The sequence below is a fragment of the Chionomys nivalis genome, chromosome 23 (genome assembly GCF_950005125.1).
Source record: "Chionomys nivalis chromosome 23, mChiNiv1.1, whole genome shotgun sequence".
Lineage (NCBI taxonomy): Eukaryota > Metazoa > Chordata > Mammalia > Rodentia > Cricetidae > Chionomys > Chionomys nivalis.
Window position 1 is genome coordinate 14426099 of NC_080108.1, and position 142247 is coordinate 14568345.

At 46.7% G+C, this 142247-nt stretch overlaps 3 protein-coding genes and 1 long non-coding RNA gene across 5 annotated transcripts in view; 3 read left to right on the top strand and 1 right to left on the bottom strand.

Moving 5' to 3' along the window:
• Window positions 1–40771: 40771 nt before the first annotated feature.
• On the bottom strand, window positions 40772–44176 carry LOC130865558 (uncharacterized). The gene is made up of 3 exons (XR_009056142.1): window positions 43307–44176; window positions 42334–42499; window positions 40772–41753 (listed from the first exon to the last, which is right to left on the bottom strand). It is a non-coding gene; the product is annotated as an uncharacterized LOC130865558 (long non-coding RNA).
• Arpin (actin related protein 2/3 complex inhibitor) lies at window positions 44096–57223 on the top strand. 2 transcript variants are annotated; one of them, XM_057756660.1, is made up of 7 exons: window positions 44266–44362; window positions 46023–46100; window positions 46534–46609; window positions 48915–49047; window positions 50576–50782; window positions 52022–52185; window positions 53014–57223. In XM_057756660.1, exons 4-7 carry the CDS (start codon window positions 49035–49037, stop codon window positions 53020–53022), a joined length of 393 nt encoding a protein of 130 aa, XP_057612643.1. In that variant the 5' UTR covers window positions 44266–44362; window positions 46023–46100; window positions 46534–46609; window positions 48915–49034; the 3' UTR covers window positions 53023–57223. The 2 variants fall into 2 exon arrangements, with proteins under 2 accessions (XP_057612642.1, XP_057612643.1); XM_057756659.1 differs by lacking the exon at window positions 46023–46100 and having other exon boundaries at window positions 44096–44362.
• A 294-nt stretch (window positions 57224–57517) lies between these two features.
• Window positions 57518–104202, top strand: Ap3s2 (adaptor related protein complex 3 subunit sigma 2). The gene is made up of 6 exons (XM_057756661.1): window positions 57518–58914; window positions 64072–64163; window positions 64897–65008; window positions 71033–71104; window positions 101499–101606; window positions 103148–104202. The coding sequence occupies exons 1-6, from the start codon at window positions 58735–58737 to the stop codon at window positions 103274–103276; spliced, it is 693 nt and encodes a 230-aa protein (XP_057612644.1). The 5' UTR covers window positions 57518–58734; the 3' UTR covers window positions 103277–104202.
• Window positions 104203–138296: 34094 nt separating this feature from the next.
• Window positions 138297–142247, top strand: part of Anpep (alanyl aminopeptidase, membrane) — a 20578-nt gene continuing 16627 nt past the window's right edge. The window contains exons 1-4 of the mRNA XM_057756138.1: window positions 138297–139322; window positions 139756–139898; window positions 139978–140138; window positions 142107–142233. Of these exons, the coding sequence (XP_057612121.1) occupies window positions 138676–139322; window positions 139756–139898; window positions 139978–140138; window positions 142107–142233 (1078 nt within the window). The 5' untranslated portion in view covers window positions 138297–138675. The remainder of the gene's footprint in view (window positions 139323–139755; window positions 139899–139977; window positions 140139–142106; window positions 142234–142247) is intronic.

Below are 142247 nucleotides of genomic sequence, written 5' to 3' on the forward strand. Positions count from 1 at the left end.
ATAGTAAAATTGAAAGTACCGATTCTTTCTCTTTACTTAGCTCCCTTCCTCCCTCTACCACTGAGCTATGTCCCCAGCCTTAATATATCTCCGGCTTAGGATGGCAATGCATTGGTTTTCATGGGTAGATGGAAGGGAGATAGCCAGGGTTTGCAGCTAGGACCCCAGGAATCCCCCATTCAGCAGCGTTGCCTCAGTGCCAAAGTTCTATGGATTTGCTATTAAAAAGAGTTTGGGGCTGGAGAGATGGCTCAGAGGTTAAGAGCAGTGGCTGTTCTTCCAGAGGTCCTGAGTTCAATTCCCAGCAATCACATGGTAGCTCACAACCATCTACGATGAAATATGGCGCCCTCTTCTGTCGGGCAGGCACACATGCAGGCAGAACACTGTGTACATAATAAATAAATAAGCATTACTCCTCTAGGAAAAAAAAAAAAGAGTTTGAAAAACTGTCCTGCCCCCATCTAGAGGTGTTGTTTCTGTGGCTAGCTCTGTCCTGACAAATTGATGTGCAACTTCTAGATCTGATTTCTAGAATTCTCCGATCTGTGTTCTGTAGAAGGCTCCCAGCATGGAGTTCCCGCAGCTCTAGGGCCCTGCTGCTGATGCCTGCTCAGCAGAAGGCTTTCTCAGACCACCAGAATCCTTGAGAAATTAATCCGCGGGAGCGGAGGGTCTCAGGTCTCAGAGGCCTTTAGGAACACGAGCCCTGTCTTTTGTGAAGCCATAGGTCGGTACACAACAGGCTGTAATTAATATCATGGGCACTCTTGAAAGACATCCCACTGTTCTAATAAAAAATGAAAGCCATTGGGCCCAGCGCCCAGAGCCTGAGGACTCAGTCAATCCAGAAGCCTCCAGCAGAGGGTGCTCACGGGAACCGGAGGTCTTGCTCCCCACATCGCCCAGCAAGGCCGCCATTGCCAATTACCCATGGGGAGAATGAAGCCCTAGCCCAGCTGGTCTCACTCAGCCTGAGCTGAGCAGCACAGATGGCAGAGACATGCCAGGGTATGAGTCAGTCAGAGGAGAGGCCTGGGGCTCTGGGGATGCCGGGAGGAGAAGGGGCATGGCCTAATTTCCATTGACCACTGGCCAGCTCTTGTATTTGCTACCCATCTCGGGCTGTGGGCGTGGGTCCAGCTGGTCTATCCTCACACACTGCGGGAAACGCCCCTGGGGACACCGACTCTGCTCGAGGAGCTGCCTTGACTCCCCTATGGCCGGCTCTGCCTGGTGTCAAGGCCTGCACTCTGTGCCAGTGCTTGCTACAGAGTGTGCAGGGTGTCTCCATTCTGACTGCTGCAAAGAGCCTGCCCGTCCTCTTCCCTGGAAAATGTAGAGAGCTGCTGCTGCAAAGGCCGAAGGGGAGAACGCAGGCGACCACACACTGGTCACACATCAGGCACGCGACAACGTTTTCTTTCTGCAGGTCCTGAATTTGATAATTAGCAGAACTTTAACTCCCGATCCTTCTCTCTCTGCCTCTAAGTCGCAAGTACTTGTGGGTTTATAGTCATGGGTCACCACATCCATTTCTTGTTTTGTTTTATAAAGTTAAATTACATTGAAATGTCCGGGTATGGAGGTTTCGCCTGTTTGTCTGTGTACCACGTGAGTGCTTGGTACCGGTGGAGGCCTGAAGAGGACGTCAGAGACCCTGGAACTGGAGATTGAATCCGATTGAATCAGGGGCCTCACTTCTTTTATTTTTTATGTTTTGTTATATTTTGTTTCTATCTGCCACAAAATAGAAAATAGTTTTAAAATTTCCTTATGATTTCTCTTTTCTTTCTTGTGTGTGTGTGTGTTTTGTTTTTTGCTTTTTGTTTTTTTGAGACAGGGTTTCTCTGTAGCTTTGAAGCCTGTCCTGGAACTAGCTCTTGTAGACCAGGCTGGCCTCAAACTGACAGAGATCCGCCTGCCTCTGCCTCCCGAGTGTGCACCGCCACTTGCCCATCTTCCCTTGTGATTTCTCCTTTGGCCCCTTGGTTGGGAGTCTGTCAGCTAGGGGCTGGAGAGATGTCTCAGAGGGTGAGGGCACATAGTGTCTTGCAGAGGGCCTCAGTTTAGTCCCTAGCGCCTGCATCAGATGGGTTCCCGTGCCGGGCACACAGCATCTGAGTGCACGAACCCGAAAGTCTTTCAACATTTTTCTTTAAAATTGGGTGTTTACTTCCCCCAGTTGGTGGGTTTTTGTCTTCCTTCTGATGTTGGTCTCTGGTATTCCATGCTGTTACTGAAACAGGCGCTTTCTATGTGGGGGTCTAGCCTGGAGAATGTTCTAGATGTTCTTGGGAAGAATGCATATTCTACTGTTCTGGATATATATATATATATATCCAGTTGGTCCACAGTGTTGATAAAATCCCATATTTCCTCATTGATCTTCTGTCTGGTTGTTCTATTTCTTTCCTCTAAAAAATTTATACTATATATTAAAAGGTAATGCATTCACATGGTTCAGAATTTTAAAAGTCCATTTCTGTCTCCCAGCCCCCATTTTTCTTCTGTAGAGACTCCTAGTGTTAATAGCTTCATGAGTGTTCTTGAAACACTTTATACAGAATATAAATAAAATATACAATTTTTATGCACTTTAAATTTTTTATGTATGTAGTTTTATGTGTACAGGTGTTTGGTCTGCATCTATGTCTGTGCACTACATGCATGCAATGACCAGAGAGGCCAGAAAAGGATGCTAGATCCCCTGCGACTGGAATTACAGACTGAGGTTAGCTGCCTTGTGGGGGCTGGGAATTGAACCCAGATCCTCTAAATAAGCCACCAGTGCTCTTAACATCTGAGTCATCTCTTCAGTCCTTCATTAATTAAAATGTGTGTGTGTGTGTGTGTGTGTGTGTGTAAAATAGGCTTTTCTAGTTTAGCCCAGGGTGACTTGAATTTGAGATAAATCTGTCTGAGCCTACTGAGTAGCTGGGATTAAAAGTATGCCCAAGCACGCACATCTGAAAATCAATCTCTCTCTCTCTCTCTCTCTCTCTCTCTCTCTCTCTCTCGTCTCTCTGTCTCTCTGTCTCTCTCCCTCCCCCCTCCCTTCTTCCTTCTTCCCCTCCCTGGCTCTCTTGCCCCCTCCTTGCTGTATATTGTGGTCTCAGACTCGGTAGGTAGATCAGGCTGCTTTAGGCCCCAGCATGCTGGGGTTTATAGGTATGTTTCATGGTTCCTGGCCTCACAATATACATCTGTAAACCCCTTTTTGGAGGGTTATGTGTGTTTGTGTGTTGTACATGTTTGAATGTGTGTGTGTGGTATGTGCACCTGCTCATGTGGGTGAGTGTGAAGGTGAGGGCCTGTGTGCCCTTCCTCAATCATCCTTCCCGTTATTTTTGGAGACAGGGTCTCTCATTGCACTTGGAGACCACTAATTGACTAGGCTGGTTAGACAGCCAGTCCTAGGCATCCTGTCTGCCTTCCCAGAGCTGAGATTGCAGGGGAAGGCTGCTGGGGCCCAGATTTTTCCATGGTGTTGGGGATCCCGCCCAAGAAGTCTGTCTCCATGCTCCTACAGCCAACACTCCCTACCTGAGCCTTTTCCTCAGCTCTCCCAGAGCGTTTACATTGGGATCTGGAGAAGTCTCCCCGATGACCCAGATATACTCCAGCATTTGAGAATGTGTGTGTGCTGTATAGTCCCAGCTACACAGGAGGCTGAGGCAGGAGGATCACAAGTTCAAAATCTATGGCGTGAGTTCAAGGCCAACCTGGGTGATGTAGAGATACTGTCTCAAAAATTATTGCTGTGTGGTGGCTCACACATATAATCCCAGAATTCGGGAGGCAGAGGCGGGAGACCCACTACAAATTCAGGGGCAGCTAGGGAGTCACATCTAGACCCCGTCTCGATAAGAAACAAGCAAACAAACAAATATCATAAAAAGGGAGTTGAGGAGCTGGAGAGATGGTTCAGTGGTTAAGAGCTCTTCTGCAGAATACCCAAATTTAACTCCTAGTACCCACCAGGTAGCTCACAGCCGAGTGTATCTCCAGCTTCAGGGGACCGAGCGCCCTCCTTTAGTTTTCTCAGGCACCAGCATGTGGTGTCGCACACCTATCTACACACACACTGACACATCCATGCAAATAACAAAATAAGGGCTGGAGACTTGGCTTCGTATTTAAAATATTGATACCCTGCTCTCACAAAGAACCCGAGTTCAGGTCCAAGCACCTACGTCAGGCAGCTCAAAACAGCCTATTTCTCCAACTCCAAGGTGGTGGTTTCAAAGAAAATGGTCCCCAAAGGGAGTGTCACTATTAGGAGTGTGGCCTTGTTGGGGGAAGTGTGTCACTGTTGGGGGGTCTTTGAGGTCTCTTTTCTCAAACTTCACTCAGTGTGACAGTCAGGTGACTTCCTGTTGCCTCTGAGTCAAGATGTAGGACTCTCAGCGCCTGCACCACGACTGCCTGCAGGCCACTGTGCTCCCCGCTGTAGGAGCCAGCCATGATAAGCTAAATAGGAACATATCACCCAAAGGAAGGTCTTTATTCCAACCATTATCACCTGCCAGAGTAGGACTCAGTCATTTAATAGAGGCCTGAGTCTCAGTAGTTTACCCTGAAGCAATACCTGGTTGCAGGAAGAACCACAAACTGAGATTACCTGAGCACCACCCCAGAACAGACCGTACAAAGGAAATGCCTAACGTTCCAACCGCTGGTGATAGGATCACCTGCCAGCACACACACACACACACACACACACACACACACGCATCAGGATACCCCTAGACAAATGTCAGCCAATCAGGGGTCCTGAACCTCAAAAACCCCTCACCTCTCACCTTTACTACTGAAAAACCCTACTCCAACTGAGCTCGGGGGCTCTCCGTTTATTCCAATACATTGGACATGCGGAGAGACCAAGTTTGCAAACTTGCATAAAATAAAGACTCTTTGCTTTTACATATGGGACTCGGTTTCCTTGTTGGCTTTTGGGGGGCTTTGCGGATTTGGGCATAACACCCACCACAATGATAATGGACTGAACCTCTGAAATTGTAAGTGAGCTCCCTCTCCCAATTGAGTTGCTGTGATCATGGTGTCTCTTCTCACAGCAATAAAAATACCCTAACTTAGACACAGCTCTATCCCACTAGGCCCCTGCACATATTTTGGAGGGCCACAGGTATGAGCTCTGTTCCAGGTCTCATGAAACATTAAAAATGGCTCTGGATCCACGTTGAAGCAGCTCCTAACACCCAACCACGAAAGGGTCCTGGTGCCACTGGCTGCTGGGCACAAAGCTTTCATTTGTTTTTTAGATGGGGTCTCTTGTAGCCTAGGCTGATCTCAAACTCAGTTTACAGCAGAGGATGACTTTGAATCTCTAATCTTGCCTCCACCTCCCTAGTGCTGCGATTACTGACGTGGGCCACATGCCCCGTTTAGGAGAGTCTCAGAACAGAACCCAGGACTTTCTGCATGCTGGGCAGGCACTCTGCCAATTTAAACACACCCCAGTTCCATTTGCTGTTGCTGTTTGGAGACAAGATCTCATTTTGCCTTAGGCTGACCTGGAACAACACACATTACACGACACAAACAGTTGACCACATAGTAGCTGTGATTAAATCATTTTAATTAAAATTATTTTTGGGGTCAATTTTCTGTTTTTTGGCTTTATTTTTATTTTTAAAGATGGTTTCAGTATCTAGCCCAGGCTGCCTTCAGACTTGTGACCTTCCTGCCTCCTGCACCTCCCAAGTTCTTGGTCTGGAGGAACGCAGACTTTGTACTACTGTGCCCATCTTGGAGTCAATCCTTTTGTTGCTGGGGCTTGAACTCAGGGCCTGTGTATGCTAGGTGAATGATCTACTGCTAAACTACACCCTCAACCTTCCTTTTACAAGTTATTTTGAGACAGAGTCTCACTAAGTTGCCCAGGCTAGTCTTGAGCTCACCCAGTAACCCAGACAGACCTTGAATTTGCAATCCTTCTGCCTCCACTTCCATGGAGTCAATCTATTTCTGTTCCTGTTGTCTGTTTCTTAGGTTGCCAACGTTTTGCTTGGCTTGGCACTATGGCACAGGGCCAGGTGGGTGAAGCAGCTTGAGGCCTGCCAGGGCATTGGGTGACAGTTCTCGGGAGCCTCTGACTCAGCAGGCAGTTGGCTGAGGTCATGGTTGTCTCCACCTAAGAGCTTCCTGCGTCTGGGAGCATCGTATTTCAGGGCAGCTACCATCTATGGAGCACCTCATCCCTGCCGGGCATCATACATCATCAGAAACACTGAAAGAGCAGCTGGACAGATGGCTCAGTGCTTGAGAGCATTGCTATTCTCCCAGATGATCAAGTTTGATTCCCGGCGCCCATACCAGGTTGCTCACAAGCAACTGAAGGGCATAGAGGTATGTGGCCTTGTACTCCTCCAGTCCTGGTACCTGGGTGGTGGAAGAAGCAGGAGGATCACAAGTTTGGGAACACACACACACACACACAGAAAATGTGCTAGAAGAGGATGTACTATTCTTAACGGAAAGTAGGAGGACACGCATGCATGCAATTTGATGATTTTACTGACAGTGAAATTGTCTAGCATCGTCTAGCAGCTGCCACTCAAAGTGTGATTCCTGGACCAGCGGCAGCTGGGAGGGGAAGCTAGTTAGACAGTCCAGTCTTGAGTTTCACTAGAGCGACTGGATCGGAATCTGCATTTCAAATTGTCAACAGTCATGTGCACATGACTTTTTGAGAAACACAGCCCTTGTCCCCAAATACCACAATGATCTAACTGGTACAGCTAGCTAGACCTGGGCTGAAAGAGGCATACACTTAAGGGCTTTTTCTTTTTTCTTTCTTTCTTTCTTTCTTTCTTTCTTTCTTTCTTTCTTTCTTTCTTTCTTTCTTTCTTTTTGTTTCTTTCTTATTTTTGTGACAGGGTTTCTCTGTGTAACAGTCCTGGCTGTCCTGGAACTCACTCTGTAGACCAGGCTGGCCTTGAATTCACAGAGATTCACCTGACTCTGCCTCCTGAGTGCTGGGATGACCTTGAACTCCTGATCCTCCAATCCACCTCCCAGGTGCTAAAATTACAGGAGTACCACCACACTCACCTCTGCTCTGTGCATTTGGACGGGTGGGACCTTGCCTGGTCTAGGACTCACTATTAGACCAGGCTGGCCTGGAACTTGCACCAGCCCTCCTGGTATTAAGGATTTGCCGCACCATGCCCAAGTTTAAATCTAAACAAAGCCATGACGAGCGCATCCCATCGCCATAGCGAGCACATTCCATCGCCATCGCGAGAACATCCCATCTCCATAGTGAGAGCATCCCATCACCATAGCGAGCACATCCCATAGCCACAGTGAACGCATCCCATCGCCATAGTGAGCACATCCCATCATAGCGAGCGAGCGCATCCCATCGCCACAGTGAGCATCTCATCGCCATAGTGAGCACATCCCATCGCCATAGCGAGCGCGTCCCCCACTTAACTCATCATCGCCTACCCCCTTCTGTTCCCCAGAGATGCTTTAGGTTTTCCTTTAGCAGTTCCTAGTTAACTTGTCCCTACATGGTATTGTGAACCTTGCTCCTTACATGTGGACACACGTCCAGGTGCACAGCACGTTCATACTGTTCTATTGCCGAGGCTGCCAACCTGTCCCTTTGTCCGTGCCTTTTTGGAATAGGCTTAGCAAGGACTCTTGTCCAAGATTATGGGACTATTTACTCCCATTTTCTCCCCAAACCTTCATGTCTGTCTTTTAATAAGTAAGCTGTAAATTTTTGTGTTTATTTAGCATCTGGTATGAAGTAGGCCTCAGCTCCATCTTCTAGTTTGTTGGGGCGGCAGAGCCAAGGAAATGCATCGAACTGCCCGTCCTTTCCCCATTGATTCCAAATCCCACCTTTATCACGCATCAAATTCTTATACCTATTGAATCTCTTTCTCAGTTTTCTATTCTGTTTTATCGATCTGTTGGTTTATTCCCCGGTCAATACCACAAAATGACTTTATTTCTTATTAGAAAAGCAATAAAGACTTATTACAAAAAGATCAGAAAATACACAGACACACACAAAACCAAGCACAAACCACTTGTGATTGCATCCCAGAGATAACTGCCATTTCATTGTGGCGCGCCTCACTCCGGACCCTCTCATTTATATCAAGGTACATAGATAAATATGTATTCATAAAGCAAAGTCCAAACTGCATCACATGGACGCTTTGGCAAACTTTTTCCATTTTATGATACTTCAGGTGCATGTCTCCTTGTCAATCAATAGTTTTCTTTTTTTTTTTTTAAATATATTGTCTTTATTGTTACTGTTATTTTTTTCATGTCTGGAAGTGAAGCTTGGGGCATTATGTTTGGTAGACAAATGCTCTTCCACTGAGCTATAGGTCCTTCTTGAGGCTTCTAAGTGATAAAATACAAGATGCATTCTTATACCTATATTTATCTATATAGAGAAAGACACAAATGCATGTTTGCCTCTAAGGTTTATGAAAAGATGATATGAATAATTTACTTACTTTTTTTCCTTTTTTTCTTTCTTTTCTTTTTTTTTTTTTTTGAGACAGGGTTTGTCTGTATAGCTTTGGCTGTCCTGGAACTAGCTCTTGTAGAGCAGGCTGGCCTTGAACTCATAGAGATCTGCCTGCCTCTGCCTCCAAGTGCAGGGATTAAAGGTGTGTACCAGCATCTCCTGGCCAAGCTTTTATTTCTTTATTTTTTTAAATTTAATTAACTTATTTTATAACCCAAAGGCAGTTTCCCCTCCCTCCTCTCTCCCTATCCCCACCGCCACCAACCCCAAGCTTGTATTTTTTTTTTATTTTTATTTTTATTTTTTTTTTGGTTTTTCGAGACAGGGTTTCTCTGTGGCTTTGGAGCCTGTCCTGGAACTAGCTCTTGTAGACCAGGCTGGTCTCGAACTCACAGAGATCCGCCTACCTCTGCCTCCCAAGTGCTGGGATTAAAGGCGTGCGCCACCACCGCCCGGCCCAAGCTTGTATTTTTAAGCAATAGTGTGTTATTGTCTCTTTTTGTTTGTTAGTTTGCTTTTAATTCTTTCCAAACATGTTTATGTGTATGGGTGTTTTTCCTGTATGTATCTTTGTGTACCACTACCACTTGCATGCTTGGTACCCTCAGAGACCAGAGAAGGCGATCAGATGCCTGGAACTGGAGTTATACATGGCTGTGTGCTGTGGGACCCTGTAAAGATTTGTTACTTGTATTTTATTTTATTTTTGGTTTTTTGAGACAGGGTTTCTCTGTGGCTTTTTTTTTTGGAGCCTGTCCTGGAACTAGCTCTGTAGACCAGGCTGGCCTCGAACTCACAGAGATCCACCTGCCTCTGCCTCCCGAGTGCTGGGATTAAAGGTGTGCACCACCATGGCCCAGCTTGTTACTTGTATTTTAATAAAACACTGATTGGCCAGTAGCCAGGCAGGAAGTGTAGGTGGGGCAACAAGAACAGGAGAATTCTTAGAAGAGGTCAGTCTGCAGTTGTCACCCAGATGCAGAAGAAGCAAGATGAGAATGCTTCATTGATAAAAGGTACCAAGTCATGAGGCTAACACAGACAAGAGGTATGGGTTAATTTAAGATGTAAGAAAGAGTTAATAAGAAGCCTGACCTAATAGGCCAACCAGTTTATGATTAATGTAGACCTCTGTGTGTTTCTTTGTGACTGGATGGCTGTGAGACCGGGGAAGGACAGAAAACCTCTGTCAACAGTTGTGAGCAGCCATTTGGTATGGGTAGTAAGAGAGGCAGGTGATGAGCCATCTCTCCAGGTTGTTTTTTCCAGACCAAGTTTCACAGGTGAGGAGGAGGAGGTTCCATCTTGCAAGTGCTGTGATTGTAGACACAATGTTCTCTTTCCATTTCCTTTCTTGTCTCTCTTCTCCCTCCCTCTCTTTCTTTTAAAGCATTCTTTTAAAACTTTGTTGCCATACGCCAGATGTGGTGGCACAGGCCTCTAAACCCAGCACTGGGGGGTGGGGGGGGCAGAGGCTAGCAGCTCTCTGAGTTGTGGGCTAGCCTGTTCTATGAGTGAGTTGTAGGACAGCCAGACTACACAGAGAAACCCTATCTTAAACAATAACAACAACAAAACCAAAACTATAACAACCAAACCAAACCAAACCAACCAACCAACCAACCAAACAAAAAAAACCATTCTTGCCAGTGACCCAGGTTGGCCTCAAACTTCCCACCCTCCCCTTGCCTCAGTCTTTCTGAGTGCTAAGATCACAAGCATCTGTCACTGAACTGATGTCTCCTAACTTTTTAATACTGTACAGGTGGAATATTTGATCTGTGAATTCTTTTGTGGCAGGCTTCTTTCTCGCAGACTTTTATTTATGAGAGTCCTCCTTGCTGTGAGTAGCAGGGCCCATATCAAGGATGATACTGCAACTAGTAAATTGTTCTTTATTTTTGGCTCTTTTGAGACAGTGTCTCACATAGCCTAAGCTGGCCTCAAAATTCACTGTGATGTTGGGGATGCCTATGAACTCCTGTCCTTGTCCCCCTCCTTCCAAGTGGACTTCAGTTTGAATCGGAAACATCTCCCACAGGTTCATGTCTGAAGGACTTGTTCCCCCTGGGGTGCTGTTTTGTGGGGCAGTAGAGCCTCTAAGTGGTGCCTTCAAGGAGTGAGGTCTGACTGTTGGAAGTGGTTCATCAGGGGTTGGCCCTTCAAGATTGTAGGCCAACCTAGGGTGCGGTCCCGCTCTCCAGCTGCCTGATCCCCCATGACATGAATTCTCCCAATGCCGCCGACGGAGCTGTTTGTATGACCTTGTGTGTCCTACCATGATGGACAGAAATCTCTCAAAATCTCTGTGTCAAGAAAAACTAGGGCTGGAGACATGACTCAGCAGTTAAGAGCATTTGCTACTCTTCCAGAGGATCCAGATTCAATTCCTAGCACCCACATGGCAGCTCGCAACTGTCTGTAACTTCATTTCCAGGGGATCTGACACCCTCACACAGACACACATGTGGGTGAAATAAAAAGAAATATTCTTCTAAAAGAATGTAAAATGAGATAGAATTTTAATAAAACACAATCTCTCTTAAGTTGTTTCCAAACAGCAAACATATACACTTACAGGAGAAGAGACCACGCCACATTGCCCGTGACAGGTCTAAGCTGCATGCAATCCAGTGTCAACACAGGTTAGGGCTGAAATGGAGTCAAAATGGTGGACTGTTTGCTAATCACACATGAAACCCTGGGTTCCCTCCCGAGCACCGCATAAAACCAGGCAGGGGGGATATGTGAGAGAAAGGGCGGTTTACACAGTTCACTGTGATGGCTCATGCCCACAAAAGGAGGTGCAGGCAAGAGCACCAGAGTTCAAGACCATTTTCAGCTACATGGGAAGTCCGGTGCTGGCCCACCAGTGATGTACGAGTTTTAGGTGTGTCAGAACTTTATAAAAATTCTGGATATGGGGACTGGAGAAATGATTCAGTGGTCAAGAGCATCGACTGCTCCTACAGGGAAGCTACACCATGGCTCACAATAGTCTATAACTGTTTCTCTCTCTCTTTCCCTCTCTCTCTCTTTCTTTCTCATTTATTTATTTATTTATTTATTTATTTATTTATTTATTATATAATTTTTCAAGACAGGATTTCTCTGTGTAGGTTTGGAGCCTGTCCTCGAACTAGCTCTTGTAAACCAGGCTGGCCTCGAACTCACAGAGATCCACTTGCCTCTGCCTGGTCTATAACTCTGGTTCTTCTGGCCTCTATGGACACCAGGCACACAGGTGGCACACAAACACACATGGGTTTTTTCACTATTTCTGTTTGTGTGTGGTTCTCTCACCTGCATGTACATTTGTCCAACACCTGCACATTTGGTGTCTTTGGAGGCCAGAATAACATAGCAGAGCCCCTGGAACTCACTGTATAGACCCTGGAACTCACTGTAAGACCCTGGAACTCACCGTACAGACCAGGCTGGCCTTGACTCGTAGTGACCTGCCCGTTTCTGCCTCTCAGTTGCTGGGTTTAAAGGCATGTGTCTCGGACTCTTATTTTTACAGATTCCCTGATCTGTAGCGTTCAGTTAGAGAAAGAGCCTAAGACAACAGTTCCTCCGTGGCAGCTGAGTGCAGTTCTAGGGCACAGTTCCTCCGTGGCCTACAGATGTTCAGTGTTTTCCATATTTATGGGCCACTTAGGTGTTTTTCTGTTTTCAAATTCTTTGCTTTTTCTCTCCTAGTCTTTGTTTCTTATTGGCTTCTGAAACTCTTTGTGTTTTCTGAATATGAGTTCTATTTTGATTATAGGTGTCATAAATATCTTCTATTGCATGGTTTGCCTTTGTGCATTTAAGAACAAATGGTTTATACAGTTCCATGCCAAATATCTCACCCACTTAAAAGTGTGCAATCCAGCGACGTTAGTATATCCACAGTCCTGTACTCACCGCTGCCTCAATCTTAGAACATTTTTATCTCTCCCAAAAAATGACCTCCACATCCATTAACTGTCTTTCCCCAATTCACCCATTACTCCTAGTCCTAGGCAACCACTGACTGACTTCCCGTCTCTATAGATTTGCCTGTTCTAGACATTGTATGTAGAGAATGTCTTAGTTTGGGTTTTTGTTGCTGTGAAAAGACACCATGACCACAGCAACTTCTATAAATGAAAACATTTAATTTTTTTATTAAATTGACTCCCATACAGATTCAGAGGTTCAGTCCACTATCATCGTGGGGCCAAGCAGGCAGACATGGTGCTGGAGCTGAGAGTGCTAAGTCTTGACTCAGAAGCAACAGGAAGTCAACATGAAGTGACTGTCACACTGAGGGAAGCTTGAGCAAAAGAGACCACAAAGCCCAGACCCACAGTGACACACTCCCTCTAATGAGGTCACACCTCCGAATAGTGCCACTCCCTTAGCTGGGCATTTTATTTCTTTCTTTTTTCTTTTTTTTTGGTTTTTGAGACAGGGTTTCTCTGTGGTTTTGGAGCCTGTCCTGGAACTAGCTCTTGTAGACCAGGCTGGTCTCGAACTCACAGAGATCCACCTGCCTTTGCCTCCCGAGTGCTGGGATTAAAGGCGTACGCCACCCACTGCCCGGCTTGGGCATTTTATTTCAAGCCACCACAAAAAAGGGATCAGATAACATAGTCCTGTATGATTGACTTCTTTCATTTAGCAAGATCTCAAAGTTAATCCATGTCCTACTGCAAATTTTATTTCTTTATATTGCCAAATACCCTTGAATCTTGTGTATATACCACATTTGTTTATCCGCTTGTCATAAGATGGACAGGGAATTGGTCTAATTTTGTCTATTAAGAATAATGCTGGGGCTGGAGAGATGGCTCAGAGGTTAAGAGCACTGGCTGCTCTTCCAGAGGTCCTGAGTTCAATTCCCAGCAACCATATGGTGGCTCACAACCATCTGTAATTTGATCTGGTTCCCTCTTCTGGCATGCAGACAGAACACTGTATAAATAATAATAAAAAAAAAAGAATAATGCTGCTAGGGGCTGGAGAGATAGCTCCATAGTTTAGTGCACTGACTGCTCTTCTAGAGGTCCAGGGTTCAATCCCCAGCACCCACTTGATGGTTCACAATTGTTTGTAACTCCAGTCTCAGGGAATTCAATGCCCTTTTCTGATCTTTGAAGGCACAGAGCACACACGGTGCACAGATATACATGCAGACAAAACACTCGCACACATAAAGTAAAACAATAATGCTGCTATGAACACATGCATACAACTCTGCAGGTAGGGATACATTTCCACGTCTCTCAGGTATATACCTAGGAGTGGGATTTCTAAGTAATATTGTAACCAAATGTTTAAGCCTTAGAGAAGCTGACAGCTTCCCAATGTGGCTGCACTATCTTATATTCTGGGTAGCAGGGTATGAGCGTCCCACTTTCTCCAGATTATGAAAAAAAATTTTAATACTTTACTTATTTATTTGGTAAAGGAAAGTGCATGTGAGTCATTGTGCATGTGGTATGTTTGTGTGTGTGTGGTATGTGTGCAAGCCAAGTGGTATTTGTGGCGTGTGCATATATGGTGTGTGTGTGTATGTGATGTATGTGAGTGTATGTGTGTGGTATGTGTGCAAGTGGTATGTGGCTTGTGTGTGTGTGTAGGTCAACGAACAATTTGCAGGAGTCAGTGCTTTCTTATAATCATGTGGTTTCTGGGGTTTGAATCAGATCCTCAGGCTTGGTGCCTTTATGTGCTGAGCGTGCTCTCTCTCTCTCTTTCCTTTCAAGAAAGGGTTTCACTATGTAGCTCTGGCCATCCTGGAACTCACCATGCAGACCAGGCTCTCCTTAAACTGCCTGCCTCTGCTTCGCAAGTGCTGGGACCAAAGGTGTGTACCACTATGCACAGCTAAATGCAATTTAAATTTTATTTTTAGCTTTTTCTTGTTTCATTTTTTTGAGACAGGATTTCTCTATGTAGCCCTAGTTCTCCTAGAACTCACTCTATAGGCCAGATTGGCCTGGAACATAGAGCTCAGCCTTCCTCTGTCCCAGTGTCCTGGGATTAAAGGTTACGTGCCACTACTGGCCTCCATCTCCAGATTCTTGCCAGTATTTTTATTGTTTGTCTTTTGTCTTTTGACTTAGCCATCCACATTGGTTTTGATCTGCATCTTTGTGCCAGCTAATGGCATTGAGCATCTCTTCATGTGCTTGCTGGCTGTGCGGTTTGAATGAGAATGGCTCCTAGAGGCTCACATATTTGAATGCTTGGTCCCCAGATGGTGGACCATTTAGGAAGAATTAGGAGGTATGGCCTTGTTGGAGGAAGTGTGTGGGATTTGAGGTTTCAAAAGCCCACATCATTTCCAGTTAGTTCTTTCTGTTTTGTGCCTGTGGGATCAAGATGTGCCTCTTAGCAAGCACTCTAGTGCCCTGCCTGCCTGCCGCTGCCGTGCTCCCCAGTCCTGATGTTCATGGACTCTAACCCTCCGAAACTGTGAGCCTCATAAACGCTTTCTTCTGTAAAAGTAACAAGAGCTCTCAACTGCTGAGCCAACTCTCCAGCCCCAGCACTCAGCTTTGTTGACTTGTTTGAGACAAGGCGTGGCTCTAAAGCCCTGGGTGGCAGGGTTGTTGATTTTTTTGTTTTGTTTTGTTGTTTATTTTTACTTTATTATTATTATTGTTGCTGTTATTATTGTTATCATTATTATTATTTGAGTCAGGGCTTCATATAGTCCAGGATGACTAGAGTCTGGTGTGGGTGTGGTGGCGCACACCCAAGACAGCCCCACACTGGAGAAGAGGAAGCAAGGGAAGCTGACGTTCAAGGTCAGCCTCTACTAGAGCAAGTTGAAGGACAGGGTGGGTTATTGGCGCTCAGGGCGAGGGGGTCTGGTTTTCCTTGGCTGAGGCAGATGTTCTAGCTGTGTCTATTTTTGGCTTTGCACACATGTTCCCAGCTGTCACTTCTCTGCTTACTTTGTCAAAGGGGCAAGCTACTGAACGGAATCCATCCCCACCCCCTTTCTTATTCAAGACAGGGTTTCTCTGTGTAACAGCTCTGGCTGGTACTCACTTTGTAGACCAAGCTGGACTTGAACTCACAGACATCTGCCTGTCTCTGCTTCCCAAGTAGTGGGATTAAAGGTGTGCACCATCACTGCTCGGCTGAACTAAAATCTTTAAATGGTCAACTCTATTGGGATTTTGGTTTTGGTTTTATACAGTTGAAAAATTGTCTCAGAGATCTTCCCATAAAGGCATATCTCCTAAAGGTCCCTTTCCCAACAGTTCTGTGTGACAGACAAATCAGTCCTTAAAACAGCAGTGCAAGCACACTCTCCGCTGTGTGATATTTTGTTTGTGTCAAATAAAGCTTGCCTGAGGATCGGAGCATGGAGGAGCCACCAGTTAGCCATAGAAGCCAGGCAGTGGTGACACACATCTTTGATCCGGATCTCTGTGAGTTCAAGGCTACTCAGGGCTACAAGAGATTGATTCAGTCTAAAAGAGAAACAGAGCCAGGCAGTGATGTCTCACACACACCTTTAATCCCAGTTTTTTTTTTTTTTTTTTTTTTTTTTAAATATTTATTTATTAAGTATACAATATTCTGTCTGTGTGTATGCCTGCAGGCCAGAAGAGGGCACCAGACCCCTCTACAGATGGTTGTGAGCCACCATGTGGTTGCTGGGAATTGAACTCAGGACCTTTGGAAGAGCAGGCAATGCTCTTAACCTCTGAGCCATCTCTCCAGCCCCTTTTTTTGGTTTTTTCGAGACAGGGTTTCTCTGGTTTTGGAGCCTGTCCTGGAACTAGCTCTTGTAGACCAGATGGCCTCGAACTCACAGAGATCCGCCTGCCTCTGCCTCCCGAGTGCTGGGATTCAAGGCGTGCGCCACCACCACCTGGCAATCCCAGTATTTTTGAGTCTCACGTCTTTAATCCCCAAACTAGGGAGGTGGATATAGGAAGGGATATGGCTGCGCAGAGAGAGGGATATAAAGTGGGAGGAGATAGGAGCTCAGGACAGAGCTACAGTCTGAGGACTTGTAGAGACAGGACACACCATGTGGTCTGAGTGAGGAAGAGCTGGTGGCTGACTGCTCTGCTTCTCTGATCTTTCAGCTTTCAACCCCTAATATCTGACTCCAGGTTTTTATTATTAATATCAATTAGAATTCATGCTATACTCACTCATTTCTGTTTTAAAATACACTTATTATTAAATGCACACACACGCAAGCAAAAGTGTGCAATTCGGGGTCAGAGGACAAGTTTGTAGTGTCAACTCTCTCCTTCCACCTTTATGTGGGCTTCCAGGATCAAACTCAGGTCACCAAAATGTGTGGCAAGAACTTTTACCCCCAAGCCATCTCATCAGCCGTATTGATGCACATTCCAGTGCTAATATCGGAAGGGGAATACACAAATAACCAAATAACAGCTAGGAACACAGGAGACTGGGTGGAAGGGCTGGGGTAGACACTAGGCTTTTGTGAGAAACCTGGTCTTTGTAGCTCTAACTCTGACATTCTGTGAGCGTTTAGCCTATGAGGAAAGCTAACTCCAATCAACATGTATTGATAATTTGCATCTTCCTTTCGTTTTTCTTGATCAGTCTCTCTAGAGGTTTATCAATGCCATCGATCTTGCCGGAGAAGCAGCTTTCAGAGGCATTGATTTTCCTCTAATGCGTGTCTGTTTCCTATCCCATCGATTTCTTCTCTTACTTCCTTTACTTACTTTGAGTTTAATTTGCTCTTTTTCCTCTAATGACTTAGAAAGTTGATTTTCAAACTTTCTTCCTTTTTAACATGCTATTCTTCATATGTGTATGTGAAGGCTTTATTCTTTGATTTTGCTGGTCTTTTTCTCTTTTTTCTTTTTCTTCCTCTCTTGTATAACAGTTCTGGCTGTCCTGGAAATCTCTTTGTAGACTAGGCTGGTCTCGAACTCACAGAGATCCGTCTGCCTCTGCCTCCTGAGTGCTGGGATTAAAGTCACATGATCCCCTAAATCCCAACCCAACCCCCTGACCTTTCCCTGTTTCATATTTGAGACTCCGTCCTCAGATCACTAGCATTCCTTATTGTAGCTGATGCATGCCCTCGGATGTGCCAAAGCTCTGCCACCTCTGCCATCTCCCCCTAGGTGTCTCTCATCCTTTTTGGACTTCCTGGAAAAAACCCTCGTGTGGTTCTCCTGTGCTAAGCTGTGCAGTGCCTCCCTCAGCATCCTTTAACCCTGGTCGTATTGGGACACTCCATACAGGCTGCCCCACCGCTGGGGACATCTCCCTCACTCTGCCTGCGCTCTGATTTCTCGTGCTAGACTGGGTCCCTCCTGTGTACTTGCTTCTCACGCCAGGAGCTGCCCAAGCCCAGCGGCCCCTCCGCTCTCATCGTGTTTCCCCATCCATGTTTTCACATTGAATATGTCTGGAAAATATTATTAAAAATTCAGTTTATTATTTTTGATCAACAATTTCTGTCTCTTGATTTTCTGTCCAGGGACATCGCCAAGCGCACATCACTACTCCTAGTTCTTTCTGCTTTGTTCCTTTCCTCAGTTTTTTGAGATAGAAGCTCATATATATTATGATATTAGCCCAGGCTGGCGCAAAATTGTTATTCTTCTACCTTAGCCTCACAGAGATCCGCCTGGCTCTGCCTCCCAAGCATTGTGATTACAGGAATGAGCCGTGGCAGGCACCCAGTCCCATAAGGATGTTTTTTTGTTGTTGTTGGAGACAAGGTCTCACTCTGTAGTACTAGTTGGCCTGGAGTTTACGATGGAGACAAGGCTAGCGTCAAACTCACATAGTTCCTCCTGTCCCTGTCTTTCAAATGCTGGTATTAAAGGCATGCACCACTATGTTCAGCTCCACTGAGGGCTTCTTGTTTTTTTTTTTTTTTTTTTTTTTTTTTTTTTGGTTTTTCGAGACAGGGTTTCTCTGTGGCTTTGGAGCCTGTCCTGGAACTAGCTCTTTTAGACCAGGCTGGTCTCGAACTCACAGAGATTCACCTGCCTCTGCCTCCCAAGTGCTGGGGTTTTTTGGTTTTTTGAGACAGGGTTTCTCTGTGGCTTTGGAGCCTGTCCTGGAACTAGCTCTGTAGACCAGGCTGGTCTTGAACTCCCAGAGATCCGCCTGCCTCTGCCTCCCGAGTGCTGGGATTAAAGGCGTGTGCCACCATCGCCCGGCTCACTGAGGACTTCTTTAATCAATGTGTTGAGTTTTTTTGCCAACCTGACACAAGCTAAGTCGTCTGAGAAGACAAAACCTCAGTTGAGAAAATGTCCCTCTCAGACTGGTTTGAAGACGAGCCTGTGGGGTATTTTCTTGATTGGTGGTGAAGGGCCCAGCCCAGTGTAGGCGGTACCAACCCTGAACCAGTGGTTCTGGATATATAAGACAGTAAACAGAGGAAGCTGGAAGCGAGTCGGTAAGCCCCACTCCTCATGGTCTCTGCTTCAGTTCCTGCCTTGGCTGCTCTTCCTGACGGACTGGAAGCTGTAGGAGAGGTAGACCCTTTGCTCCCCACATTGCTTTTGGTTGTGGCGCTCATCCCAGCACGAGAAAGCAAACTAAGATCACCCATGAACTGTTTTGCAGTCTGTTTTAGTTTCCTCAGAGGTAGGTGTTTAAACCCCTGGGTTTGCTTACCATATATTAATCGCACCTATTACTGAGGTTTGTTGTGATATTTCAGTACATGTTAGCATGAACTAGCCAAGCCCAGTTTTCCTTATACCCTCTTCTCCACCCCTTCCCCACCTCTAGAAATCACTATTTGGGATGCATTTTATTTTTTAAATTTTTTTATATTTATTTATTTATTTATTTATTTATTTATTTATTTATTTATTTATTATGTATATAACATTCTGTCTGTGTGTATGCCTGCAGGCCAGAAGAGGGCACCAGACCCCATTACAGATGGTTGTGAGCCACCATGTGGTTGCTGGGAATTGAACTCAAAACCTTTGGAAGAGCAGGCAATGCTCTTAACCTCTGAGCCATCTCTCCAGCCCCCTTTGTGATGCATTTTAAAATTTTACTTTTTGTAATTAACTTCTGGCTTTATTACATTTTGTTCAGACAAAATGGCCTATTTACTCCATAGGCATTGAAAATGGGTTGTGCTTTCCTTAATTTTTGTTCATGTTTCATGTGTGAGAAAAAAATAATCGTTCCTCCCACTGTAGGCTGCAGAACTCTCTTTATTCATTAGGCCAAGCTTGCTAATGCTGTCGTCCAGATCTGTTCTGCAGCTTTTCTGCCGTTCGACTCAGTTAAGAGCAATTCGACGAAATCTCCTACTCTGCTGATACATTAGGCATTGCTCCTTGTGGCTCTATCAATTTTTTGCTTCATATACTTTATTAGGTGCACACAAGTTTAAAATTGCTACCACTTCTTGGAGAATGATGTCATTCATCATCACAGAGTGAGTTTGCTCATTTGCAACAATGTTCTGTGGCTAAAAGACCATTGTACCTAATATGAGTGCGATTGCAAACCTTCACAGTTCTCTTTTGGTATGATGACTTCATGCAGTGCAGATTTCCTTCTAACTTGCTGTGAGACCAAAGATATCCTTGAACTTCAGCTCCTCCTGTCTCTACCTCCCTGGGACTAGGATTGCAGGTATGTGCTACCATCTTTATATTTGCTTGATAAAACTTTTTCCATATTTGTCTGCCTCTGTCAATCAAGTGTTGGGGATAAAGGCATGTGACATACGCCTGGCTCCATTCTTTTCTTTGCTCTTTTTATCTGTAAAGGTGCTTTGCCTGTTTGTATGTCTGTGCACCCATGCAAGCAGTGTCCACAGAGGCCAGAGGAGTGCGACAGATTCCCCTTGACTCAAAGCAATGGATGTTAGTGAACTGTAGCTCTATGGTGCTGGGAATTCACCCTGGATCCTCTGAAAGAGCAGCCGGTGCTCTTAACCACCACACCATCTCTCCAGCCCTGACTCTATCCTTTTTATTCCAACATCAAAGCATCCTTATAGTTTAGGTAGGTTGTATATAAAAAACATATAGCTGGGATTTTTAGAAGCCCAATATGCACTTTGTTGTCTTGTGTGTGTGTGTGTGTGTGTGTGCGCGCGCGCGCACGCTAGGGACCGAATGGGAGCCTTGTCCACACTATGCAGTGTTCCACTGTTGAGCGCCCTCCAAGCCCAACTCACTGTCTTTCTGGTTCCACAGTTAGTGTTCCCTCACCTGGCCTAACGGTGTGTGTGGTGGGGGAGAGGGCTACCCACATGCAGAGGTCACAGGACAACACTAGGTGTATGTGGGAGGGTGGGGGTGCACACATATAGAGGTCACAGGAGATCACTAGGTGTGTATGGGGAAGGGGGTGCACATATACCAAGGACACAAGTGGACACTAGGTGTGTGTGGGAAGATGGGGGTGCACACACACAGAGGCTGCAGGAAGACACTAGGTGTGTGTGGGGAGATGGGAGAGCACACACAGGGGCCACAGGAGGACACTAAGCGCCCTCTGTTATTCTTCCTCTCACTCCTTTGAGACAGGGATTCTCATGGGGACCCAAAGCTTTATGTTTTGGCTAGGATGGCTGGCCAGTGGACTCCCAGAATTCCCGTCTGTGTCCAGAACCCCTGGATTACAACTGTTTGCAGCCATGCTCAGCCTTCTGTGTGGGTGCTGGGGATTTGAATTCGGATCCTCATGCTCTTCCCCACTGACCCACTGAGCCGTCTCTCCAGCCCCATGCTCTTTCTTCTGAAGGAGGACTTTAGATCTTTTAAATTCATTTATGTTATTAATGTTATTGGAAGTATTTTTTTTTTGAGACAGGCTTTTACTTGTTGCCAAGGCTAGCCTCAAACTCCTGAACTTAGATAATCCTCCTGCCTCAGTACTTGGCAGTTAACTTCTTTACGTAAATCTTTTCTTTTTTTTTTTTTTGGTTTTTCAGGATAGGTTTCTCTGTGTAACCCTGGCTGTCCTGAACTCACTGTAGACCAGGACCTCACAGAGCTCCACCTGCCTCTGCCTCCTGAGTGCTGGGATTAAAGGCACCAGCCACTACCATGCTTTTTGTTTGTTTTGTTTTGCTTTGTTTTGTTTTTTTTAAAGAATTTGAAATCTTGAGGCCAGTGAGGTGATTTAGCTGGTAAAGGTGATTCCAGTCATATCTGATAATCTGAGTTCCATCTACAAGTTCCACCCAGGAGGAGAGAAACGATCTCTGAAAGTTGTCCTCTGTTGGAAGCTGTAAACCCCCAGATCCTGAATTTCTTGTAAACAACTTGTTTTCCCCTGATCTGAGTGTCTACAGCTGCTCTGAGCACGAGACCCTCAGGAGTTCCTGATGGTAGGGGAATGGTTTCTGGTGCGTTTGGCTGGGGCGTGGCTATCCCTATATAAGCTGCCCCTGGACTCAACAAAGGGGGCATTCTTGGGGCATTCTGACATCAAGGATGATCCATGTCTCTCTCTGTCTGTGTGTCTTTGAGTGTTTCAATCTCCAGCCCCTTGCCCGGTTCAAGAACTGTATGGTGCGCCCCTGTCCTCAGATCTCCGTCTGCCTCTCTGGCATGCATGCACCACTCCCATGCAACAAATCAAACAAACAAATAAAAACATTTCCAGGTGTACAGGTGTGCAGTCCTAGCACTTGGGAGGAGGCAGGAGGATTGCTTCAAGTACCCGGTCAACCCAGTGTGTGTAGCAAGTTTGAGGCCAACCAAGGCTAAGCTGCAAGACTGTTTCAAAACATTATCACGAACAAAGCCCTGTGTGTATTTTTCCGTCTAGCAGAAAGTAACCTACCTGTCGGTGGTGGCGGGGGACCTTTAATCCTGGTACTCCAGAGGCAGAGGTAGGTGTATCTCTGTAGTCAGACTTTATCATTGGGGCCATCTGCTCCCTAATAATGACATGGAGACTTTTTTTTTCTTTTTTCTTTTTTTTTTTTTGGTTTTTCGAGACAGGGTTTCTCTGTAGCTTTGGTGCCTGTCCCGGAACTAGCTCTTGTAGACCAGGCTGGCCTCGAACTCCCAGAGATCCGCCTGCCTCTGCCTCCTGAGTGCTGGGATTAAAGGCGTGCGCCACCACCGCCCGGCCGACATGGAGACTTATTAATTATGAAAGCTCAACTGATAGCTTAGACTTGTTTCTAACTAGCTCTTATAACTTAGATCAACCCATTTCTATTAATTTACTTTCTGCCTTATGGCTTTATTACCTCATCTCCATAATGCCCACACTGCTTGCTCAGTGTCTCCTGGCCTCTCCACCTTCTTCCCAGGGTCCTCTCTGTTCAGAAATCCTGCCTTGCTACTGGCTGTTCAGCTTTTTATTAAATGAATCAGAGTGATACATCTTCACAGTGTACTGAAAGATTATTTCATAATCGATCTCTAAGTTTGAGGTCAGCCTGGTCTACAGAGTGAGTTCTAGGACAGCCAGGGCTACACAGAGCAACCCTGCCTGGCAAACAAAACAAAAGGAAAAGAAGTAACAGCGCTGGAGAGTGTGAAGAGATGGCTCGGGTAGCGTGCTTGGTGTTCATTCATGAGGACTGTTCGCATTCCAAGCCCAAGTCCCCCAAATGCCTGTAACTCCAGCTCTGAGGGACTGTTGTCCTTTTCTGGCCTCTGCAAGCTCACAGATGTGGGCACTGTCACAGACAGACAGACAGACACACATAGAATAAACTTAAACAAGGAATGACCACATCATATTGATATGAGAATGTTTATCCTTAAGACGGGTCCTTTTAGGTGTGTGTGTGTGTGTGTGTGTGTGTGATGCTGGGGTCCAAACTCGGGACTCTTGCTAGGGAATTGCTCTGTCATTGACCTACGGCCTCAGCTGTGTCTCCCCTTAGACCTTTAGAAAGACAAAAGGGATCGTTTTCACTTATTTCACTTCTGGAATCAACCAGATTTCTCTCTCTGACTATTTAAGTGCCTTATTAAAAAAACAGCTCTAGTGTGAATCTTTGTGTGGCAAACCTTCTCAGGCTTTTTGGGCATGATGGGATTTTTTTTTTTTTTGAAAGTCATGGTCTCACAGTTGAATGAAAGTTCAAGTGGATGTAAAATTCTAGGTTTGGAAATTCTTTCCTGTCAGTCATTGGAAAATGAGGCTCCATTGTCTTTTCCATCTCCATTTCTGCAATTGAAGAATCTGAGACAGAGCTACAATCTTTGTTCGTTCAGTTCACTCTGCTCTTTATTTGTATGGCTGACGGTGGGCAATCTGTTCTGTTTTATTTTGGCTGTGTGTGTGTGTGTGTGTGTGCGCGCGCGTGTGCACACGTGTGCACATGTGCATGCTCCCAAGCATCCGTATGTGGAGGCCAGGGGTTGATGCAAGCCATTGTCTCTTGCTTTCTTGTTTTTTGAGACAGAGTCTCTCAGTGAGCATAGATATCGCATTTTTGGCTACCCTGTCTGGTCAGTGAGCTCCAGGAATCCATCTGTCTCCAACCCCCCCCCCCCGCTTTGGGGCTATAGACGGGTGCTGCCATGGCTATGGGTATTTGGGATCCCAACTTAGCTCCTTATGCTTACACAGAAAATACTTTACCCTCTGAGCCATCTCATTGGCCCAAATTGTTTGTTTGTTTGTTTGTTTTGAGATAGGGTGTTTTTTTTTTTTATGTAGCCCTGGCTGTCCTGAAACTCACACTATAGACCAGCTAAGCTCAAATTCAGAAATCTGCCTGCCTCTGCCTCCTGAGTGCTGGGATTAAAGGCATGCATCACCGCTTGATATTGATGTTCTTTTTTTAAGCTTTAATTAAAAAAAAGTGTGGGTGGGGCAGGAGAGATGGCTCAGGGTTTAAGAGCATTGGCTGCTCTTAAAGAGGATCTGGGTTCAACTCTCAGCACCCACGTAGCAGCTCACAACTGTCTGTAACTCCAGTTTCAGGGGACCCGAAACTTCCCATGGCAAAACACTAATGCACATTATTTTAAAAATGTATCTCTGTGTTACCAGGTGTGACATCTTTAATCCCAGCACTTGAGAGGCAGAGGCAGGTGGATCTCTGTGAGTGTGAGGTCAGCCGGGTCTACATAGTGAGTTCCAGGATAGCCAGGGCTATTTAGAGATACCCTGTCTCAAAAAAAATATGTTTATGTGTATATGTTTGTCTGCATGTGCACTATGTGTGTGCAGGTACCCAAGGAGGCCAGAAGATGGCACTGGATCCCCTGAAACTGGAGTTACGGGCAGCTGTGACCTACCAGATATGAGTGATTAGAAACAAACCCAGGTCCTCTGTAACAGTGACAAGTGTTCTTAGCCGCTGAGCCATTTTTCTAGCCCCTGCTACGGATATTCTTAAATTACACTGTTATTGGACAGCAAGGCATCATGTGCTTACAATTCTAGCAACTTGGGAAGCTGAGGCAGGGGGATCACTCTAGACCACAGGTTCAAAACGACCCTCGCCAACACAGCGACTCACTCTCAACCATCTCCGTCTCTCTGTATCTCTTTCTGTCTTTCTCTGTTTGGCGTTCTCCATCTCTGATGCTGTCTCTCTGTTGACTTTTTTCAGACAAGGTCTTATATATCCCAGACTGGCCTTAAACCTCAGACTCAAATGTAGTAGAAGATGAGCTTGAACTGACCTTCCTGTCTCCATGTCCCAAGTGCTGGGATTATAGGCATGTGTCTTCATGCTTGACTAGACCTTGTCACTTAAAAAAAAATCCCCATTATTATTTCTCTCAATGACAATTTTTCTTGGCTTCTGTGGCCCATGTCCACCTGAAATCCGCCATCTCCGTTTAATTCTGGTGATTTATCTCCGATTGTTTTTCACTCACCCTCAACCCCAATTTCGGGAGCTTCATGAATTTCTTTCTCTCTTTGACTATGTTTTCTAACAGCAATTCTTTTAAAAATGGACGCTATAATGATATCCACCTGATGACCCACCTTCTTGTGCTGGGTCCAGTGAACCCTGTGGTTTACATGCAAAGAGGAATTCAGGTGCTAGTCAGCTGACTAAGAGTCTCCTGAGCCAGCTGACCCTAAGTAAGAGCATCCTGAATTCTCCTGGTGGAAACGAATGCAGTCACAAGGCCTTTGAATATTTAAAAGGGACGTTTAAGTAGGTACCTGACAGGGTGGTGCTTGCCTGTAATCCCAGTACTTGGGTGGTGTGGACAGAGAATCTAGAGTTCAAGGTCATCCTTGACTACAAAGAGAGTTTGAAGCCACTCTGAGTTACAGGAGGCCTTGACTCAAACACACAGGGGGCTCAAGAGATGACCCAGAGGTCAGGAGCACTTGTCAACAATTCCCAACCCCGACATGTAATCCAGACCCAGGGCATCCGATGGCCTCCCTGACCTCTGAGGACACCAAACATGAATGTGGGCACATGCATACAGGCAGGCAAAACACTCATACATAAAGTAAAACCAAAAAATTGAATTTTAAAAATGCAACAAAGGGTCGGCAAGGCACCTGACACCAAAGCTGACCACCTGAGTTTGACTCCCGGACTCACGTGGTGGAAGGAGAGAATCGACTCACAAGTTGACCTCTGACCTCTACATTCCCACTGTGGCATGACAGAGGCCCAAATACACAGCCACATGCAATAAACGAGTAAATAAGTAGATGTAATCTTGAAACAGAAAAGAAAGAAAAAGAAAGAAGGAAAGAAAGCGGGGGAATCACAGGTGCTGGAATGGTGGGTGTGACAGTTTGTGCTAACCTGAACTAACAAAATAAATTAAGAAATAAAGATTTTTTTTCTAATTTTCTTGTTATGTTTTTCTTTTGTTTTCTGTTGTGTTCTGACTTGAACGTGTTTTCTTTGTTCCATCTATTTTCCTTTGTTAATGGTTTGCAAGCCGCGCATCCCTCCCTGTATCTGCTCCTTTCCCCTTTCATCAATGAGCACCATGTCCCTGGCACAGGAGTGGACCACTCCGTAGGAGTCTCCTAAGAGAAACAGCAGCCCCTGTCCAACTCCCACGACATCCTGGAAACCACATCCGCCCCTTTGATTCACACACCTACCTCTAGATCTGTATGGATGCTACTTCTTAAACTGTTCATCTGTAACGGATCATCTGTTAGCTTTCCACTGTAGAAGATAAAAATTGAGCTCTTCCACTATCAGTCAAGACACACACACACACACACGCACACACACACACACACACACATGGCTTCCCAGTTCCCCCAAGCTGTTGGAGAATAAATGGGGAAGTTTGGCATGTTTGCACACTGGGATATTATACAGCTTTGACGATGCACTGAGTGCGGAACCAAACAGCAACAGTTAGGAACCCAGCCAGGACTATAACGAGAATAGAAACATATTTTGAATGGACCCTGGTTGATCTTGTCAGTTGAGCAAAATTAGGATGAAAGCGGGGAAGAGCGGGTGCTAGGGACGCAGCTCAGTTGGTAGAATGCTTGCCTAATGTGCTTAGTCTGCAGTTGCCCAGCCATGGTAGAGGTAAGATTTCTCCAGTGACTTGACTGCTTTGTTTTTCTGGGTTTTAGGTTGAACCTCATTATTTGACTCTGGGCTTTTATTAGTCGTGCTACACTGGCCACATTGTATCCACAGCAGAAGGCAGAGAATCATGACTGTCACCATCTCACTTTCTCCTCATGCAGTCCAGGATCCCCAGGCCAGGGAATGATGCCACCCACAGTGGACAGACCCCCCCATCTCAGTTAACATAATCAGATAATCCCCTGTAAGCCTGCCCAGAGGCCCATATCCCATGTGATCACAGATCTCATTAGGTTGAAATTGAGAGTAACCATCACAGGTGGTAAGACAGTTTAGCATCCCAAGGTCTAAAATTGACTTGTTCTTGTCCTCCAACTTGACAATGCAGATGGGGATAAAATTCTGGGCTCATGAAGTTCTTTCTTCTTCCTTGGCATTACCATCTATTAGCACATGTTGAAAAAAAAAAAAGCTGGAGGTGTAGTTCAGTGGTGATGTGTTGCCCAGCACACGTTAGATACCCAGAATGATACCCAATACCAGAGCCGATGGTCAAAGCTGATGTTAGCAGCTGGGTGTGATGCAAGCCTGTAATCCCAGCACTCTGGAAGTAAGGCAGAAAGAAAAGGAGTCCAAGGTCCATCCTGTGGTACAAAGCAAGCCTAGCCTGGGATATTTGAGACCTTGTTTCAACAACCAAACCAAACCAAACTAAGCCAAACCAATCAACAAAAGGCTAAAGTCAATGAGGTCAGTCTAATACTTGTCCCTTTTTGGGTATCTGTGTAGCCCTGGCTGTCCTGGAACTCTTGTAGACCAGGCTGGCCTTAAACTCAGAGATCTGCCTGCCTCTGCCTCCCAAGTGCTGGGGATTAAAGGCATGCACCACCACCACTACCTGGATGTTTTTGGGTTTTTTTGTTTTTGTTTTTGGATTTTTTGAGACAGGGTTTCTCCGTAGCTTTTGGTTCCTGTCCTGGAACTAGCTCTTGTAGTTCAGGCTGGCCTCGAACTCACAGAGATCCGCCTGCCTCTGCCTCCCGAGTGCTGGGATTAAAGGCTGGATGTTTTTTTTTAAAGACTTCTATTTAAGCTTTTTGTTTATTTGTGTGTGTGTGTGTGTGTGTGTGTGTGTGTATGCAGGAATTCCATGGCATGATTTTGGTTTGCAGATGATATCTGAGAATTAACTTGCCTCTCCCTTCCTGGGATTCCCAAACTAAAGGTTACCATCATCCTCAGTTTTGTGTTTCACACACACACACACACACACACACCATACACGTATGTGGTGGCACCAAGGCACATGTATAGATGTCCGAGAACAACATTTAGGAACCAGTTCTCCACTTCCACCTAGGGTGGATCCAGGGATCAAAGTCAAGTTTTCAGGCTTGGTAGCAGGTACCTTCAACCACCAAGCCATTACCATGGTCCAGATTTCTATTTTTGGTATGAAATATCACCTCACAGTAATTAAATATAGACCGTTTATTTGTTTTTTCTTCCTTTCATAATTGACAAGTAAAAATTATATATATTTATGGTGATCAACCTGATGGTTAGACATATGCTTGTGTCTCTGAGTGGCTAAATCACGCTAATTAACATGTTTGTGTGAGAACAGCAGAACTGGTCCTCGGCAGCTTGCAAGCGCGCAGTACTCAGTTGTGGACATAGTCACCACATTGCCCTCTCCCCCTCTTGAATCCCGTCCTCCATCGCATTGATACTTAGTATCCTGGGGTCACTATCTCCCCAGTCCGTTCCCACCCCTAGCCACTCCAGTCCCTGGGAACCATAATTTCACTCTTTTGAGTTAGACATGTTTACTGTTCCTACGTGGGCTCATGTAGCATTAAGACTGAGTCCTGTCACTTCAGGTAATGTCCTCCAGGTTCACCTAGGTTCCTGCAAGGGTGGGATCTCCCCATTCTCCGGTTTTTTGTTGTTTGTTTTTGTTTGTTTACACAGGGGTCTCACATTTCCCAGTCTGCCCTCAAACTTCCCAAGTCCCAAGCAGCGAATGATGACCGCAAACTTCTGATCCTTCTGCCTCTGTTCCCAAGAGCGAGGGATCACATCCAGGTTTGTGCGCACTAAACAAGCACAGTACTAATGAGCTGTACACCAATCCCCTGGTGGTTTTGTTGGGTTGGTTTTGGTTTTTTGAGACTGGGTTTCTTGGTGTAGCCCTAGATGTTCTGGGACTTGCCCTGTAGACCAGATGGGCCGCAGACTCAGAGATCTGCCTGTCTCTGCCTCCCAAATGCTGGGACTAAAGTCGTGAGCTCCCATGCCTGGCTCCATAGTTGTTTTTATTAATTAATTTTTAAAAAGTGTTTGTATACATTCATGGGTACACATGAGTGTGTATAGGCAAGGGAGGCTGTGGGACTTACTCTTCCGTTGATTTTCTTTTGTTTACATTTAGTGTGTGTGTGTTTGAGTGTGAAGGTGCTTGTGTACAATGGCACACCTGAAGAAGTCGGAGGACAACTTACAGAAGTGAGTTCTCTCCTTCCATCAAATGGATCCTAGATATTGAACTCAGGTCCTTGGACTTGGTGACAACCACCTTTACCAGTAGGCCTCTTGTTGGCTCTTCCGTCTTATATTTTGGGACCAAACTTTTTATATAACTCAGGTCCTCATGCTTGTATGGCAAGCATTTAACCAACTGAGCCATCTCCCCAAACCTCCTAGTTTTAATTTCTGAACATAATGTTTTGTTTATGTCAGAGTTCAATCCCTCTGTGGAAGATGAGAGCTGATCCCTGAAAGCGGTTCTTGACCTTCACACACATGTTGTAGCAGGTGCGGGCCACAGCCCTGGCCCCTCTGTCTCCCGCACAATTATGTACAGACAGTGGCAATAAACTAAATACATTTTTAAGGTTGTGAGGTATGCAGTATAATAACTTGCAGAACGCGCATCAACAGCTTGGAAGAGAATTCTGGAGGCAGCGGTGGAGCGTTGGGTTAAGAGGTTCCTTCCTGTGTCAGCAATGCTTGGAGCACACACGCACTCACCATGTGGAGGAAGAGCGGTCATGACCAACTCTGAGTTGAAAAGGAATTCAGAAATAAATTAGCCCCCGCACCAGCCTGCGCTATAAGGAAGTTTAGTAATAACTGCCAATTTATTTCCCTTTTTACCTATGCACAAGAGTGACGTACGATAAAAATATGTGCCCAAGTAAATCTTGAAAAAGAGCCTTTCAGTAAATTTTAGCCAAAACCCTAAATAAGAACTCATTGTTCGTGGCTTCATTGGCAGCTTGGTTTTCGTTCTCAGGAGGACTTAAAATAGGAGCACAGCTCACAGATGATGGAAGCGGCCTGGGTGAAGTGGGAAGTGATGGAAGGGGGGAAATGTGAACCTGGCGCCAATATCCAGAACAGAATTATGAAGCGAGACATTAGCCTTGCAAAACGTCTGCTGGTCCTGAGGGATCCCCCCTCTTTAGCAGTGCTACCAACCAGTAGTGGGGAGAGGTCTGTTCAGACACTCATCCCTTGGGTGGAGAAGGGGTTCATGGGGCAGGGTTGGGAAAAGTGGGGAGGAAGCCAGAGGTGAGTCAGGAGAAAATGCCACTGTGGGGAGGAGGCTGGGCTTCTTCTGACTTGCAGCCTCTGGAGGAGGCTGCCTCCGAACGAGTGCCCTGTCCCTCTGTCTGGTGTTTGTTCTCTCTAAGGCAAATTTTGGCAGATAAAGGAAGACCTTACCTGTGGGAACTCCTGGAACTCTGTGGAGCTGGCAGAGATGGAGCAGATGCTGATGCTGTGGCCTGGGATGTTTCCCTGGATCCCTGAGCAAACTTACCACCCTGCCCCCGGAATCTCAGAAAGCTACATGCCTCTGGGAAAACAGCGGATGCTCTTAACTGCTGATCTCTTAAGCCCCAATTAATTTAATTTTTAATCTTATTTTTTGAAACGTAGTCCCATGTAGCTTAAGCTGGCTGTGTGGCCAGGGACGATCCTGAATTCCTGATTGGTCTGTCTCCACCTCCCAAATGCTGGGATTATAGACACGTACTGTCATCACTCACAGTTATTTTTAATAAAAAAGGGGGGATCCCACCCCCAACAATAAAACATGAAATAGGGCTAGCAAAAGGCTCAGTGAATAGGACACTTAGAGTCATGCTTGGAAACCTGAGTTCAGTTCTCAGAGTGCACACCATAAAAAGAACTGACTTCTGCAAGTTGTCTTTTGATCTTCACACACACACACAAACATATACACACACACTACACACATGCACACACACTCCAAAAAAATAATAAAAAAAATAAAAAATAAAATAATTTAAAATTAATTAAAATTTTAAAATAGATAAAATTTATTTATTCAATTACATATTTATTATGTTTTTTTGAGACAAGGGTTGTCTGTGTAGCATTGGCTATCCTGGAACTTGCTCTGTAGACCTGGTTGGCCTTGAACTCACAGAAATCTGCCTGCCTCTGCCTCCTGATTGCTGGAATTAAAGGCCTGAGCCACCACCACCCAACTATAGAATGAACTTTAGAGTAAAAAAAAAATTAAATTTAGAATTGAATTTTAATTACGCAATAATTAGAAATAAATGTGGTTGTATTAGATGGTTCCATTTGTATATTAAAAATAGATTCTAGAAAATTCATCAAGTGTAAACAACCATTATTTTGAATGGAGTATGTGCACAGATACTTTTTGTCCTTTTCAATTTTTTTCCTGCTTCCCACTATCTATTTAGCCCATGTATGAGCCCTGATGAGGCGTCCTCACCAGGCCAACCCTCTAACATCAGGCTTCGAAGCAGAGTGGTACACTGACTTTCCATGACAGCTGACAGTTCAGCAGCCCCTGCTTCTCTATGAACATGCCAGTGAGGAATTCTCCTCTGAGATCAGCATCCATATGAGCATCCATACCTTTTCTGCCATTCTAACCCTCAGGGATCATCAATCTGCTTCTCCACCCGGTACATAAGGCAAGGGTTTAAATACAACCATGTGCGACCACGCCCAAGCAGACAACAGCTACCCCATCGGCAGAGCAGGGAAACTGGTGGGGGCTCCTGAGCCAAGCCCAGAATTCACACTGGTCACACCCTGTTCTACCACTGCTCTGTGGAAGGGGTTTCCTCACAGTAAGACACACGATGAGGACAATTAGGTTCTATACTCAGGTATCCTCAGGATCTGTGCTTAAGGAGATAGGCATCTCAGGCTCCCCTGGAAGGAACCATAGCTGCCCTTGATTGAGCTGCACCCAGCAGGCAGGAAGTTTAACCCTTTCCTGGAAGTAGAGATTATTTTTTACGTCTCTGGGGGAAATTGCCTATGTTGGGAGAACGGCAGGAACCCCTGAGCCAAAGGGCGCACTGCTAAATATAATACGGAAAGTGGACCTGGCAATCATGGGAATACGTTAGGGACTGCATGCTTCAGATGGCTAACAAGCGACTGTCCCCTCCGCTCTGCCCTGAGCGGTGGGAAACTTGGGTTCCAAAGGTCCCAGTTGTCAATCCAAGGGCTATGATGAGTCCAGAATAGATGCACGTGGAAAAACAAGTGTGGGGAGGAACCTCAGGATCAAATGGGCAAATATGGGGAACTTGCGCTATTGGTTATTGGAATATCACACTGAAGCGTGTGGTGCCACTGCTGTAGACAATGGACCAGAACGGGAACCTAGGAATGAGCTGCCAAGATGGTGCGGAAGGGCTCTTGCCACCAAGACTGGTGATCTGAGTCTCTGATTTCTCTTTTGGGGAAATTCACAGGCATACAATGATCAAAGCAAGGAGAGGGGAAAAAAAAGTCTTTGATATCAAAATAGGCAAATGATCTTCCAGCAAACGCTACCGCTGCTCACTAACATGAATAAAATATGCAGGTTGTAAAGGAGTCCATTTTCCCCCACATCTTCATCAGCTATGAGCTTTATGAGTTTTTAAATCCTTCCAAAAAGTCCTATTTCTCTGATGTTTTAATTTACATTGCTCTGATTATAACTGAGATGGCATATTAAAATGTTTTCATAGTTTAAAAAATTAACTAGTTTTTAATTGAAAAAGCAATTCATGCACATGACAAAAATATCAAACAGCATTGAAAAAAAAACCTATTCTATGAAACATGAGTCTTCTTCCTGCCCTGGAGCCCAAGTTCCCCCTGGAGCAGTTAACCATCTCCAGTATCTTGCTTCTCTTTCCAGAACCATTATGTATACAAACAGTCACACACCAAAGAAATGCATGAATGTTTGTGTGTGTGAACAGGTATCTGTGTGTGCACGTGGCCAAACAGATGAACTCCAGTGTTGCGGGATAATTTTTCTTGGGTTTTCTGAGACAGGGTTTCTCTGAAGCTTTGGAGCCTGTCCTGGAACTTGCTTTTGTAGACCAGGCTGGACTCAAACTCACAGAGATCTGCCTGCCTCTGCCTTGTGAGTGCTGGGATTAGAGACGTGCACCACCACCACCACCACCACCACCGCCACCACCACCACTGCCCAGCTATATTTGTTTTACTATGCAAAGATGTGTTGCTGTTTTACCTTGACTGCCTAAGGCACCTGATTGGTCTAATAAAAATCTGAATGGCCAATAGCAAGGGATGAGGTATAGATGGAACTTCCAGTCAGTGAGAATAAATAGGAGGAGAAATTTAGGCTTGAGGGAGAAAGAAAAGGTGACAACAATGTGAATTAACAAAGATTTGCCTGCCTCTGCCTTCTGAGTGCCGGGATTAATGGTTTTCTCCATTCATCTCAGCTCAACCTCTGGCTTTTACACACATGTACATACATGTGCACACACCCACACTAGCACTATGTAGGATACACACACCCAACACTCCCACACAAATAAAATTTATTTAAAGATCTCTCTCTCTTTTCTGTGTGTGTGTGTGTGTGTGTGTGTGTGTGTGTGTGCAGGTACAGGTGTCCAAGGCAGTTAAAAGAGAGCTTTAGATCCCTGGAGCTGAAGTTATAGGCAGTTGTGAGCTGCTTGGCATGGGTGATGGAAATCAATGGAAGCCAAACTTGGGTTTTCTGCAAGAACCAACGGACTCTTATTCTCTGAACCATTTCTCTAGTGGCCACAACCACCGCCCCCATTTGCTCGATTTTTTTCTGAGACAGGGTTTCTTTCTGTTACAGTCCGAGCTGTATTGGAACTAGCTCTTGTAGATTGTAGACCAGGCTAGCCTCAAACTCAGAGAGATCCGCCTGCCTCTGCCTCCTGAGTGCTGGGATTAAAGGTGTGCGCCACCACTGACGGACTCTGTTATTTATTTATTTTTTTGACAGAGGATCTTTTTTATTGTTATTTTATTTTATGTGCATGGGTGTTTTCCCTGGATGTATGCCCACAGAGGGCAGAAGAGGATATTGGATCCCCCAGAACTGGACTTGGAGATGGTTGTGTGCTGCCCTGTGGATGGTGTGAACTGAATTCTGGGAGAATCATCACTGTTCTTATCTCTCCAGCCCCTGACACAGGATCATGATGTGTAGCTCAGCATGGGCTGAAACTCACTTTGTAGTCCAGGCTGACTTTGAACATGTGACCTTCCTGCCTCAGCCTCCCAATTGCTAGCATGACAGGCATGCACCATTAGGCTCCATGTTTTCCTTTGTTTTAGGTCTCTCTATGCAGCCTGGGCTTCCCTGGAACTCACTATATAGACAGGGCAGGCATTGAACCCACGGTCACCCTTCTTCCCCAGTCTGTGCAGTGCTGAGATTACAGGCATGCATTACAAGGCCCTGCTCCACAGGGTTTCTTTTAATTGTTATTTTGTAATACGTTTAGCCGGTCTCTGGTAGATGGGCACCAAGGTTGCTCTTAGCATTTTGCTATTTCAAACAAAGCTCACATACGCATCATCTCCTACACAGCTATTCCTGTCCCTGGAAATGAAAGAGTTGCTGAGTTAAACGGCGTGTGTTTACATTTTAACAAACGTTCCTGAGTATCCCTTCAAAAAGTCAGAGCAATTCCGGCATGTATTTTTCACCTAGAAAGGTACAGGAGTGACTGTTTATTTTTGCTGTAACCAAATCTGTATTACCAAGTTATCTGATCTTTACCAAACTGACGGGGAAACTGGCAAAAGCTAAACTCCGACTTCACAGGAAGAACAAATATAAACGGTTTACAAAGCCTGTTAAAAGAGGCTCAGGCTAACTGGGTGCGGCGTACACTTGATATCCCAGTACTCAGAAGGCCAAAACAGAAGAATGCAGAGTTCAAGGGCTATTTGGACTTCAGAAATAGGCTCGGCAGGTTAAGAGCACTAACTGCTCTTCCAGAAGACCAGGTTCAAATCCAGCACCCTCGTGGCAGCTCACAACTGTCTGTAACTCCAAGATCTGATCCCCTCTCACAGAAACACATACAGCCAAGACACCAATGTATATAAAATTAAAAAAAAAAATTAAAATGGATCTTTTAAATGTCTTTTAAAGAAGAGGGAGACACCCCGGGCATGGTGGCACACACCTTTAATCCCAGCACTTGGGAGGTAGAGACAGGTGGATCTCTGTGAGTTTGAGGCCAACCTGGCCTACATAGTGAGTTCCAGGATAGCCAAGGCTAAACAGTGAGATCCTTTCTTAAAAAGAAAAAAAAAAGTGACAACTGAGAATGTAGCTCTGTAGTGGGAGCTGCTGGCTGTGTTCCTTCCGCCCCAGCTCCTGGTCGCCTGGCTAGCTTATGCCCAGAAATAACAACACACAAACTGTATTCTTTTAAACACTGCTTGGCCCATTAGCTCTAGCCCTTACTGGCTACTTCTCATATCCCGATCAACCCATCTCTAATAATCTGTGTAGCACCAGTCTTACCGGGAAAGATTCAGCTTGTCTGACCTGGCGGCTGGCTGCATCGCATCTGCTCTGGAGCACAGTGGCATGGCGTCTGCCCCAGAGAGGAGAGGAAATGGCGTCTTAGCCCACTTCCTCTTCCTCCCAGCTCTTCTGGCCTCCAAGGATGCCTGCACACACACGCAATTAAAAATAAAATTGTTTTGTTGTTTAGAGAAGCTATCCCATGTTTAAATTATTAGACTCTCCCCCAGCACATTTAGAATTTCTTCTAAATTCTTTTTAGTTCTTTTCCATGTTTTTCTTTTTTTTTTTTTGGTTTTTCGAGACAGGGTTTCTCTGTGGTTTTGGAGCCTGTCCTGGAACTAGCTCTTGTAGACCAGGCTGGTCTCGAACTCACAGAGATCCGCCTGCCTCTGCCTCCCGAGTGCTGGGATTAAAGGCGTGCGCCACCACCGCCCGGCTCCATGTTTTTCTTTAAGGGAATCACATGGTCCCGATACTCGTTGAACCCACTGATGAAGAGTTAGGTCAAACTCCATTTGCCAGTTGGTTTCCGTCAGCCCTCTGTGATACGGGTGTCAAGATGGTCCCCATTGCAGACCCCCTGTGGCAGCATTTGAGGAGACCTGCCCTTAGAGGTCTTTTCAGTTTTTCAGTTGTCCCTTTACCTCAGAGCACAGTTATCAGGTCAAGCGGCCACTGATACCTTGGAAACGGGACTAGTACAATCTGTTGCGTGCTACATGGGATGGTGGCTTGAAGGTGTAAGTCACAAACAATCCCACACCAGTTTGGAATTATGATTAATAGAATGGTTATTTATTTAAGGGGAAAAAAACTTACAGATCACTGTCCCAGACAACAGCCATCTGCTCAATCAGGAATGGAGCCTAGTTGCCTGAAGCGGAGCAGGAAGCCAGAGAGGAACGGAGGGAAGTGGCCGCTTTTTTAAAGGGAGAGAGACCACGCCCCAATGGGCTGGTATCTCAGCGGCTATTGGCTGAAGGCGGAAGGAGCTCCCACAACAGTGGCTGCCCCAGCCTCTGTTCCAGACAATGAGTTCTATCTGAAAACTGACTTGCCTCTGGAAATGCATAAAGGGCTTTAACTTCCCTTTAAAAATAGAAGCTTAGGGCTGGGAGGTGCTCAGTGGTTAAGAGTACTTGCTGTCTTGTGGAAGACCAGGGGTTGGCTCCTAGCACCCATGTCATGCAACTCACAAGCTGTCACTCCAGCTCCAGGGGATCTGACGCCCTCTTCTGGCCTCTGCTGGCACTGCACACATGTTCACATACCCACTCACAATGCACACACATATACATAATTTTTAAAAAAGATTTATTTATTATGTATACAGTGCACCAGATTGATCTCATTCTAGATGTTGTGAGCCACCATGTGGTTTCTGGGAATTGATCTCAGGACCTCTGGAAGAGCAGTCCGTGCTCTTAACCTCTGAGCCATCCCTCCAGCCCTTGTACATACACATAATTAAAAGTAAAATGTTTTTTTTAAAGAATTGTTTTTATTGTTGTGTACATGTCTGTGAGTGAGAGTGAGAGAAGGCCATTGATGTGGAATTCCCCTCTGTATGCTGTGAATGTGATTGGTTAATTAATAAAGAAAACTGGCTTGGCCTGATAGAGTAGAGTTAGGCAGGGAAAACTAAACTGAATGCTGGGAGAAAGAAGGCAGAGTCAGAGAGAAGCCTTGAAGCTGCCGCCAGAGATAGACATGCTGAAACTTTGCTAGTAAGTCATGACCTCATGGTGATGCACAGATTAATGGAGATGGGTTCAACTGAGATATAAAAGTTAGCCAGAAACACACTTAAGCTATTGGCCAAACAGTATTACAAATAATATGGTTTCTGTGTGGTTATTTCAGAAGTCTGGGAGGCCGGGAAATGAACAAGTGGCCCTCATTAAAACAGGCCATAGTGTGCAGATACCATCAGAGGCCAGAAGTGGGCATCAGATCCTCTGGAGTCAGAGTAACTGACAGTTGTGAGCCACCCTACATGGGTGCTGAGAAGTGAACACTGGTCTTTTAGAATAGCAGCAAGGTCTTGCCTGCTTAGCTAGCTGTCTGCCAGCCCCATGACTTCTTCTTTTAGACACTAGTCTTTTACTCTCTTGTCTTTAAAGATTTTGGTTGTTTTGATTTTTTTTTTCTTTTGGTTTTTCAAGACAGGGTTTTCCTGTGTGTAACCCTGGCTGTCCTGGAACTCGTGCTGTAGACCAGGCTGGCCTTAAACTCATAGAGATCCACCTGCCTCTGCCTCCCAAGGGCTGGGAGGTGAGGCAGAAAGATTAGGAGTTCAAGGCCAGCTCTTACCACGTGGAGGTTTAATGTTAACCTACTAGGTTACAAAGTGGGACCCTATTTTAGAAAAAACCAAAATGGCCAGAGAGATGTCTCAGTGGCTACAGGTTCTTGCCACTAACCCTGACCACCTGAGTTCAATCCCTGGGACCCACAAAGTGGAAGGAAGGGGGAAACTGTCCAAAATTGGCCTTTCACCTTCATATGTGCTCACACTCACATGCGTACATGCACGTGCGTGCACGCGCGCACACACACACACACATACACACACACCACAAATCCAACCTCACTTCCATGGCAGTCCTTCTATCTTCACTCTGCTAAGACCATAAATCTTGGCAATGTACCTACCTGCTTATGATATCCTTACAGCCGCTATCAGTAACTCCATCTACCTAGCCTAGCAGATAAGGGCTCTATCAGGGCTTGGCATCTCCAGTTGCCTCATCCCATGACAGCAAATACTCTCATCAGTCTCAAAGGGCATCTCAAAGATATTGGACCTATCTTATGGCCTCTGGACCTTTCTGAACAAGGTAGGTAGGGGAGGCACCTCAGATCTTAGTAAATCCACTGTGGCTTTCCTCTGTTGGAGTCTCATTGCCGCGTCCTCAAGATGGCCTCAGAGTGGCTCTGGAAGTTCATACTGACGTCTTCATGTATCATGATTTGGGACTTGATCAACCCAGGTCTCACCCCTGTAGCACGGATTCTAATTGTTCTTAATAATAAAAACTCGGAGTCAGATATAGGAATTAATGCTGAAGATCAGAGAAGCAGAGCAGCTAGCCACTAGAGTTCTTACCTCTGCCAATGCTCAGACAGAAGGGGAGATCCTGTCTCTACGAATCCTCAGATGGCATCTCCAGACTTCACCGTCAGACTGAATCCTCAGACTGCATCCATCTCTACGAATGCTCAGAATGCCTCTGATGCTTCTGAGTTCCTGTCTCTTCCCACCTCGTATTCCTCTCTCTGCCCAGCCATATCACTCCTATCTCCACCTCCCTAGTGCTGGGATCCCCTTTGTGTGAGCTCTGTTTCTCTTTTAGACAGATTTAGTGTTGTATAGTCCAGGTTGGCCTTGAACTCACAGAGGTCTGTCTGCCTCTGTCTCCGGAGTGCTGGATTTAAGGTATATGCTACCATCACCTGGCCTCTATGGTTAACTAGCGGCTTAGCTCTGCCCTCTGATCTTTAGCCAAGCTTCTTCTTCTTCTTCTTCTTCTTCTTCTTCTTCTTCTTCTTCTTCTTCTTCTTCTTCTTCTTCTTCTTCTTCTTCTTCTTCTTCTTCTTCTTCTTCTTCTCCTCCTCCTCCTCCTCCTCCTCCTCCTCCTTCTCCTCCTCCTTCTCCTCCTCCTCTTCCCTCTCTCCTCCCCTCCCCCTCCTCCTCTTCTTCTTTCTGCTAGATTACAAACAAAATATCACCACACACCCTTCATCACACTCTCACGTGTGATTGAGCAAGCTTCTCCTTCAGCAGCTTTGTGGCCCATACGACAGTGTACTAACCTGACTCTCACCATGACTCCCATACGCCCAGCATTGACTGTTAGCTATTTTGAGAATGACATTTTCTTCTTCTGTTTCTTTCCCTTCCCAAGATCCAGGGCTGATAATAAACGCTGGCTTATCAACTGTAGCTGTAGCTCAGGTGGTAGGGCACCTGGAGAGCTTCCCCCAAGCCCCGGGTTTCATCCTCAGTATCACATATCCCAGGAGTGTGAGCCCAAATCCCAGAACTAGTGAGTGGAAGCATTAGCTTCAGAAGCTCCTGGTCATCCTCATTTACACTGCATGGGCTGGAGAGACCCCGAATCAGAGAACAAAACAGAACGAAAAGCTGGCTTACTCTGTCATTTTCTCCAACGATCATTGTCCATGCCAATCAAATGGCGTGATACCTGTTTCCCAGCCCAGTTTTGTCCTCCCCTGAGCCTCGCACCAGTGAACAGGTGAAACTTTGACACATTTTATTTTTTGTTTTAAGATGTATCCCTGCCTGGGGTTGGTCCTCAACATCATTACAGCCTGATCTTGAATTCACAGCAATCCTCCTGCCTCAGTCTCCTAAATGCTGGGTTTACAGGGGTGCGGTAACATCCTTGGCCTTTAGTTGTTGTTATTTTAGAGACAGTATTGTGAAGCTATTTCCTTTGAATTCAAACATTCCCTCTGGAGCAAGGGTTCTAGCACTCAGGAAGCCAGTGAGATTTATAAGGCTTGGGAAGCCAGGAAAGCTACAGGTTTCTCGAGGCCCCTTTGCAAGCTTCTAAAGCAGTAAACCATTGCTAGGGGAGAGGAGACTCTCTGGTGGAGCTGACTGCAAACTGGGCCGGGCACCCAGGGGGCGCAGTGCCACCCATGCTGGAGTGGCCTTTTTAGAGATGGAGTTATTTTGAATCATCCATGCTCTTATAAATAACCCCTCACCCACACTCCTGTACATCATTCCAATAAATCCACTGATTCACCGAGTCAGGCATGAATGAAATTGGTCTGACTTTGTTGTCTCTGCAGGAAAAAGTCACACAGGCATGGTCTCATCATATTGCCCAGATTCACTGTAAGCTCTTTGGCTCAACAAATCCTCCTGCCTGGCTTAGTCACTGTGCTATGGCTGCAAAGAGACATCATGACCATGGTCCTCTTATAAAAGAAAGCATTTAATTAGGGCTGGCTTACGGTTCAGAGGTTTAGTCCATTATCGTCATAGTGGGGAGCTTAGTTGTAAGCAGGCAGACATGGGAGCTGAGGGTTCTCCATGTGGATCCACAGGCAGCAGGAAAAGAGTGAGCCACTGGGCCCCACTTGAGCTTCTGGAACCTCCAAGCCCACTCCCAGGGACACACTTCCTCCAGTAAGGCCACACAGTACTAAGCTTTTCAAATAATGCTACTCCCTATGAATTTAATGGGGGCCATTTTCATTCAAAGCACCACACTGCATAAGTCTTCCCAAGTAGCTGGGGCGCTCACCTGTACGGCCACCTAAAGCCTCAGACATTTTGCTGCTGCTCCATGCTGAGGGTTGTCACCCCTCACTCACCCCTAGGAATAGTGTCCCTAATACCATCAGAACCAGAAATGATCCCGTTTTACAGGTCTCTTCTGAGAGTTTTCTTTCCAGGGGCTCTCTGGGCACGATCATCTCCAGGGAAAAGTGGGGTGCACTGGCCGTGAGTGGGGACGGATGGTGTTGTTTCTTTGTGAAGTCAGCTGATCACTGTGGAGAGCAGGATGGGCCTGGAGGAACGTGAGGCGGAGAGACATGGAAGTGACACGAGATCATAGATTTTCTTTCCCAGGCAGGCTGCCTGCATCTGCATTTATTGATGGGCTGTTGATGGATGGGTCTGGGCCTCCTTCTGGCATCTTATTTCATGTTAGGTATGCCTTCCCTCCCGAGTGCTTCCTTTGTTTTCTCTCTTCGGCTCCGTGGTGTGCATGTGTGTTTTCTCCAGGCGATTTCACTGCCTTGGTGGCAATTTAGCATGCTATTTCTTCTGGAACCACCAGACTTTCGTCGGTATGAGATGTATCAGATATGCTAAGCTGTGACCCGATGCATGAATGCGCTCCCGTGTGGTTTACTGTTTTGCTCCAAACAGGGATCTTGACAATGTCTATTTCCTTCAGGGGGTGGGGGAAGAGATTGGTGTGTTTATAATCACATGCATTGCTTTAGAAAAAGAAAAAAAAACATTCCTGAGAGAATTTCGATTTCCGACTGGAGTTAATGATAAACAAATCTTTCATTTACTATTTTACTTGTCTGCTGACTGGAAGAAATTTCTACACGCTACCTTCTGGGTCCTTTTTTGTTTTTTTAACTTAAGAAAAAAGATTTATTTATTTTTGCATGTATGAGTGTTTGCCCATGTGTATGACTGTGCACCATGTGCATGCCTGGTACCCACAGAGGTCAGAGGGCATCAAATCCCCTGGAATTGAAAATGGAGACAGTTGTGAGCTTCCATGTGGGTGCTGAGAATCAAACCTGGGTGCTCCGGATGGACAGCCATCTTAACCACTAAGCCATCTCTTCAGTTCCTGCTGTTGTTTCTTAAAATAGGCTCTAACGCTGTAGCTCAGGCTATCCAGAAACTCGTTACTCCTGTCTCAGCCCCCTAAGTCTGGAACCAGGCATGTGCCACCATGTCCGGTTTACCTTCTGGTTTTCTTGTTTCTTACGTTGTTCTTCGTTACTTACCCACACGGTCTCAGTACCAGCACTGTAGGATGTTTCTCTACTGTGATCTCTGCTCTCTGTGACCTCTGCTTTGCTCCTTGGTGTCATTTGCTTTGTGCCCTGCACCAGGTAAGTGGTCACAGAGTGCGCAGTAGGATATCCCCCTCCAAGATGACTGGCGACAACTCTGTGGAAGAATAAACGACAGGCCGGCCATACGTGTCAACTCCGCTAACCCTCATATCGTCATCTCGTCTCACGCTGTTTCACCCCCTCGTCACCTGACATGGGCCAGAGGAAAAATCCCTGGCAGGGGGAAAAATAGTGCTCGCTCTTCACTGATTGAAGCAAAATTGTCTTATCTATGAAAGCTTTTTACAAAAGCATATGCCAAGGGTGGATCTGTAGCTCAGTTGGTAAATGGCTTGCCTAGCATGCTCAAAGCTTTGAGTTCCAGCACCACATATGACACACATGTAGCACTCGCCTATAGCTCCCCCTCCCCCGCCTTCAGCAGGAGACCAGAAGTTCCAGGTCATTCTTGGTTCTACAGCAAGTTCAAAGTCATTTTAGAATATGGGAGAGCCTGTCTTAAAATAGTAACAACAACAGAAGCAAAAGACCAGATCATGGGCTGGAGAGATGGCTCAGGGGTTAAGAGCACAGACTGTTCTTCCAGAGGAGCCGGGTTCAATTCCTAGCATCCACGTGGCAGTTCATATCTGTCTATAACTGCAGTTCCAGGGGACCCAACACCCATGGCAAAACATCAATCAGTGCACATTCAAGAAAAAAAAAAAAAAACCGGGTGGTGGTGGCGCACGCCTTTAATCCCAGCACTCAGGAGGCAGAGGCAGGCCTGGTCTACAAGAGCTAGTTCCAGGACAGGAACCAAAAAAGCTACGGAGAAACCCTGTCTCGAAAAAAATTTAAAAGAAAAGAAAAGAAAAGAAAAAAAAAAAAAAGAACCAGAACAGACCAAACCAAAACTCACTTTTAAGAAAAAGGTTCTTCTGCCTCTATGGTCCATCACACCCTGGTATCAGCCGGGGCCACGTCTCCATTATTCCCCCAGCAGGGGCACACCTGCCATCCCAGAATGCGGCCACCTGCGCCAGGGTTTGGCACAAAGGGGCCAATAAGACAAGCCGACTTCCCAATGATTTCCAGGTCAGAGGAGACTCCTGGGTGCAAGCTTGGAATAAAAGGCTTGCAGACACCCTTGAGCAGAGGGCACTGTGGGACTAGAGAAGCAATCGATCAGAATCTGTGAGGCGTGGGAGGGAAAGACTAGGAGAGGGCGAGTTCCATCTTTACAAACCATCGGATACGTTTATTTTGCCGAGGAAGAAGTGAGGGCTCGGATAGGTTGAGGAACTTGCCGGCAGAGATGGCAGAGATTCCGGTTTCCTTTGCAGCAGATCTGACACCGATTTGTAGCCCTTCATGCGTCCCTGGAACTCCCCTAGGTCGTGGCGGGATCACGGGAAGGGAGGGTCAAAGGACAGCATCTATGCAGATCACTCTGTGGTTCTTTATGCCATTCCCTTTTCTCCCTTCTGCTCCCTGGGAAAATATCCTCCTAGAATCGATCCCAAGGAAGATTTACAATTCCTGAGCCTCAACTGTCCCGATCTGTATACTGATGAATTTTGAGACAGGGTCTCTGTATACTACAGGTGGGTCTCGAACTCTCGATCTTTCCTGTCTTAGACTACAAGGACATGAAGGACAGCAGTCACCTGGAAAGCCCCACGCCACTGCACAGGGTCTGGAGGTCAGGAATGAGGCTCGGCTCCTTTAAGTCCAGCTTGGGAACGCCCAGAGCCGGCAGCACGGTTCCGGGATCTGTGAGCTGGGAAAGCTTACGCTGCAAGGACCTCCCAGCTCCTGTCCCCTTGGTGCCCCGCCCTGCGCGCCCACTGCTTCCTGGAGCTGCCGGCCTCGGCTTGGGAAAAATGAGCCGCATCTACCACGACAGTGTCCTCCGCAACAAGGCGGTGCAGAGCGTACGACTGCCGGGGTCCTGGGACCCCGCCGCCCACCAGGGGTAGGCTGTGATCCGCCCATCCATTTGGCTGCTGACCAGGGGTGGGTTTTGCTCTGTCCACCTGGTTGCTGGCCCGGGATGGGTTGCACTTTCTCCCGCTGCTGACCAGGGTTAGACTGGACTTGGAACTGCCGGGTACGTCGAGTCCCTGGGGCTCTGGCCCCTGCTGTTAGCCAAGAATGGTCTGCAAGCATCCCTGGAGCCTCGGCTCGAGGCCTTCTTGGTCGTGCTCACAATCTGAGTCCTGTTCAGAGAAAGTTCTGGGTCAGAGGGGGCGCTGGAGGTGAGAGATAAAACTGGCAGTTGTCAAAGCCACCTCTGGCTTCCAGGATGCTCTTCCCAGCATCCTTGACTGCCATACATCGGGAAGAAAGATATAATTGAAAATCCCGCCTATAGGCATTTCCCCCGAAGGAACTCCAGACTCCCAAACGGAACCCTAGAGGCGGTGCATTGGTTCCCACTGACCTCGGTCCTTACCCCACCCCAGGGCTCTAAACTCTAGTAATTTGTCATGGTGCACCATAGGGTACCAGCGCATGGTATAGCAGGACCGACAGAGGGAGGGCGGGAGCATCAGGAGATACAGGCCTTACCCAGGGTAATAAGCAGGATAATTCCATTTGCAATCAGAAACACCAAAGAATCACGCTATGTGAGAGAAGCCAATCCCAGAAAGTCAAATACGGTATCATCTAGGAAGTGGAATCTAAAGTCCAGCTCATAAGGTTCTCAGCGTAGTTTCAGTTCATAGGAGGAATTGCTTCTGAGGATCTAATGCATACATAGATCTGATTGTGTGAATTGTACACAATGTGTGTATAGATCAAGTTATCTTGTTAAATGGCTCCAGTATATACTGTCTTTGTCAGTTTAATGTTTTTAGAAAGAATTTGAGAGGAGGTAATACACAAGGCAAGGAGTCTTGGTCTAATGATCTTCCATTCTCTACCTGCTTAGACCCCACCCTTTCCCCCATGCTGATGTCTCCAGAGAAAGCCCCCAGGTCCCAGCTTCTGCTTTTGTGAACGCTATGGCCTGAGAGTGGTAAAGGGGTGACCCTGGTCATTCTGTGTGGTACCCTGTGATCTTGGGCTAATTCCCCAAACTTCTGAGTCTTGAATTTTCTAGCTAATGATGACAATAACCGTTTCCCTGGTGGATGATCATGTAGGAATGGATAGGAACAGGAATGTAAAAGTTCTTTAAAGCAGGGGAAATGTCTCACCAGTGAGGAGAGCTTGCTGCTCTCCAGAGGACCCACGTTCGCTTCCCAGCACCCACATCAGGGGCCTCAAAACTGCCTGTAAATCCAGCTCTGGGGGATTTGACTCCCTCTTCTGAACTCCACAGGTACCAGTACACACTGGCTTACACTCACACAGACACACATACCTACACATAACAAAACCTACCGCCACCACTACCACCACCAAAACAAACAACACAACACTCAGGCATGGTGACTCACAGCCTTAATCCTAGTACCTGGAAGGCAGAGGTAGGTTAGTCTCTGTGAGTTCAAAGCAGCTTGGTTTACAAGTGACATTCCAGGACAGCTAGGGATACATGGGAAAACCCTGCCTCAAAAAAAAAAAAAAAAAAAGTTTCCAAATTTGCCTAAATAAAATAGTAGAACCATTTATTTATTTATTTGCAGCATTTTGCTATATATTCAAGTATTCAAGGCTTGACTTGAACTCACAGCAATCCTCCTTCCCAAGTACAGGGATTCCAGGTATGTGCCATCAATCCCAGCTCTAACAAATGCTGTACATTTAGTAAGTACTTACACGATCACCTGCGCACCCACGCTCTTAGGCCAGAACGAGAGGAGCACAGTGAGGCAGCTACTATCTCCTCATTGGTGGATAAGAATCTTGAGGGTCTGGTCACAATTATTCTCTGTGTGTGTGCGTGTGTGTGGCTGGGGAGTGGGGAGCATCTCTTGACCTCGGCACAACCTGGGAAGGTTCTTTGCAGGGATGGAGGCTCAGATAAGGGAAGCAGACAGTGGCGGCTTCATACCAGGCCCACTCGGAGACGGGTGAATAGAGTCTGGGGTGAGACTTGTTCCTGTCTCAGAGCAGCTTCTTACCCAGGCCACTAAACCCTGGTGTAACTTTCCTGAGAACTGACAGAACCTAACTTCCTTCCTTCTGACCCCCCAGGGGAAATGGCATCTTGCTAGAGGGGGAGCTGGTGGATGTATCTCGGCACAGCATCTCGGATGCCTATGGCAGGAAGGTGAGTCTGTGTCCTTTGTGCCCCTCACAGGGTCTCCTCCCTCATCCACAAAGCATCATCCCCTGCGCTGGGCTAAGATATGGTATCCGGGTCAATTCCTAAGTGGCTCATGGAACAGATTGCCGCAGCCAGACAGGACCAGTAGAAAGGGCCTTTGGGGGCCCTTCAGTATAGCAGATGGGGGGGGGCAGGGATCCACATGGTTCTTGCAGAAGAGCCTCTGCTACCACTGAAAGAACAGTCCAGGCCCCAAACCCAATCTAGCCTGAATACAGTCTACACACTGACATTTGGGCCTTCTGTCTTTGCTTTACAGGCTCCTCATAGCCCACACACCCCAGGTGTCCATGACCACTCCTAGGGTCACCCTGTACTAGCCTGTGTCTCCTTTCTGGGGACTAGTTCTGTTTTTCTGCCTTCCTTTCAGATAGCCCCCTCTGAGTGTGCGGAGCACACTGTCTGCGTGGCCCTTGGTCTCTAAACCTCAGCTTAGCATCCATGTTGGGTCCTCTCAATGTGGGCCAAGGGCTGGTCCTACACTCAGCTTATGCATTATTATTATTATTGTTATTATTATTATTTGAGACAGGGTTTCTCTATAGCCCTGGCTGTCCTCGAACTCTGTAGCCAGGCTAGCCTTGAACTCAGAAACCCACCAGCCTCTGCTGGGATTAAAGGTGTGCACCACCATGCTGGACTTCAGCCTGTATTTTTGAATCACACATTTCTTGAGAGCGGTCTCTGCTGCTGACTCACTGTTTTCATGCCCAGAGATCTTGCCACACTCTCTGACCCTTAGCTTGCAGGTCAGTAGGTGGGTACAGCAATCTGGAGCCCTCACCCAGCCTGCCCAGGACGACTACACCAGTGTGGAGCTGGCCTACCTCAGCTGGTCCAGCACAGGCAGACCCTTAAGAAATGTGCCTCTTCTGTCCTTTCTCCTGATGATACGCAGGGCAGTTAGCCCTGACAGCCGTGAGCCTTTGAGCCCCTATCTCTTCCCCCTCTTCTTCTTTCTCCTCCTCCTCAGGTAAGCAGTGCCCATGCAGCCTTGTTCCTACCCAGCCTTTCCTTTTCTCTCTCCCATCCTCTTCCTCTTTCCATGGTCCCCCTCCAACGGGGTCCTTAGCTATTTCTTTTTAATCTTTGTGCCTGATTTTCTACCTTCACTACCTTTCGGTGCTCAGTTGGCCCCTTGCTAATTCATTTCCAGAAAGACATCTCTGGGGGATATTGTTGTTATCCCCAAACTTTTCAGGGTTCCTTCTTACTTACCAAAGAAGATCCAAATTTCCAATGTCAGTTTTAGACCTATCTAAAACCCATCTCAGTTGCTTTCCAGCCTGGGCTGCCAAGGGGCCACTCAAGGGTCTGCATTGGTCAGATGTGCATATGGCCTCTTGACTGGTCTTATCTAAAAAATAGTCCAGGTTCATTTGAACTCACCGTATGGCGGAGGATGACCTTGAATTTCTATCTTCCTGCCTCTTCCTCCACAGTGCTGGGTCCCTCACCAGGTTTATGCAGCACTGGAGTTCAAACCCAGGGCCTGGTCTATTCCAGACAAGCATGTGACATTCTCAGGCCTGTTTCCACACCCTTGTCCCCATACCTGCAGGATGTTCTGCTTTTTGAGAATTCACCTTTTCTGACTGTCCCAAAAGTACTATCTGCATCTTCCATCTCTGAGTACTTTTTTTTTCCATTTTACATGCCCACCACAGTTCCCCCTCTATCCCCTCCCTCCCCCCTCCTCCCACTCCCCCGCCTCCGAACTGTGCCTGACCAGATGAGAACACATGGCCGATAACTTTTCAGCACATTCCTTGCTTTGAAAGGTGCCCTCCTCCATTGTGTCACTGGGTTCCTGTAATGTACCTGAAAGGAACATTATGCTCTTCCCACGTGATAGGGGAAAATGAGGCATGGGACTCTTGGGGTGATTTGCCCCAGAACTATATCTGGGAGCAGCAGAGTAGTTGCCTCCCGTTAGGTCCTCAGTGTCCTTTCTGTGACATGTTGGCAACATCCACCCTGCCTTGTGGCATTTGGAGACCCTGGTGCTTGGGTTATGGTCATTAGTTGTGTGGAAGCCTTGGAGGCCTGTGATGCCCTGCCACGGTTTGTGTGGCCCGGTATGTGGACAGGTACTCTAGCGAGTACAGGAGTGGATGAGTATTTGAATCAGGCATCTGCCCAGCCTACACATCAGTGTAGGATGATAGGATTTTGAGAGAAAGGGTGAGGTGGGCAGAGTGGGGTGGGGAATGGGGTAGTGCCCTCACCCCTTCTTTGCCTCCCCCAGGAGCGCTACTATGTGCTGTATATCCGGCCCAGTTGCATCCACCGACGGAAGTTTGACTCCAAAGGAAATGAAATCGAGCCCAACTTCAGTGCCACCAGGAAGGTGAACACAGGCTTCCTCATGTCATCTTACAGTAGGTGTCCTGGGCTCTCCTCCCCAAGAGGCTGTTAGACTGGTTCTGGCTTGAGCATCCCCCATTGGATTCCTTCCTGCCCCCCACTTACTCAGAGAATGTCTGTGTTCCACTCTAGTCCCAGGAGCCAGGCTAGTACCCCCAGCGCTTCCGTTTCCTGAAGTCTGACAGGAGTTTCCAGACTTGGCTTTGGGCTCTATCACTGTGTGTGGTGACCAGGCCAGGTCCGACACTCTCTGATCTATCCAGATGTTGGCTTGTTGGCTCTCAATCTCCTTGTAGTAGCTCTTCTTGTGATTACTCTTCTTGGTGCTGCGACAAAATGACCCAATGAAAGCAACTTCGAGGGAGAAGGGATTTGCTTTGACTCATGCAACAGGAAAGTGCTGGTGGCGGAACTACTAGAAAAGCCTTGAGGACACAGCGCAGGAGTCTGGGGGCAACCGTGCATGCCCTCTGCACCTTACAGACAGCCACTGCCCTGTGAACCCTGCCATCTGCAGGGTTAGGACCTGGGTTCCTCGCTGAGCTGCTGAGCTCTGCCAGGGTGTGTTGTGTGATCTTTCACTCCTTCAGCTTTTTGGGGGCCCACCACCCTGGCTCCCAAATAAATCACACACGGAGGCTTATTCTTAGTTATGAATGCCCGACCTTAGCTTGGCTTGTTTCTTGCCAACTTTTCTTAAATTATCCTGTCTTTTACCTCTCGGCTTTTATCTTCCTCTATGTCTGTATACCTTTCTTTACTTCTCTCTTCGTGGCTTGCTGTGTAGCTGGGTGGCTGGCCACTGATGTCCTCTGTTTCTTGTTCTTTTATTGCTCCTTGTTCTCGGTCTCTTTCTATTTATACTCTCTGCCTGCCAGCCCTGCCTATCCTTGTTCCTGCCTTGCTATTGGCCTTTCATCTCTTTATTAGGACCATCGGGCATTTTGGACAGGCACAGCAACACAGCTTCACAGAGTTAAATAAACGCAGCGTAAACAAAAGTCACACACCTGAAAGTAATATTCCCCAACAAGGGCCAGCCTGGAGTAGGCCAGTAGAGGGTGTGGGGACCATAAGCTGAGTGCTGGTTCTAGAACCTGAAGGAACTCTGCTTAGTCCCAGAGTCTTGGTTGGAAGGCAGAACTGTACTGTGAGTGTTTGAACACTGCCCCCACTGTGTCTTGGTTTTTCTCCTCTCTGAGATGGGAATAACAAAACCAAAGACCCTTGACGAGGGCTGGCTCCGTGACAGACACTGCTGAATGCTCCACTCGCTTTTTCTCCTCTGTACTGCATGTTAGGGTTGTCCGATTGGCTCCATTTTTATCCCTATTCTCCAGGGACAAAGCAAAAGCTCACTTGCCCAGATTGCAGTAGAGTTCAGATTTGCTCCAGGTAGCCTGGCTCCAGAGTCCAGGTCATAAAGCCTCTGCTGTGGACTTCTCTGATGAGCCCTGGCAGGAGGGATGCCCTCAACAGCTCCTGAGAGTACTTGGAGAAGTTTCCTTATATGCTAACACCCCTGCATCATATGCTCTACAGAGACGGAAGCCAAGGGGGACGCTGACAGGCTCACGCTCGAGGTGCTGAAGGGCCTGGTGAACAAGCCGGACCTGCTGGAGCTGACAGAGAGCCTCACCCCAGAGCAGACGGTGGCATTCTGGATGCCGGAGTCAGAGATGGAGGTCATGGAACTCGAACTGGGGACTGGAGTGCGGTTGAAAACTCGGGGTGATGGCCCCTTTATCGGTGAGCACTGTGGTTCACTTTGCCTGTTCCGATAGCCTATAGGCCAGTGGTTCTCAACATTCCTAATGCTGTGAGCCTTTAAGACAGTTCCTCATGTTGTGGTGAACCCCAATCAAAAAATGATTTTGTTGCTACTTCATTATTCTAATTTTGCTACTGTAATGAATCATCATTTAAATATCTATATTGGAAGATATCTGATACGCAACCCCCAACGGGGTTGAGACCCACAGGTTGAGGACCACTGCTGGCCTCCCTTCAGAGGCTCCTCGTCTCTCTTGCTGAGAGCTGTGGGAGAAGGCCCAGTGTGGCCTTCCACGGGGGCCTGACCTGTGATCTCGGGCTTTACTCCTATGTCTATGGTCAAGTGTCCTGGGGCCATTGGTCTGGACGCACCATATCCCAGGATACCATACAACTCTTATAGCCGGCCCTTGCTTTCTAGTGTGTTGGGATTCCCACCAAGAACCTTAGTAGCCATACCAGAGAACAGAGCCAACCCAGACGTAAAGGGCCCCACCAGAAAGAAGTGCCGTAGCCTGGCTAGTTCACTACAAGAAGAAAAGCCATTTGGCGTGTAATACAGTTTTGCCTGCTAAACTCTACACATTCTGTAACCTGTTTTATTTCTCTGGGTGTAAAGCGGCGGTCTAGAATTGTGATATTGTGTATGTTTTGTCCCAGTTACAATGTTTCAGTCCATCACCCAGCTTTGGCTGCTGCTGTCATACAGCTGTGAAGACCTGCCTTGGTTTCTGTCAGACTGCTTTTCCGTGCTGTACTGAGTATCTTAAGTGCTGTAGAAAGGATGCCAGTTCTTCCTTCAAGGCTGTTTTGTAATGTATATAAGGACTGGAATTGTGTTTTTGAAGAAAAGCATTCAAGTATGGCAATACACTATCTGTGTTTTCACCATTCAAAGTGCTGTTTAGTAGTTGAAACTTAAACTATTTAATGTCATACAATAAAGTGACCAAAGTGTGTTATGTTCTTTATTGCATTTTCTTAGCTTTGAAAAAAATCTGTGCACATATTGTTTCATAGAAAATGCATAGCCTTTGGTGTTCTGTTCTTTGGCACATTTAGTTGTTTACTATTTGAGAGGTCAGGAAGTTTGGATTTCAAATCTATTATATACACTAAATTCTGTAAGAGGAGATCTCTAACCTCAAAAAGAATTTACATACCGTAAAAAAAAGAAGAAGAGGAAGAAAAGTCATTCAACTTCTCTTCTTTCAGATTCCTTAGCCAAACTGGAGCTGGGGACCGTGACCAAGTGTAATTTTGCTGGTGATGGAAAGACAGGGGCATCCTGGACAGACAACATCATGGCCCAAAAGTCTTCACAGAGGGACACAGTGGAGATCCGAGAGCAAGGAGATGGAGCAGAGGATGAGGAATGGGTAGGTCAAGGGGATGCCTGTGGCCCTGGATCTTGGTGGGAGTTTTGTACATATGGGACATGGTTGAAGTAAAATGAATTGAAGGCAAGATAAATCCTTTGTAATTCCTAGGTGTGTTAGCATCAGGGAAATTCCCTCACGGAATTAGGAATTATCGGAGGGCGACAACCTGAGGCATTTGTTGCTGGAGAAACAGAACCCAAAGCCCCAGAGATTCATAAAAGCAAGGACTGGAAGCAAAGATTATAGAAAGAGCCAGGGAGTGTCATTAAGTTTCAAAATGTTTCTCTTGAAGTGATACATTATTCCTGGGAGGTCTTTGAGCAACCAAATATTTTTTCTTCCTTAGTCGGGACTCCAAAGCCTGAAAAGTGGCTGAATACTAACCTGGTTTTACCAATGCGTCCAGTGCCGAGGGTTAACACCCTACTCCGTTAACACCCTAGTTTATATGCAGCTGTTTATCTGAAGTGTGTGTTTCACCTGAACTTATACCAAAGGCTTCCTAATAGGACATTTAGAACAAAGAAATCCCAGAAAAGTTAGGTATTCACCTCAGAAAGGACAAGGACGACTTTGGCCAAGGAAGGCCAGGGAAGGGTGTGTGGAGGATCTGGGCTCCCTTCTGTGTCAGTAAAACCGACAAATGGTATATTTGCTGGACGGGCTGGGGAGTGCTGGGGAGTCGGCGCTAATGATGGGAGGCCAAAGCAGTGAGTGGCTGAGGATCCCATGGCTACCGCAGAATCAGACTCATCTGAAGATTGCCAGGAGACTCTTATGAAATATGCTCTACTCATATCCCTTGACTGCTTTGTGTGTCTGCAGGATGACTGAAGTGCCTCCTCCCGCTACCAGCATCTGAGATGGTGTCCTTGAGAAGTGGCCATTTTGACTTCCACCCTGGAAAGAGCAGTCTGTCAGGCTGAATACCATTAACACATTCTGCGGAGATCAAATCCAAGACCTCGAGACTCACAGGCGGTTTCCAGGCTAAGACTTTTGTTTTTTGTTTTTGGCTTTTTGTTTGTTTGTTTTGTTTTCGAAACAGGGTTTCTCTGTGTAGCTTTTGTGCCTATCCTGAAACTCGCTCCATAGCCCAGTCTCTGCCTCCCAAGTGCTGGGATTAAAGGCGTGTGCCACCACTGCCAAGCTTAGGCTACAGCTTTTGTATGTTTGTGTCCCTTTTTGGATGCAAAGCTAGCTTTGCTGGACCTTTCTCCAGTGGTCCTTTCCCTAGGTGGTGGACATGTACTAGATGAGTTCCCCAAGTCCTGATGCACAATTAAGGAATGTCCCTGTCTGAGACAGAGGCGCTCTGGGGGGAAGTGAACAGGCTCCTTCTATTCTTGCTATCCGGTTTTTTCTTCTTTCTATCCGGTGCCAGCCTTCTCCTTGTGCCTCTGTTCTCCTGATCTACTCGTCCTTGGTCTGTTCTTTCCCATCCCTTACCCAAGGTCCTACTTCTTTACTTCTGTTCTGCTCCATGTCTCCGTGGAGTTTCCTGCCTTAGACCTCTGTCTTACTGCTCTGATGAAACACCACGACCAAAAGCAACTTGGGGAAGAAAGGGTTTATTTCACTCACATTTCCATTTAACAGTTCATCATCAAAAGCAATGCTGGCAGGAACTCAAGCAGGACAGGAACCTGGGGGCAGGAGCAGAGGTCATGGAGGATGCTGCTTACTGGCTTTGCTCAGCCTTCTTTCTTATAGAACCCAGAACCTCCAGCCCAGGAGTGATGCTGGCTCTCCCCCATCAACCACTAAATAAGAAAAGGCCTTACAACCAGGTTTTATGAAGACATTTTCTCATTGAAGGTTCCCTCCTCTCGGATGACTCTAGCTCATGTCAAATTGACATAAAACCAGGCAGCACAGACCCACCTGGTTGCTCTCCTGGAAGGCCAGCAGCCTTTCTGGCTATGTCTGGCTGGTCCACAGATCTTGACTCGTTCCACTAGGCCAACTTTTAAATTTTTATTTATTTTCAATTTTTTAATTGCAATCAAACCTAGGGCTTCATGCTTGCACAGTAAGTGATCTGCCACGCCTATAGCCACAGCCATGGAGCACATTTTTAGAAGTATTCTTTCTGTTGTTTTGTACTTGGAGAACTTTTATGAATGAGTGAATCCTCAAATTCCTCCACACTACTGGGTTCTTGTGAAGTGTTAATGAATGAGTTTTATGAATGAGTGAATTTTCAGGGAGGAATTCCTCCACACTACTGGGTTCCCTTGAGGTGTTAATGATCTTGCAACTGAGCCACCTTCTTAGCAGACAGTCTCAGGTCTTTGGTGATGAACATTTCCTCATTGGGTAGGTGTGTCCCTTTTCAGATCTGGACCAGATCTGAAGTAGAAGTCTACATGTCCTGAGTTTGATTCTATGTCACCCTGGCAGCTGTACGTATCCTGCTTGATCCTGAGAAGAATGGGTGAAGGAGGATAGGATTACTGAGTCTTCTTAATGTGTCAAATGCAATGCCAGATGCCTTCTGTGACCATGACTGGCACTGCCAATACTGAGTTCTTCCTGGTGTGTTAAGTCCTTGGAGTATTCTGTCACAACGCTCCTATGATGCACGTATGATTAGTATCCCCATGTTTTTAGGTACATAAACTGAAGCTTTGAGGCTCTATGAATAGTATGTATTGCCAGAGAAAGGAATTTAAACCCAGGCAGTCAGTTTCAAAGTCTACATTCCTTCCTTCCTTCCTTCCTTCCTTCCTTCCTTCCTTCCTTCCTTCCTTCCTTCCTTCCTTCCTTCCTCTCTTTCTCTCCTCCTCCTCCTCCTCCTCCTCCTCCTCCTCCTCCTCCTCCTCCTCCTCCTCCTCTTCTTCTTCTTCTTCTTCTTCTTCTTCTTCTTCTATCCACACACATTTCAGGCTGACCTTGAACTTGCTATCTAGCTAAGGATGTCCTTGACCTTCTGATTCTCCTGCCTTTCCCCAGTGTTGGGATAATAAACATGCATCTCCATGCCTGTTTTGTGTGATGCCGGAGCGCACACTCAGGACTTTGTGCATGCTAGGTGAGCACTCTGCCAACTGAGCTACATCCCCAGTCTCAAAGTTCACAGTCCCCCACACACCTGTTTTGTTTGTTTTGTTTTTTAAGACAAGGTTTCACTGTGTGTCCTTTGCTGACCTTGAACTCATTATAGGCAGACCAGGCTGGTCTTGACGTCATGATATCTGCCTGCCTTTGCCTTCTAAATGCTGGGATCAAAGTCCACATTTTTCATTACTGGATTCTTTTGCCTCCACCTGCAAACTACAAAGAAGAGGGACCAGAAAGGTCAGACAACTCTCCCAGTTTTTAAGTGGAGGATCCAGCTTGGAGTCCAGAGCTCCCAAAGGCAAAGTTCTTGTCTCTTCCCTTGTCCCTGCTTCCTTGGCCACAAAAGGTTTTTGGATATAAGGGCAAGAGGATGTAGACTCATGTAATTGGTGTCCTGTATCTGGGGAAGCTTACAGACAGGTCATGATGGGGTCTTATCCTTGAGGATGGTTAGGAATAGCTTATCTGGGGACACTGGGACCATCTTATTGCACAAAGCTCCAGGCAGCCCCTGGAGCAGGTCAGCCTTTTAATGTCCTGAGGCAAAGGGCTCTGATCCTGGACTTTAAGGAAGAAAAGGTCACGTAATTGGAGTTCAGAGGGTAGAATAGCATGGGACGTGTGTTTTCAAGGAGGCTAGACATTGGGCATGGCAATTTCATGCTCACTAGAGCTTTGAGGACTTTATCCTTAGTGTCCTGGACGCTAGTGGTCCTGGGAGAAGTGGGGGCTGATTCATCTATTTTGAAGCTCAATTGTTCAAGAAGAAATGGGAACAGTGAGCTTCTGCTGGAATCTGCTGCAATCATTCGGTGAGAGGGCAGCGTGGTTTGCTCTGCAGCAGAGACAAAAAATGAAGAAAGGGCTTATGCCCAGAGGTATTTAAGAAGCAGAATCAACAAGCCCCAGGAGAGGAAGGAGACAAGAATATGTTCAGACTCTGATGAGCATAAGTGTTGGGGTGCATACGGTTGTTTAGTAGGAGCCCAGCCTGAGGCTAGGCTGAAATACACTCCTAGGGAAGGAAACCATGTTTCCTGTAGAGAAGGCAGGCATGGTGGTTCATGCCTATAATCCCACTGCTTGGGAGGCAGAAATGTAGAAGGGTTGCCAACCGTTTGAGGTTAGCCTGGGCTACAGATGAGGCCATACTTCAATAAAACCAAACCCAAAACCATACATGCAAACAGACAACACAAAAGGGCCAGCAAGCTGGCTCATTGGGTAAAAGTGATGGCCACCAAGCCTGAAGCTGAGTCTGATTTCCAGAACTTACATGATGGAAGAGAGGACCAACTCCAGCAGCTGTTGGCCAATTTCCACACTCATTCATGTTGCAGCTCACAAGCACCTACCCCTCCACATAAATAAACAACAACAAAATAGATTTCAGTTTAGCAGTTAGAAAAACGGAGTTAAAACCCGCTTCTCAGGATAGAAAGGTGCTTGGTTCAAAGCTGGGTAGGTACGTGGAAAAGACCCACAATTTCACCCTGTCCCGTTAATAATTGTTGTTATCTTGCCTCTTTAATATGTCTACACGTAAAATTGGACTTTACTCTTCCTATTGTTACTATGTAACGACGGTCAGTGCACAGTCATATTTTTTTTGAGGCTCTTTAGACCAGGCTAATCACAGAGTCACAGAGATCTGCCTGCTTCTGCTTCCACAGCGCTGAGACTAAAGCGCTCATCATTACAGCGGGTTCCTCACTGTGTTTGGATGATTTAGGAGCAGGTGTCCAGAGTCAGGTCACTGGGAATCTAGGCATCTTTTGTAACATTCTTGCTATATTGCCAAGTTGCTTCCCCAAAGGGCTGTTCTAGACTGTAGCCTCAGGGGTAGTGCAGGAGAGAACTGATTTCATGCTACTCATGCCAGAACTGGGGAGGAAGATTTTGAACAAATATTTGATAAAGTGAAAATTCTTAAATATATTTTATCGTTTCTTCTACTTATAGTGAAGTTATTTTTTTTTTCATTTCCTGTATCTACTTTTTTTTTTTTTTTTTTTTGTTTGCTTTTTGAAACAGGGTTTCTCTGTGTATCCCTGGCTGTCCTGGAATTCACTCAGTAGCCCGGGCTGGCCTCGATCTCACAAAGATCCATCTGCCTCTGCTTCCTGAGTGTTGGGATTAAAGGCATGCACCCCCACTGTCTGGCCTGCATCTACTTCATTAAAAAATAGTTTTGGTTACATTTATTAGTGTGCACGTGCGCACATGTGTGCGTGCACACAGACAACCTGCTGAAGTTTGTTCTTCCATCACAGTGGGTTCTGGGACTCCAAATCAGGTCGTCAGAATTGGCAACAAGCGCCTACACCTGCTGAGACATCTCACTGGCCCCTGTATTACAGGCACGTGCCATCGCACCAGCATTTATACAGGGCTGGAGATGGAACTCCAGGTTTGGTGGAGGCACTTTAGCACCTGTGCTACAACCCTAGCTTTTATCAACACCATACCTTTTTGTTATCATGTTATTGTTCTTGAGTGAGCATAGGGAGTGTGTTGCAGCAAATATGGAGAGGTGAGAGACCGTTTTTGGACTGGAGATGCTCCACAAACTATGATACTCCCTACACCACATATTAAAATTAGTTTACTACTTTTTCCAAAGGACTGGAGTTGCTCCCAGTACTCATATCGGGTGGTTCACAGCTAAACTGCGTAATGCCAGCTCCACGGTGCTCTTTTCTAGCTCTGAGGGTACCTAAACAAATGCACTCACACTAGCACAAAGACACATGCATACACACAATTAAAACTAAATCCTTAAAATTATTTTACTACAGATTATTGTGTTATGGTTCAATTGCCCTACTCAACATCTGAATCATTTTGCCACACTTCAGGGCAATTGGCCATTTGAATTATTATTTACAACCATTCCCCCCTCCACCGGGATGTATGCGTTGGTGCAAGCTTTTAATCCCAGCTTTTCAGGGGGAGAGAGAGGCAGGAGAATCTGAGTTCGAGGTCAGCCAGGGCTACACAGTGAGACCCTGTTTCAAAAAAAACAACATATAAAGAAGGAAACAAAAGGTGTTACCAGTTCGTGACCAACCGTACCTTTTAAATGGGATTGCATGAAAAATCCCATGTGATTTCGACTTTAGCATCTGTACGTTTTTTTTTTCCTAATTCATTGCAGCATTGTAATACTATAAAAACCCAGTTTTTGCTGGCCCAAGGTTAGAACGGCGAAGAAGCCACGCAAGCTCTCTCCCGGTCCCTCAAACTGGCGCAGTTGCTGGCTGGAGTTGCCGACCTGGATCCGCGTTGATGACGCGGTTGGCTCCGCCATGGAACCAGAGTGAGGGGCCCAGTACGGGATTCATGCCCTAGGCAGTCTCGGATTGATAACCAGGCCGTGCTCCTCGGCTTCCACACCCGAGTTGCCCAGACGAGCCCGCCGTCCTCTCCAGGGCCCCAGAGCCGCCGGACCCCTCGGTGCTCGGACCCCAGGGCACCACGGCTATGTTTCCGGGAGCAGTTTTGGACAGGGCACCAACCGGAACTGCCCGTGTTGTGGCGGAAGGAGGAGCTTGCTTGGAGCAGCTGGTGCCGAGAGAAGCGGGACTGGCAAAGATGATTCAGGCGATTCTGGTTTTCAACAACCATGGGAAGCCGCGACTGGTCCGCTTCTACCAGCGTTTTGTGAGTGCGGCCCGGCCCGTCACGCACCCGCGTCCATTCCCCTCCCCTCGGCGCGCAGCAGCGCTCGCCAGCACCTCGGGCTCCGGCACCGAGCATGACCCACCGCCTCATCCTCCCGGGGACCCGGCTCTTCTGTGCTTTCTGACACTTTCCCTTGGGTCTTAGGCCAGACACGGTACACAGTGTGCCTCACTGGGATCTTGAACTACAAAAACCATTGTCTTTAGGCTTTTTTTAAAAAATTTAATTGATGAGCGTAGTTTTGTGATAGTCGGGTCGTTGGGTTCTTGTAAGTTTTTTGTTTTTTCAAGGTGGGGAGAAGTTCTTTCCTGGAATTACTTGCTTCATTGTTGGCTGGGATTTATCAGGGTTGGTCTACCCTTTACCCAGTAAGATTACAGAAAGTCTCTTTCAAAATTGGGCTTAACCGGGGTTGGGGGTTAGTGGCGCACACCTTTAATCCCAGCACTTGGGAGGCAGAGGCAGGCGGATCTCAGGGAGTTTGAGGCCAGCCTGGTCTACAAAGCGAGTTCCAGAACAGCCAAGACTGTTACATATTGAAACCCTGTCTCAAAAAGGGGGAGGTGTAAAATGAGGTATATTACAAGCTGCCAGATGTAGCGGTGTGCACCAGTGAGCTGAGAACTCAGGAGATGGAGTCCTAAGGATGAGGACTTCAAAGTTATCCTCAGATAGACAGTTACACCTCAAGCTGCACCAGACCGTATCTCAAGAAAGCAAATAACTAAACAAATGCTGTCACGGGATGGCTCAGCAATGTTCTTTTTCTAGAATCATTTCCTTTGGGAAAACGCAAACGACGTTATTTGTCTCCCGTCCCCCAACATTTTATTCGTGACTAGGTTTCAAAATACAAAACCGAGAGACTGGTTAAACCCAAGGGGAATGGAATTAGAAAACATTCAGGCTTCAGCCCCACCTTTCCTCCTCTTGTGTGAGTTGACAAGGGAGAAATGTCTCTAGGATTTTTATTCCTTTTTCGTCATAGATGAAAAAGAATTTGCTTTTTTATTTTTATTTTTGGTTTTTCAAGACAGGGTTTCTCAGAAGCTATGGAACCAGTCCTGGAACTCACTCTATAGATCAGGTTGGTCTTGAACCCACAGAGATCCGCCTGCCTCTGCCTCCCAAGTGCTGGGATTAAAGGCAAGCACCACCACTGCCCGGTTAATTTGCTTTTTTAAGTAAGTGTTTCAAAAAGCAGCATTTTTTTTAAAAAAAAATGCTTAGTACAACTTTGACTTGTGTATACATTTGTTTCTCCTAAGTTATTGAGATATAAACGACTAAAAAGAAAAGAGATATATAAATGACTGACTATACAGCTACTTATCATATCCCAATTTGAGAACCTTTTTATCTCTATCCTTAAAGAAACTCCTCCCCTTTAGCAGACTACTTCACTGACTGTAAGCAAGCACTTGCTTTCTCTTTAAGTTTTTGAACATTTTATCTAAGTAGAATTGTAATAATGTATGGGATTTTTAGTCTTTTACTTATGAAGACATACTCAAGTTTCATCTGTATTGTAGCATTCATATATATGTGTTCTTATTTTGAAGCAGGATTTCATTATGTAGGTCTGGTTGGCTTGGGACTGGAGGTCCCTCTAGGCTTGGTGGCACAGGTCTCTGCACTTGGGAAACTGAGGTAGGGGTATTGTGAGTTCATGGCCAACCTTGGGTACATAATGAAGACATTATAAGCAGAAAAAAAAAACAAAAAAAAAAAAACAAAAACCAAACAACCAACCGCCAAAAGAGTAGAAAAGATTCTCTAGCCCAGCCTTCCACATCCCGAAGTTTCAGGCATGCCATTGTGCTCTGCTGCTCGATCCGGGTTTCCCATTATTGCTGTGTCTAGCGCTTATAAATAATGCTACTGTGACCATCCATGTGTTGAGTTTTAGTTTTAGTAGGCATAGCTTTTCATTTCTCTTGACTTTAGTAGTAGAATCATTAATAACTCAATAATAAACCTTTTTTTTTTAAAGTAGTTTATTTTTATTTTTTATTCTTATGTGCATTGGTGTTTTCCTGCATGTATGTCTGTGTAAGGGTGTTGGGTCTCCTAGAACTGAAGTTACAGACAGTTGTGAGCTGCTATGTGGGTGCTGGGAATTGAACCTGGGTCCTCTGCAAGAGTAGTTGATTAACCGCTGAGCCATCTATCCAGCTCCAATGGTAAACATTTTAAGAACCTTCTAAAAACCTTCTAAAGTGTTTTTCAAGTGGTTGTACCCTTTCACGCTGTTATCAACAATGTATCAGTATTCCATTTTCTTCATATGTCTTCCAATGTGTACCTTCTTTGTTTGATTTGTTTTCTGAACTAGGGAGTGGATTTAGGGCCTCTCTCATTCTAGGCATTTTTCCTCCACTGGGCTATAAATCCTGGCCATGTTGCCTTTAATTAAAGGAATTTTAGTGGACGAAAATGAATCTCTTTTTAAAAGGTTTTGATGTCTGTTTCCATAGTAACTAAGGATGCTGAGCACCTATCTTTTCTTATGCTTATTAGCTATTTGTATGTCTTTGAAGATCATAGACTTGTTTAAGAACCTCTTGAGTGAGAGTCCCTTGAAAATTGCGGCGTACTAACAGATAGGAAGGGTTGTTAAAATAACTGGGGCACGGAAGCAGCCCAAAGTTTGCCTTTCTGTTGAGCTAGGAATTCGTTGTCCTCATTGTTCCATACCACCAGCACATCCCCATTTTTGCCACTTTCACCTATAGTTGGATAAAGGGCTTCAGTTGAAAAGATGTTTCTGTCAGCTTAAAAAAGTGCTGATGCTTAACATGTTTTGTGCTTCTGAGCACGCAGAGTTAATCTTTGACAACATCCTGGCAAATGTGAGCTTGGTGTGTTCACATGGAAACCAGAAAGGTAGTGATTGATTTGTTCCAGTTTGTGGGCCAGCGGTTAACAAGTTTGCATCCATGCGTTCACTAGGCACTGAGAGCCTTTAGAGCCCACACTGAGCCAGCCATTTCCTCAGTGACTAGTTCCTGGTTTTTGTGTTGTCCACCCCCCCATGCTTCACAGCTTTTAAATAACTGGCCCTCTCAAAGCTAAGTGTGGTGGTGTAGAATGAAAGGGACTAGTTTTTTGTTTGCTTTTGTTTTTTTATTTTTCAAGACAGGGTTTCTCTGTAGTTTTTGGAACTAGCTCTTGTAGACCAGGCTGGCTTCGAACTCACAGAGATCTGCCTGCCTCTGCCTCCCAAGTGCTGGGATTAAAGGTGTGCGCCACCACTGCCTGGTTTAGGGATTAATTTTTTTAAATGTGTTTTCCTGATTTAAGGAAGATTCAAGTTGAATGTTTACTTACGCTGTGCCCCTCAGAGTGTGGTCCCCAGACCCGAAGCACTGGTGTCCTGTAGGAGCTTGTTAGAGCTTGTAGGAGTAGTCTCAGGCTCTAGCCCAGGCATATAAAGAGGAACCTGCATTTAAACATCATCCCTGACTGATTGATCCCACATTACAATGTGAGAAGACTATCTAGAGGGTTAAATTTTCTTTTTAGATTTATTTATTTTATGTGTGTGACTGTTTTGCCTGAAGTTATGTGTGTCTACAACATATGTACCTGGTGCCATTGGAGGTCAGAAGAGGGCATTGGATCCCTTGGGACTGGATTAACTAATGGTTGTTAGCCATCCTGTGGCTACTGGGAATTGAACCTAGGTCCTCTGTAAGAGCAGCAAATGCTTTTAAAGACTAAACCAATTCTCCAGCTCCTGATCTCGAGTTTTGTTGTTGTTGTAGGTTTTTTGTTTGTTTGCTTGATTGGTTGGTTGGTTTGGTTTTTCAAGACAGGGGTTCTTTGTGTAGCCTTAGCTATCTTGGAACTTACTCTGAAGACCAGGGTGATCTAGAACTCACAGAGATCTGCCTGCCTCTGCCTCCAAGGCATGTACCACCATTGCTGGTCTCTCTTCTAGAGTTTTTAACTACCTAGTTTCTGTCTAGTTTTTCCCTAATCCTTTTTGTTTGTGTATCCCTGGCTGACCTGGATCTTACTGTGTAGACCCGGCTGGCCTTAAACTCACAGGTCCTCTTGCTTCTTGCTGATATTAAAGCACTACCATTCCTACCCCGACCCCCACCTTTATACAGGGTCTCACGTTCCTCCTGCCTTCACTTACCAAATGCTGGGATTACAGACTTGCTCTACTGCAGTGGGCTTTCTTTCTCTGCTCCTCTCTACCCCTCCTGACTCTTCCCTCTGTTTTGTTTTGTTGAACTAGTACAGTTCAAGCTGGCCTGGAATTCACCATATAAACCAGGCTGTCCTTCAATTCAGTGACAGTCCTGCCTTAGCCTCCAGCATGCTGGACTTGCAGAAGTGAGCCATCACACATGACTTTTTATAAAACTCATACATGTAAGTGGAAATCAAATGTGATTTATCAAGAGTTACATTCACAGTTGAGGTTTCTCAAGATTGCGAGTGACTATTAAGTGGGAAAAGTTTATTTGTAGTTTTGTTTAGTTGCCCAAAATTCAGATCTGCAAATATAGCATTTTCTGTTTCTCCCAATTGCTGGTGAGCAAAACAGCATCTTATATGTAGCACTGGTATTACAGTTTAAAAACACTGACAAATTTATCTTTGAGGCAATGTACATGATTACATCTTGACCTTCACATAGTGCTGGAACTTTGAGATTTGTTAATTACACAGTATAGATATTTTTTTCAGGGGAAAAAAAAAAGCTGGGCAGTGATGGTATGTACCTTTAATCCCAGCTCCCAGGAGACAGAGGTGGGTGGATCTCTGTTTAAGGCCAGTTCTATGGAACTAGTTTCAGGACAAGGCTTCACAAAGAAACCCTGTCTCAAAAAAAACCAAACAAACAAACAAAACAAAACAAAACTTGAGGATCTTTGTGAGTCTATGAATTCTGATTCCTTATTTATAAAATGGCAATATTTGTGACTGAGATACATAGGTAAATAAGCCACCTTAATCTCTGGAGCCCTGTCTCTCCCGTAGTCATTCTCGTTCTCCCTGTGTTTATACATTATCTTTTCCAGTTGTCCTCAGTGTGAATCCCCTTTTCTGCATAGCTGTCCTTATTGACGGACACTCTGTTTCTCACTTGCCCCAACCCGGTTTTTTGTTGTTCCACAGCCAGAAGAAATTCAGCAGCAGATTGTTCGAGAGACTTTCCATCTGGTCCTCAAGCGGGATGACAACATCTGTAACTTCTTAGAAGGTGGAAGGTAAGCCATCAGCTTCAGGTCACCAGCCCCTAGTCCCCAGAGCCATGTTTGGGGGCCTTCGTTTCTTTTGTTTCTTCTGGTACCCTCAGGGATCAGTGGCTACCTGATGCAGTGTAACCTGTGTGTGGGAGGGGGTGTTGTTAAGACTGGCTTTCTCTGTGTAGCTCCGGCTAGCCCTGAACTTGGAGGTCTGCTACCTCTACCTCCTGAGTGCTGGGATTAAAGGTGCACACCACTACACCAGACCCATATAACCTGCTCTTAGCATGAGCTGCTCAGGGAGACAGCCTGGCTCTCTTTGGGAGACACTTGCTTTACTGGGCTTCAGTCATCACTCTGAATTTTTTTTAATTAATTTATTTTTATTTTATGTCCACTGGTGTTTTGTCATCGTGGATGTCAGACCCTCTGCAACAGGAGTTACAGTTGTCAGCTGCCGTGTGGGTGCTGGGGATTGGACCTGGTGCTGTGGAACACCAGTTGGTGCTCTTAACCCCTGAGCCATCTCTCTGATGTTTGGGTCACTGGCAGGATAGGTAAAAAGAAAGCTATAGGGTGAAGTCAAGTGGCTTTAAGTTCCTCTCCCAAACTTAGTTGTTGTCCATGTGAGACATGCCGTTCTGAGTGGCCAGCCTTCCTCTTTGTTAGGCCCATTTCCCTTCTTTGGTGTGGGGTTCTCGGATATGCTTACTTAAGATCTGAGTTCTCAACTGTTCACTCCTGTCTCCCGCAGTCTGATTGGTGGTGCTGACTACAAACTGATTTACCGGCACTATGCCACCCTCTACTTCGTATTTTGTGTGGATTCCTCAGAGAGTGAACTTGGGATCTTGGACCTTATCCAGGTATGTGTAGTCATCAGATAATGGAAGCAACTTTCAGAGTTCCACGGGGGTTTTGTGTAATCTGCCTTGGTTGGATCCTTTTTTCAGTCTCCTCTGTTGGACTAGAAGTCCAAACATCAGGGAGGAGATGCTCCAGACACCACTCACACAGCCACAATTGATGCAAAAGCGAGAGGATTTTTATTCTGTCATGACAGGGCCCTTCAGGTTTAGGATATGAAGAACATCCAATAGCTGTTACAGTCCATGTTTTAAAGCAAAAAGCCACAGACACAAGTGGGACCTGTAGATTGTTTTCCAACTTATTGGATTGGCTTATTCAAAGGGTTACTAGCAGTGATTGGTCTATTCCAGGGCAGGAGAATAGCTGTGTGATCAGGGGAGATAAGGGAGAGCATCTGTGGGCCTTCCTGACCTTGGTCCAGTGACTAAATCAATACATCAGGAACTGAGTCAACATCTGTGGGTTGTATTTGCCTCAATTCCCAGAATGGAGTTATGTTTGAAGATTATTTACAAGGACACAGAAGGATGAGCAGTCCAGCATGTGTGTGTGTGGGTGACTGTCCCATTTAAGGTTTTAGAAAAATGTCTTAGGGTTGAGGGGGCTTACAAATGCATTTAGTCTTTCACCTCACCAACGTTGGTCAGAGTTGCCCAGTGTCCACCAGGTGGTGCTCTGGGACCGCGCCTGAGCAACCTTCCAGTTGGTTTCTGCCCAGCCCTTGGTTTTTAATGTTTTGGGTTTCCTTTCACCTCTGAAACCAAACTACATTGACGTATTTATACAAGACACGTGCACTTGTGTTTGTGTAGCTGCTTGTGGAGGCCAGAGATTGACATCTGATACCTTCCTCAGCCAAAGAAAGATTCAGCTAAGACAGTCTTGCCAGCAAGCCCCAGTCATCATCTTAGTGTTTGCAAATTAACTTTTTATGATGTACCTGATACTGATTCCTGTAAAAGTATAGAATTGGACCAGCTGTGGCAGTCCATTCCCTAATCCCAGCACTCAGGGAAACAGGCAGGAGAATCACTGCCAAGTTCAAGACTCCATCTGGTAACACAGTGAGTTCCAGCCAGCCAATACTACTTAGTGAGACTCACAGCAGCAACAAACAAAAATTGCAAAATCATAAAAGAAGAACATAAAGTCATATTCGGTGTAATTGTTGGGAGGTCACGCAACAACAACAGCAATCTCAAAGGAGGAATCAGTGGATCAGATACGAAAGCAAGTCCAGTTCTACCAGGAGGTCTTCAAGAGCCAGGAAAGGGAAACTCAGGGGAGAAAGTAAAGCACTAAGTGTGCTGTGTGCCAACACCTAGCCACTGAGTAGCTACAGCTGACAACAACTCAGTCCCCGCCAGCTTAAAAAGTTATAAATGTGTACATTTTAATTAAGTGTGTTTGTGGGAGAGAGAGAAAGAGAGGGGTGTGCACAAGAGCGTGAGTGCCCTGGTGCAGGTTTACAGGGCTGTCTTGTTAGGGTTTCTCTGGCTTGTGATAAACACCAGGATGAAAAGCAGCTTATGAGGAAATGGTTTATTTCAACTAACAGTTCCGCACCACAGTCCGTTACTGAGGGAAGTCAGGGAAGAAACTCAAGCTGGGCAGGAATCTGGAGACAGGAGCTGATGTAGAAGCCACCAAGAGTGCTGCTGACTGGCTTGCTTTCCATGACTAGCTTAACCTGCTTTTAGATAATCTAAGATCACTAGCCCATCAGTGGTTCCACCTACAGTGAGTGAGCTGGGCTTTCTTGTCAAGAAAATGCCCTACTGGCTTGCCCATATTGCCCATAGGCCAATGTGGTGACTAGCTGACATAAAGCTAGCTAGCTCCGGGGGGCTGGAGAGATGGCTCAGAGGTTAAGAACACTGGCTGCTCTTCCAGAGGTCCTGAGTTCAATTCCCAGCAACCACCATGATGGCCCACAGCCATCTATAATGAGATCTGGTGCCTTCTTATGGCATGTGTATATATAATAAATAAACAAACTTAAAAAAAAAAAAAGGTAGCCAGCACCAGGTCAGAACTATCTTGTGGGAGTCAGTTCTCTCCCTCTACCCTGAGTCCAGGCTTGTCAGCAAGCACCTTTACCCGAGTAGCCATCTTGCTAGCTAGCCTTATGCTTTTGTTTTTTTTTGTGTTGCAATATTTTAATTCTTAAGGTTTTAGGACAGATTCTGATACATAGTAAGAAAAATCTGTCCTTGTTATCACTATTTTCTCAGAGTATTCTTTCATATTTTTCAGAAATGATTGATTTGGAATATGTACGTGAAGAACTTTTCAATTTGGTAAAAATTTCCAGTATTTCCAGGGTTTCTCTGTGTAGCCCCTAGCTGTCCTAGAACTTGCTTTGTAGACCAGTCTGGCCTCAAATTCATAGATCCTCCTGCTTCTGCCTCCTGAGTGCTGGGCTTAAAGGTGTGCACCACCACTACTCCAGCTTTAACTACAAAACTACTATTTCTTTTTTGTTGTTTTGTTTTAATTTTTTTAGATTTGTCTATTTAATTTTAATGAGTATCAATGTTTTACGTGGATGTATGTCTGTGTGTCATGTGCATGCCAGTGCCTCCTGAGGTAAGAAGAGGGCTTTAGATTCCTGGAATTGTGGTGTAGAAGACTGGGAGCCACCATGTGGGTGCTGGGAATTGAACTTGGGTCCTCTGCGAGAGCAACAAATGCCACTTCTATAAAAACAACCACTGAGCCATCTCCCCAGTCTGTCACTGCTGTTTTTAAACAAAACATTGTCATAATGCCACTGTGACATTTTTGGAATTTCACATGCTTGCATTTCTGTAAGATATACACCTGAGGAATACAGTTGCTAGGTCCTAGAGTATTAATACTTAATGGCCAGTCATTTTCCAGTATTTGGTTTCTAATAGGAACCAGTACCAGTTATCAGTCCTAGGTCAGGATGTCAGACACTTCTGCTCATTGCATCTTGTTATCAGCATCATCAAGGAAGACGGTAGTCAAGCTCTGGATGGAATAACACTTTGCTAACTAAGGCAGAAATTGGTACCAGTTGTGGGGCATTGCTTGACAGACTCGACCATGTGTTTTTGGGAGGATTGTGCTGGTATTTGAACTTTGGGCTGGAAGAGCCATCAAGTGCTCAGAGCTCAGTGGCTTGTTCTGTGGGAACTTGGACGATAAGAATACTGAAAGAAATGCAAATGGTAGAGACCTGGTTTGTGAAGTTTCAGAGGGAAGTAGAGATTAGTAAGGCCAATTATATGATATTTTAAATTAAGAATCCTTGGTTCTGGTCAGCTGGGGTTGAAGAATCAGCCATGATTAACAAGAGACCAGTATGACTGAAGTGAAACCTTTGCTTTGCTAGGATGCTTGCTGCTGGTCAGCTGGAACTGAGATATCAGCAATAGTTAAGAAAAGGTCAATATCACCGAGGTGAAATCTTTTAAGAGGTGTTTCCTTGGGGTCAGCATACAGAAGCTCTGGTCCAGAGGGGGCTGAGGCTGTATCTCATGCTGGGAACCGTGGTAATGAATAAGAGTCATCTACGTGGTACTGGTTTTGAAGGCGTGAAGAGGTTAGGGTGAGCATCTGAGCCTTGGCACCATAGGAGGGTAGCAGAAGCCATAGAGAAGGTGCAGCTTCAGTTGAAGTCAAGTCCCAGGGTTGAGAAGCTGAGACTTGGCACTGCATGGCAGGGTCACAGTCCTTGAAGAGAGCCCAGGAGAGGTTATTGGTGAGGGTACAGCCCAGTTGCAAAGATTGCATCATTTTGGAGATGTCAGCACCGTGGAATGGCCACCAAAGAACACCACAGCAACTGTGAAAGGGGAGCTAGCTTGAGCCTAGGAGACAAGCTATGGATGCTGCAGAGGGCAGAGCTGGAGAAGTGGCACAGGCCCTTTGGAGCCCAGAGGATCATGGGTGAGTCCCAGACATCAAGCACTGAACTTTATTGTAGTTGAATTTTGGTTTTGCTTTAGTCTGACTGTGACTAACTGTACCCTGGCTCTTCATTTTTGAAATAGAAGAATGTAACTTATTTTTTATTTTATAGGAGCCCACGGTTAAGGGACTGGAATTTTCTTTGGAATTTGAAAGACTTTGGAATTTCAGAGAGGCTTTGGATGTTCTAGAGAACCTTTGAACATTGGAGAAAACTGAATGTTTTAAAGAGACTTTTAAAGTGTTTGATTTTTAAGACTGTAGAACTTTGGGGGGTTGGCTCAGTGGTTAAGATCCCTGGCTGCTCTTCCAGAGAACCTGGGTTCAATTCCCAGCATCCACCTAACAGCTCACAATTGCCTATAACTCTAAGATCTGACACCCTCACACAAACATGCATTCAGGCAAAACATCAATGCACATAAAATAAAAATAAATACATTAAAAAAAAGACTGTGGAGAGATGGCTCAGTGATTAAAAACACTGGCTGTTCTTCTAGAGGTCCTGAGTTCAATACCTAGTAACCACATGGTGGCTCACAACCATCTATAATGAGATCTGGCTTATTCTTCTGGCCTGCAGGCATACATGCAGATGGAACACTGCATATATTAAATAAAGAAATCTTTTTTAAAAAAGATTTATTATGTATACAACATTCTGCCTCGATGTATGCCCACACGGCCAGAGGAGGGTGCCAGATATCAGTACAGATGGTTGTGAGCCACCATGTGGTTGCTGGGAATTGAACTCAGGACCTCTGGAAGAGCAGCCAGTGCTCTTAACCTCTGAGCCATCTCTCCAGCCCCTAAATAAAGAAATCTTAAAGAAAAAAAAAAAAAAAAGACTGGGACTTTTAAAAGTTGAAACTGGCTGGAGAAATGCTCAGTGGTTAAACATATTGTTCTTGCAAATGACCCAAGTTTAATTCTCAGCACCTGCCTCAGGCAGCTTACAACTGCCTGGATCTCCAGCTTCAGGGAGCCGACACCTTTCTGGTCTCCTCAGGAACACATACAACAGACATACATACACATAAACAAGTTTTTAAAAATTTTTATATTGTGCTGTTAATATGAGATCTTAGGGGTAGACAGATACAAAAGGAATAGTTGCCAGGCAGTGGTGGCACACTTGGGCAGCAGAGGCAGGTGGATCTCTGAATTTGAGGTCAGCCTGGACTCCAGGACAGCCAGGGCAACACAGAGAAACCCTGTCTCGAAAAACCAAAAATAAATAAACAAACGAGAAAATGCATAAGTACAAAATTTTCAATTAATACTGTAAGGAAGCTTTTTAATATATGTGTACTTCAGGTTTGGGGAAAGACCATAATATCATAAGTAGTTGGTATTTTATTCTTTAATGTAAATTAGCATCTTATAAAAGAGAAGAGAAAGCCGCCGGGCGGTGGTGGCGCACGCCTTTAATCCCAGCACTCGGGAGGCAGAGGCAGGCGGATCTCTGTGAGTTCGAGACCAACCTGGTCTAGTAGAGCTAGTTCCAGGACCGGAACCAAAAGCTACAGAGAAACCCTGTCTTGAAAAATCAAAAAAACAAAAAAACAAAAAAACAAAAAAAAAAAAAAAAAAAAGAGAAAGCCTTAGTGTGTCTGCTGGTCAGATTGCTAGGCAGAGAACAAGGCTTTCCTGCCTAGATGATCGGCCCTGGGGTTGGCTAAGAAGTAGGCGTCAGTTAATGTTGGGGACTGGGCTTGCTGATCTGCTTTGAGCTCTATTGTGAGGGAAAGGAGTGTCATGGCTGCCCCTTTTACTTAATTAATTTATTTTTTGCTTTTATAACATTTTAAGATAGCATTGCCCCAAGTGGCCCGAGAAGTCCTTGAACTTTCAATCCTCCTGCTTGAATAGTTGGGGTTATTGGCCGGCATCTCTAGTCTCAGACTTCTTTAATGACCTTGAGGTCTCACTGTAGCTCAGGCTGGTCTCCAGCCATCTTCATGCCTGAGCTTCTGTCTCGGTGGGACTGGGGCACTCTTCAGGCTCACCCCTTTTACTTTCTTGTGTGACGTCTGTAAAATGGCGAGTAATGGTTTTCTCGTTTTCTTCTTTTTTCTTAGGTTTTTGTGGAGACTCTGGATAAGTGTTTTGAAAATGTATGTGAGTTGGATTTGATCTTCCATATGGATAAGGTATGTCCTCTCCTAGAACAGGGCTCCTGGAAGACTGAGTTTAGGACATGTCTAGCCACCTGTGTACCTTCCTGTTCCTTCTCTTGTTCTTTTGCTCTGACCTAGTTCTAGAGTCTTAGTTTTAATCAATTAATTAATTAATTTTTGCAGTACTGGAGATTGAATCCAGAGCCTTTCACTTGCTAACCAGGTACTCTGCCACCAAGCCGTACATCAAGCCTGAACTTGTTTTATTTAGTAAGTTTAGTAGTTCTGAGGGGCCAGTGAGATGGCTCAGTGGGTGAAAGTACTTGCTTGCCAAGCTTTGATGACCTGAGCTGGATCCTCAGAATTCACATGGTAAAAGGAGAAAACTGACTACTGTAAATTGTCCTCTGACCTCCACACATGCCCCATGGCATGTGTGCCCTCCCACCCCAAAATAGATAGATAAGCAAATATGTTTTTATCCATCTACTTTTTTTTTTTAATTTTGAGACAGGGTTTCTCTGTGTAGCCCTGGCTGTTCTGTGATGTGCCACCATACCCTATTTCTAAAAGATGGTAAATAGTTTTGAGAGTTGGTGTTTTTTTTGTTTGTTTGTTTTTGTTTGTTAGTTTGATAATGTTTATGGGTATTTGTCTTCATGTGTGTTTGTGCGATAAATGTGTATCTGGTACCCCCAGAGACAAGCCTATGACATTGGATCCTCTGGGACTGGAGTTACATAGGGTTGTGAGCTGCTATGCGGGTCCTGGGAATTGAACCCAGATCCTTTGAAGAGCAGCCCGTGCTCTTAACTGCTGAGCTGTCTCTCCAGCCCCAGTGTATTTTGGGTGTTGCTGGTGGCTGGTTTTTGCTAAGATCTATTAGTAGTTTTAGCACACAGATATTACCACCAGGCCTGTTTCCTGGCTCTTTTGTTCACAGGTTTATAGCAGTTATGACACCAGGGTAAGTAGCTAAACCTACAAAACTGAAATGAGTTTCCTAGACATAGGCTAGTAACGGTGAAGCTTTGGGGTGGAGAGAACTCGGGAACTCTGATGTAATGCAGTTTGTATCTTGGGGGACAGAGATTGAGTGTTCATACTGCTCTTGGCAGAAGATCCAGTCTTAGTTCCCAGTACCCACATGGGAGCACACAACCAGTTGTTTGTAACTCCAGTCAGGAGATTGCTTCTGGCTTCTACAGATGCTAGGCATGATGTTGTACATATACAAAGAGCCAAACACTCAAGCACATAAAGTAAAAAAAATCTTTAAAAGCAAAACTAAACTAAAACTTTGCTGAGGAGCAGCATAGTAAATAATACATCTGCAACATCACTCGAGATCACATGCAAGACGCTCTTAGGAAAGTCTGTTTGGACAGATTGACACAGGTCCAAGTAGTGTTCTCAGATTTGTTTTGTTAGCATAGCTATGATGAAGCCTGTGTCCTCATGTGCCAAGTTAAACAGGAGACAGCTCACAGGAAGACAGTAATGTTATTCGTCCAGCTGGCACATGCTGTCCTCAGTGATGTTAACTGGCAAATCAGCCAGTGACCTTCCAGTGATCCATGGCTTTGGGAAGGAATTGTAATTTAAAAAAAAAAAAATCCTCATTTTTTATTATTTATTTTATGTGTATGGGTATTTTACCTGCATGTTTGTTTGTATGCCACTTGTGCAGTGCCCATGGAGGTCAGAAAAGGGTGTTGGATCTCTTGGAACTGGAGTTACAAGATGGTTATGACCCATCATGTAGGTGCTGGGAATCAGACCTGCATCTTCTAGAAGAGAAGTCGGTGCTCTTAACTCCTGAGCCATCTCTCCAGCCTCCCTTGTTTTGATAAAACTGCATTGTTACGAGCATAATTTTATTAGTTTGTTATGATCATGACAGCAAGAGTTTTTAGACTCGTCCCTGCTAGCATTACTGTGCCAAACACTTCCTGGCCATTTTCCAGTGGCTTCTCTTCTTTTTCTTCTCTGTTGACTGAACCAGGGTTCTATTTGAATGTAATGTGTATTTTTTACAATAAAACTGCATCCATTATGTATCTTTTCACTTCTTTTGGGGAAAGTGTTTGAGATCGGCTGTCTCTGAACTTCCCATAGCCTGTTATGTAGGTGACTTCAAACCTCTGATAATCCTCCTGCCTCACCTCTCAAGTCTAGGATTACAGACATGAGCTGCCACATCTAGCTCTATTTTTCCATTTCTTTAGCTATGTCAATTAAAGCCACGTGATGGTGACTCTTGCCTCAATCCTAGCACTCAGGAGGCAGAGGGAGTCGATATTTGTGAGTTCTAGGCCAACCTAGACTATAGAGTGAGTTCTAGGACAACCAGGACTACACAGAAAAACTGTCTTAAAAAGCACCCCCCCAAAAAAAGAAAGAAAGAAAAAGTCTTGATCTATTAATTAACATTTTGTTATATTTTATCCTAGACATCTATTTTTTATGTACATGGTGTTTGGAATATTAATTTTCTTTTTTTTTAAAGATTTATTATTTATTATGTGTGCAGTGTTCTGCCTGTATTCTGCCTGCAGGCCAGAAGAAGGCACCAGATCTCTTTACAGATGGCTGTGAGCTACCATGTGGTTGCTGGGAATTGAACTCAGGACCTCTGGAAGAGCAGACATTGCTCTTAACCTCCGAACCACCCCTCCAACCTAGGAATATTAATTTTCAATGTATTGTTGCTATATAGAATTTACTTTATTTGTTTATATTTTGTACCAAGACCAGTGGTTGTGTTAAACACTTAAGAATTCTCTTATTGTAGACATTTTGTTTATTTCTTTCCGGTGCTTTTATTTTTCATGTTTTCTCTACCCCCACTCTGCTGCCCAGGATCTCTAGCATTGTGCTGAGGAGAAACGGGGTGAATGGCATCAGGTCTTAGTTGCTGGTTTCAGAAGCACCATTCGTCCTGTCGCTATGAAGTGCAGCATTTGCCATGGGTCTTTTGTAAACATTCTCTATCAGGCTAAGGAGGGTTCTTCCTTGTTCTTCCTGCTGCCTGGGGTTTCTAATCGTGAAAGGCTGTCAAGATTTCTCAGAAGCCATTTTCTCTATCTCCTGGGTGACCTTTGGCCTCATTCTAATACTGTTTTAAACATCTGTGAGGATGTCTGCTCAATCAGTAAAGTGGTTCCAGCTCTGTTTTACTGGGCATGGCTTTTAGAAGGAAGTGGCAATAAAAATACTGCCCTTTCTCATATGTCTTATCTTCAGTGAAGTTCCATAAAGTACCGCGCTGCCACAGCAGATTCCTTTACTGTTTATACAACTGTTTATTTTTAGCTGGTGATTGGCACAGGAAATGACCACTCTTATCTATTGGAGTTGTTGAAATCAATGGTGGAAGAAGGAGTCAAAATCCTATCTTAGTCATCCTTAGACTGTCTGAAGGTGTTTTCCAGCAAGCGACTTCCCTTTCATTTCGTTTCTAGCTTATTACAGTCACCCTCACAAAACATTTGCCATCTCAGGTATATCCTAACCATCAGCTGTTTTGTTTCGTTTGTATAGGCAAAAGACCTATCACAAAACGGCAAGGTTATGACTGAATTCCATCCTTCTTTACTGAAGACTCTTCCCACCTGAGGCCAGAAGCTCCTGGTCGTATTTTACAGGAGTGCACCAGTTGGTCCTGTTAGCTTCCGTGTCACCTCACACTCGGGGCTTAGTCTTGTAGACTGCGTATGACTGAATTTCTAATGCTTTGGAAAGTTTTCCAATCTCGGTGTCTCTGTTGTTTGCTTTGGGAAAGGGTCTCATGTAGCCTAGGCTGGCCTTGAGTTTATTGTATAGCTGAGGGTGAACTGAACAGTCCTATACATTATACCCATCTTTCATTTTTATTTCATCTATTCCCTTTCTAGAGCCCCATAACCTGGTTTTCACACATTAACCCCACCACCACCTGCCGTTCTTAGGTGATTTACTGATCTCCAGATCCTGTAACCATTTCTTGGCCAACGCCACCCACTCCTCCTCCTTCTTCTTTTAAAGATTTATTTATTTTTATGTGGATTGGTGTTTTGCCTGTATGTATGTCCATGGGAGGGTGGCAGATACCCTGGAACTGGAGTTACCATTTGTGAGCTGCCATGTGTGTGCCAGGAATTGAACCCTTGTCCTCTTAACCACTGACCCTTCTCTCCAGCCCTGACCATCACATTCTTATTGTCTCTGTAAGTACATAGTGCTGTGAGCTCTTTCTGATCTTCTGTTACCTCAGAATCTTCCTGATTTTTTAACCTGTTTTCTTCCCCCTTTATAGAGTCAGCTATATTTCTATATTTCATACTTATTTCATAGTTAAACTACTACTTTTTTTTTTCCCTAGGGTCTCACTGTGTAGGCCTGGCTGTCCTGGAACAGCTGTGTAGATCAGGCTGACTACCCAACTCACTGCCTCTGCCTTCCCAGTGCTAGGATTAAAGGCGTGTGTCACCACCGTGCAGGGAAACTACCACTTTTGATGGTGATTCTCAAATCAGTCTTGTTGATCTTGTTCTAATGTCCTACTCTTTGTTGAAGACAGGATCTCATAGCGCACACTGTCCTCAGATTTTCAACGTGACTGAATAGGGTCCAGTTCTGTTGACTGTGAGGTGGCCATACACTCTTTAGACACATCAGGACCATATCTTTGCAGAGGCGATTGGGTCCTCAGTGCTTTCAGCATCCCCCAAACACAGCTCAGGGTCCTGATATTGGACTATGGTGATGTTTTGTTTTGTTGAAATCTGAGTGAGTGATGTAGCATTCTCATCTGCAGCATCTCAGCAGCAAAAGGGGTTGAAATCCAACTGGGTCTTTGAGATTGAGTCTTCAGACTCATCTCAATGGCTTCGTCAAGGGGCTAGATGGCCGTGCTTATCCTCTCTCAATAGGATTGGCAGGTGTGCTGCTGATGGGGCTGAGCCCAGGAAAACTGCCGAGTAGATAACTGAAGTGGGAAAATGCTGAGTGTTCGTGGTTGAACTTCAGAAGTCTGAGGTGACAGGCCTGTAAACTGTGACGATGGATTATGTTTGTCAAATGGCCCTTCTGGGAACAGTTCAAGCAGCAGCTATTCTGCCTTGCTTGCTGGCCTCTTGAAACAAAAGGAAGAGTGAGGGATACCTAATTTTGTGTAAGTTTACTGAAGAGAGGACATTAGATATACTGTTTGAGCTTACAGTAGAAGCTAGCTGGATTACTTGACGGTCTGACTGTCTCTGGCCATCTTTTCTTTTCTTTTTTCCCTTGGCTTTTCGAGACAAGGTTTAGAGCCTGCCCTGGAACTCACTCTGTAGACCAGGCTGGTCTCGAACTCACAGAAATCGGCCTATCTCTGCTTCCCGCGTGCTGGGATTAAAGGCGAGGCGTGCGCACACACACACACACACACACACACACACACACACACCCGAGACAAAGTTTCTCCTTGTAACAGTCCTGGCTGTCCTGAAACTGCCTCTGTAGACCAGGCTGTCCTCCAACACTGAGATTCACCTGCCTCTGCCTCCCAAGTGCTGGGATTAAAGGCGTGCGCCATCATTGCTTGGCCTGGCCATCTTTTCCTCTGTGGATATGCCTGAGAAAGAAGGAAGTCAAGAAAGACCAGCCTGTTGTCTCATTGCATCCCTAGCCCCTCCCTGCAGGTGCGTCAAAAGTGGGGATTTTTGCTTAAAGAATGAGGACATACACTTATTATCTCAACTCCAGAAGCCAGCTGTAGGCCAGGGCCAAAGAGCGATATTGTCGAAGACCCACACACCCTCCGTCCTCCTGTTGACCCCTTTCCTCAGTGTTGGCTTCTTTGATTTAGAGGCCAGAATCTCATTCCCTCAGGACAGCTGACAGCTTAGCAAAAAGGTTTTCTTAAAATCCCAAAATCTGTACAGTATGTTTATTTGTTTTGTTTTTTGTTTTTTGTTTTTCGAGACAGGGTTTCTCTGTAGCTTTGGTGCCTGTCCCGGAACTAGCTCTTGTAGCCCAGGCTGGCCTTGAACTCCCAGAGATTCTCCTGCCTCTGCCTCCCGAGTGCTGGGATTAAAGGCATGTGCCACCACCGCCCGGCAGTACAGTATGTTTGAAAAAAAGAATAGGGGAGGAGTGTGTGAGCCAAGATCTGGTGTCCGTCCCTTTCCCTGCCAAGGGCCCAGACTCAGTGGCTCCTAGCTGTTCAAATCACACACAGTCTCTTTGATTTGTTTAATTATTCCTTATTAGAAGCTAAGGACAACAAGGTAGCTAATGCTGTACACAGAACAGCAACGTTTGATGTTTCAGAGCAATCTGTTCGGAATATAGTCCTCTCAAGAAAATTCAGAAAACAACAAAACAAAACAACAACAACAAAACTAAAAAATGGGTCAGGTGGTGATGGTGTATTCCTTTAGCCTAAGCACTTGGGGGGCAGAGACAGGCGAATCTCTTGAGTTTGAGGCCAACCTGGTCTACTAAGTGTGTTCCAGGACAGCCAAGGCTTACACAGAGAAACCCTTTTTTGAAAAAAAAAAAGAAAGAAAGAAAGAAAATTCAGTGTTGGGTGTTGTGGCACAACTGTAATGCCAGCACTTGGGTAACTAAGCAGGAAGAACTAAGGTAGCTCAGGTAGGAACTCACTGTGAGTTCCAAGCCATCCTGACATATAGAGGTAAAACTCCATCCTAAAAATAACCAACCTGTAATTAAGAAAACGTTAATTGCCAGTGATATCTCTTACATAAGCAGCAGATGAAATAAATCATACATTATGCAGATCATATTGGTTGCTGATTTGTATCACCCGTAAAGGCTGGAGATGAGATACATTTCTGTGTATCAGCAGAGGCTGAGCCTTCTCCGAAACAAGCAGGACTTTTTTTTTTTTTTTTTTTTGGTTTTTCGAGACAGGGTTTCTCTGTGGTTTTGGAGCCTGTCCTGGAACTAGCTCTTGTAGACCAGACTGGTCTCGAACTCACAGAGATCCGCCTGCCTCTGCCTCCCGAGTGCTGGGATTAAAGGCGTGCGCCACCACCGCCTGGCTAAGCAGGACTTTCTTAACCATTAGCCGAGAACCCTTTGCTACAGTTGCTGTTGATGTGACTCAGCAGAAGCTTGGGAATCTATCACTCCAAGAATCTCAGTAACTTACAAGTGGTTTATTTCTTGAGACTGCTGCCTGGTCACTGTGCTGTTGCTGGTCGCTGTCGTCATCTGGAGGTCCAGGCCGATGAAAGTCCACCTGGGTGCTCGTGTGATGACTTACAGAGACATACCTACCACCAGTCATTTCATTAATCAGTGTAAGTTATCTGTCATGCCCAAGGGGCTGGGCAACACTGTCCTACCTTGTGACCTTGTGACCTGAGCTGTTTTAATATCACTAATGACTGTCGCTGATTTGTTTTTTTTTGTTGTTGTTGTTGTTTTGTTTTTTGAAACAAGGTCTCATGTGGCCCAGGTTGGCCTCCAACTCCTTGTGTGGTTAGGGATGGCTAGATCCTCCTGCCTCTCCTCACATGCTGGGGTTCCAGGCGTGTCACAACACGCAGCTCCTTCGTGACTCTTAACAAACACTGCATCTTGTCTTGTTTTTATCATGCCCAGCAGACTACCGCTGCTTTTTTATTTGTTCTTTTAGGGATAAAGATGACATTTAATTCACTAACACTTTTTATTGCCTATTACAAAAGTAGAGAAAGGTTTTTGTAGGAAGGAAACATGGTTGACTCTTGGGAAGGGGCATCTTATACAGTAGCTTTCCAAGTGCTAACACTGTATTTAATATTGATATCTTACATGCTTCCTACATGAATTTAAGGTTACTTTAGGAATTAAAATCTAGTAACAGATTCTGAGAAGCAGGAACCTTGTCCTCTGTGCAAATGACCTCTCTCTCCAGGACTTCTGACCCTGGCGAAGTACTGCTTGCAGGGTGCATTTGTGGAGTTTTGTTTTTCATTGTTCTTTTTTCTTTTCCTTTTTTTCTCCTGATTATCAGACCAAAAGGGTTTGTAAAGCATTTACTTGAAGAATTGCTAAATATAGAGACACAGAGATATGAAAATAAAGACAAATTTGTCTTTTACATTAATTCTCTATCCTCAAGGAGCCTGTAGCTCAGCTGAAAGGATGGGTCACCCAAAGCCATTGCCTGTTCTTGGAATAGCCACACTTTTGGAAGCTTCATGCCATCTCACTACCGTGGCACTGCTGATATGAGGGAGCCCCACTGTGCACTGCTTTTTGTCCAGCACTGCCACTTTTGTCAGATACGTGTGCATGCCAGCTTATTGGATTTCACACAGCCATATGGCTCTTAGCAATATGGACCAGAAGTAGAGAAAAGAATGAGATGTTGAAGGTATACCTGTTTCTGAGACTAGACTCTGAAATGCTGTGGGCAGGATAGATGATGACCTATCTTCAGTTTTTAGCTGAAAGTCAGGGGCTCTACATAGGGACTCATAGCAGGCAGCCCCCTGCCTGAGTCTAGTGCCCCTGGCCCTGACCACTCTCTCTGGGAGTGACTTGTCTTGAGTCAAAGGCTGGTGAGAAGATTTCCACAGTGTGAAGTAGAATAGCATCGCATGAGAACGTTGAGACTGTGATTTCCCACCAGAGACGTCGCTGGGCGTGAGGAAGCCAGAGAAGGAGATTAGTGTTGGTGACCAGCTGCCTAGTGCGAGGGATCCGGCCGTGGACTTCATTCCTCATTGTGCTCCGTAGCTGTGGTGATGGTCTCCAGCAGCAGATGAGGAAGCTGAGGTGTAGGTTAAAAGTACCTGAAACTTAAGCATATGTTCTTTCCAGACAGAATTGCAGAACTTTAAAACATGACTATTCTTTGTGTGAAAATGTGTATTCCTCTTAGTTTTTCTTTCAAAACAAGAAAACAAGAGTAGGAACAAGTCGAGTGTGGTGGTACATGCCTGTGACCCCAGTATTTAAAAGACAGGCGGGAGGATTGCAAGTTTGAAGCCATCCTAGGCTACACAAAAGCTCAGGATCTGGTGGCAGTGGGGAGAACATATGTATGGGAACTTGGCATAACTTCAGCTGAACCAAGTGTGGACTGGAGACATTTTGAGGCTGTATGTGTTTCATCAGTAGTCTTAGTGTCCTTGACCCCTTTTGCTAAGAGTCCCTAGGCACTACTACAAGGGTCTTCTGGTGGGGAGCAGTGCTTCCTAGCCTGAGGACGGGGTGCTGTGGAGTGAGGGTGTGTGCTCAGGCTAGTTGGAGGTTTGCAGCCGTGGGCAGTGATGACCAGGAAGCCTCGTCCTCCATGACGTAAAGCAGTCTTTGTCCTCAACTTCCATGGCACACGGACCTGGAAGTTTCCTGCCGTTCTGGCCATTTTTTTTTTTTTTAGCTTTTCTAGGCTTTTTACCTTTTTTGTTGGTACTTGTTTTTTGAGATAAGGTATATATGTAGGCCAGACTGGCCTCCTGTCTCTGCTGGGATTAAAAGCCACCATACCTGGCTGGCTTTTTACCTTTTAAATGGGCCCTTGTTTCCTTTCTGTCAGATACTCTCAGGAAATCTCAAGTTCCATAGTTTCGCTATGTGTGGATGACTCCTGGGTTACCACTCAAGCTCACTGCATATGTACCACGTCCAGAACAGCCTCCAGCCCCATGCAGCTCCAGACTGCCTGTCGGTACTCTTTTCAAGGAGGCCTGCCTTCGCAAAGCCTCTGCTGGCACCTCCCACTTAGAGACGGGGGCAGACTGCCAGTCTGGTTCTCCCAACGGTCTCTTTTGCAGCGGCAGTGTCAAAGCGTGTTTCTGCGTATTAGGAGTACAGACTCAAGCTTGCGTGGTGGACTTGAATCCTAGCTCTGTTAGGAATTCTGCGACTTTTGCCATAGTCCTTGATAATGGCCATGAAAATTATATGTGTAAAGTGCCTAGAACATAGCAACTACTTAGTCAGCTCATTTCCCCCACTGGATAGTATTGTGAAAGTAGTGCTCAGCCTGTCTTGTTCACATATTTCCAGTTACACCTTGGCACATACTGACTGTGCAATTACTCTGAGTTCATTTACCCACTGTATTGGCCTGGAGAAAGAATTAATAAAGCATTGCAGTCTGTGACATACAGGGAAATAAAATGCAGTCTATGTTAACTAGAGATGACTGGGGAGAGGGCACATACAGGAAGGGAAGAACTAGGTGGAAGTGGCCTGATATTTTATATGGGGTAGTTGAAGAAAATGTCTCATAAGATAGCTTTTTTTTTTTTTTTTTTGGTTTTTCGAGACAGGGTTTCTCTGTGGCTTTGGAGCCTGTCCTCGAACTAGCTCTGTAGACCAGGCTGGTCTCGAACTCACAGAGATCCTCCTGCCTCTGCCTCCCAAGTGCTGGGATTAAAGGCGTGCTCCACCATCGCCCGGCTATAAGATAGCATTTGAACAGAAAGAAGAGAAGAAAGAGATATGTGACTCTGCATAGGACATTCCAGGCCCACGAACAACATCTAACAAGACCTTGATGCCTGAAAAAAAGGCAGGCAAATAATTTTAGGGCTGAATCACAGTGAGGAAGTAGGAAGGAAGAAGAGATGAGGGATGGGAGATGATGGGAAGGTGGGGAGACTAAGTCATGGTTACAGAAGAAACTGGTGAGGCCTGTGGCCTCTGCAAAGAGAAGCCGAATAAACGTAGAAACTAACTTTACAGGTTATTGCCATGTGCGCATAATGCCTGTGTGCGTGTGTGTCCGTGTGTCTGTCCTTCCATTCCTCACTCTTTCTCCTCCCTCTTCTTTATGGCTTGAGGCCAGGTGAAACAATAAATTGTCTACAGATTATTTCTTTCCCAGCCTAGAAACTGCTTAACTTCATAAGCCGTTGTGTGCCTAGTAAAGGGACTGGCCCAGTGCATTCTTCAGGGCCCACGTTGGTCTGAAAGGAGTTCCGTGCCAGGTGGAGCCACACAGTGCATTTACATTCGCTCACTCCTCAGCTTCTGTGTCCTTATCTGCTTGGGACTTGAAGAGTTAAGTCCATGTTTGTAGAGAGTAAGTTCTAGATCCTGTCTCTGACTTCAGCCAGCTCTTACAGAGAGATGCCCAGTTGTAGAATCTAACTACAGGGAGTACTCTGAAGAGCCCAGAGTGACTGCAAATTACTGTATCACCGTGTTCCTTTTGAGTTTTTCAGGACACATACCCCTGAATTACACCTGAATTACATACACTGTTGGTGCTGTGTTGCATGCTGCTTACACAGAGCCAGGGAAGGAGCACATGGTTCCTTGCTCACCAGGCCCCACCTCTTGGGCCTTTCTACCTATAAGACAAGTGGGAACATGGGCATCCTCCCCTCGACCGGCTCTTTTCTTTAGACATAGTCACACAGACAGGGCACAAGTCCATGTCACATTCTGACTCAGGTGAGAGACTGGTGCCCAGGAGTGTGCACGCTTCTCCATGACCTGCCACCCTTCACACCCTAGACTGCTCTGGGCTTTCCCATACACAGCTCTTCACGCACCCACCACCTGTCCTCTCCCCATAACTTTACTGTGCTTTCTTCAAGGCATGGGCTCTCAGAATGGCTGCTCCACCCCTCTCCCAGTGGCCAGCGCATTGCTTCTCAGTAGTCTCCTCGGCGCCTTTTTCCTTCCCGTTATGTGACTCTCGGGTCTAGGTGCCTGCAGCAGCTATGTCCTGACATCCTCTGCACTTACCCACTTCGCCCAGTTTTGTCTTCCATCTTCCCCTCAGTCTCTGTTCTGCCCCCTGCCTCAGGTCACCGGGTTTGCCCTCCTCCTCCATATGCACATGGACGGTCTCTCCTGTCTGCCCCTGCCCACGCTGGTTCACAGTGAAGGACTTATCAAGCTTTTCAGCGTCAAGTTTGATCTTGGACAGAGCCTGCTCTAGACTCCAGTATTGTGATTCCCTAAATTGTCTATTTACTTGCTCATAACCCATAATATTTTCAATCCTAGTTTGTAAACATTTGGAGTAGTGTCAGCACTGTCATTCCATTTGTGGACCGTCAGTCAAACTGTAGGGTTATCTTTATGGAGTTGCCTTCTTGATGTGTTATAGCTGTGCTTCCTAGTTCTGTGAAATTAGTTTTCAAGGTGAAATAATCCCTGCCCCCTCCTTCCTTTGCAGTACTAAAGCACAGACCCAGGGTTCTCCTGCTAGACTTGTGTTCTACCACTGACTGACATTCCTAGCCCCTGGTTTTTATTAAATAGAAGCTGGGCAGTGGTGGCCCACACCTTTAATCCCAGCACTCAGGAGGCAGAGGCAGTCAGATTTCTGTGAGTTCAAGGCCAGCCTGGTCTACAGAATGAGTTCAAGGACTGGTTCCATAGCTACTGAGAAAAATCTATCTCAAAAAACCAAATAAATAAATAGATAAATAAAATAAAGTTTTGCTCTCTGTTAGCCCAGGCTGGCTTTAAACCTGGAGTCCTCTTCCCTCAAGTACTGAAGAGGCAAGATAACAAGGAGAGGGAAAGGAGTCTTCACTCTGGAATCCATTGGAAACCTCGTGACAGGAGAGGAACAAGAATCCAACATGATTAACAGCTGCTTAAGGCCTTTCTCCCTTCCCAGCCATAAGCCTGCATTTTCCAGGAATCTCACAAGAGACTCATTTACAAGGAAAGGACATGTGCAGAACCCTTTATACAATCCTCGTGGTGCCTGGGTTACTTTACCAGGTTATGATTTCTTCCACGGAATCTCTAGGGCCACCTCGTTCATTTTGTCAAAAAGAGGTAGAAAAATTGGTTTCTTAACAGCTTTTTGAGGTTTAACTTTGAGAGCCACCAAAATGGTAGATATGACCAATATTAAGACACTTAATTGCGAACTGTCCCTTGAGGAGCCTGTCATCACACTTGGAAATGTGTTCCTTTCTTTGGCTTTGAGAAGCCCACATTCATTCTCAATGTGGTCTACATTTTTCTGAGCAGATCTCTTTCTCCCAACCCACATAATTAAACCTTTATTAAATTTTGTTTTGTTTTGTTTTGTTTTTTCAAGACAAGATTTCTCTGTAGCTTTGGTACCTGTCCTGGAACTAGCTCTTGTAGACCAGGCTGGCCTCGAACTCACAGAGATCCGCCTGCCTCTGTCTCCCGAGTGCTGGGATTAAAGGTGTGTGCCACCACCGCCTGGCTTTATTAAAATATTTTTTATGGGACTGGTGAAATAGCTTAGTTTAGCACTTGCCATCAAGCCTGAAGATCTAAACTTGATCCTCAGAGCCCACATGAGGATAGACCTGACTTCCCCAAGTTGTTCTCTGACTTCCACAGACACCATGGTGCACACGTGCATACACAGAGCTGCATACACAGTAGGAATAAATAGTCTGCTTCATGCACTGACTAGTCCTGAAAGTGTTTTCCAGAGTGAAGCCACAAATCTCATTTTGAACTAGTCCAGGTCCTTAGACGATTAAGGGAATTCCTCTAGCTGCTGAGGGTGGCATCACAGAACCCTGTCTCTGTCCCTTCACTGACACTGGAACAGAAGACATGAACCCCCACACCTAACTAGTGGACTGCTGGTAGAAAACAGATTCTGGCTGGCACTGGTGGCCCTTGCCTTTTATCCCTTTTATCCCAGCACTCAGGAGGCAGAAGCATATGGCCAGCTTGGTCTACAGAGTGAGTTCTAAGACAGCCAGAGCTGGGTGGGACTCCTCTTTTCAGAGATACCTGGGTGGGCTCAGGAAGACCCTGTGGGCTTCCAGCGTCACCATATTCTTACTCTGCAGCTGAGGCAACCATCTTTTTTTTTTTTTTTAAATATTATGTATACAATATTCTGTGTGTGTGTATGCCAGATGGTTGTAAGCCACCATGTGGTTGCTGGGAATTGAACTCGGGTCCTTTGGAAGAGCAGGCAATGCTCTTAACCTCTGAGCCGTCTCTCCAGCCCCCTGAGGGAACCATCTTAAAGAGCGCTTTGTTGCTTCCATTTTCCTGCAGTTGTAAAGCAGAATGTAATGTTTATTGAACAGTGTGGGGTGTCTTTTTTTTTTCTTCTGGAAATAGAATGCAGGAGCTTACGTGGGCTAGGCAAGTGCTTTGAAGCCTTATCAATTTTGTAGTTCACTTCTTTGGGGAATAGTTATGATTTAACATCTCAAATCGGGGTTTGTCTTATAATCAGAGGCATGTCATGGCTTAATTCATACTGCTTCCCTTTATAGTCACACATTAAACCACGTGGTTGTGGATCTGCTAAGATCCTCATACCCTTACTTATCGGGGATTGGAGTTAGTAATTACTCAGTTCAGTTAGTGCTGACTTTGCCTTATTTTACATTCTTCCTGTGAGCGTCCACTTCCACGCTGTGCCCTTAACTCTGACTAAGCCCCTGTCTTAGTGAATGGGACCCTTACAAGAAGGCAGGCACACAGCATTCTTTCCTCCCTCTTCCTGGAAACCTTTAATGGTGAATGACCCTGAGTGGTTAAGCGAGTTTTCCTGAGTGTAGAAAATACTTGGCGACTACTACCAACAAGGTGAGTCTGAAGCCCCTCGATACCATGTGCAGTCACTGTCATCATCTCCCCACCTTCCTATCTGGCCTCACCCCTGGCCATTTCCTGCTGTCAGCCTTGTACTCAGCGACACTGAACTGTCTGTATGGCTCGTCTTCAGGGGTATTCTTGCTTTGCATGTCTTCATATGTGTGTGCGTGGAAACACTTTGTATGTCTTCCTGTGTGTGTGCATGGAAACACTTTGTATGTCTTCCTGTGTGTGTGCGTGGAAACACTTTGCATGTCTTCCTGTGTGTGTGCGTGGAAACACTTTGCATGTCTTCCTGTGTGTGTATGTGGAAACACTTTGTATGTCTTCCTGTGTGTGTGCGTGGAAACACTTTGCATGTCTTCCTGTGTGTGTGCGTGGAAACACTTTGCATGTCTTCCTGTGTGTGTGCGTGGAAATGGGTAGCAGTGGAGTGAAGCCCTGGCTTTCCTGAGTCAATGCTTTAGAAGGAGCAGGCATTATGGGAATGGAGGTCGCTTCCTGAGGACAGCCTTGTGATCCGCATTTGTCACCTCTGTGACGGTCAAATGAAAATTGCTTCATTACCTGACTGAACTGTCACTGATAGAAAGGGTGCCAGAATTAAGGGTAGAAGGCAAAGCTTTTTCCTTGTCGTTGCTCCAAAGGACACAGGCAGGGTGGGGAATGGAAGTTTTTGATGCCTGATGTAGCTCATGCAGTAGAGAGGTGTTTGACGGCAGACAGTTCTTTATTGTAGTTACTTCTGCTAGACAGCTTTGAGACAGTGCTGCCTACCTCTCTTCTCTGAGCTGACGGAGATGAAAACTGGATTCTGGTGTAGGGGAGAGTTAGCCACTAAATGACCAGCTTCCGTCAGGTATTTGCTGTGCCTGCCACAGGGTGACCAGGTGTGTCACGTAAATGGTGTTCTTCCTGCATCATCTTTTTATCCTCAGACCACACAGGTCTAAGCTCTAAGATGCTGGGCTTTCCCGGCTATAGGTCACACAAGTAACAATAGCGGAGTCAGAATTTGCAGCCTGGCATTTGCTCCTGAGACTACCCTTCCCCACCGTGTCACACTCCCTATGGTGTTCTCTCTTACTCTAGTGCCCTAGACAAAGGGAAGAAGAGGGGCTGCTGTCATGTTCTGTTAGCCCACACATACCTAGGGCAAGGATAGCAATAAAGACGACAAGGGCTGGGCGATGGTGGCGCACGCCTTTAATCCCAGCACTCGGGAGGCAGAGGCAGGCGGATCTCTGTGAGTTCGAGACCAGCCTGGTCTACAGAGCTAGTTCGAGGACAGGCTCCAAAGCCACAGAGAAACCCTGTCTCAAAAAACCAAAAAAAAAAAAAAAAAAAAAAAAAAAAGACGACAAGGTCTGGGGCTGGAGAGATGGCTCAGCGGTTAAGAGCATTGGCTGTTCTTCCAGAGAACCAGGTTCAATTCCCAGCTCCCACACAGCAGTTCACAATTGTCTATAACTCCAGTCCCAGGGGATCTGACACCCTCACACAGACATCCATGCAGGCAAAATACCAATGTACATAAAATAAAAATAAATAAATTATTTCAAAAAAAAAAAAGAAGAAGACAAGGTCTAGATTGTCTTCTATGCTCAGTACCATGTGACGTTTGAGACCAGTAATGCAAGCAGTAGATGAGGGAAAATGAAACAATAGGCTAAAAAGAAAAAGTCCTGCGTGAACTTTTGTTTTTCTTTTTCCCCAGGCTGGCCTTGAACTTTGGTCCTTTTACCTCAGCCTCCCAAGTACCTGGGATTACAGTGTGCACCACTCCACCTGACTTAAGCATGCTAGATTCTTTCCTTCTCCCTCCCTTTCTTCCCTTCCTTCCTCACTTTCTTTGTTTCTTTCTGTGCTAGGGACTGAGGGTTTGAGTTCCAGAGCTCACACATGCTGGACAAGCACTCTACCATTGAGCTCCAGCTTCAGCTTTACAACATTAGAAAATAAAAAAAGGTTTCTTTATGTGTGTGAGTCTGTATTAAGTGTATGCATTGGGTGTGTGTCTGTTGTGTATGTTTGCCTATGTGCCTGTGTATTATGTGTGCCTTGATTGTCATGTCAATACAGGGACTCCTACTCCAGTAAGCACTCTTAACCACCAAGCCAACTTCCTAGCCCTAGAAGACATTTCTAGAGCAATGAAGGAGGGGTGAGGCTCAGAGGTAGAGCATTTGCTATCATGCACAGGGCCCTTCATCTGATGCCCTGAACTAAAAAAACAAAACAGAAATTTAGAGAACCCTAGCTCGGAATTGGTTTCTTTTAAAAAAGGAAGAAATAAGGAGCAGTGAACATAGTTTGCTAAGTGTAAGTACTCAAAGAGCATAAATCATGAAGCCAGCGAGTAATGATCCTTTCATTACAGAATTCCTAGAACATGAAGACAATCCAGTTCCTAGGTGATCTGACCCCGCCCCTGCTCGGCTTGGACACTTAGTTTCAGGCCCCCTCCCTGAGCTGACATAGCATTCTTTATGGGTCATGGTGCTTATCGCAGTCTTATTTTATTATACTTAATTCTGTACAGGTTTTATCTTTCTTGATTCCAAGTGCTTGAGGACATGGTCCACATCTTATCTCTTTTCCTGCCAGCACTTAACATTATGTGATATTAAACATATTTGAGAAGATAGTGAAGCACATTACCTCTTAGTCTATTACCCAAAGAGCTATTTGTCTGAGTTTCTAGAGGTGTCTCAGGCTGTAGCGCTGTCATCAGCTGACCTTGACTGGGCCAAGGGTGTGGTGGGAAGTCTTGGCAGTCTGTAACACACCTTCAGAAGTTTCTATTAAATTAACATAATGGTGATTTAGGAATTAGCTCTTGGGGCTGGAGAGATGGCTAAGTGGTTAAGAGCACTGGCTGCTCTTCCAGAGGACCCGGATTCAATTCCCAGCACTCACCTGGCAGCTCACAACTGCCTGTAACTTCAGTTCCAAGAGATCCAACACTTTCACACTAACACACATAAAATAAAAATTAAAAAAAAAAAAAGGGGGAATTAGCTCTGCTGCATTATTTTATCTCCCGAGTTCCTCAATGGACCAAGTATTCCTGGTTATTCTCTGTGCCTTCTATGGTGTTCTTTGCAGAAATCCCCATGTTGAGGGTGGAGACAAGCCCTTCCCAAGGATGCGGGGTGGCAGGACCTTCATCCCTGGCTCACTTCTCAGTCACATCAGAGAAAAGTTTGCCTCTAACCCCGTACCAGCAGCCACTAGCACTGCAGCAGACTCTGGGAAGAGGCAGGGCTCAAGACATAAGGCAGTCCACGGGGCCTGAGAACAGCACTGCTCTGCATGTCTTGAGATACTGGTGCGACACTAGGCTTCTGAACAAGAGGAGTCAGAGGAAAAGCCATGCTCTCCTGGTCTCTATGACACGTTTCTGCCTTCTTTGCTTTCCAGTTCTTTCTTATTTGGGAAGTATGAGAACAGAAACTGACCCTAAGCCAAGGTAATGTCTCTTCCAGAATCTGCTTCTCTCAGAGCACACTCCCTCTAGAAGACAGGAAAGTGAGCCACCCTTCCCCCGCCAAGGCTCTTCCCTACTTACTCCTGAAGGCCTGTCATAGAATCACTGAAGCAATCTAAGCCAAGAGGGGATAGAAATGGTATCTATACTTGGCTTTTTATGTAGTGAACTTGAAAGCTTGGTTTGTAAGCGATTAGGAATTCCTTTTTAAAGCATGGGTGTTGTGAAGTTGATGCCCTGATTTTCTAACATAAGCAGAGTCACCATGTTCTTTTATATTTGGTTAGCATTTTATTGGTTCTGTCTTATTAATGGCCAGGCAGGGGTGTGTGTGCCCCTGTCTTTTGTAAGATTCTGTCCTGTAAGAAATTGGAATTGCTCCAGTTTAGGTTTCTGTGCCTGTCACTAAGCTAAAGGTGTTTTGTCTGATAGTGTTCCAGACGATGGTACCTACCCTCCCTGCCCAAGAAGCCTCCAGGATGAGGTCTTGCCATCTCTACTGAGAGACGCATTGTACTGTAGAGTCAGTGCTACAGGGTGTTCTGAGACACCACATTTTGGGGTGACACTGGGGATCAAAGCTGACTTCTTGAGCTTTACTCTCTGTATTTATTGGCGAAGGAATGAGACGTTGAATACTTCAGCTTTGGAACAAGCCAAGTTAAAGTTTGGAGACACCTGGTTTCAGTGCGCTTGCTTCCTTCCACTTCTCGATAGTTTGCTTCCAATTGCAGTGATTATGGGCACATGGTTAGAGGCAGAATGCTCTTTGACTCGGTTGAGAAATGTAAGCAGGGATGGTTCTCTTGGAGGTCCTGGCACCTGTGTCCCTGAGAAGGGCTATTGAAACTGCCTTGTCTCCACCCTCAACAGTCCCACAGCCTAGTTTCTGTATTTTTGAAGTGGTGTTTGTGTCCTTCCTGTTGGACTCTGTCAATCTTATGAAGTTAGCAGGCTCGTTTTAATCTATTTTATCTGCGGTGGAGTTTCAGAGGGTCGAGTTTGGAGGTCATGCCAGATGACACGCTGTGTCTTGAAATCCAGACTTTGTGCACAGTAGTGGGCTCTTTCTTTCATTACACCAGAAACTATGACCTAACGCTTCATAAGCTTGTTGCTGTGGGCACCCACAGGAGATTTAACACAGAACCTCAAAGAATCACAGTGGACAAAGAGACACGCAAATAACAACACAACAGTACACTGATTTAAGTATTACAGTCGACACCCATTCAAGTCACAGAGAAGAAAATCTTGACTCTACCAGCAGAGGTCCTTAACTTCCTTGTCTTAGGTGCCCCAACCCTGGGTAGTCAGAACCCCAAACCTGGCAGAATATTTCTGACTTTTACAGAGCTGTTTAGCAGGATCACCGTGAAGAATGAGTCTAAGGCAGCTAAGGTGTGGGAATTGGCAAATCTCAGCAGTGGACAGCATTACAAGCCCTCATTTCCACAGGGAGACCCCAGCAGGTGGGAGAGTCTTTTTTTGTGTGCTGAGGATCAGAGGCGGGTCCTTGAGCATGCCCAGCACACACCCTGTGAGCGCTCTGCTGCCCTCAAGTCACTTAACATTTCTGACACCTTCCAGTCAGAGGCAGGTGGATCTCTGTGAGTTCAAGGCCAGCCATGTCTACAGAGCAAGTTCCAGAATGGTCCTGTCTCCTCAGAAAACCAAAAAGACAAAATAACAACAAAAGTAGGAAAAGAAAAAGAAAATGTTGTCTGTTCAGTGGATCCAGCTGTAGAGGTGGGCACCCCAAGAGAAGGTTGTAGCAGCTTTTTAGAAGAGAAAGTAAAAGGATACGGCTGAGCGGGCGTTCTGATGGGAACAGAACAGAGACATGATAAAAGAGGTCAGTGTCTGTAGAATTACATTTGGCTGAAATCACTCCTACTTTTGGCTGTTGGGGGATTGAAGTTTCAGGAGAAGAATTTTAACTAGTGTAGAGCTGTAAGCACCAGTTTTCACTCATTGATGTGTGGTTGTGGATTTGTAGAGACTGATCTGGCGGATCCCCAGCTGCTGCCTCACTCTGCAGACTCCTAAGATCTCTGGTGCATCGCTCACCTCCGCCTTTATTACATCAGATGGTTCTGTTGGAACCTTGATGCTCAGATAAACCCTTCCTCCTCCTGCGAGTATCTTAGGTCAGAGTACTTAGAACTCAAATAGCACCTCTTATATCCAGTAAGCAATCCTAATAGATTTGCCAGTGTCATTATGACAGATGGCTATTGAGATAGCAGGGTCATTTGTGTTTGTTCAGTGCACACTGTTCGGCTAGGCGCGGGCTCTTGACCTTTGCTTTTTTCTGGTCACATCTGTTTTAATCTTTTTGTTTTTATTTTTGAGATTATAATTACAACATTCCTCCTTTCCCTTTCCTCTCTTTAAGCCCTTCCTTATACCCTTCCCCACTCTCCTTCAATTTCACGGCCTCTTCTTTCATTTATTGTTTTTGTGTGCATATATGTACTTGTACATGCATCCATGTAAATAGAACCTGTTCAGTCTGTGTAATGTTACTTGCATCCGTGTTTCCAGGGCCGACCGTTTGACCCTGAAGAGCCAGTTGGTGTGCTCTTCCCGCACTCAGCTTTCCTCAACTGCCTATAGTTCTTTACATAGGGTAAAGATCTTGTGGGCTTTTCCCTACCCAGTGTGCCAGTCCATTGGTGCCACTCTTGTTTAGCTGATAGTTGGGCAGCCATGTTGGTGAGGCTTTATGGGTATAGCTTCTGACATTCGTAAGACATGGTCTCACAGCAGACTGTTTGTAGCCCCATTATTTTGAGTGTTACCTCAATGACTCAGGTGTCAACCCTCTTTTCCTCCCCCTCCTTCCGCGGGGCAGTACTTTACCTGTCAGTGCTCTCTAGATTTCTGCTAGCACCCTCCAGGCCAGCCTACCAGCCACTCCCTGTCCTAAACAGAATCCTTTGTGCTCTGCCCAGACCTTCAGTTCCAGGGGTGCCTGGGTTCAGTTTCGTTTCTTGGCTGCATGCTTTCACAGCTGTGTTTGGCGGCCTCCAGCTATCTCAGCTCACTCTTTATTCACTCAGATAAGTTTTGCTGCCCTTTATTTGGAACTCCTGACTGCCACACAGGATTACCATGGGCTACTGTCTGCATATCCTTTGCTTATTTACGTCCATGGAGCCATGTGCCTAGCAAAGGGTGCTCATATTTACATGAATATTATAATTACAGAGTTTAATCACATATACACAACAAGCCGAGAATGAGAGGAGAAAATCATTGTGTGAAAATTGAACTGAGCCAGGCAGTGGTGGCACACGCCTTTAATACCAGTACTCAGGAGGCAGAGGCATTTCAGTCTCTGTGAGTTTAAGGCCAGCCTGATCTACAGAGCAAATTCCCGGACAGCCGGGACTATACAGAGAAACCCTGTAGCTAAAAGAAAAGAAAAAAAAATTAAACTGAATACTATAGAAAGATGTAGAGGTGTTTGCGGCGTTTGCTTTTTTTTTTTTTTTTTTTTTTTTAATTTGAAAGTGGAAAGACCCATAGCTGGGTGGTGGTGGCGCATGCCTTTAATTCCAGTACTTGGGAGGCAGAGGCAAGTGTATCTCTGTGAGTTCAAGACCAACCTGGTCTACAGAATGAGTTCCAGGACAGGCTCCAAAGCTACACAGAAAAACCCTGTCTCGAAAAACCAAAAAAAAAAAAAAAAAAAAAGTGGAAAGATCCACCCTTTTTAAAAATAGAATTTATTTTCATTTTATGCATGTGCATTGGTGCTTTGACTGCATGTATGTCTTTGTGAGAGTGTCAGGTCCCCTGAAACTAGAGTTTCAGACAGGTGTGAGCTGAGAATTGAACCTGGGTCCTCTGGAAGAGCAGTCAGTGCTCCTAACCTCTGAGCCATCTCTCCAGACCCATGGCATATACTTTAATCCCAGCACTCTGGGAAACAAAGGCAAGCAGACCTCTATGAGTTTGAGGTTCTTCTGGTTATACAGAGTTCTAGGAAAGCCAGGTCTATATAAAGAGACCCTATTTCAAAAAATCAAAAGACAAAAACAAAAGAAAGGAATTGAGAAGGATTATCTACTTACTGTCACATTGTAGGTGTTGGAATTTTTCCTTTGGGCAAGGGGCGTAAGGAGTGCCTTATTTATTTCACAATTCCATGCATCTGTGTTATACCCACCTTTCATTATCCTCCCTTATTCCCCACTCCTGATGTTCTTTCCAACAACCCTCCTCAAAGCAGCGCAGGAGGGATTTTTGGCTTTCGAAGCAGGATCTCACTCTGTACCTAGGCTGGTCTAGACCTCTTGATCTTCCTGTCTCCTACTCTATGTGCCAGGGATCACAGGCACCTACCTGGCAAGTTCTCTTTTAGAGCATTGAAATAATAGATGGTGCCTTCTGGGAGAGTTTTATAAACTAGTGACAGAACTAACAATCCAAAAGAGATGATCTTCTTGGCCTTTACTGATGTCTCTCGGAGTTTTTGTTTTGTTTTGTTTTTGTGGGTTTTTTTTTTTTTTTGTAGCAAATAATAGCAGAGTTGGACGTTGTGGGGGAAAATCTGTAAAAATCATAATAGACAAATCAGGAATGTTAATGAGCTGTCTGTGACTATCAGCTGTTGAAGGGCAGGTGGTCTCTTGCTCTCTCTTCCCTACTTCTCTTCCTAGTTGTTACTTGTTTTCACTGTTGAGACACAGAACCCTGATGCTGGCCTTTCAGTCTTTGTCTTCCCACTCACAGTTGATCTTTCCCTTATGCCTTAGTATTTCTCAGTTGCCTCTTGGTTGTCATGTATTCTAGTTCCTCAAGGAAAACTCAAGAACAATCAACTGGGCAGAAAACCCTTGGGTTGCACTTTGTGTCCGTGAGAATATTACTGTTTCCTGCTAGCATTAAGCAGTGGTTTTGGTTTAGAGACTGGCTTCAAACTCCCTATATAGCTGAGGTTGACTTTGAACTTCTGGTCCTCCTGCTTCTACCTCCCAGATGCTGGGATAATAGATGTGAACCATCACACCTGGTTTGTGCAGTGCTGGGGACCCAGGACTACATGTGTATCAGGCGAGCACTCGCCCAGGGTATATCCCAGCCCCACACTTCCTTATGTTTGATTCACTTTTCTCTTATTTCTTTCCTTTTGCTCTTTGTTGTTTTAGTTTTATCTCTAGTTTTGTTTCTTCTATTTTTACTGTCAGTCCTGTAGTTTCTTTTTCCTTCTACTTTGTCCCTGAATTCTGCTACGACACACACTCTCATCTTCTTGTCTTCTGTTCTGCCATCATCTCTTGCTCCCCTACTTTGCAATGCTGGGGATCAAATCTAGGGCCTTGTGCACACTGGGCAAGTGTTGTACCCATGAGCCATCTCATCTGCCCTCACTCTTCTTCTTTTTAATTTTTCAGAAGGCTTTGTTGTAATTTTGGCTGCTCCCTAGCAGCAATTTTCTGTTATTTTGATTTTCTTTTTTTTCCTTTTTTTTTAAAAAAAACTTTTAATGATTTATTTAACTTTATTTTATGTACATTGGTGTGAAGGTGTCAGATCTTGTGGAACAGTTGTGAGCTGCCATGTGGGTGCTGTGAATTGAACCCGGGTCCTCTGGAAGAACAATCAGTGCTCTTAACCGCTGAGCCATATCTCCAGCCCCTATTTTGGTTTTCTTGTTTCCTAATTTTCTTTGTTGTGTCTTTATTTAGCTCCTGAGTAGATGGCTCTTTATAATCATTTTTAAGTGGGTTTGCTTTTCAGGTGCCAGCTATTAGGAATTTTGCTTGGGGAGGTGTTTCAAGCTCGGCTTTGTTGTTCCCATGTTAGAGAGTTCTGGGTGAGTTCATTTACCCTTATTTCTAGGCAGTTAATAAAGCTCGGAACCCATGAACTTCTCCAATGCAAAGATGTTCTTCTCTGCCTCCACGGGGACCACATCTGTGAGGCACTTACAGTGGGCTTGTGTATTTTTTGACGTGGTCCCAACTCTAGGTCGAAGGAGGTTTCTGCCCTCCACCAACAAAGAATTTGTTTGATACCTGGGGATGTGCTTTGCCTGCAGGAAGTGTTTTTTTGCAGACTTTTCTGAGGTCACTAGCCCCACCCCCCCATCCTCTCTTTGTCAAATCTTTCCTTCATTTCTTTCTGTGAAGCAAAGGGAGCTTGCACTCCCTGCTCGGTATCTGCGACTGTCTGGGTCTAGGATCTGTGTTTTCTCTTAGTTTTGTTGAAGACAGGTTTGCAGTTCCTTTTCTTCCTCTTGTATTTAGAACACACTTGAATGACTTTCAGAAAGTCTACCTTTATGATGTTAAAATTTAGAGTTCTTAACTCGTATCCTACTTTCTGATTCCCAGACATTCTGAATGTGTCTTGTCCATAAAGCCTCCACAGTCACACTTTGACCCGTCTCCTAAGTCCAAGGAATGCGCTGCTCAGATGTGAGAGACCCTTTTCCCACTCACATGACTCTGCACTGTACGTTGTTCTGGACCTTGGGCAGACCGTGGCGGCGTTCTCACTGGAACTCTCACACCAGCAGCAGCCTTAGGTGGCGCCATGTGCTCTGGGGTCAGCAGTGAGTGTGGTGCCGGAGACCAGGAGTCTGCCCGACCCACACTCAGCACCTGGTTCTGGAACGGACAACTCCTGGCACTGCAGACTCCATTTGCATTTTCTCTGATATGGAATGCAGGAGCTGCCCTAGTTTCATTTCTGTTACTGTGGTAAAAGGTTCTGGGAGAGGAAGAGGTTTCTTATTTCAGTCCGTCACGTAATGAAGTCACAGTGGCAGAAGCTCAGGCACCTGGTCCATCACAGCCACAGTCAAGAGCAGGGAGAAACGAGCCCACCCAGGTTGCCTGCTTGCTCTCTACCTTCCTCCTGTCTGGTAGTTCAGGACCACAGCCTAGGCCAGGGTGCTGCCTATAGTAGGCTGGGTCATCCTATATTAATTAATAATCTACAATCCACTACAAACATACTCAGAGACTAATCCAAAAAAGACAAATTACTCAATTTACTTTTCCCAGGTGGTTCTAAGTTGTGGCAAGTTAACATTCAGAACTAACCATCACAATTACCAGAGGACAGTTATTGTGAAATCAAAGTAAGTTCTATGAAGCACTTGGTGCATAGTTGAGATTCTACAAAAGTATTGCATTGTACCGATGAATAAGAGGTGGGTGGAGCACTAAGAGCACTTGAATGCAGGTCTCTCTGTTTAAGTGTTATCAGCCTTACCACTGTTAATTTTGCAAGTCAGTACCATTGAGTTTGTTACATTAGCATGCAGTCATTACCACCATCCATCTGAGAGATTGTCATCCACCTCTGTGCACTTGCAACACAATACCCACCTGCCCAGCCCAGCCACCATTCTGCTTTCTGTTTCTATGTATTTGACAACTTTAGATACCCCATATAATGAATTCCTATAGTATGTCTTTTTATTGTTTTTGTTTTTGTTTTTTTGAGGAAGGGTTCTTCTGTAGCCCTGACTGTCCTGAAACTCACTACTCACTCTGTTGACCAGTCTAGCCTTGAACTCTGAGATCCACCTGCCTCTGCCTCCTGAGTGCTGGGATTAAAGGCGTGCCTCACCATACCAGTCTTATAGTAGGTTTGTGTGTGTGTGTGTGTGTGTGTCTGATTTAGTTTACTTAGCACAGTGCCCCCAGGGTTTATCCATATTGTATGGATGTATGGATATAACAAAACTTCCTTTTTTAGCTAGCCAATGGTGATGATGCACACCTTTAATCCCAGCACTTGGGAGGCAGAGACAGGTGGATTTCTGTGAATTTGAGGTCAAGCCTGGTCTACATAGCGAGTTCCAGGACAGGCTCCAAAGCTACAGAGAAACCCTGTCTCGAAAAAAGCAAAACAAAACAAAAAAAGCTTCCCCTTTAAGGCAAAATAGTCTATTTTATGGAATAGGACTTTTTTTTATCCATTCATCTGGGGTGGCCACTTGGATTGCTTCTATTTTTTTGCCCATTGTGACTTGATGATATGAAAATGGATGTATAAATGTTTGAGTCTCTGCTTTTAGTTTTTGTGGATATATACCCAGAAATTGAATTGTTGCGTCATATAGTAGTTCTGTTTTTGCTTTATGAGGAACTTCCATACAGTCAGTATATCCAGAGGACCATTTGATAGGGAAGTATAAGCAGTGGAGTTCCCCCACAGAATAATATGAAAACCAGTCTTGCATAACATTTTAAGTTGCCTAAATATGAAACTTTTGCTATTAAATTTTATAGAGATATATATTAATGTAGATATATATTAATGTATAATATGGGTAATGTATATTGTATATAATTTAGAAAAGAGAGAAAGCTGGGAAGTCTTGTTAAGACTTAGTAAATGGGGTCTGGAGAGATGGCTCAGAGGTTAAGAGCATTGCCTCTCTTCCTAGAGGTCCTGAGTTCAATCCCCAGCAACCACATGGTGGCTCACAACCATCTGTAATGGGGTCTGGTGCCCTCCTCTGGCCTGCAGGCATACACACAGACAGAATATTGTATACATAATAAATAAATAAATAAATAAATAAATAAATATTTTTTAAAAAAAGACTTAGTAAATGGGCACACTTACAGGGCTACTCCATAATGTACTCCTTCCCCCAGGACAAAGGACAAATCCCAGTTATATGTGTTAGTGCCTTCTTTCTGGAGAAGAACTTTTTGTATCAAATGCATGGAAGCATGCAAACACATTTTTTCCCCAACTTCTTGGTACCATAGAATAAATTGAAACTTGACTTGAGACTGAAGGTCAGGGGTCTAAACTAAGACTCTGTCCCATGGGAGATTTTTAGCAATGTGATGGAGGTGGGTCTTGTATTAATCTGTTGCTTTCATTGGTTAATTAATAAAGAAACTGCCTAGGCCCATTTGATAGGCCAACCCTTAGGTGGGTGGAATAAACAGAACAGAATGCTGGGAGAAAGAAGCCAAGTCAGTGAGTCGCCATGATTCTTCCACTCCAGACAGACGCAGGTTAAGATCTTTCCTGGTAAGCCAGCTCGTGGTGCTACACAGAATATTAGAAATGGGTTAGATCAATATGTAAGAGCTAGCCAATAAGAGGCTAGAACTAATGAGCCAGGCAGTGTTTAAAAGAATACAGTTTCCATGTAATTATTTTGGGGCATAAGCCATGCGGGCAGCCGGGTGCCGGGGACGCAGCCCCGCCGCTCTTATTACAACAGCAATGTCTGAGGAGACCTTGGGTCATCCTAGCTGGAGGGGAACTATGGCAGCTAGTGTTCAGAGATCAGAAACATGCTACAGTATCCAGGAAAGCTCAACAAAGAATCATCTCGGGCTGGATGTGCTATTCAGTGGAGAATAGCACATAGTGTGCAAGCCTGAGGACATGAGTTCAGCACCTCCATGTCAGGCAAGCTCTGGAGGGTGGACATGAGAGGATTTCTCCAGCTTGCTGGCTGCCTGCCTACCTCCAGCTTCAGTAAGAGAACCTGTCTCAAGGGAGTAAGCAGAGAGCAAACGATAGAACAGCATACTTGGTGTCCTCTTCTAGCCTCTGAATTTAGACATACAGGCAGTCTCAGCACACACCATATCAAGGCTAGGGCACCTTGCTCAAACCCAAGCTACCTTCTCAGTCTTATCTTTAGTCTCCCTCTTATATAAAGCTGCTGTCCCAGACAGGCTGGCCCATGAGCTTTGTAACCCCTCCCACCCCCGCCATCCTGTAGCTGATTTGCTTTTCCCAGGGCCTTTTCTGGCCTCCTGTGGGCTCGTCCAATAGTTCTATACTTGACAATACCTTCCTGGTTTGTCAGAAAGTAATTACACAAGTCTTGTTAGTATGATTTGGTTTGGAATTTGAAGTGCTTTGTTGGGCCTAGTGGCATAGACCTATAATCCCAGCCAGTTGAGAAATGAAGCAGGAGGATTGTGAGTCTAGGGATATCCTGAACAATTTAACAAGAATATTTCTCAGAAAGATGAGCCCAAGGGACATTGATCAGCTGTGCTTGTCTAGTATGTACATAGCACTGGGCTGAGTTCCCATGGCTATAATCCAGTTATGGTGGCACATACCTGTAATCCTACTTGGGACATAGAGGCAGGAAGATCAGAAGTTTGAAGTCAGTCTGAGATACATGAGTCAAAAAATAATTTTAAAGTTGAAAGAGGGACTGGGAAAAATGCTTGCACAAGGCCCTAGGTTCAAGCCTCAGTACTGCAAAGGAATGGGAAGTGCCACCCTCTAGGCCCAGTGAGCACGTCTGTCTTCACCGCCAGGACTCTCTGTGGCAGCTCTCCTGCTGTCTTGTACAGTGGCTGATTTCAAGACCTTTAATCCCAGCACTCGGGAGGCAGAGGCAGGCGGATCTCTGTGAATTCGAGACCAGCCTGGTCTATAGAGCTAGTTCCAGGACAGGCTCTAAAGCCACAGAGAAACCCTGTCTCGAAAAACCAAAAAAAAAAAAAAAAAGATTTAGCTTTGCCCAGAGAACCACTGGATGGATGGAGCCTGAGCCCAGTGTGAGCCTTGCACAAAGAAAATTTTATGTGATTCTTATGGTGCTTGGATGGGGACTGTTTCCATAGCTGGGCCTAAGTGCCCGCCAGTGTGATGACAGTAAATGGGTGATAGGAAAACATCTCTCTTGTATGAGCCAGTATGTTCCAGGCAGCAGCCAAGGCGTTTATGTCTAGTCTTCCATCTAGTTATCTTACCCAGCCATTTACTCCTGTAGGTTTGGAGGGAAGCTGAAGCTTTGAGAAGATAATTTGCCAAAGACCACTTAGCTAACAACAGCAGGGCTAGACTTTAAACACCACCTGTCTGAGTTGGAAGCCTCAGCCATCACCTCACTGTCTTGAGGACACCAGTCCCTCTGCCATTGCTAATAGAAGACCATGAAGCCATAAACCAAAAGGCAGAGGCCCCTTGTGGTCTCACTAGTGAGGCAGCTGAGTGTGGATCTGCTCCCATAAGGACCAGTCCTCGGCAGCTCAGGAATTGAAGGGAGCCATGGAGTCGGTGGAGTGACCTCAGTTGACTTTTCTATCGTAGGGAGTGAAACCTAATACTATGGGGCTGGTGAAAAACACACCCACATCTCCAACACGGCAGGCTCTCACCTAGGGTGCTGATGAATGGCAAGCCTTCAGTAGATCAGAGAACCTGAAGAGGAGATGCAGAGCAGATGAACTACTGGACAGACACACAGACACATGAGTATTTTTCCGAGGGACAAAATTTAGTTCTTCATTTTACTATTTGTTCTGTTGCTTGTTCTGCTCTGTTCTGTTCTTCTACCCTGGTGTTTCCCTCCTATGTGTCTGTATTTTTTCTCCTACAGCTCATATACCCCAGCAAAATCTTTCATCAATATAAAAATTACAACATGTTTGCATTCTATTTTTTAAAGTGAATGATTACAATGAATATAAGTAAAAAAACAACATGTTTCCATTTCCCTTTCATGAGTAAACATTTTGTATGTTACAGGTGAAAACCTAATTAACGCACACTCAGCTTAGCATTCCTCGTTTAGACTTCTCCAGATCAGGAGCGTTTCAGCCATAGCCGTTTACACAGGCAGCAGTTTTTATAATTGCCGACAACAGACTATTTGTTTTGCTTTTCATTTTAGAATCCTGTTGAGTTTTCTTAAGTAACCATCTAATTCTTTGTTTTTTACTTACCTGAAGCCAATTTAAATCTTTGTTTTAGCTATGATGTGCCCAAAACCCATGAACACATTTCCCAATATCAGAAAGACTTGGAGCTGACTCCTGGGACTAGATTGTTTTCCTTAATCATTAACCTACACCACAGTCTATGTAAATCCTCAAGTAAAACTTAAATCCTAGCTTCCTTGTTCTTATTGTCTATCCTCTGCAGCCCCTGCTTTATCAGGGATGGGGGCAACACCTTATCCTACTTTTACCTGTATTAATGTTCAATCATAATTCCTTACTACACCTGTTTAAAACCTTGAATTATCAAAATTCTATTTAAATTAATACTATTATTGTATAAAATCATAGCTTCAGTTAAACAGTTCCACTTGAGAGGAAATTGTCTTCCCAATAATCCATAGATTAAAATGCCCAGTAGAACAAGAGATTTCCATGAGATAATCACACTACATTAAAGGCAGTGGAGAAACCCCACACCCATTCACACCATGCTAGAAACCAGAAGAAAATGCCTTTGCTGTATGTAAAGGCACGCAATAGCATGAGGCATTCTGGAGCAGACTCTGGGATTTGCCCATCAGTGCCTTGCATTCTGGTAAGCCGACTCCTGGCTCAGCCGCCACCTGCTGCTCCTCTGACATGGCCACCAGCACGGATCAAAACGTGGCTTGTCTGACCCTCCTCTGCTGCCATCAAAGGAACCGCTGTGCTGGGCTGAGTCTTCTTATTGCCTCTCTTCTAGGTCCACTACATCCTTCAGGAGGTGGTGATGGGTGGGATGGTGCTGGAAACAAACATGAATGAAATTGTGGCTCAAATTGAAGCTCAGAACAGGCTGGAGAAGTCGGAGGTAAGAAAGTAGCTATACTTGTATCCTGGCTGGTAGAGAGCACCGGGCAGAGGGAGGAATGTGTGCCTTGTGTGACTTGTGTTTCTCTGGGTCCTTAGGGGTGGTTCTCACTGTCTTTATTCATTTGTTCACACTAACTTGAAGGCTAGTATAAACATTAAACAGGTAGGGCAATTTGAGATGTCTGGCTTAAAGGATAGGCAGATGGCAGAAAGAGCAAACAGCTTCTGGAATATAGTTACAGCCCACATTTCTGGTTCTTTTGCACATCTGTTCTTCCAGAAGCCATATCTCATGGTATCTTTTAGTCTCTAGAAATTCGAGATTCCTTATTTTCAGTGAGGCTTCTACAAAACTACAATAATGTTGATTTGAAAATACTGTACCCAGCTGGGCGGTGGTGGCACACACCTTTAGTCTCAGCACCAGGGAGGCAGAGGCAGGTGGATCTCTGAGTTTGAGACCAGCCTGATCTACACAGCCAGGGCTACACAGAAAAACCCTGTCTCAAAAAAAAAAAAAAAAAAAAAAAAAAAAGACAACAAAATAGAAAATACCATACCCACTCCATCCTCATGTGGCCAGGCTTGATGGAGGGGCTCGTGGTGAAGCCAGACCTGTCTCACGGTGAGCAGGGTCAGAGGCGCACCTCCTCACAGCTGCAGGAACAGTAGAGCGGTGACATCTCTGAGTGTCCTCGAGGGTCTCTTTGCACTGTGTAATGGAACCTGGCTTACGGAACCAGGCGTTCTTCCTGTGAGGACTGCTGATCCTGTTGGAGAAGCTTTTCTAGTCACAGCTCTGGCTGCAGTTTTCTGAGAAGTGCAGACTGGGAAGTGAGTGCTTCCAGGCACAGTGAGTGAGTCAGGCAAGGGGTCTGGAAACCACAACAGCCGTGCAGGGTGGGGTGGAGTGGGAATGAGTGTCCTGGGAGCTGTCCATTAGGGCAGGATGAATTTCTGAGCTCTTTGTCATTTCTCTCTCTCCACTCCCAGGATGAGCCTGGGGGTGGTCACCCTCCTCTTGTGTCTGTGCAGCTTTCCTAGCGTTTGTGCTTCCCAGCTGCTTGCCACATGACAGCTCACACTAGTTGGCAAGCAGGTGTCCTAAATCTGACGTTCATTTTCCTTAACTTTGCACTTTTCTGTAAGGCAGACTCTTGAGGAAAGAGTTTCGTTTGTTTTGCTTTGTAAATGGGGTATCCTCAGTACTTAAGACTTGGGTAAACTGTATCAGAGTCCCTCAGCAATCATTTATTGAGCATCTGCCATGGGCCATGAGCACTGTTAACTGTTGCGGCTGTAAAACTGCATCAGACACAGCCCCCTTTGCAGACCATGCAGTGGGATGGGGGCAGAGGCTGTGGTTTCCGCACCAAGCTCCAGCTATCTAAATGGGTTTTGTCCACTGCCTTTGAGGCAGAGGGATATGAAGACTTCTGTGTGTGCCGTTCGGAATTCCTCAGATCTGCATCATCTAGTTTAAGACTTAAGCAGATGTCCCTGGGAAAGTGACTGACAGTCTCTTCCCCTTGTTCCCAGGGTGGCCTTTCAGCAGCCCCCGCAAGGGCCGTGTCTGCTGTGAAGAACATCAACCTTCCTGAGATCCCGAGGAACATCAACATTGGCGATCTCAACATCAAAGTTCCCAACCTGTCCCAGTTTGTGTGAAGGTGGAGGACTGGGCTGGACTGGGGTCCTTTCAATGAGCGAAGCAGTCACATCCAGAACCAGAACCCTGCTGAGCCTTTAGAGACTTGGGACCCTAAGCCTTTCCCAGAGTGGGAAGGGAGCTGGTGCACACTGCCTGGCCATCCTGCTGCTCTCTGATACACATGGCCGTGGAGACATCAGTGCACTAAGCCACTGCTCCTTTGCCTCCCGTACAAGCCCTCAGGGTTGGGGACTGTGGAACAAGCCACCTGCTTCCCAGGGCCTGACTTCCTCCCTTACACCTAGGACTGCTGAGATCCTGGGCAAGAGACCAGGGAGAAGGAAGGACCAGCCTTTCAGATGTCAGGTGTGGTGAGTGGTAGGTGGTGCAGGGTGCTCTGGCTCCGCTAGGGCCTCTGATCCTAGGATCCCTCTGTGTAGCCAAGCCTTTGGTCAGCAGTTGCTGCGGAGTACACCTCCCCAAAGGCACAGTCCCAGTTTTCTTGTCACCGGCCTCTGTGTGCTGGGACAATTTAAATCATACTTTGGGTGCATGTCACTACTCCTGCCAATAGGGAGGGTACTCCTACACACACACACACACAGCCCTCTCTCAGATGAGAGACTGCTGTCTGTAGAATGTGAAGGTTGGATCCTCCCAGAGTTATGACTCGTCCCAAGTTTGAAATACGCTGTCTTCCTGGAAGCAGAAGGTTCAGTGACTGTGTTGTGAATGATGAACCATTTCCCCTTGCTCAGAAGCCCGCTGTGCAGTCTCAGCTTCTAGAGCTGAGAGCCTGAACTAGGTGCTGTGTGGGCTGAGCCTGCAGCATGCTAGCCACACTGCTGTGTATTTCCACTCTGCGTCCTGCAGTGAGCACACTGGACTCCTTTGGGCAACATTCTCCCACACCTCTGGAAACCTGTAAATGTTGTTAACACGTGCTGAGTCTTCTTCTTGTGCCTGGTTTGGAGTTAACGTTGCTGCGGGGGCAGGACCTCTTCTCCATGCCTTCAGCTGCGTCTCAGGCATGGTGGTGAGGGACCAATGCACCTTCACGGGGAACTCTCTTAGCCCTTTCCCACCGCCTTGGGATATTGCTGATGATCCTAGAGAACCATGTGTTAGGACCCAGGGGTTCTCATTTTCCCATGAGGCTTTGCACTCTGCCCATCGCTGCCTACAGCGTCTTGTGTCCCCATCCTTCCAGTCTTCTGTTGGTGCAGCAGTAAAGGGCAGTTTGCTGGAGATGAGACTTGAGACAAAATCTCTAATGCCTAATGCTCTTTTTTTTTTGAGACAGGGTTTCTCTGTATCTTTGGTGCCTGTCCCGGAACAGGCTGGCCTCGAACTCCCAGAGATCTGCCTGCCTCTGCCTCCCGAGTGCTAGGATTAAAGGCGTGCGGCACCACCACCCGGCTGCCTAATGCTCTTGAAGCATTTATTTTTATTTATGTTGTTTTATTGCCATTTTAGTACATTCAGGCCTCTTTTGCAATGGCTGGATATGGAGTAGGAATGAAGAAACTGGTGTTTCTTGCATCTGCTGTAGAATGATGTGAGCAAGATCCATAACAGTCTTAGCCACAGACATTTTATTTTCTTAAGGTTTATTTTGAAGCCGGGTGGTGGTGGCACCCAGCTTTAATCCCAGCACTTGGGAGGCAGAGGCAGGCAGATCTTTGTGAGTTCAAGGCCAGCCTGGTCTATAAGAGCTAGTTCCAGGACAGAGAAACCCTGTCTCAAAACAAAAAAACAAAACAAAACAAAATTTATTTTGAAGCTAGGCAGTGGTGGCACACCCACCCAGTACTCCAGAGGCAGAGGCAGGCAGTACTCCAGAGGCAGAGGCAGGCAGTACAATGTATACATAATAAATAAATACATCTTTAAAAAAAAAAAAAAAAACAGAAACACTCTCAGACACTTATAAAGAGAGGTTTGATTTTTTTTTTTAATTTATTTATTATGTATATAGTGTTCTGGGCACCAGATCTCATTACAGATGGTTGTGAGTCACCATGTGGTTGCTGGGAATTGAACTCAGGACCTCTGGAAGAGCAGCCAGTGCTCTTAACCTCCGAGCCACCTCTCCAGCCCCAAGGTTTGATTTTTTTTTTTTTTTTTTTTTAAAGATAGCCAGCATAAGAGCTGGAGGGTCCTCTGGAGACAAGGCTACCTGAAGTGTGTCTTGTTGAGGGCCACAGTATTCTGAAGTGTGCTTGCTGTTGACTAAGGCACCATTGAGTGGGAAGAACTGGAATTTCTAGGTAGTTTAGATTTCAGCCATTCGCCTGCTAGAAACGACTTTGTTTTCCAAAAACTATGGCCTGGCACTATAGGCTGCAAAAGCAAGCACCAGACAATGGATCGCACCATCCCCTTTGTAGTGTGGGTTTGGACTTGGAAAACTCCATTCCTCTAGTCATCCTAGAGGGATTGGTTGGTTAGTTAGTTAGCTAATTGCTAATGACTTGCAGCTAGCTTGTCAACTATCAACAAAGCCATAGTCTGAGATCGAACTCTACCTCCCTCTCCTCTTTGTGTTTTGAGACAGGGTCTTACTTTGTAATATAAATTCTCAATCCTCTTGCCTCTCCTCCAAAATTCTGATATTACAAGTGTGTACTCCATGCTCTGTGTACTTTCCCGTGGAGTAGTTAAGAGAAGTCCTTGGTCTTTTTGGAGAGGCGTGTCCCCTTTGCTCTGAGACGTTAGTTATGCAACCAGGGACTGGGTTTGTGTTTGCTTTGGGATCCTGGACCTGGAGAGCTTACACTGAGGCTTCCCGGTTTTCTCACTGCCACTAGTTAACTGGAGCCCTCCCACTGCCCATGTTCTGTGTACGTGCTCCATGAGGTCAAGCTCCGTCCTCAACTGAGAAAGAGGCTCTCTGTGCTCCACCTTGAGCTTCCCTAACGATGCTCTCATGGTTGGGCCGTGAGCATCTGACTGGCAGCTTGGAGCCGTGGACTCGGTGCTTGCTGTGTGGAAGACTGAAGGACAGACATTTCCACCCCTGACTCGCCAGGGTCATACCGGCTCTGCAGGGCGCTGGACAGATCACTTCCTCCAAGCCTGACCATGGCCCCATACTTGTTACGTTGAGGATATCCTGAATCACAAGCCCAGAATATCCATTCTCTACCACATACAGACCCAGCCCTCCCTCACCACTAGAGAGGCAACCTTGCTATTCTCTGTGACCTCAGCTTCAGAAAAGAAACCAGGAGAAATGGTTCAAACCAGGTCCCTGGCTCAGTCTGTGGCCTGACCTGTGGAAGGCTTTCCTTAGCATGACCGTCTGTCCATGTATTTTTAGAGAGGACTTGAGGACAGGTACGTGAAGTAAAGCCCCAGAGTAGGGCGTGGCCACCTTTGCACCCATCAGATGTCCTAGATGCCCACTGCTCTCAGTGCACTGATCACCCAGAGTGAGCTAGCTCTCTGGGAGCTGCCAGGCTAGGCCTCACCTAGGCCCAAACCTCAAGGTCAAGTGTTGGCCTTCTCAGAAGTTCTAGAGTGCTCTTCCCCTGCACCTTCTGGCAGAAGTGGCTGTTGAGGAAATAGCTCGATGCAAATGATTAATCCCTCCCAGAGTTCTTTTTCATTTCAGTTTTTCCTTTCCAAATAGGAAAGATATTCGTGTAGGTCAGTATTTTTATATGGGGAGGGGAGGTGCCCGCAGAAACCAGAAGGCATTGGATTTCTTGGAGCTGGAGTTAAATGGTTGTAAACCGCCTGACATGGGGTGCTGGGAGCCAAACTTAGGGTCCTCTAGAAGAGTAGCAAGTGCTCCAAACTGCTGAGCCATCTCCAGCCCCATGCAGGTCACAGTTTAAGAAAACAAGTTCAGCAAAAGACTCAGCTCTCCCCAGCCTCTGAGCAAGTCTTTGCCTCTCCCCAGCCTCTGAGCGCTGTCCTGACAGCAAGGGCTTGCAGTTTAAAGGCGTATGAAACACGCATCCTTTCTTTGCTTTCTAAACTGAGGACATAGCTGACCTCGGCCCAGTTCAGTCCTGATATCCTCCAGAGGTGCAGAGTCTGTTAACACACGTGTGCACACACAGTCCCCCCTACACACACATGCATGCACACACACCCATGTGAAACAGCAGCTCCCAGCCATTCTCAGCCTTCCCATTCTTCAAGGCGCTGGAACACAGTGTTTTTAAGTTGTCTGTTTCCTCCTCGGATGTAAGCCCTCAAGGACAGGGGTCAGCCTCCTACCCAGTGCTATGCCCCAGCTGCTTTCCCCAGCGCCTCGTCCATACTCAATCAAGAACGCTGGGTGAGTGGGTGGCCGAGGAGAGCAGCAGTTCATCCTTACAGTCTCTCTGCTCTGTGCTTACTAGGACTGAGATGTGGGGGTAGGAAGGCCTGTTGCTGCAGGTGGAAGATAGCAAGGATTGTATTGAGAGAAGGACAGAATACAGACATGTTAAATTGGAGTTGCCTGGGGATAATCCCCGCTGGTGAACGAGTGGACAGGAGACTGGTTGGTCCATCCCTGAGATATATGGAGTTGTTTTTAATTGGGCCTATAGGCTCAATTAGAGTGGGGTCATGTAAGGATCCCCTGTTATCTTTGAGAAATAAGATCAAGAACAAAGTGATGGACCCAAGTGATGAGAGTGAATGACAGACTGGACAGGGGAGAAGAATGACTGGACTTTGGAACAACATCAAATTGAGGGAAAGCTGCTGATAGCTGTGAGGATAGGAAGCCCTGGTCAGACAGAGCAGGGACCCCAGAGCCACAGCTCCAGAAATGTTCTTGCTGGAGGCCAGGGAAGCCAAGAGAGGTCTTGGATCCTTCCTGCCTGGACGATGTACGTGAGGATGTACCGGCTCACTTCCTGGGTGGGTCATCTAGCTCCTCCTCCTCCCATATTGCATCCCAGGCTTTTGTGACCGTCATGTTTTCCAGGACCCCAACTTTCTACCCCTCCATCCCCCAGCTAAACTCACTAGGAGTCAAGAAATGCTCTCGAAGACGCTCCACCTGTGTGTCTGTTGGTGGGGAAGTGGCAAAGAAGAGAGGTCTTCCTACTTGGAGCTGTCCAGCCAAGATCCCAGCCAGGCCAGCAAAGGCATTTCTCTAATTGGACAACCCCAGCTTGGCAGTGGGCAGGGTCCTGACTAGGCTGGCTATTAGGAGTATGTTGCTAGATTGGCTGTCTATCAGGAGATCTTGTGACATACCACCAGTGTGGGCCACAAAGAGTTCCACAGATTGGGTCTGCTGCCAGTGCTGGGATTGGGAAGGAGAGAGCCACCAGTACCTGATGCTCATCTTGACAGTGAGAAAAGCAGCAATCAGGGGCCCCTCAGAAAGAGACCCCAACCTAGCCCCTGGAAAACCCCATGCCATGTCCAGAGAAACTGCAGGGTAAAACTGGGAGTGATGGCAGGGACCACGGAAGTACAGCTTCCCTGAAGATGAGGCTTTGACGACAAAGGCACGGTGGGAGAGACCTTGGGCGCCTTCCCCTGGAGCTGCAGGAAGCTGGACACCCAGCAGGTGCAATGGAAGGAGACCACATTCTTTGCAGAACTGGAGCCAGATGATGGGCTCTGGCCTGTAGGCCCAATAAGCGTGGGCTCATGTAGGGATCCCTACTTTCTTTGAGCAATAAGACTTTTAGGCCCCCTCAAGACAGAGACCCTCAACCTAGCCCCTGGAAAACTCCATGGTTTTGCCAGCTATGCCATCAAACTGGCCTCCTGGGAGCACTTGGGAATGATTGAGGACCCTATCTATCGTCCAGGGGGGCAGGCTGGAGGTTGTCTTCTGCATGATGGAGAACTGCTTTTGCAAGCTCCTGAGAGAAAAGTACAGGTAAGGGAGTTCCAGGTACAGGTGTCAAACACAGGTACCCAGGTCCCTCAGACTGAGAGAATGCTCAAGGTCCAGATGCTCCCCTGTTTATAATGGGGTTTTGTCGCTCTAAAGCCATCACCGTTTGGAAATGCCCTCAGTGGGAAGCAACTGAACGGCCTATGTAGCTCAGTCTGCTGTAGGACCACAGTCCAGTGATCCACATGGAGCTGTGGGATGCATGGGGCTGTGGCTGCTGCCACTGCCCAGCCTCAGAGATGATTAATCCGCACATACTAGACCTGACAAATCCACACCTAAAGGACAGTTTTCACGCCGCCTGACTTACCAACCGTCATGAATTAAGACCCTGATCACAGTGGGGGACTGATTTGGGGGATACAGAGCTATAGGTAGTAGATTGACCTTGATGGGAGACACACAGGTCACTGCGTCTCAGTTCTTTGCTGTCCTGGAAGAGACAAAGAAAAGCCTGTGGTTGCTCTTGTGGCTTTGTTGGTCGGCGTGCCTCTTACCCAATTGTGTTGGCAAGAGGGACAAGTGTCTTCCCACAGCAGACCTTGGCAGTTGGGGTCATGAGCTACAATGCCAGGGTGTTTTCCCACCATGAGAGCAGCCCCCACCCTTCTCCAGCCTCAAGTACAGGGCACTGGGCAGGTGACCCCCTTTCACCTGGTTCTAGCTGCCAGCTATCTGAGCCACACTCTCTGGCCAGAGATAGCAACATTGGGCCTATGGCGCAAACCTTTTCCTGTTAGAGCAATGGTTTCCACACCAAAGCAGTGTTTGAACCACCAACTTTGAAACTAGCTTTTCTGGATCTTGCATTGCAGGTTGAAGGTTTGGCTAGCCCCACCCCCACAACAGTCCCTGAGGTAGCTTCCACCTTGTGTTTGACTCAGGTCTTTGGGGACACTATCTACAGTGTCACTGATTATGCTAGCTCTGTGTTTTTCTACCCCTTGGGCCTGCCTTGCCCTGGGACCTACAACATGGCCCAGTAGTTGTTTAAAGTGTGTGATGAATGTTACAGAATTGAAAGGAAAGCCTAATAGTAATAATGTAGAGACCGCACTTTCTAGAGCCCCGAAAACAACATAAATGTGGGGCTGAAGAGATGGCTCAGCGATTAAGAGCACTTGCTCTGCAACTCTAGTTCCAGGAGAGCCAACACCTTTTTCTGGACTCAGTGGGCACTCACACACACACACACACACACACACAGAGAGAGAGAGAGAGAGAGAGAGAGAGAGAGAGAGAGAGAGAGAGAGAGAGAGAGAGAGAATCGTTAGGTTTCAAGCTTGGAACAAATGGCTGAGATGCCATCAAAGCCGACCTGCCAGCCAAGTTCTCCCAGCATCCCTCAGTCTGTTACAGGGTCATCCTGGCTAACATACCCTGTCCCTACTCTGGGGCTGTTTGGCTACACCAGTCCTTTTACCTGTTTTAGTCCATTGGCCTCTTTGCTTCTTGTCCTCTTGTCCCCTCCCTTTTGTCCTCACAAGCCTTCCCCCACTCAGTCTGCTGGTCATGTCCACTCTGGACGCTCCCAGATATCCCTGTCTCTGGCTGTATTCTCTTTCATATCTACAATAAATCACCACCATACTTAGGAGCAGTCATGTCCTTCCCTTTTATTTATTTTTTTATTCAAAAACATGTTTTAAAAATGCTAGGTGGTAGTGGGGCACACCTTTAACCCCAGCACTCAGGAGGCAGAGACAGGTGGATCTCTGTGAATTCAAGGCCAACCTGGTCTCCAGAGAGAGTTATAGGACAGCCAGGGCTACACAGAGAAACCCTGTCTCAAAGCAAACTAACAAATCTTCAAAACATGGATATGTCTGAGTGGCTCAGCTGCTTCCAGATATGTGGGACTTGGGTGACATCCCTAACCTCTGTAGCTGTGTCCTCATCTGAGAAATGGAAACGATGCAGCTCCCTGTGCGAATCCACACCCTCAGCACAAACAGAAGATCCAGTCCAGGAACAGAATTAAAAACATTCATTTTTGCTTGGGGAACTTTTGGGTTTATTTTGCTGTTGAGACAGGGTCTGTCTATGTAGGCCTGGCTGTCTTGGAACTCTCAGATGCTCAGTGCTGGCCTTGCCAACACCGGACCTGTGGGCCACAGACAGAGGCAGGATGCCAGCAGATACCTTTGATCGGTGCAGGGCCACGCCTGGTAGCCAGGAAGTAACAGGAGGCCGGTCCTGAGCACATATGGTGGGGAGTGTGCCCCGTGTGGAAGAACCAGAATGGCTGTCACAGGCCTGCGGAAGATTGGAGTCACCACTCATCCGGAATGCCCAGGTGCAGCTGACGGGGCCCACCGAAGTGTGTGTCCACGACTCGGGGAGGCCAAACTGGTTCATGTGTGTTCAGAAGATGTGGGCAGAAGGACAGGTGCATTGCACATGCTCCTCAAAGCCTGGGACACCGCACAGAGTTCGAGTTTCCTTCCCGTTGCTGAGACAAATGCTTTGGCCAAAAGCACCTTAGGAGGAAAAAGGATTTATATACTTCTAGGTCACAGACCGTTGTTGAGGGAGATCAAGACAGGAATCAGAAGCAGAAACCATGAAGAAACAGTACTTGCTCAGATTCAGTCTTAACTAGCTTTCTCTCTTAATTTTCCAAGACTGTTTCTCTGTGTAGCTCTGGCTGTCCTGGAACTCAATCTGTAGGCTAGGCTGGTCTCGAACTCAGAGATCTGCCTGCTTTGCCTCCTGTGCTGGGATAAAAGGTGTGTGTGCCACCACCTCCTGTTTTAACTAACTTTCTTATACAACCCAGGACCACCTTGTCTAGGGATGGTATCACCTGCAGTAGGCTGGGTCTTTCTTTTCCAATTGGCAGTTGACACACACACACACACACAACACACACACCAAAACCAAAAACATGCCAGGCGGTGGTGGCACACAGCTTTAATGCCCAGTACTCGAGAGGCAGAGGCAGGTGGGTTTCTGTGGGTTCGAGGCCAGCTTGGTCTACAGAGGGAGTTCCAGGACAGGTTCCAAAGCTACAGAGAAACCCTGTCTTGAAAAACAAAAACAAAAAACAACAAACAAACAAGCAAACAAAACAAAAGGCCATCTCCCAGATCTAGTCAATTTCTCTGTTGAGGCTGCCATCTCATGTGACTCTAGGCTGCGTCGAGGACTAGGACTAACTAAGCTAACTAGGACACCACAGCACTCATCCACAACGGAGCAAGTCCTGAATCTCTCTGAAGGCAGGCTACCTGATCCCAAAGGAGCAAGTCACAGCTAACCACGGTGCCTTATTTCATGGAGCCCAGAAACTGGTGCTCAGGCCTGCAGACACGTGAGAGAAGCAGAATCAGCTTTGCCCAAGGCCAAGTTTCATTTATTTCCACCTTGGAGACAGGTGAGATGGATCTCCGGGGCCAGAAGTCAGGGAAGGGTGTCTTCTGAGGGTGAGCCAGCCAGGCACAGTGGGGCTCCTACAGGGCAGAGCTCTCTCTTCTCCAAATTGTTCACTTGTTCTCTTGGGCGCTCATGTTCTGAAGCTTTACTCAGTTCCCCACTTAGAATCTGTCTTTTTCTGTAGGCATGTTATACTTCAGGTGGGGGAAAGAAAAGGCGACCACCAGACTTGGTGATGAACAGCTATATTGTCCTGCACCCAGAAGCTAAAACAAACCTCCGTACCTAATGCAAACAAACCGCAAACAACAAACACACAGACGAACACAATTTTCCCCTTTTCTTTTCTGGAGTCTGGGAAGAACTCTGTGTTACATGGTCGTGATCCCATGGCAGAAGGTGGAGGGGCAATCAGTTTAGAACAAAGACCCTCCCTCCACGACCACACCACTCCAGTCCTGAGTGCTCAGTGCTCTCACAGGTCCCGTCCCCAGCATCACTACCCTGGGGGTAAAGTTTCCAGCTCTTGGTCTATGCAGGCTCCCGGCACAGACTACGGTCCCCAAGATGGGAGAGCAAGCCCAAGGCTGCAAGCGGGGGTCTGCAGGAGGCCCAGAGGGCCTTTGACCTCCCCTGCAGCCTGCCTCCCGAATGCCAGGGTGACAGGCAGGCACCCCCATGTTCGAATCTGTCTTCATTTCTTACCCTTGACTTCTGTGCAGAGAGCGGATGGAAGGAGAAAGGAAAATGTCTCGGAGTGCAACCAGGAGCACGTTCATGGTGGCCCCGGTCAGGTCGGAGCGAGACAGCAAGAAGCAAGACTTGTAGCACACATAGGGCTAGAATTGGCGGGACTTGGGAAGTGTCACGGTATGGAAGGAGGCTGAGGACAAGACCTTGGTGACCAGCGAGTAACACGGGCCTGCTTAGAGTCAGGCAGGATGACAAGGGTGCACCCTGAGATCAGAAACAGAGTAAGATGAGGCTAAGAGAGTTTCAGGGGGGTCTGGGAGTATTCGAAAGAACATCTACGGGAGATGGGTGAGGACCCAGGGACTGCAGTGCCCAGGAAGAACATGGCTTAAGGGAGGCCACTGCTCTATGCCGCTCAGACAGCCTCAGGATAGGAGAGTTTGGGGCCATGATAGACCGTGCTCTCTGAAAGAAAAAGAAAGCAGGGGCGGGGACCACTTACTCTTTCCTGAGTTAGGACTCCACAGTGCTGTGGGAAGGATTACAGGAAGGAAGTCCTGCAATTGCCCCAGGGAGGTCATTCTGGAAGGGCAAGTGACTGTATTATCTCCCTAAGGGGATGACCAGTTTTCCCTCTCCCTAGCCTGTCTTCACCAGCTTTCCTCAGGGATGCAGTCCTGGCCTGGTGAGTGATTGACAGGCCAGCTGGATTAACTCTTAAAGGAGACAACAGTGTGTCATGTTTTAAGTATTTAAAATGTCAAGTCGCTACAGGCTGTCTGTAGAACTCAGGTGCGATTCTTCTGACCAAGAAAGAGGAAGAAGCGGTTCCTTTTTTACAGGGTTTCTCTGTATAACAGCCTCAGCTTACAGAGTAAGCCTGGAAAATTACTTTGTAGACCAGGCTGGCCTTGACCTCACAGAGATCTGACTGCCTCTTCCTCCCCAGTGCTGAGATTAAAGGCGTGCGCCACCATCACCTGGCTAAGAAGTTGTTCGTTAATGGGCCTCAGCAAAGGCCAGATACTCCACCATATGGTAATTTAAGCCCTACGAAGCAGCCTCTGCTCAGAGTGTTACCAGGGAAACAGGAGATAGGGTGTCCATCTCCAGTGGCCCCCAGGTCTGCTACTATCTTTCTAGCTACATAACTCTAGGAGTCCGCGGAAGGACGAGGGAAGCAGTTGCTGTGGAGTGGGTGTACAGGGTAGACCATGGCCCAAGATGAACATAGGTAGTCTAGCTGACCAGACGCTGCCAGAAGACTTTGGCCCCTAGGGAAGAGGCGGCTCCGCCAGGTGTGAAACAGAGTGTGATCTCTGTCCGCTCAAGGAAGGTTAAGGAGTCCTGGTGAGGATGGGGTAGGCAGCTGAAGTAAGCATTATTGCTTTTCCATCCTACCCCAGTCAATGTTTGGACAGTGATAGGCCACTGCTTGTGCCGGCTTCCGTCGGTGACAAGTGTACATAAAGGAGGCGTGCCAGTTCTCCGGAGACCCCTTCAGGGTCAGAGCATGATGCAAGGGTCCCTTTATTCCTGCCAGGCAATGGGCTGTTCCCCAGATAAGGGTTGTTCCTTCAACCTGGGTCCTGGAGTGCAGGTGACGTGGCCCAAAACCGTAGCCACTGATGACATCATGGAATGTGAACAAGGAGGAAACCTCAAGAACTGGAGCTGTTTGTTACCAGGTAGATTTCTGTGAGTTCGAGGCCAGCCTGGTCTACAGCATGAGATCCAGGACAGGTTCCAAAGCTGCAGAGAAACTCTGTCTTGAAAACCAAGAAAAAGAAAAAGAAAGAAAATGCCAACTATCCCCTCGTGACAGGGGATGGCTGTCTGCCTGGTTGAAAAGAGGGACTGCAGAGGGAGGACACTGAATATGTCACCTCATGTCACCAGTATGTAATGTCGGACTTGCAAACTTCCTACGTGACTTTATGCCAAAACAGGTTGATAAAACTGGTTTGGGCACAGGCTGGAACCAGGGCTAAGTAAGACCTCTTCGCCCAGGCCCTTCAGAATTCTCTTTGGTTTTTTGTTTTGTTTGAGGTGTTCATGTGTGTGTGTATGTGTGTGTGTGTGTAGCATAAGTGTGATGTCTGCACATGTGTGTGCCTGGGTATACACACCTATGCACCTATGCTCACATGGAAGCCGGAGGAGGACAGCTATGTTCCAATCTATCACTTTCTACCTTATTCCCTCCAGACAGGGTCTTTCCATGAACCTGGAGTCAGGCTGGTAGCCAGCAAGTCCTGGAATCCTCCTGCCCAGCCCCCAATCCTGTGGCCAGCAAACCTTAGCGTCCTCCTGTTTCTGCCCTCCATAGTATTGGGTCTTACAGCTGTGGCATACAACCTGGCTTTGTATATGGGTCTGAGGATTTGAACTCAGGTCCTCACGTTTGTGTTGCCTGCACTCTTACCTGCTGAGTCAGGACCCAGTCCTAGGTTTGGTTTGGTTTGGTTTGAGGTTGAGTCTCATGTAGCTCAGGCTGACCCATGTAGCCCAGGCTAAGGATAACCTTACCCTCCTGATCCCTATGCCTCCAAGGTCTGGGATAACAGACCTGTGCCACTTCCCTGGCTAGAATTAATATTCCCTTTCTAGAGACACAGCAAATGACCAGTGTGGGGATTAGGTTAACTGCTAAGGGTCCCATGGCTATTAAATGACAGATATCAACATAATAGATATCAAAATGTGCCTGAATCCAAGCCCTGGGCTTGTTTCACCTAGAATGAAAACAGGTTTTGTTTTAGTTTGTTTTGTTTTGTTTTGTTGTTGTTGTTTGATCGCTGGCCCAGGCTGTTTTAGAACTCACAATCCCCCTGCCTCAGCCTCCAGCATGCTGGGATTAAGACATGTGCTGCCACTCCAGCTTTGTAATGGCCATGACTTGCAGACTAAGGGTCCCCAGGTGACAGAGGGCATTCCAGAGACAGCCTCTGTGTGTGCCTAGCATTCCAAAGAGTGGAATGGGCTGGGAAGTGGTGGTGGTGGGGCGGATTTGTTGCTGTGTGTGTTGAGAGGGCAGAGGTCAGGCCCTAGAATTACCAGAGTAACCAGGGCCTTCGTGGGAAGGAATTGTAGTGAGGTGCCGGGGTCAGTTTGTATGTGCTTGGAACAGCCAGTTGTTAAACTTCTACCATTTCATGGGTCAGTTGTTCAGCACGGCCCTTGTGAAAAATTAAACTAGATATGCTTACAATTAAAATTTATTGAAAGCAGGGGCTGAGAAGCTTGAAGTCACCTACAATTCCAGCTCCAGGGGACCCAGCGCCTTCTCTGAGCTCACCTGCAAGAACACATGCTCACGCATGTGCACATAATTAAAAAGAAAATACAGCTGGGCAGTAGTGGTGCACGCCTTTAATCCCAGCACTCGGGAGGCAGAGGCAGGCGGATCTCTGTGAGTTCGAGGCCAGCCTGGTCTACAAGAGCTAGTTCCAGGACAGGAACCAAAAATCTACAGAGAAACCCTGTCTCGAAAATCCAAAAAAAAAAAAAAAAAAAACAAACAAACAAAAAAAAAAAAAACATCTTCAAAGGAACAAGCTAACTAATGTTTGCTAAAAGCAATGGTGGGGAGGAGCTTGGAGACACAGCTCGATCGGTAGAATACTTGCCTAACATGCAAAAAACCTTAGTACCACATAACCCAGAGCGTGGTGAAATTCTGCAGGTACTCAGAAGTTGGAGGCAGGACCACCAGAAGAAGTTCAAGGTCATCCTCAGCTATATAATGAGTTCAAAGCCAGCTTGGGATAAAATAGATTCTATCTTGGGACTGGAGAGATGAGTCTGTGGTTGAGAGCTCTGGCTGTTCTTCCAAAGGACCTGGGTTCAATTCCCAGGACCCACATGGTAGTTCACACAGCTGTCGGTAACTCCAATTCCAGGGGATCTGGCATTCTTGTACAGACATACATGTAGGCAAAACCCCAGTGTACATAAAATAATAAATCTTTAAAAAAAAGAAAAAATAAATTCATAAGTAAATAAATAAAAATAAAAGTGGGTTGGGGTATAGGGCAAAGCACATGATTAGCCTGCTTGAGACTCTAGGTCCAATCCTAGAAGCCCCTATAAAAGGCAGAGACAGAGGCTGGAGAAATGGATCCGTGGGTAAGAATGTAGGTTGTTCCTGCAGAGCACCTGAGTTCAGTTCCCAGCATCCACTCCAGCAGGCACAACTGTACGTCCAGTTCCAGGGACTCTGACATAGTCTTCTGGACTTAGATGGCATCTATACTCACATACCCCACCCCCACATAGACATATCACTACAATCAAAATAGATTCGTTTTCAAAGGGGGAAGAGAATATTCAAAGCCCACCAGCCATCACCCTTGTGCCACACTGGCCTCTTGCTAATGCTACTCGGGGTTGTGGGGCCTGTTGATCTGCACAGTGGGACTGTGCAGGGGGGTGCCCTGGCACTGGCTTCTCTACTCCCTCTCCTGTGGCAGCTGGACAGCTGATCAGGTGGAACACCCTACACCATGGAAATCGGCAAATGTTAAAGTATTAAATGTTAAGGTACTCCTGCCCCTTACTGTGTACTGTGCACTGTGTACTGTCTCGTTGCTGACCTCTGGGACCTTGGGTCACTTGAGTGGGGAGAGGGTGTGGAAAGCTCAGGTCTGGAGTTGAGGGTGACAAGCAGGGCCTGAGGCTGTTTTTCTGTCATCACCCTAAGCGGCTAATGCACACTGAGTCTTACTGCATAAGTACATTTTCAGAATGCGTTACTCACCACACCCGGTGAGGTCAAGTGCTGTTATTAGCTTCAAGTGGGGAAACTGAGGCACAGAGATATTTACACAGCATCACCCGGTTAATAGGTGTCAATTCCAGGACCCAAAGCTGTCCTCGAGTGAACTTCATCCACCAGCAGGCCTGTGACTCCCTTCTCCTGGAGGCTGGGTGTTGTGTGGATCAAAACGCTGCTTGGGAAACCTCAGGCCCCAGGCCAAGGGCACATAGGCCTTTTCCTGAAGTAACCAGGAGCAGTTGGCCAGCCCTGTAGTCTCCTAAAGGTTCCAAAAGGAACTCTATGTTCCTTTTTTGTTTCATTTCTGACAAAAAAAAAAAAAGCAGCTTAAGGGAGGAAAGATTTAGTACTGCTCAAAGTTTCAGTCCATCCCAGTAGGGAAGTCATATGGAGCAACCCGGGGGTGAGCATGGTGCGGGGGTGAGCATGGTGCGGGGGTGAGCATGGTGCGGGGGTGAGCATGGTGAGGCGGTGGAGCATCCCAGTGGGTGGGCATGGTGGAGTATCCCAGTGGGGGAGCATGGGGGAGCATCCCAGTGGGGGAGCATCCCAGTAGGGGAGCATCCCAGTGGGGGAGCATGGGGGAGCATCCCAGTGGGGGAGCATGAGGGAGCATCCCAGTGGGTTAACACAGTGGAGTTCCAGTGGTGCGTGTGGTGGAGCTCCCTATCCTGGCATATTAGAGAAGCAGAGAACTGGATGAACTGAAGTCAAGTACAATCCAATAACACTAGGACCCATTTCCATCCCCAAAGTTCTAGAGCCTCTCCAAAGAGCACCACCAGCTGAACTGAGTGCTCAAACACATGGACGCCATGACACTCTAGATCCTAGCAACCAAAAGACATCCTTGTGAGGTCCCACCAATCAGAGCTGACCATGTCCCAACCCTGCTATCCTGACAGCTGGTCAAGTGCCAGGCTCTGTACCAAGCAGGCTGACTTCCTTCTTGCCCTGGAAGGGGCTAGATGAAGTCCAGGGTGCCTGCCAGCCATCCCTTGTCAGGGAAGAGGGCTGTTGGCGAGTCAGAGGGAAGTAGCCACGCTGACCGTGGGTAATGAGATGAGAGTAACCATGCCTGGGGTGCGGCTGGCCCAGGAGCAGCTCTGAAGGTAGAGGTTGATAAGTAGCTGTGGAGGAGAGGCCACTGTAAGGTCTCCCCAGCTAGAGATGGGACAGAAGCTACAAGGACTCAGGGACCCTGGAAAGCTTGAAAGACCATGAGGGGCTACCAAGGCCTCCCTTAAGAACAGAGCTTGGCCGTGGGGTAGCAGGTTCAACACTGGGCACATCCAAGCTTAACTGGAAAAGAGTGAGGCCAAGAGCTTGTGGCTGGTGGCAGGGCCCCTGGCCAAGAATGAGAATTAATGGCAGCCAGTTCAGAGGCAGGATGGTGAGGTTCGTCTGACTTTACTGAATATACACTTGCGGGTCCCAAAGGACCCAGAGACGATAGTTCAGGGGGTGTTTGGGTCGCACTTTCCTGGCCATGATTGGAAATGAGGGATGGGATCCAGGAGTCGTGAGTCCAAGAAAGGGGTGGGCCACATGATGGCAAGAGGGGGACCCCCCACATCCAGACAAGATGGGAAAGGGTGCTCTGGTGTGTGTGGCAGAGGTGGGGGATTGTTGGAGAGGCAAGGCCATGAAAGGAATTCAAGGGGAGGCAAACTTTGGCATCGGGGATAGTCAGCGTGGCGGCCCAGCCCGAGAGTGGCTGTAGGGTAAAGTGGAGTGAGAGCCTGTGGGCTGTTGGGAGAGTTCCCACAAAGGCCTCAGGCTACTGAGGTAGTGGGAAGGGCGTGCAGAGGAGACAGGTCGGAGCAAGTCTCCCAGGCTCGAGGAGGGTGGGGCCTTCCACAGGTGGAAAGACCTTTCTGGTGCTGAAGGCAAGGGAGGCTTTCCTGAGGAGCGGGGGCTGTGCTCCAGGTGAGCCGCATTGAGAGGGAGCGGGAAGAGGAGGAGGCCGAGCGGGGCTGGGGAGAGGCATCCAGGACAAGGCTGAGAACAGTGAGCTAAGGTGCGGAACCTGAAAGTTACGTCTACTTCCCGCTCTTCGTTTTACTTGGAAAAGGAGCCTTAAATCCAATGACAACTGTCCTTACAGGACAAACAGGGAAACCATGTAACCCCAAAGGGAGAGATCAGAGACCAGGAAACTAGAACGTCCCTTAAGACGAGCCATTCCCTGCACACCTTTTCAAAGAACCTCACCCTGCTGACCCCGGGGTTACAGGCTTTGGCTGTGTGCAGTCATCTGTCACCAGAGGCCAGGGCATGTTGCAGGGATTCCTCTGCCAGCTCTGGGCAGGGCAGGGACGGGGAGGCAAGACTAGCTGAGCAGGTGAACAGGGGAGGAAGGCAGACACATGACGCTGGGCAGGCTGAACAAAGCCTTCTGAAGAGCTGGGGGAGAGACTGGGGAGGCCATGACTGGAGGGAGGGCCCTCCAGGAAGGGCCTGGTTAATCACAGTTGGCAGCTTGCCTGGGTTAAGAAGCCCCTGGGAGAGTCATAAAGCACATTTCTGGGTGAAGGGTTTTCTAGAGAGGATTAACGGAGGAGGGGAGACTTGTCCTGAACGTGGGGACAGGGGCTCTGATGGAATAAAAGGAAAGAGGAGTGAGCCACCACCTCAGCAGTTCCTCCCTGTTTCCCAACCGCCAAGTGTGAAGGGCCCAGCACCCTCTGAAATAGTGGACAACATAAACCTCTCCTCCTGAAGATATTTTCTCGGGGATCTATCACAGAAAAGGGCAAAGGACAAACAGACACCTTCTGGTGAGACAGTTTCAAGACAGACAAGGTCCCAAGGAGGCCCCTGGGCTGTAGGAGGGGTGGCCAGTGAAGCGCTCAGGGAAACTCCTGAGCTGTGGATTCCTGGGATGGAAGTCTGCCACCTCTAGGGAGAAATATGTTTGAAGTGTCAAGGTTACTGCCCCCCTTTTTGGGTCTCTCATGTATTGGGGGCTCTGCCCTGCTGACTGGGCCATTTGGAGAATGCCCTCTCTGACCCTGACTCCTTACCTCAGAGGTAGGTTGCTGAATACCCATTATTGTCTCTGAGACTGGGTCTCATGTAGCCCAGGCTGGCCTTGATCTCATTGATAATCTTGAATTTGGCTTGCTGTTGTTGTTTTGTTTTTGAGACAGGGCTTCTAGCTGTCCTGGAACTCACTAAGTAGACCAGACTGGCCTCAAACTCACTGAGATCCGCCTGCCTCTGCCTCACAATTGCTGGGATTAAAGGCAAGTGCCACCATGCCTGGCTGGTGATCTTGAATTCTTAATCCTTTTGCCTTCACCTTCATAGGTCCTTGGGATTCCAGCTTTTCATACCACCTGGCAAGTAGAACTCTATTCTTTTCTCTTCTTTTTATTGTTGTTTTGTTGTTGTTATTATTATTATTACTGAAACAGGTTTTTTTTTTTATGTTCCTGGATGTCCTGGAACTCACTGTGTAGACCAGGCTGACCTTGAACTCACAGAGATCTGCCTGCCTTTGCTTCTGAGTGCTGGACTTAAATGTATGTGCCACCACACCTGTTTCAGACATCTATTCTTTCCTCACCCTGGAACCAAAATTTCTGTATTCCAATACTGCCCCTCAAACTCTCTCCAGGTCCGGGGGCGATATCCAGAGCCATATTACTGGGGTCTTCATTTCTGTGGAACTTTGTCCTCCTCTGTTTGTCCTCAGTGTCCCCATGGCTATTAAATGCTTGGGGGAGCAGCCGACATCTCACACCAGCTATAGCAACTGCAGGGCCCAGTTCAAAATGAAAATATGAGTCCCCTGGTTCAAAAACACAAAGGGCTGGCTGTGGTGGCACGGGCCTGTGCTCTCTGCACTTGACAAAGTGAAGTAGGAAAATCTTGAGTTCAAGACTGGCCTGGGCTACACAGAGTTCAAGCCAGCCTGGGCCTCAGAATAAAACTCTGTCAAAAGAGAAAAAGACTTTATGAAGAATCTGAAATGGGTGCAACAAGCTGTTAAACCATACACATGGCTTTCAGGGGGTGAGTGGGGATGTGGGGGCTGGGCTCCCTTCTTCCCTCCCTTCTTTGCAGCCTGGTCCTGCCACAGCATCAAGAGGGACTGAAGTCATACCAGTGAGGTCGATGGCAACATGGTATGGGGGCCAGGAAGTGTGACTATTGGGGCTGTCATTGTGGCGTTGAGGTCAGCATCCTGCCCCTCCCCAGTGACCTCAGGCAAGTCACTTGATCTTGACGTGTGATGGTTGACTTGGGGCTTCTAAGACCCACAGCCTTAGGGCTGTGATTTGACTTCTGTGTAGGAGGCACAGGCAGACAGAAGTTGTCCAACTTGTGAGCATCAGACACTGGGTGCAGCCAACGCCTGCCTGCCAAGCTCATACCCTATGGAGATCTGGCATGAGGCCCTCCGCCAGCGCAGACAGCGGGTGCCTATGGGATCTGCCGAGGGATGCGGGGCTCAGCCTTTCTGCCTGGCTGTCTGGTGCCTCTCCGCATCCCATCATCTCAGACACTCTTCATCTCCCGCTGGGCTCCAGGACCATCCTGTCCCCTCCGCAGTTGCTGCTAGGACAGGCCCTTTTCCCACTTTCTGTCTCTCTGGAGAAAGTTCGCTTTAAATGTTCCTCTCTGCCTTTTTGTTTTGATTTTCTTCCAAAAATCGTGTTTTCAATTAATTTTATAATAAAAACCGTACCAAATTCTTGAAAACAACAGCACCAAGAAATTACTTTCAAAAACTAGCTCAGGGATGGCTTATCCAACTCTGTCTGCCCAGTTTAGCAGAGATCTGACGCTGCCTCTAATCTTCCTCCAGGGTACCCCATGTCCCTCTCACCAGGTTTCTTGAAACCAACCCCCCCCCAAAAAAAACCAAAAAACAAAACAGAAATGAAAAAGCCAGGCGGAGCCTGCTATACAGTACAAAGTGAGTTTCAAGAAAGCCAGGGTTGGGCTCCAAAACCACAGAGAAACCCTGTCTCGAAAAACCAAAAAAAAAAAAAAAAGAAAGAAATCCAGGGTTGTAACACAGAGAAACCCTCTCTCTCTCTCTCTCTCAAAAAAAATAAAATAAAATAAAATAAAATAAGGCCAGTGACACAAGCTTTTGATCTCAGCACTCAGGCAGAGGCAGGCAGATCTCTGTGAGTTCAAAGCTAGCCTGGTCTACAAGTGCTAATTCCAGGGCAGGCTCCAAAGCAACAGAGAAACCCTGTCTCAAAAAACCAAAAAGGAAAAAAATGAAAAGAAAGGAAACTACCCCAAACTGTCCCTTCCTACTGCCCCCCTTCACTCTGCACAGCTAGAGCCCCAGCCCTTCTCACCCAGCCTGCCTCCCATTGCCTCGGGGATGTTTTCTCTATAAGCCAGAGACCTGTCCGGATTTGTTGGTCAGAAGAAGTCATCAGGGATAAAGCCTAGATGACCAACCCTCTGAACTCTGAGCCTCACTACCCCAGGCAGTTGATGCCTGTGTTTGTACTTGCTGGGCTCTCTGGGAATGACGTTATTTCAGACTGGAGGTCTATGCCGGCACAGGAAGACAAGATGGAAGGAAGAAGTGAATAAACCCAAGTTTCAGAGAGCAATCCACCAGGGGCTTATGAACAGAAGTATGTGCTGGGTAGGGGTAAAGCAGGAAGATTCTGGCCCCCCAAATCTGGAGGAGGTGTGTACACACGCTTTGTCTAGGGAGAGAAAGGAGGCACAGTGCCAGCTGGATTACACCTGGGCTTTCTCAGATCGCATCAGTGGAGACGGTCAGGGCGCCATTGTTCAGTGTTGGGTACAAAACTCTCCACTGACTCTGTCTTAAGGACTCTTTATCTTACAGGGTCAGGTCACGTGGTAGATGTGATGGCTAGTCTTTGTTCTCGGGTTGCCAGGGTTGCGTGGGGGCAGGGGTTCTAGAAAGGTTGATCTGAAGTGGGAAGACCCACCTTAAATGTGGGGAGCAGCATCCCTTGGTCTGGGGTCCTAGACTGAATGAAAAGGAGGAGGTAAAGCTGGGCGGTGGTGGCGCACGCCTTTAATCCCAGCACTCGGGAGGCAGAGGCAAGCGGATCTCTGGGAATTCGAGCCAGCCTGGTCTACAAGAGCTAGTTCCGGGATAGGCACCAAAGATACAGAGAGACCCTGTCTCGAAAAACAACAACAACAACAACAAAAAAATATCTTTATGGTTTGGGTAGTGGTGGAAGATTGCTTCTAAACCAGCGTGTTTGTTCTTCCATTTAGAAGAATTCATCTGAGTGTGTGGATCCTCTAACAGCTTCCTGCGTCAGGCTGGCCCACGGAGGTGAATTGGACTGACAGTTTGCCAAGTTTCATTTCTATTTTCTTAGCATTCATGGCTAGGCAGAGTTAGTGTCCCCAGGAAGCAGTGATTTTATTTCGTTGTTGTTTTTTTGTTTTGTTTTGAGACAGAGTCTCTACGTAGCCCTGGACGTTCTGGAATTCATTGTATAGACCAGGCTGGCTGCTCAAGTGCTGGGATTAAAAGCATGGACCAAACTGGATTAGGAAGTGTTATCTTTCCATGTTAAAATGTGTCATCTTTCAAGACAGGATTTCTCTGTAACTTTGGAGCCTGTCCTGGAACTAGCTCTTGTAGACCAGGCTGGCCTTGAATTCACAGATATTCTCCTGCCTCTGCCCCCCCCCACCCACCCCAGTGCTGGGATTAAAGGCATGAGCTACCACCGCCTGCCTTAAATATTTTATTTTATGAGTGTGAGTGTTTTGCTTGTTTGTTTGTTTTTTGCATTCACGTCTGTGCACCATATACATGCCTGGTGCCCACGGAGGTCAGAAAATGACATTAGTTTCACTACCTGGAGTTATAGTTATCTGTGAATGGTCACGTGGGTGCTGGGATCTAAAGTCAGGTTTTCTACAAAAGCCACAAGTGACTTTCACTGCTCATCCATTTCTCCAGCCTTTGGAACTTGCTTTTTGTGACTTAAAAATATGCGAGCCTTGTGCTACACACCTGTAATCCCAGTCCTGGGAGGTAGAGCGGGAGGCTAAAGGAGTTCAAGGCCAGGTGAGGTTCCCTAGAAAGTTTCAGCCCAGCCATGGTATAGGTCCTGTGGGCTGTTATAACTTAAGTGAGCTGGCTGGACACCACCGTGGCTGACACACATTGTTGACCTGACTAATCTTGTAACTGTATAGAGAGGAAACCACTCTCAGAAAGTTAGAGTGTGTCGGTCCCTGGGTGGTTTAGTTCCCAGAAGAAAAACCCCTCCTGAATGTGTGGGCTGGGGTCCTAGAAAAGATAAAAAGTAAAAAAAGAGCAGGCAAGCCGGGTGCCAGTTCTCTTTGTATCCTGACTCCTCGGAGTCCATGCGTCAGCCGCCTCATCTCCTGCCACCAAGCTTTCCCCACGTGAAACGCTGGATCCTTCCCCGGACCCAGAGCCAAAGTAAACCCTTCCTTCCTTGGGCTGTCTTTGTCAAGTGTTTCAGGCATAGCAGTAGGAAGGAGCAGGTCATACCCTGTAAGAAGGAGCCCTGGCAATAAGCCTGATCCTGCCTGTCTGTCTTGGCTCCTCCCACCTCCTGTTTTTAGCATAAATTCTCCCAACAGGGTCAGTGGGTCACAGAGTATATTCACTTAAGTTCTTACATACCTTGCAGTTTTTCCGTCTTGATAGGGACAGGGACAAGTCCCTTAGGAGTGCGGGAATGTACCACACCTGGCCAACTGTAGATGTTGAGAACATCAAGTCTAAACAGTTGCCAAGATCACAGGCGGAACCTCATTGTTTTTGATGCGGTTTCCTGAATGTAATCAAGGCTGGCGTCTTAACTTGTGTCCACTGGCCTTTTCATTTCCTCTTCTGAGAACTTTACACTCTAATCCTTTGTCCAGTTTTTAAGTGTGTTTTCAAACACCATGGAAGGCCTTTTGAACATTGTTGGTAGCAGTCTTACAGTTTGTGTGTCAGTTATGCGCGCGCATGCGCGCGGGGGGGGGGGGGCAGAGTGTTAGGGGTCGAACCCAGAACCTTAGAGAAGCTAAGCTCTGCTCTATGCTCACCTCCAGTTCAGCTGCAGATATTACACAGTGTGACGTCACTCACATGTGATTTGTCTCTGTGACATATAACTTCAAAAACGCATAAGAACAGCACGGCCAGGCTGGAGCGGTAGCACAGTGGTTAAGCTGTGGATAGCTCTTGCTCAGAATCTGAGTCTGAATCCCAGCACCCCTTTGTGGCCACTCACAACCACTTATAACTCCAGCTCCAGGGGGCCCGGCGCCCTCTTCTGGCCACTGAAGGCACCTGCACTCACATGCACAAACCCTCCCACAGACAAACACCCATTTACATAATTAAAAATAAAATGAAATTTTTTTGTTTTGTTTCATTTTTGGTTCTTTGAGACAGGGTTTCTTGGCTGCCCTGAAACTCGCTTTGTAGATCAGACCGGCCTCAAATACCTGCTTGCCTCTGCCTCCCAAGTGCTGCTACTAAAGGCCTGTGCCTCCATGGTCCTGTTTTAAAAGTTATGACAATGCTCAAACACGCCCGTTTCTGGGCTCCCACAGTCACCACTAAGGCTAGTTCTCCCGCACACCAACACATGATTCCTTTGGCTTTACATATGATGTTTTTTTTTTCTTTTTTGTTTTTTGTTCTTTTTTGAGATTTTATTTATTTACTTATCTCTTATTTATTTTATCTGTAAGACTGTTTTGCTTGCATATATGTCTGTGTGCTCTGTGCACTTAATGTGTACAAGAAGGTATTGGATTTCTTCTGCTGTGTGGGTGCTGGAAACAAACCTCAGGTTCTCTGCAGGAATAACTAATGCTCTTAAGCGCTGAACTATTTCTCCTGTCCCCTCACTCTTTATTTTTTGAGGTTGGGTCTGATAGATCTTGGACTGGCTCAAATTTGTTGTATAGACAAAGTCGGCCTTGAAATTCTGACCCTGCCTCTACTTTGCCTTCCCTTGTTGTGTAGCTCATTTGGACCTTAAATTTAAGACAATCCTCCTGCTTCAGCCTCTAGAGTGTTGGGATTATGGGGTCCCCACACTGCATCACCATACCCAGCCTGTCTCTAGAGTGTTGGGACTATGGGGTCCCCCACACCACATCACCATGCCCAGCCCTTGTGATTCTTTTTTTTTTTTTTTTTTTTTTTTTTTTTTGCAGTGGAGAAATTTTGGCTACTTAGACATTCCTTTTTGTGGCTTCTGAATTTTTTTAAATAAAGCTTTAAAAGGTAATTCTACTCTACAATTAATAACAAAACAAAGCAAAAAATGTCCTTCTGGTGCCTTTAATATATGATCTATTAGTTTTAAATGATGGCACGGCATTTCATTCTCAGAGCGAGACCCATAATTTATTTAACCAAACCCTCAATTACTGAGCGTTCAGTCGGTTCAGGTTCCCCTATGTTCAATCCTGTCATGTTGTGCATTCTGGTTTCTCAATCCCATTTGGATTTATGTCAAAGGAAACCCCAGACAACAAGTTACTTCATCTGTAACTTGAACCTGACCTGGGGATGTAGTTTAGCTGGTAGAATGCCTTCCTAGAATTCACGGGGCCGTGAGCATGGGTGCACACGGGTAATCCCAGCAATTGGGAGTCGAAGGCAGGAGGATCAGGAATTCAAGATCATCTTTGACTACTTAGCAAGTTTAGACCAACCTGGACTACAGGAGATCCTGTTTCAAGAAGAAGGAGGAAGAAAAAGAGGAGGAGGAGGAAGAGGAAGAAGCCTTGACCGTTTATATTGTTGCTCTTCTGGCCATCTTATAAACCTCAACACTTGATTTAATTAATTTCTATTTGAATAGATACTGTGCTCACTCAGTAAACAGATACCTCTTTCAGTCTGCTCTCTATGTGACTCCTTCCTTCATGGATCTCCAGGATTGGTCCATAAAGAGTGAGCCTGGGTATCACTGCTGTGTTCAGAGCAACAGGCAGTAAATTCACTTATTTTACCTCTCCACTTTCCAGCTGTAAATAATGCTGCATTTAAAAACTTATGAGTGTTTTTTATAGGAAGTGAAGGGAGATGTGGTATTCATGATAAATATTGCCAAACCAAACCACCTCTGCGGGTGTTCAGTTGTATGTTTACCAAAAAGGCAGGTGGGACCTGTTTTCCTCCAGCTAAACAGTCTTGCTAAATGTTTTTGGATCTTTGCTTACCAAATAATGGGATCTTTTCTCCCTCCCTTCTTCCTGTCCAACTACCCGCTCAAAATCTTGGGGTTTTGTCGTTGTTTTCTTTATTTGAGATAGGGTTTCTCTGTGTAGCCCTGGCTGTCCTGGAACTCACTCTGTAGACCAGGCTGCCCTCGAACTCAGAGGTCTGCCTGCCTCTGCCTCATGATTTCTGGGGATTAAGGGTGTGTACCACCACACCCAGCTTTATTTTTGTTTCTGTGATGATAATGTTGTTGCTTGCTGTGAGACTATATTTTCCAGTGTAGCCCAGACTGACCTTGAAGAAGAGACTCTCCTGCCTTAGCTGGAATTACAGGTATAGGACACATAACTCTGCTTCTCTGGGTTTTGAGCCCCTGTGTGCCGGGTAAGTATTTACTACTGAACTATATACATTCCGAGGAACAAAAACAAACAAACAGACAAACAAAACAAAAACCAACTAACTTATAGTTAAAAATTTTAATTACTTTATTAAGAGTTATTGATTTTCTTGCCTGACATGGTGGCATATGTCTTCATCCTCAGTACTTGGCAGGAAGAGGCAAGAAAATTAAGAATTCAAGGCCAGCCTTTGGCTACATAGTGAGTTCCAGGAATTTTAGGTCAGCCTGGGTTATATGAGACCATGTCACAAATAAACAAAACCCCTAAAACCATAATCAAACCAAACCAAAACAATAACAGCAAAACTGTGATGAGAAACAGGGCAAGATGGCCGAGTAGGTAAAGGTGCTTGCTATGTAAGTGAACTGAGTTCAGTTCTTGGGACCCGCATAAAAGTGGAAGACGAGCCGCCATGTCACGTCCCTCTGACTTCCACACTTGCACTATAGAGTATTTGTCCACACACACCACACACACACCACATACAACAAATAAATAAACATTTAAAATGTATACAAGGGTAGGGGTCATTGAGCTTTTGTCAGATCTCCATGGCTCAACTGGACTTTCTCTTGCCATTATTGAGTCTTTATGTCCTTTGCCCTTTTAATTTTAATACCAATCAATTCGAATCACTGTGGATTCTTTTCTCTAATGATCTATGGAAGCTCTTTCTATATCAGAGGAATTTCCCCTGGCCTGTTTTAGGAGATGCGATCTTCCACCATTCTGCAGTTTTGTTTTGGTTTTTACTTTGATTAGACTGGGTATTTCACAATGCGGAAATGTGTGTGTGGTGAGGTGAGATGTTTGTGTATGTGTGCCCCTGTGCATGTGTGTGTGTGTGTGTGTGCACGTGCACACGGTACAAGGACCTACATGAAGATGTCAGAGAAGGGTCTTGGACATCTAGCACTCTCTACCTTATCCCCTAAGATATGGTCTGTCCTGGAGTCTGGAGTTCCCCAGCTTTTGTTTTGTTTTGGTGTTTTAAGACAAGGTTTCTGTGTAGCCCTGGCTGTTCTGGAACTCGCTCTGTAGACCATGCTGGCCTCGAACTGAGAGATCCATCTGCCTCTGCCTCCCAAGTGCTGGGATTAAAGATGTGTGCCACCATGACCGGCATCAATTTTGATTCTTTATGTAGTCAAATTTGTTGATTATTTTCTTTAGAAGTCTCAGATTTGCTAAAATACTTAAGCAGGCTTTTCTCAAGTTACCTTTTAAAAAAATCCTTCCAGGGTTTCACTGAAATGTAAATGTTTTGCTATATATGAAATATTACATACATAAATTTATTTGGTGGTAGGGATCCATTGAACCCAGGGCCTTGAACATTCTCTATCCATTTGGTCATGCCTCTAGCTAGTCAAAGCATGACGTGTTTTTACTAGTGGTATATTATGTCACCGTATGAGAGGGCTATAATTTATTTAGCTAGTCTATTGCAGAATGTTTAAATGTGTTTTCTTTCCCACTACTATGAATGACTGTACATAAATTTCCAGCTTCCCTAGGCTGAATTCCTGAGAGCCACCTTCATTTCCAGCCAACCCTACACTGCCCTCCAGAGAGAGGTAGGCCCAGGGCGGAAGACTCTCTTGGCCTGATGTAGCCCATCTTTGGTTTGTCAGCCACACCATATATGCTGGAGGAAGTAGGCAGGCAGAGTCTGAAGGAGAAAGGAGACCTGAAATTCACTCTCAGGCTCTCCAGGGCCCACTGACTCTTGCTTTGGGAACTCACAACTCCTGTGACTCTACATTCTGATAGATATGTGACCTGGCTTTTAAGATCACGGAGACAGATCTGAAGAAGCAAGGCATTGCCTAGGGGCGCCCTGGCCCATTCTTTGACTTCCAAAGGAATGGCGAGTATGAGAGAAAACAGAGCCCCCTGGCCATCAGTGTGGGCAACTCCCAGGGATGGGAAGGAAGAGTTGAAACTATTTACAATGCCTCTAAATCTGAGGCTGTTGTGAGACGCACAAATCTCCCATAGATACCTTTATCCCTCCCGGTACCCAGAACCTGGGAAAATGCAATGCTCTGCATCTAAGGGTAATTAGAGCTGTGGGTAGATTCAATTGCTCAGGAGCCCACTTGGGACAGGGAGATTATCCTGAATTATATGGGCGGATCCCATGGCAGAGGCCAGTCAATGTCCTGAATGACAAAGCTGAGAGAGGGTAGCCCCTGCCACTCCTGGCTTCAAAGACAGAGGTGGCCTTGAGCCCAGGAATGCATGCGGGTGCCTCTAGCTGCTGGAAAGGACAAAAGATGCCCTCTCGGAGAGCCTCCAGAAGGAACACTTCCCGCCAGCACCCCGAGTTTCAGTGTGGCGAGTCTGATTTATAGAACGGTAAGCGAGTGAGTGTGCGCCTTTTTGAGTTGGTCTTACTGCAGCAGCCGCAGGAAACTAACACACGTGTTCCCTTGTCCTGCCAACAAAAAGATGCTCAGAGAGGGCGTGCCCTGGCAGACACACACACACAACATTCAAAGCAGAAAAAGCAGGAGAAGCATGCACTCCAGAGTGCAATCCTTTGTCTGCTAGATCCTTCTGATACCTTTGACTTACTTTTTTGGTTTTTCATGACGGGGTTTCTCTGTTTAGCCCTGGCTGTCCCAGAACTCTCTTTGTAGACCAAGTTGACCTCGAACTCAGAGATCCACCTGTCTCTGTCTCCCATAGGAGTTCTGGGGTTAAAGGCAAGTACCACCACCTCCCTGCTAACTTTGACTTTTGTTTGTTTTGTTTTGTTTGAGACAGGGTTTCTCTGCAGCTTTGGCGCCTGTCCTGGAACTCACCCTGTAGACCAGGCTAACTTTGACTTCTTGAAAACAGTCTGGATTTTAAGAGTTAGCCAGAACTTGACCTGGAGAGATTGAGGCAGAGGGATTAACAGTTCAAGGCCAGCCTGGGCTACAGTGAGTTCAAGGTCAGCCTGGATGATTTAGTGAGACTATATCTTTTTTTTTTTTTTTTTTTTTTTTTTGTTTTTTGAGACAGGGTTTCTCTGTGGTTTTGGAGTCTGTCCTGGAACTAGCTCTTGTAGACCAGGCTGGTCTCGAACTCACAGAGATCCGCCTGTCTCTGCCTCCCGAGTGCTGGGATTAAAGGCGTGCGCCACCACCGCCCGGCTTTTTTTTTTTCTTTTTAAAGAAAAGAGATCAGGGTGTAAGTCATGGCTGAGCACTTTAGTATGCAAGAGACATTGGACTTAATTCCCACTGCCTGAAGAACAGAAGAGAGGGAGGGAGGAGAGAAGGAGAGAGGAAGAAAAAGTTGGATGGAATTGGTGGATAATTCCAGCACATGGAAACGTTTAGCAGTGAAGGAAGATTGTTGCTAGTTTGAGATTAGAAGCTGGACTACATAGTGAGTTCCCAGCCAGCCTGGGCTGTACATACCTGAGACCTTTATGAAAGAGGGAGAGGAAGAGGGAGGGGGAGAAAAGGAAGAGGAGGAGGAAGGAGGAGGATAGAGGAAAGAGGAGAAAGAAGACACAACAATAATAATAACAAATGTCAATAATAATAATAATAATGACAATATAAAATTGTGTGGAAAACCACCAGGGCTGTGGGGATTCTCCTGCAGTCCGAGGAAGCTAGGAGCCCCTCCCTCCGTCTGCAGATGTCTCCCAGATGTGGTGGGCGGGACACTGGGACAGCGGCGTGAAGTGTGGGTGGGTGAGGGCGAGAGGTCCGGGTCTGGCGCGCTAGGGGCCAGGGGCCCGCGCCGTCGAGGGGAATGGCTGTTCGCTGGCAGGCTGGGAGGAGCGCGGGCGGAGCTGGGGGTAGGAGTGTGCGGGGGGGGGTGCGGGGGGGGCGGGGGGTGTAATCCTGGCGCCGCGGCGGTGGGCTCGGGTTACTTCCTTTAACCGGCCCGGCCGGGCGGGTGGCAGCGGCTAGGCAAGAGCTGCTCGGAGCAGTGCGGTGTCCCAGGCAAGTGCCGAACGGTGACTTTGGGCTTCGGAAGTTTGGGGACACCCAGTGTGGGGTTTGGCATCCGGGATGCGGGAGCCAACTGCAGCTTCTGCCCCCACACAGATGGGTAAACTGAGGGCCTGGAGCTGCCGAGGCTGTTGGAGTGGGTCCCCAAGGTCTCCAGCCGTCTCCAGATGCCTACAGGGCTCAGAGGGAGGTCCCGGCTTTGATGACAGAAGATGGAAAACAGGGTGGCTGGAGTCCGGGAACACAGGGTGGTGGCTGGGTCCTGGTGGAGAGAGGGTGGCCAGAGTCAGGGATACAGGGGAAGAGAGGTGTCGAGGGACACGTGGTGGACGGAACCCGGGGTCGAGAGGATACTGGATGGTTGGGGCACAGAGGACTGGGACCGTGCGAGTGTAACAGGGCGCGCGCTGGCTCAGGGAAGTCACAGAGAGCAAAGTCACAAGTTTCTGCTCTGCAGTTCCGCCCAGCCGGGTTTAGAGCGGTGGCCCGGACGCCGGACCTCAGCCCCTTGTGAGGAAGCGGGAACTAGACTTTACCCTCGTTTCGCTACCTGTACTCCTGGAGCCCACCCCACCCCATCCATTGGCATTCTGCCTGGAAGCGTGCCAAGTCAGAGGTGGCCGATCCTAAGCGGTGCCCTCCTGGGAGCAGCGCCGGTGGCAACCCGAACTTGTTCTGCGAGTGCGGTCTTTCCAAGCAGAAAATCTCCAGTAATAACCTCCGGTCGTCAGACCGACCTAGAGGGTCAGGGCTTTTGTGACTTAAAGCCCCTCCTTGCTCCAAGGATACCAGCGAGGTGTGCACTTGGAAGATTTCAGGGCACTAACGCGCACCCCTGTGGCTGACCGTGAGAGTAAAGTCTAGGGCGACAGGTGGACTCTCAGGACCTTGGCCAGTTCACTGTGAAAGTGGAGCAGGTGGCCCACCTCCACGGCACAGGACCGGCCATAATTTCCCAGGGGCAAGGGGGCGGTTTCCTACATGGGAGGGGCCCAGGAACAGGAACCAGGGCTATGGCTCTAGTGCATGAACTTCCCCCAGCGGTGAGTCGTGTAGCTTGGGTTGGCCTGGATTTCTAGACAATCCTCCGGCCTGTCTCGGCCTCTGTATTTGATTTGGGGACTCTCCCTTCACCCCCAGGGTTTGAACCTGGCACCGCATGCATGGTAGCTCTGCGGAGTACCTGAGGGGAAGCTACAAGTGGCTCGCCCTGAAGCCCCTTTGTACCAGAATCCCTACTGGCTGTAACCACTCACCTCAGCCTGAGTCCGACCTTATTTTATTTATTTTGTTCGTTTGTTTGTTCATTCATTCGTTTTTTCCAGATAGGGTTTTTCTGTAGCTTTGGAGCTTGTCCTGGAACTTAGGTAGACCAGACTGGCCTTGAACTCACAGAGACATACCTGTCTCTGCCTCCCAAGTGCTGAGATTAAGGGTGTGTGCCACCACCACCCGACTTTTTTTTTTTTTTTTTTGGCCTGAGTCCTATCTTAAGGGACCCTAGGATGGCCTCATATATATCTGTGTGGTGTATACGGACAGTGTCTTGTAGCAGCCCCCTGGTGGTTCCCAGCTTACAAGTATCACTTCCCAGAACAACTGCCAATTCCTGGCCATGGTCCGAGTGAACGAATCTGTCCTTCTTGTGGTCTTTAGAGCCACTCCTACCAAAGAGAGTGTGGGCCTGTATGATTAGTGCACAAGGCCTCCCTGTTCCCGCTCTTCAGGGACACTTCCCTGGCCCATAGAGGCCCACTTGCCATGGGTTTAATGTTGTTCCCACAGAATGGACAGTGTCCAGGGCTCCCAGAGGAAGCACCCTGGGGGCTGGCCCAGACCAGCCCAATCCAGCTGTGACATGGGAACAGGCCATCAGCCAGGATGGCCCTGTTCTGGGAGCTGGCTTCACCCTGGTCCTACTCGAGGCTACTTCAAAGTGGGCAGATGGTCTACACACTACACTTTCCCCTAGCTTCCTCGTCGGCCAGCTTCACAGTACCTATGCCAGAACTCAGGATGAGAGAGCTCTGGAGAGGAATCATGAGCCTGAGGTGTGGTATGGAGCACAGACTACCTAGTGCACGTGTGTGTGTGTGTGTGTGTGTGTGTGTATGTGTGTATCTGAAACAGTGGTCAGGGTGCGCGCACACACATGTGCACATGTGTGCGTAGCTGAAACAGTGGTCAGTGGTCAGGGCTCCCACCCCTAAAGGGGGAAGCAGCAAAAGGACAGCAAGAGCCTTGCTCACCTGCAGAAAGGCCCTGCACTGAAGCAATGACCCCCCCTCCCAGATCAGGCGGGACAGAGTGCTATTCTCCAGCAGCAGCAGCTATGTGGGGTGATCTCAGGCTGCCTTAATGCCTCGCTTATCATCTGAGGTGTGAGGTGAGCCGCAGATCAGGAAAAAAAAAGTAACTTAACACATGACATCAGGTTCCTTATTGCTCACCAGGCCAAGTAACGTGGATTGGTTTTGAGAAAAATATGAAGCAAATGACCTACTGGCTAATAGCAGAGGTGGTTTTTCTGCTCAGTCTCAGAGCCCAGGACAGAGTGTGCTGTGCGGAGGGTTGGGCTATCCCCCAAATCAAGGGTCTGACTTTCCTTGAGTGCTTTAGCTTTTGTCTGTCATGTTTGTGGTGAAGCACAGGCTGTCGCTGGTGCCGGCCTGGTGTGGAGGATGACACAGCCCTGGTCTTTTTGTAAGTGACGTGGAGACCACAGAAGTGTGTCCCTAAGGAGCATGACAAAGTTGTGGTGTTAGAGCTGGGCTTTGAAGTGTAAGAGAGGAAAGGTGCTCCTGGCCAATGGGCCAGAGGAACAAAGGCCGAGCAATAAGAGGCCTAGGGGACTGCGAAAACCTGGAGCAGCCAGGGGGTCAGGTTCAGGGGTGGTCTTGGCCCCCAGCTAGAGTTGCAGCCTCCACCCTGAAGGCAGTGAGGGTCATCTCATCCTCACACCCAGGAAGATAACCCCCGAGGCTGGAGGGGCAGGGTGACAAGAACCCCACAGAACCTGCCTGCTGGGGTACGGAAGTGGTGAGACCTTCCTTGAGGCAGGGGCTGTGGAGAGGAGGGGCGGCTGAGCCCAGGCACCCCACACACCCCTAGCCTGGGTTGGTGCCATTCCTGGAACTGCCCCAATTCCAGACACCAGGGCCCCTGTGCAGAAGAGCCCAGATTTTGGCCAGCTGGCCCATGGTCTGCATCCAAAGCAAACAGGAAGAGGTTGCAGAGGGCTGGGCAGAACCTAGCTCTTTGTTTGGAGACCGGATCAGCCGAATGGACTTGTGGGTTGGCCTGCTGTTCAGGTAGGAGGAGGCTGCAGGACCAGTTAGGGATGTACTGAAGGGGTATGACGCAGGTGGGGGGCATAGCCCTCAAGGAGTTAACCTGCTGGCTCTGTCAAGCTGTCTCTGTTGCAGGAAACCTGGGACTCAAGTGAAACCTTTTGAGGCCTCAACCCTTATTTCTGCAAGCTGGGGCACCATTGTGTGCCTTTCCGACAGGGAGTTTCCTACTAATGCCCTTTGGCCATCAGCCCAGGCCGCTGCAACGTCCACTCAGGCCCCAGATCGAGGCTCTGAGGATGGGTTGCAGATTCCGGGGAAGACCCCAGAGTACCGTAGACCCTCCGTCGGAATCGTAGACACTCAGAACCAGACATCTCAACCACAGATCCTGGCCTTGCTAGCCAGAGCAGCGGGCAGCTCCTCACCCTGGCTCTCTCGTACACCTGCGTCCCCCATCACACATTCATTCCACACACCTCCCTGAAGGCCAGGGCTGGTGGCGGGTGGATGAGGTCCTGGAGAGTCAGATGGGCTGGAGGAGGGCTCAGAGGAAGGGTAATTATTCTCTTAAAATGCCTTATTGGGCCGGGCGGTGGTGGCGCATGCCTTTAATCCCAGCACTTGGGAGGCAGAGGCAGGCAGATCTCTGGGAGTTCGAGGCCAGCCTGGTCTACAAGAGCTAGTTCCAGGACAGGCTCCAAAAAACCACAGAGAAACCCTGTCTCGAAAAAGCAAATGCCTTATTGGCAGAGGCAGGGTGGAGATAAAGGCTGGAGGACTTGAAAGAGGGATTTCTTCTGGAATGACTTATGCAGTCACTCAGTTGCATACATGAGCATGTACCCAACAAATCCATGCGGAGTCCCTACCAGGTGCCAGGCACAGAGTCAAGTCTGGGGGCAGGAATAGCTAAGGCAGCTGGGCGGTGGCGGCGCATACCTTTAATCCCAGCACTGGGGAGGCAGAGGCAGGCGGATCTCTATGAGTTCGAGGCCAGCCTGGTCTAAAAGAGCTAGTTTTTTTGGACAGGCTCCAAAGCTACAGAGAAACCCTGTCTTAAAAAACAACAACAACAAAAAACAAAACAAAAAAAAAAAAAGAAAGAAAGGAAGGAAAAAAAAGAGAAAAGAAAAAGAAATAGCTTAGGCCTTAGTCTAACAAGCCTGAGGGTTACAGTTACTTCTGAATGGAGTAGAAGCCTATGCTGAGTGAGGTACAGGGATCTGAAGAGGACATGCATGATGGGAAAGCCAACCCACTGGGGCTGGAGCTGATGAGGGAGTATAAGAGTATAATAATATAAGGATCTATAAAAGCTAGTCAGGGTGAGAGTGAAGTCTGTCCAGGCAAAGGCCCTGAGGTTGAGGGGCTAGATGATGGCTGAAGTATTGTGACAGCGTGTGTGTGTGTGTGTGTGTGTGTAGTGTGTGTGTGTGTCCGTCCAGGGTGAGGGTGGCAAGTGGGCAGGCTGGCTTCTGCACGTTGTGTGTGGATCCCTTAGGAAGGCGGGGCCTGGGTCCCAGGGAGCGAAAAGAAGATTTGAAACAGTGGAATGCAACGGCCTGATGCGTAAGAGGTTTGAGGGTCACTGGAAGAAGCAGGGAATTCCTGGGAATACAGCAGGGTCTGCTGAATGCTGGGAGGAGATGGGGGTGAGCTGCATGTTGGGGTGAGCATCAGTCAGTGTGGCGGTCTGAGAGGCGGGACTGGTGCAGGAGAATGGCAAGGCCAGGGGCTGGAGAGATGGCTCAGTGGTTAAGAGCATTGCCTGCTCTTCCAAAGGTCCTGAGTTCAATTCCCAGCAACCACATGGTGGCTCACAACCATCTGTAATGAGGTCTGGTGCCCTCTTCTGGCCTGTGGGCATACACACAGAATATTGTATACATAAGAAATAAATAAATATGCAGGAGAATGGCAAGGCCATATGTTATGGAATTGGTAAGTGCTCGTGTCTACCCAGGACAGAAAGCAGGGCAGTGCTGTGCTGGGGGAAGGTCAAAGATCTAAGTTTCGAACATGGGAACATGGGATAATCCATATGCTTCCCCTTAAATCTGCTAGGCAAGCTGAGGGGGAAATACTATTATTTACTCATGGAGGAAGTTATAACTATGGGGGGGGGAGGAAGGAAGGAAGGAAGGAAGGAAGGAAGGAAGGAAGGAAGGAAGGAAGGAAGGAAGGAAGGAAGAAAAGATTTATGTTGCTTTCCTTGGGGAGTTAAGAAAAGAATTTGGTCAGGGAGAGAATCTGAAGAATGTCCCCACAGGCCCTAACTTTCCTCAGGGAACCCAGCCCAAAGGTGGATCCAGTGCTTTTTGTTTTGTTGTGTTTTGTTTTTTGTTTTTGATGGTCTGCTGGGAACTGTCTTTATTCTGCTCTGCCTGTTCCACCTCTTGGGCTGGGTGAACCCTTTGCTAAGCCTCACCTCGATCTCTGTTTCTCTGTCTCCATTTGTGCTTGCAGGTGGATCAGTGTCAGCAGCCTTCCCATCTGCCCTCTGGGTGCCAAGCCTGCAGTCTGCCCTTCAGCCCGAGCTCTGCCTGGTCCCCCCACTTCTCAGCCACCTGCAGCCTGTAACCAGACACTGTTTGCTCCCAGCAGGCATTCCCCCACATACATACACACACATACGCACACACACACACACATACACACAAACCAGCTTTGCACACTGTTTCGTTTCTGATCTCTCCAGAGCCTGGGCAGAGAATACCCCTATCTAAGCTAGTGACCTTCGCCTGAGCCCTGGTTAATATTTGTCCAATCCAAAGACAGTGGGGCTCTGCCCCCTGGGAGATATAAATTGGCCCAGGGCTGCTCTGCTTCTCGCTTGGCCTGAGCCACTCCGAGCTTCCTGTCCACCAGCATCATGGCCAAGGGTTTCTACATTTCCAAGACCCTGGGCATCTTGGGCATCGTGCTGGGTGTGGCAGCTGTGTGCACGATCGTAGCCCTGTCAGTGGTCTATGCTCAGGAGAAGAACAAGAACGCGGAGAACTCTGCCACAGCTCCTACACTGCCTGACGCTACCACTTCTACTACCACCTCGGCTACCTCCTCCTCAGCGACCACCTCGACCACCCCAGCCACCACTGTAGATGAAAGCATACCTTGGAACCAGTACCGCCTGCCCAAGACTCTGATACCTGACTCCTACCGGGTGACTCTGAGACCGTACCTCACCCCCAACCCACAAGGCTTGTACATCTTTCAAGGTAACAGTACTGTCCGCTTTACCTGTAACGTGGCCACAAATGTCATCATCATCCACAGCAAAAAGCTCAACTACACCCAAAAGGGAAACCACTTGGTGGAACTGCGAGCCCTGGGTGGTTCCCCAGCACCTAACATTGTCAGAACTGAGCTGGTAGAGCGCACCGAGTACCTGGTGGTGCACCTGAACGGACAGCTGGTAGAGGGCCATCAGTATGAGATGGATAGCCAGTTCCAGGGGGAGCTGGCTGACGACCTGGCTGGCTTCTACCGCAGCGAGTATGAGGAGGATGGCGTCAGGAAGTAAGTTCCCCGGCCGTGGGCACAGGCTGAGAGAGGGCTGCATCTGGGGATCGTGGAAAGGAGGGGCTGGAACCTTTAGGAGATTTCAGCAGCCCCGTTGCTCATCTGTGGTGGTGGGGGGCAGTTACTGGGGATACTGTCTTCCAGCCTCTAGGGACGTGGGGTGGAAGGGTTCCTTGGACAGACAGGAATACTGAGAGGAGAGAAAATTGCCTGGGATGACCTCTCAACTCACACAGGCGTGAAGCCTGCCAGGGTTTGGATGGAGTCTGGAAACTTTGGTTTCCCATGGCAGCATGTTGGCCAGGGTCTTGAGGTTGTTTGGAGTTAGGTGAAGGGCAGTAAGCAGGTTGGGCCAGCCTTCCATGTACCCCTTCTTCTGTACCCTAAAGATATTCCCCTAGCACCCTCTCTAACACTCTGATTTGGACAGAGTGGTGGCCACAACGCAGATGCAGGCTCCTGATGCCCGGAAATCCTTCCCCTGCTTTGATGAGCCAGCCATGAAGGCCGTATTCAACATCACACTCATCTACCCCAATGGCTACACAGCACTGTCAAACATGAATCCCAAAGGTGAGTCTGGCTGCCCTGGGTTTGCTCTGGACTGGAGTGCAGAGCGGGAAGCCCACACACTCATGTGTCCCATGCGCAGAGACAAAGCCCTTTTCGGGAGACTCTGAATGGACCATCACGGAGTTCTATCCCACTCCCAAGATGTCCACATACCTGCTGGCCTACATTGTGAGCGAATTCACTTCTGTACAACCAGATAACTCAACCAATGATGCTCAGAACTCATCCAATGCTGTTCAGGTATGGAACTGGGCTTTTATGTTCTGGGATGGCCCTGCCCTGGCTTGAGGGACCTTCCTAGATCTTCTCAGTACTAACTTCTGAATTATTAGGTTGTTGAGTCCCAGCTCCGAGTGACCCCAGGCACTCTTAAGCACTTCCCATTCTGTGTTTGGAACACAGAAATCACAATTCCTCTTCGGTAAGGAAGCTCTTGACCACAGGACAGACCTTTACTGGCTTTTTGGGTTTTTTTCTACACTATTAGGGATTGAACTTGGGGCCTTGTGCATACCATACAAGTCTTCTACCTCTGATTTATATCACCAACTCCTTTTTAAAACCCATTTTAAAATGTGTTTTTAATTATGTGTATGAGTGTGTGTCTGGATATGGTATGTGCACAGGAGTACAGGTGCCTGTGGAGACCAGAAGGAAGTGTCCAGTCCCTTGGAGGCAGAGTTACAGTGGTTGTGAACCCCCAGACTTGGGTATTAGGAACCAAACCCTCTGGAAGAGCAGCAAACACTCAGGCTCTAAACCTCTCTGCCTCTTAAGCTTTTTTTTTTTTTTTTTTTTTTTTTTTTTTCCCTGAGACAGTCTTTGAGTCTTCTGGCTATCCTAGAACTCACTCTGTAGACCAGGCTGGCCTTAAACTCACAGAGATCTGCCTGCTTCTGCCTCCCGAGGGCTGGGATTAAAGTTGTGTGCCACTATGCTTGGCCCCCTTTTATAAATTTAAAACAAATGTGCTTTATGTGTGTAGGTGTTTTGCCTACATGTAAGCGTGGGTACCACTTCCATGCCTAGTGTCCTCGGAGGCCAGAAGAAGGCATCAGATCCTCTGGAACTGGAGTTACAAATGATTGTTACCTGCTTTGTGGGTGCTGGGAACTGAACCCAGGACTTCTGGAAGAAGAGCAAGTGCTCTTAACCACTGTCTTAGTTAGGGTTACTATTGTTATGACGAAACACCATGACCAAAAAGCAAACTGGGGAGGAAAGGGGTTGTTTGGCTTCCACGTTTACATCTTAGTCCATTACTGAAGGAAGTCAGGAAGGAACTCAAGCAGGGCAGGAACCTGGAGTCGGAGTGGATTCAGAGGCCATGGAAGGGTGCTGCTTATTGGCTTGCTCCTCATGGCTTGCCCAGCCTGCTTTCTTTTTTTTTTTTTTTTTTTTTTTTTTTGGTTTTTCGAGACAGGGTTTCTCTGTGGCTTTGGAGCCTGTCCTGCAACTAGCTCTTGTAGACCAGGCTGGTCTCGAACTCACAGAGATTCACCTGCCTCTGCCTCCCAAGTGCTGGGATTAAAGGCGTGCGCCACCACCGCCCGGCCAGCCTGCTTTCTTATAGAACCCAGGACCATCACAATGGGCTGGACCCACTCACATCAACCACTAACTAGGAAAATGCTTACATTTTGCCTACAGTCCAATGAGAAACGGAGGCATTTTCTCAATTGGGGTTCCTTCTCTTAGATGACTCTAACCTGTTGAGTTGACATGAAATTAGCCAGCACAGCCATCAGGCTATCTCTCCACCCTTCTGTTTTAAATTTTGAGATAGGATCCACTAATGTGCCCAGGCTGGCCTTGAATTTGTGACACTCCTGCTCCTAAGTGCTGAGTTTATAGCATATGGTACCATGCTTGGTTTTCTCTGTAATCTAATTGGTCCCCATCCTGACTTATCAAGGACCTCCAACTCATTGGACTGTGGGACTCCACTTACTCTCCTTGAGATCTCAGACCTGGGGCTGGAGAGATAGCTCAGAAGTTAAGAGCACTGCCTGCTCTTCCAAAGGTCCCGAGTTCAATTTTCAGCAACCACATGGTGGCTCACAACCATCTGTAATGAGATCTGGTGCCCTCTTCTGGCTGCAGACAGACATACATGTAGGCAGAACACTGTATACATAATAAATAAATAAAACTTGATCTCTCTCTCTCTCTCTCTCTCTCTCTCTCTCTCTCTTTCTCGTTCTGCAGATTCGAATCTGGGCTCGGCCCAGTGCCATCAAAGCGGGCCATGGTGATTATGCCCTGAATGTGACAGGCTCCATCCTAAGCTTCTTTGCCCAACATTATGATACACCCTACCCTCTACCTAAGTCTGGTGAGTGACCATGG

What these genes read in the sequence shown, in the direction of transcription:
- Arpin (XM_057756659.1), top strand. Translation starts at nt 44,097, where the DNA reads ATGAGGCTCGGCTCCTTTAAGTCCAGCTTGGGAACGCCCAGAGCCGGC. An exon ending in GACCCCGCCGCCCACCAGGG is followed by an intron (nt 44,363 to 46,533) that starts GTAGGCTGTGAT and finishes CTGACCCCCCAG; the next exon opens with GGGAAATGGCATCTTGCTAG. An exon ending in CGGATGCCTATGGCAGGAAG is followed by an intron (nt 46,610 to 48,914) that starts GTGAGTCTGTGT and finishes TGCCTCCCCCAG; the next exon opens with GAGCGCTACTATGTGCTGTA.
- Ap3s2 (XM_057756661.1), top strand. Translation starts at nt 58,735, where the DNA reads ATGTTTCCGGGAGCAGTTTTGGACAGGGCACCAACCGGAACTGCCCGT. An exon ending in TCCGCTTCTACCAGCGTTTT is followed by an intron (nt 58,915 to 64,071) that starts GTGAGTGCGGCC and finishes GTTGTTCCACAG; the next exon opens with CCAGAAGAAATTCAGCAGCA. An exon ending in GGATCTTGGACCTTATCCAG is followed by an intron (nt 65,009 to 71,032) that starts GTATGTGTAGTC and finishes CTTTTTTCTTAG; the next exon opens with GTTTTTGTGGAGACTCTGGA.